Below are 142826 nucleotides of genomic sequence, written 5' to 3'. Positions count from 1 at the left end.
TGTTGGGGCAGCTCACTACTCTGCATCTTGGGCTGAGTCTGTCACGTCTTGCTTCTTCCTGCCCAACTGCAGCCTGGGTGACAGCTGCACCCCACCTCCCAACTCAGTGCTCAGAGACAGCCAGTGGTCTCCTCAAGATGGGTAGTGTTGACACACTCTGCATACTGAGATGGCCACAGGAATAACATCTCCTCGTATCTTCTCTCTTTACCCAGACAGCGGTCCAATGGGCAGGGATTGTGTTCTTGTCTTGGGATGCTGCCAGCTCACCTCCCTAGACATCTCATACTTAGTCAAAGAGCAAGCAGGGCACTGGATACATGTTGCCTGCCAGCCAAAGGGAGGGCAGCAGCCCTGGCCTTCTCTTTCCACGATCTGCCTCTGGCCCTGGCGTAGGTGGGAGGAGGTAAAGGGCAGATTAAATTACAGCCCTGGCTTCTGCATCTGTGGGCTGAGCCACTGTGTAGGAGAGGACCTGACCTTCGGGAATCTCCCTGTGTTTTTGTCAAGGTTGCTATTGCTGTGATGAAACACCATGGTCAAAAGCAACCTAGGGAGAAAAGCATGTATTTCACCTTACAACCCTCTGGTCATAGTCCATCACTGAGGGAAGTCAGGGCAGGAACTGAAGCAGAGGCTATGGAAGAACAATGCTGACTGGTTTGCTCCTTGTGCTTTCTTATACACCACAGAACCACCTGCCTAAGGGTGGCACCACCCACAGTGGGCTGGGCCCTCCCATATCAGTCACTAATTAAGAAGATGCCCCATAGTCTTGCCTACAGACCAATATTATTGAGACTTTTTTTTTCTAATTGTGGTTACTTCCTCTTAAATAACTCTAGCTTGTGTCAAGCTGACATAAATGTGGCCAGCACACCCCATCGTATCCATAACATGGCCAGCCAATCCCTGCCTGTGTCTCCACGCTGGTGGGAGAGTGGCTGTCAGTTAAGAAAAGACTTTCCTGTAAGGAACTGGACAGCAGATGTTTTATGGGCTCTGTCCCAGCTTTCCAGCCTTGGGAAGTGCATTCCTGCAGCTCCCCTCATTTGAAGGAGGAGAGAAGAAAACACATAGGAGGCAATCTAGCCCATTGTTGTTGTTGTTGTTGGTGGTGGTGGTGGTGGTGGTGGTGGTGGTGGTGTGTGTGTGTGCTGTGTGCAAAGCCACACCTGCGCTATGAAGGTAGAAGTCTCCACCTAGCCACCATTCCCACCATCTGGAAGATGAGAGTCAGGGCATGCATCAAGGCAACCTAGGACTGGACATGGATAATGGACACAACAGAATTGGGTTTTAACCATTTGCTCCCATGAATCTGAGGGAGTGATCTTAGTTGTGAAGAGCTCATCACACCCAGGCCTGAAAGCTCATTCTATAGAGAAGCCAGCCTTTGAGAGTTCTGTGAGTTGGACAGAAAGAAAGGTCCCTTTCAGTAGCCTGGGTGCTCCCAAACAATTGTTCCTAAATCAACGTATTAGTTCCAGAAAGGTTTTGTGTCATAGACACAGGATAGGAATGAGGAGAGAGAGAAGTCGGCTGTTGGAGGTGTGAGGTATTTATGCCTTGTCTGGGAGTGAGTGAAGAGCTGTGAGGATCTCAGTGTTTCCCCTTTTCATTTCTTTCATGGCCTGGATTTTTCAGTAGATGTCTTTAGCCTTGAAGGGGGGAAGAGGTATCTAGGGCAAGTTAACCATGTATTACAGTTCTGGACAAACCATTTCTCAGTGACCAACGTGTCTACATGCAGAGCTGACCACAATCTGACCCAAAGGCTGAGTCAGCTAAGGTAGAGATGCTGCCCTCTCCCACCCCATCAGGTCATGGCAGATGCCTGTGGCTGAGTGAGAGCAGAAGCAGAAGTAACCTAGGCAACGGTGATCCTTGCACCACAGGAGCGCCATCTGTCGCAGAGCTGGAGGGCGGGACCTCACCATGCTGTCTAGCTGCAAGACTGTCACACTTAGCGACCTTTACTCCAGCTAAGAGCCAATGAGGCTGGAGGGCTGAATCAGGGCTTTCCTCTGGACAGAGGCCACATTCCTTCTCATCTAAGTGCAGGGAGGTTCCTCTAGCCTGTCTAGGCAGCAGAGTGACAGGAACACTGGCCCTTCACCTTTACTGGTCCCCGTTCTATCCCAGTTGCCCAAGGCTCCAGGAAAAATGGCCCGTCCAGGGGCTAGACCCCCTCCACTGGCACTGAAAATCTCCAAGACCCATATCCCTGTCCTGCAAGCCCTCCAGGACCTGCTTCCCAGCTTCCCCACATGGATGTGCTTCTGCGAGTCACTGTGATGTTGAGCAGGGCAGGGGCTGCTGGGTGCAAATGGGCTTGAGATATAAACTGCTCATCTGAATCACAAGCGTTGTCCTGTTCTTCAGCCACTCACTGTTCCCTCTCAGACACTTCTCAAGTTTACCTTCTGAATGCTGGCATCTTCCGACATAATAGGAGGTTCTGTTATGATCCAGTGATGACTCCAAGGGGCCACACAGCACAGTGTCTCAGGAGCAGGCTGCAGAAAGGGTCACAACCATGCCTTCCATAGGTCCCGGTTGACCAAATAGGAAGGGACAGAGCCGTTGACCATCCCACCCTGTGTCGGTGTGAGGCTGGCCTTATGAAGGTCCAGGGAACCTCCACCTAGAGTATTTGTCTTCAGCTACACCAGCCCTGAGAACAAGGCAGACCCACACCAGCACCATGACGGAGCTGGAAACAGTGACAACAGCAGTTGGAGGCTGAGGAAGGGGGAGCTGAGGATGCTGATGGAGAGGGAGCTCCCAGGTCTCCTGAAGGTAAGGCCAGGCAGGCAGTAAGATGAGAGCCTGGGAGGCAGAAACAGCAAGGGTCAAACCCATCAGCTGTGACCCATAGTCCCAGGAGGAGGAGGCAGCAGACCCAGAAAGGTGTAAGCACAGCCAAGGCCCTTTGGCCCCCACAGAGGAAACACTGGAGCACCTGAGTCCAGAGGGAGTGCTCAGAGGGAGCCTAGGATTGTATAGTAGACTCCCAAGGCATTTGTGACCAGGGGTCTTTCCCTGTCAGAACAGGAGAGTGGGACTCAAGCCTAAGACAGAGAGTGGGATCCAGGATAATCCCTGAGGTTGTCTGCTTGACCCTCTGAGCGCTCTGTCTCCAGGCTTCAAGACTTCTAAAATGTTCCTCCTCCTATCCTAGGTTCCCTGTGGCCTGGTATTAGTGGAACCAACGCCAATAAGGACCAGTGAGGTCTGTTGCTGGCCACTCCACCCAGCTCCAGGCAGCAGCCTCCCTTGAGGTCAATGCTCAGGCAAGACCCCAGAGCAGGAAGCCTCCCAAGAGGCCAGGAGCCTGCTTGCTTCTGCTCCGGGTGGCCCATGGTGGATCTCCCTCCCTCCAGCCTCCCCTTATTCTCTTTGGTCTTCCCTATCCCCCCTCTCTTTTCTTACCCCCTCATTCCCCACACGCTGCCCTCCTGCCATCTAAGGGGTCCACACACGGATGCTGGCATTGAAGGTGAAAGTCAGAAGTGTCATTCAGAGGCACCCCATACCCCAGAACATTGTGTGTCTGTTCTAAACAGGAACACAGCGATGACTTACTTTTACAATAAAATCCATCTGTTTTGTTTTTGTTAGTAATGTGTTTGTGAATGGCAGAAAAATACAGACGTGTGGAGAGAAGAAATGAGCCATCTTGAACACAGACTTTTTTTCCCTTTTCTTTCCCCCAAACAAACATTGCTATGTGCAAAATTCTGACTAATATAAAAGTTCATATTGTTTGGAGGTTAACATAATAGTGTGAATTCTCTAAATCTGGAGCTTTCTGAGGACAGCCACCACATCGCTGACTTGTGCATGGAGAATGGGATGTTCTGGAGATTATCAAAATTTGAGAAATTGACCTTCAGGGAGTGTGTGTGTGTCTGTCTGTGTGTGTGTCTGTGTGGTGTACAGCACATGTGTGCATGTGTGTATGTACATAGGTGTACATGCTTGTGAAGGTCAGAGGTCAACCTCAGACATATTTCCTCAGGAGCTCCCACCTTGAGTTTTTTTATGATTAATATTTTTTTTTTTTTTTTTTTTTAACAAAAGCACAAATCCACTTTTATTTACTTTCATTAGTTTAAATCCGGGAAGGGTACAGCATCACACGGATTCTGTGTCCAATGCCTTTGCAGGAAGGTTGCTTTGGAATTTGGCCCGAACCATGCCACTGTTTCCGTGGGCCCGAGTTACTTTCCCCCAGATCACTCTGGTCTTGTTTGGCTTGCCTCCAGGTGTCACTGTGTTGTTTTTTGCTTTACACACATAAGCACATCTCTTGCCCAAGTAGAATTCAGTTTCATCTCGAGCATAAACACCTTCAATTTTAAGAAGAGCTGTGTACTCTCTCTGGTTCCGGAGACCTCGCTTATAGCCAGCAAAAATGGCCTTGCACCAAAGCCTTCCAGACATATTTGCCTTTTAGAAGTCTTGTTCCCAGCAGGCCCCGGGAATCTGCCCCCCACAGTTCAGCGGCAGGAACGGCCCTCCTAATATTTTTTTTTTTTTTGACGATTTCATACATGCATGTTGGTCATTTTCACACCCACATTACCCTTCCTTACTCCTTTCTCCTTCCCACTGAGCCCCTCTTCCAACAATTCCTGCATCCATATCTTTTCTGTTTTGTGTGTGTGACTCCATGAGTTTAATGAAGATCGTTTGCACAATCGTTGGGAGGTTATTTACTGGAAATGGGCAACTTGCCGGTGGCTACGTAGCTGAAGAACCAGCCTCCCGGCCCCCAGCACTGTTGACAGCCAGGAGCTCCTCAGACAGGGGTGGGCCTCATAAGCCCCTCTCCTCTCCACGGTGGGCAGCAGATGGGCCCCCATTTTGTGCAGGTAACCACAGCCCCAGAGAGTTCCTATGTGGGATAGCCCTGCCAGCTTTGACAGCTCCCCTTCCCTTCCCCGGCTCTTACATGGCCTCTTCTGTGGTAGCGCCTGAACTTTCAAGGGAGGGAAGGGTGCAGATGTCCCATTAGGGCTGAGCACCCAACAGTCACTTACCCTCAGCATTTGGGCCAGTTATGTGTCTCCGCATTGACCTTTGCCACTGCAGGTGGGAGCTTTTCTGCCCAAGGCTAAGGACAGCTCTCATTAGCTTGATTGTTGGCTCCTCTGGATCCCTTCCTCCTTTTTTTCTGTCCTCCCTCCCTCCCTCCCTCCCTCCCTCCCTCCCTCCCTCCTTTTTTTCCTTCCTTCCTTTCTTCCTTCCTTTCTTCCTTTTCTCTCTTTCTTTTTTGATAAGGTCATTGAGCTGGAACTCACCAACTAAGCTAGACTAGCCAAGCCCCAAGGATTTATCAGTTTCCAACTTGTAGATGTAATTCTTAAATAAGAAACACTGAGCCAAATAAAGAGTTAAAAGCCCAGAGATCAGAGCACTAGCCAAGAGCTAAAGCCACTTTATCTTACCACTCGCTGCTATCCTTCCCTTGAGAGAGAGAGAGAGACCTCCTCCTGTGTGACCCATGTCTTTTTATTGCCTTTCTGTTCTACCTTCTCATCACTGCCTGTCTATACAGACCTCCAGGTCTCTATGGTTCATACTGAGATTAAAGGTTCGGGTCACCACTTGGCTGTGTCCTTGACCACACAGAGACTCTGCCTGCCTTGTGATCGGATCAAGGGCGTGTGCTACCACTGCCAGACTTCTGCTAAATGGCTTGCTTTTAGCTCTGACCCCCCAGGCAACTTTATTAACATACAAATAAGATCACATTGCAGCACAAATAAAATATCACCATACCAACTCCTTGGGTTTACAAGCACATACTATCCCCTTCAGCTTTTTTTGTGGGTTCTGGGGCTCAAACCCAGATCCTGCAGCAAGCCCTTTATAAACTGAGCCAGCAGGCACAGGTATTCTGATGTGTGTGTGGGGGGGGGGGGGGGTGTCTAGGTGGGTGGGCGTGTCCCATTATCTTTGACTGTTGAATTTACAGCTTCCCCATACTTAGCCATTCTGACCTGCTGTAATTAACAATCTATTTTCGTGCACACAGTGGTGGCTTAATGGGTGGTCTGGACTCACGCTTTCTGAAACAACCACCGGAACATAAAATGTTCCAGTCCTCAGCTGAATTACTAGCCCCACCTGGTGCTGAAGCTCAGATCTGCCCTCTGTCCACCTCTCAGTGAGGGTGGCAGATTAGCCCTGTCACGTGAGCAGGCTTTCAGAGACTGCACCAGTCTTGTCCTCTCCAAAAAGACCTAGGATCTGAGCAGGGTGCTGGAGCAGAAGAGAGCAGAGCCTCATTGCAGGTCCCTTGGGCCCTGGGTCTGTTAGTCTCATGACTAACACATATGAGACAGGACCCTTGCTGTAAAGTTGTGAGGCCTGCCGGCTCACGTAAAGCAGATAGGCCCATGGAAAGCACAGAAGGCTAGGGAGATGGCTCAGTAGGTAAACAGCCGCCATCCAGGCATGCAAGTCTGGTTGAGATCCCCAGCACCTCCATAAAAGCTAGGTGTGAGAGCCTGGGAGGTAGATCAGCGGTTAAGGTTAGTTAATGTCCTGTCATACCACCCAGAGCATCTCACAGCCTGTATATACCTGTGCATCTTTGTGTGGCCAAGGCGTGGCTGACTCCACAGCTGGACCAACATGTGGCCCACTCATAGGTGCCTTTTCCCTCTCTTCCCGGTGTAGATGTAACCGGCTTGTTAAATAAGAAACACAGAACCGATTGCAGAGTTCAAAACCACGAGGTCAGAGCAAGAGTGGAAAACCTTACCCTTCACAGCAGAGGAAGAACAGCAGAAGCAGTGAAGGGTAAGGTTTTCCACTCTTGCTCTGACCTCGTGGTTTTTAACTCTGCAATCGGTTCTGGGTTTCTTATTTAACAAGCTGGTTACATCTACATCCCGAGGCTGAAGCTGCCTGAGACCCACTGCATCCCTGTCGTGACTCGGGCCCCTCTCTCCTCTAGACTGGAGCTGATGCAGATCTGAACAAAGAAACAGTTTAAGGAGCTAGGCACCAACAGAGATGTCCTGATGGATGTCAGTGAGTTCATTGTATTTGTAGCTGCTCTTACTTCTGCCTGTCATGGTCGCTTCCAAATGATTCAGGAGGGTACTGAATGATGCCTGGTAGGGTGGATTCCTCACAGAGTCCCCAGGAGAGCCTTGGCAGTGGATCACCTGCTTCCAGAAAGCTCTTGCTATCAGTTACTTCCTTGGGCTGAACTGGCCAGTGTCCCTCTGGTTAATAAATGTTTATGAAGTGCTGACAGGCTGAGAGAACCCAGTTGTTTGCTTTAAACCTTGAAGTCTTTGCCCAACAAAGAGACATCTCACTAGAAGGACCCAACTGGACATGCCTGTAGTCATCTACATCATAATCACATTTTGCTGGACAGATGGTCCTGGCTCTGCTGAGTTATTAATATGGCTAAGCCTTGTGCACTGGCCTCATGGCCGCTTGAGATGTTTGTAACTGATGTTGCTCATAGTAATAGTTCTTTTTTTTTTTTTTTTCCATAGTAATAGTTTCTGAGAAAGGCCAGATACACCCAGTGGCAGGGAGAGAAACAACATGTTACAAGTGGGGATGAGAACTGCCAGTGGACCACTGTCCCCACTCATGTCAGTGTCCTGACGCTGTCTTTAGGAATCAGTGACCCAGCTGAGGTCATGGAGGAGACACTGATAACTATGTCCGATTTCAGGGCCTCTCCCATCCTCTGAATGCCTAGCACATGACACCTGTCCAAGTGTTCTGAAGAAATCCTGAACTTCAAGAGGGCACACAGGCTACCCCCTTAGAGAGGAGATGCAGACATATCTATACAATGGATTGCCTTGGGATGGGTGCACATATCTCAAGGTGGATGGGAGGTGATGTTAACATGACAGGCTGAGACCTAAAGGGTACATCAGACCAGAGACCCTTTTCTCTTTTCTCTTGCTGCTTAACCAGTCAGTCACCATGCTCTGGGTGAAAATCTCTCAGCTTGTTAGTTTTGGAGGGAGGTGAAGCCTTGGAAGCTGCTATAAGTACCAGAGTCCTCACTGCCCAGCCTTACTCAGACCTGAGGTGTGGACACCTCATCTGGGTCTCCAAGACTCTGCCCTCACCCTAGATAAGGGCTTCAGCAATTGATGCAGAGAAGTGGGCTACGCAAAGGTTGCATGAGTTTTGTAGCAGGCTGCAGGAGGCCTCAAGCTGTGTATCTCTGAACCCAGCTCTCAGAGAAGTCTTCTGGAACTAGGTCACTGAGGGTAGACTTCTACGCTTTCCATCTAAGACCTAGAGGGCTGTAGCATGCAAAGTTCAGTGTGCCACCTCTGTAAGCATCCTTCTATAGCCAGACTTTGTCAGATTTTCTCTGGTCCACCAGCCTCCAAATAATGACACAGAAACTTATTATTAATTATGAAGGTTGGTCTTAGCTTAGGCTTGTCACCAGCTAGCTCTTATACCTTAAATTAACCCATTTCTATTAATCTACATCCTGCCATGTGGCTCTTTACCTCTACTCCATTCTGTACATCTGACTCCCTCTGTGTCTGGCTAGCAAATTCCCACCTCTAATCTTCCCAGAGTTCCTCTCTTTCCCCCAGAAGTCCCGCCTATCCTCTCCTACCTAGCTATTGGCCACTCGGCTCTTTATTAAACCAATCAGATGCCTTAGGCAGGTTAGGTAAAACATAGACACAATTTCACACAGTGTGATCAAATATCCTACAATATCCTTCTCTAGCTTCTCTAACCAGGCTTGGTAACTCCTACCCTCCCTTGTCAAGACACAGGGATCCTCCTCCCTCCTCCTCCTCCTCCTGCTCTTCCTCCTCCTCTTTTTCCTGAGACAGGGTCATATGTATCTGAGGATAACCTTGAACTTCTGATCTTCTGGCCTCCACCTCAAGTCCTAGGATTGCAGGTGTGCTCTACCACACTTATTTAATGTGACACTGGAGACAGAACCCAGGCTTCATGCATGTCAGGCCAGCGCTCAACTGAGCTGCACCCCATCCCCTCTGTCAATCTTTCTGTTTCCTTCACAGGATAGACTCTTACTGAATGCCGTACTTTGGGGATGTTTTCCAGAGATAAGGCTCTCATGACTTCATGGTTGCCCCAGCAATTCTCATCTCACTGTGACTCCTGCTCCAATAGAGGACACTGTGTCTGGTTCCCCCTGCTCCAAGAGACCAGATTCCCATGGTTTCCACCACCCTACTCTTCACAGTCTTCTGGGCTTCAGACATACACTATGTCTCCAGAGTGAGGTCCACAGTCACCTCGCTGGAGTGCACACCTTCCTGGGTATGAAGCAAGAGCCACATCCAAAGAGCACATGACCTGAGGTCTAAGACTGCATCAATACATTTGTGAAGTCATGACCTGATTGATTTTCCTCTACCATCTTAACAGCACCATGCTAGGTGTAGTAGTTTGAATGAGAATGGCCCTTATAGGCGCATAGATTTCAATGCTTCGTCCTCAGTTGGAACTGTTTGGGAAGGATTAGAAGATGTGGCCTTGTTGGAGGAAGTATGTCACTGGGGGATGGGCTTTGAGGTTTCAAAAGTCCACACCATTCCTAGTCTCTCTCTCTCTCTCTCTCTCTCTCTCTTCACCTCCTACTTCTGGATGCAAGCTCTCAGCTACTGCTCCAGCACCATGCCTGCCTGTTGCCATATCTTCCCGGCCATGATGGACTCTATCCTTCTTGAACTGTGAGTGGAAATAAGCCCTTTCTCCCTTAAGTTGTTTTGTCAGGGTCAGGGTATTTTTATCACAACAACAACAAAGTAACTGAGACAAAAATAGGAGAAAAACAGACTCCAACTGTCAGATCAAAGGCTTCAGAACATGGGTACTCATTTCTCCCCTGTGGTATTAACTACTGTGGGGCACTCATGTGTTCGCATATTGCTGTTGGTATAAACTAGTGATCACCCATTTTAGTTAGTGGTCTGTATTCTGTTACTATTATTTTGCTGTTGGTGTCTTTTGATGACCAAACTTGACACTGAACTAACAAGCAGGAGGCCACTTAAGCTGTCATCTGTATGCTCTGGATCTGTGCCCAACATTCTTAGAATACTCTCCTTGTTTTAGCTCTAGAGCGGGCTGTTTCTCTAAGCAGTCCAGAGTTCCTTTAGTGGAAAGTAGTATCCAAAATCCAAGATCCTAGTCCCTCTTAGTGGACAGAACCAGGAGACATTTGTAGGTATATACATAAGATTCTATGCACACCCAGAATTCTATATCCCTTACATATGTTAAATTCAAAAAAATTACTATTGAGACCTCCATCCTAACTAATGTCACAGGATTCTTTCCATATGATAGTGCCTCCCTTTTCTCTTCACCTAGCTCAGACTCTGGACCCCCTAAAGTCTTCCCCTGAAAAGGCATCTTACTCATCTCCCAGGTGGCCATTTCCAAGGCTTCCCTTTTCAGTTACTACTGTGGTCTTCCTGGTTCAAGCAGCACTACGATGTCCCATGTGTGGACACTCTCCTTGCTCTACTGGGTTTGACACCTAGAATATCCTAGAATACCCCTGAGAACTGGCTTCCCCCTAAGCCTGGGCTGGTTTCCTGGGAAGGATCTCCATCCTATACCATAAGCTCTCTCCATCAATTACACTCTTTACACTGGGGACACTCTCCCCACCCTGCTCATAGGGGCTCTGAGATGTGTAGGGATTCCTCTCTACTCTACTTGGACTCTGGGCCCTGACCTGGAATGCCAAGCCCCACAACATCTCATCAGGACACCTTAGTCATTACCATGTGGTAGAAAGGGGTATAGCTAGTGTCTTTTTCATGGGTTTTATATTTGAAGATTGTCTTAGTTTTGTTTCCTGTTGTGATAAAATAACATGGAAAAAAAAGCAACTCAAGATAGAAAGGGTTTATTTGGTTCACAGTTACAGGTATAGTCCATCATGATGAGGAAGTCAAGGTTAGTGTGAAGCAGATAGCCATATCAAATCCACAATCAAGAGCAGAGACCAGTGAATTAATGCATGCTTGCCTGTATGCAGCTCAATTTCTCTGTTCTCGTACAGTCCAAGATCCCCTCCCTAGGGAATAGTGCTTCCCACAGGTGACAAATCTTCCCACTTGAGTTAATGTAATCAAAATGGTTCCTCATAGGCCAGCTTGATCTAGACAATTCTAAGACTTTCTTTTCTAGTGATTCAAGTTTATGTCAAATTGACAATTAAAACTAATGATCACGATATTGAACTCGAGTTGGAAGAGGCGAGTCCGGTCTCAAATGGAGGGCCATGATCCAGAACAGTTGAGGAAGCTGTTAATTGGTGGTCTGAGCTTTGAAACCACAGATGATAGCTTAAGAGAACATTTTGAGAAATGGGGCACACTCACAGACTGTGTGGTAATGAGAGATCCCCAAACAAAATGTTCCAGGGGCTTTGGTTTTGTGACCTACTCCTGTGTTGAAGAGGTCGATGCTGCAATGTGTGCTTGGCCACACAAGGTTGATGGGTGTGTGGTGGAACCAAAGAGAGCCGTTTCTAGAGAGGATTCTGTAAAGCCTGGTGCCCATTTTTGTTGGTGGTATTAAAGCAGATACAGAAGAATATAATCTGAGAGACTACTTTGAAAAGTATGGCAAAATTGAAACCATAGAAGTTATAGAAGACAGGCAGAGTGGAAAAAAGAGAGGATTTGCTTTTGTAACTTTTGATGATCATGACAGAGTTGATAAAACTGTTGTTCAGAAATACCACACTATTAATGGGCATAATTGTGATGTACAAAAGGCCCTTTCTAAACAAGAAATGCAGTCTGCTGGGTCACAGCGAGGTCATAGAGGTGGATCTGGCAACTTTATGGGTCATGGAGGAAACTTTGGAGGTGGTGGAGGTAATTTTGGTCATGGTGGAAACTTTGGTAGAGGTGGTGGCAGCCGAGGTAGTTATGGAGGCGGTGATGGTGGATATAATGGATTTGGAGGTGATGGTGGCAACCACGGTGGTGGACCTGGTTACAGCAGTAGAGGAGGCTATGGTGGTGGTGGACCAGGCTATGGAAACCAAGGTGGTGGATATGGTGGTGGTGGAGGAGGATATGATGGTTACAATGAAGGAGGAAATTTTGGTGGAGGTAACTATGGTGGTGGTGGGAACTATAATGACTTTGGAAATTATAGTGGACAACAGCAATCAAATTATGGGCCCATGAAAGGGGGCAGTTTTGGTGGAAGAAGCTCAGGCAGTCCCTATGGTGGTGGCTATGGATCTGCTGGTGGAAGTGGTGGATATGGTAGCAGAAGGTTTAAAAAAAACAGCAGAAAAGGGCTCCAGTTCTGAGCAGGAGAGCGAGTGAGGAGTTGTCAGGAAAGCTGCAGGTTACTTTGAGACAGTCGTCCTAAATGCACTAGAGGAACTGTAAAAATCTGCCACAGAAGGAGCGATGATCCACAGTCAGAAAAGTTACTGCAGCTTCAAACAGAAAACCCTTCTTGTTCTGAACTGTCATAGCCACAGTTTGCAAAGTGCAGCTATTGATTCATGCAATGTAGTGACAATTAGATGTGCATTCCTGAGGTCTTTATCTGTTGTAGCTTTTCCTTTTTCTTTTTCTTTTTCTTTTCATTACATCAGGTATATTGCCCTGTAAATTGTGGTAGTGGTACCAGGAATAAAAAATTAAGGAATTTTTAACTTAAAAAAACAAAAACAAACTAATGATCACTCAAGTGCACCACTTATTAAAGTGTGAGCCTTCAGGAGCTGGAGAGATGGCTCAGCATTTAAGAGTAATGGCTGTTCTTCCACAAGTCCTAAGTTCATTTCCCAGCAACCACATGGTGGCTCACAACCATCTACAGTTGAATCTGATGCCCTCTTCTGGCATAAAGGCGTACATGCAGATGGAGTACTCACACAAAAAATAAATAAATTTAAAAAAAAATAAAGTGTGAGCCTTCAAATCACAGGAGATGCAGAACAGCAAAAACTCTGACCTGTCTGATGCTCCAACTGGGGGTCATCCTGCCTCCTCCCATCACTCCTAGGCTGAAAACAAGTATCCCTTATAGAAGGAAGCAACTGGGGCGTCTTGTCTTTTTGAATGTTTGTCTATCTGGCTGGTTGTTACTTCACTGTTTAAAGTGGCCCTCTTGATTCTAATGCCACTAGCAAATAAAAGCATCTAACACAAAATTATTTTTGAGGCAGAGTCTCATTATGTAGCCCTTACTGTCCTGGTACTCTCTGTGCAGACCAGTCTGCCCCCAACACAGAGATCCACCGACTCCTCCTCCCAAGGGCTGGAATTAAAGGTGTGTGCCAACCTTGACCAGAAGGCAAAGGGAATTTCTTAAGGACCAGTGAAGGAATGAAATCCCAGTTCCCTCAAGCTGATCTGCTAACAGGATTGGGATAACACTGAAAGCTGAGAGCCCATTAGACAGTTAAATGCTAGAAGCCTGAGATAGCTGAAAACAAGTTGATGAATCCAAGGCACAGGCAGACTCCACGTGTCTTGGTGACAGACTGAAGCGGGGAGGTGCTGAACAAGGCAATTGTCAAGAACGACCCAGAGTGTCTGGCTCAGAAACCTCAGTTGAAATCTTTGCAGGCAACTAAATTTAATTTTCAAAAGCTGGGCATGGTGGCCGTATGCATGACACTGCTGCCGTGGGAATGGAGACAAGCAGGTCTACAGTTTGCTGGCCATGCAGTCTAGCCACGGCAAGCCCTGGGTTCAGGAAGAGACTGCATCTCAAAAAGTAAGGTGAGGCTGTTTAGGTGGTTTAGAGGGCAGATGCACCTGCTACCGAGCCTGATGACCTGAGTTAGATCCCTGGGACACACATGGTGGACAGACAGAACTAATTGGGCATGTCGACCTCTGACCTCTACACTTGCGCCTTGACAAATGAAAGCCCACACACATATAACGTAAATAAAGATGCAATGGAATATAAGATGGAGAGCAATAGAGGAAGACACCTAAATGCTAATATCTGTCCTCCACACATATGTTCATAGACACACATACTTACATGTAGGTGCACACATATTCTACAGACACACACACACACACACACACACACACACACACACACACACATACACATTTACTTTTCATGCCTTATTGACCTCTGATTGTCCTGAGTATTTAGCACAAACCACGTGTCAGCCACATGCTGGTCTAAGTTCTGGGAATTCAGCAGTGAATAACATCCCTCCCCAGAGGCTGATAATCTACAGAGAGAAGCCTGATGATTTTTTAAAAATTGCATTTTAAGTATTGGTAAGAAAAACAGAGAGAGTAAGGGAGGCTGGCGGTGCTGCTGGGTCACAGGGGAATGGGAGGGTTTGGGCAGATAGGAAAATTGCCATGGTGAGTCATGTGAACATGAGGCTCTGACAGTGTTTCCAGAAGAAACAGAAGTCAATGGTTAGCCCAGTTGTTGCCAGCCAGTGCAGCTGAAGGCAGTGGGATCTGCAGAGTCTTTGGAAGACAGTGTGAAATCTCAGATTTCAGAAAAAAGGGGAGTTTGGGAATGACAGATACATACAGGACAGACAGATGGCTTCCAGAGCCGCTGACAAAGCCAAGGCCAGTGGCAAGGTGTCTTGGCAGTTGCTTAGATTCTATGACACGTGATCACTTATGAAATGCAGATGAGCCAAGTAAGAAAGACACAAGAAACCATGCATGCCTCTACATTCCATTTCATCAAGCAAGGGCTATGACAGTCTCTCCACCCAGCAGCCCAAGGTTAAGAATGATTCAGAAGAGTGATTGCCACTTTTTCAGAGGACCCATGTCAGGTGGCTTGGAGTCTTCTGTGGTTCCAGATCCAGGGGATCCATTACCTTTCTCTGGCCTCCACGGGGACCTATACACATATGTCAAACACACACATACACACATAAAAATTTTCAGGCTGGTCAGTGGTGCTGCACGCCTTTGATCCCAGCACTTGGGAGGCAGAGGCAGGCCGCTTTCTGTGAGTTTGAGGCCAGGCTGGCCTACAGAGTGATTTCTAGGACAGGCTCCAAGGCTACACAGAGAAAGCCTGTCTCTGAAAAAACAATAACTGATAAAAGAATGATTCAGAAGATTCAAGCACTCAAAGCAAACAAAGTTAGGATGAATCCTGGGGTACTGAAAAAATTGAAAGTGACTTATGTGTGAATGTTATTCATCTGTACCATTTATTATCAGCTAACCCAGGGAAGTATGCACATCTGTCTATAGAATATATATGTGTGCATGTCTGTTTATGGGCTCGACTTTCTTTGTTTTAAGATTTATTTGGGAGCTGGAAATATGGCTTGGTGGTTAAGAGTACTTGTTCTTGAAGAGGACCCAGGTTCAACTCCCAGAACCTATATGGTGGCTCACAACTGTCTGTAACTCCAGTTCCAGAGCATCTAATGCCCTCTTCCAACCTTTGCGGTCACTAGGCATGTACATGGTACACAGACATACACACAGACGAAACAGCCATACACAGAAAAATGTTTTTAAGATTTATTTTTATTATCTATATGTGGATGTTTTACCTAAAAGTATGTCTATAAGCAATTATGTGTTCCTGGTGCCATCGGAGGCTGGAAGAGGGCATAAGATCCCTTGGAACCATCATTACAGACAATTATGAGCCATATGATGTGGGTATGAGGAACTGAACCCAGATCCTATGCAAGAGCAACAAGTGCTCTTAACCACAGAGCCATTTCTACAGCCCCTGTATAGTCAGTTTTAAAAAAATATGTACACGGGGTTGGGGATTTAGCTCAGTGGTAGAGCGCTTGCCTAGCAAGCACAAGGTACGGGGTTCAATCCTCAGCTCCAAAACAAAAGCAAAAACAAAAACAAAATATGTACATAATATGTACTGGCTAGTCATTCTTATGTCAACTTGACTCACAAACTAGAGTTATCCGAAAGGAGGGAGCCTCAATTGAGAAATTGCCTTTATAAGATCTTAGTGATTGATGGGGAGAGGGACCAGCCCACTGTGGGTGGTGTCATCCCCAGGCAGGTGGTTTTGGGTTCTATAAGAAAGCAGACTGAGCAAGCCAGTAAGCAGCATTCCTCCCTCCATGGCCTCTGCACCAGCTCCTGCCTCCAGATTCCTGCTCTGTTTGAGTTCCTGTCCTGATTTCCTTCAGTAATGAACAGTGATATCAAAGTGTAAGCCAAATAACAGCTTTCCTCCCCAACTTGCTTTTTGGTCATGGTGTTTCATTGCAGCAATAGAAACCCTAACTAAGATAGTATATATGATGGTTACTATGTGTATATAGGGAGTGTGTGTGTGTGTGTGTGTGTGTGTGTGTGTGTGTGTGTGTGCACATGTGTGTGTGTGTGCGCGCGCATTAGTATTCACCTTTAATTTTTTTTTTTTTTTTTTTTGGTTTTTTGAGACAGGGTTTCTCTGTGTAGCTTTGCACCTCTCCTGGATCTCACTCTGTAGACCAGGGTGGCCTCGAACTCACAAAGATCCACCTGCCTCTGCCTCCCAAGTGCTGGGATTAAAGGCATGCACCACCACCACCACCCAGCTTCACCTTTAATTTTTGAGACAGTGTCTCTCCACTGGATCTGGATGTCTTAGTTACTTTTCTATTGCCATTATAACAGGCCTCAGACCTTAGCACTACTGATGCCATGATGAAAGGCCCAGCATGTAGGTAACACCACCTTCCAAAACAAGAACAGAGACCTAAAATCTATCATAGTTCATAGCTCACAGAAAGTCCCTAAATGTACTAACCCTGCTTTTTTGGCTTTGTAGTTCTGCTTCTGGCTAACTGTTCTTGATAACTGAGGTGTGTCAACCCAGGATATGGTTTGGTTTTTGTGCTTAAAAGATCACCCTGAAAACATCTTGGGACTGCACTTGGATCCTCAACACCCAGCATAGTCACCAACTGGTTAATAAAGAGTTTCTATTGGCTTGAACCCATGTCCAAATGGTCTTCTCTGATGGATACCTCACCACACCACAAGAGGACACCATGATCATGGAACTTACAAAAGAAAGCATTTCCTCAGGGGCTCACAGTCCTAGTGTTCCATGACCATCATGCTGGGGAGCATGGCAGCAGGCAGGTAGGCATGGCCCTGGAGCAGAAGCTGAGAGCTTACATCTGATCCATGTAGTTGGAGAGCTTCTCTCCAGGTGCCACCAAGCCCCTGCAGTCCCACAACCCACGTATAAAATAATCACTCAGACGCTTATATTACTTATAAACTGTATGGCCATGGCAGGCTCCTTGTTATCTACTTCTTCTATCTTAAATTAACCCATTTCTATTAATCTATACTTTGCCACGTGGCTCGTGGCTTACATTTTCCTTGTCATGGCAGCGGCTGGCAATCCCAGCACTTGGGAGGCAGAGCTAGGGGGATCTCTGTGTGTTCAAGGATACAGCCAGCATGGCGACACACGCCTTTAATTTCAATACCAACCATAGAAGTCCTGGAGGTCTGTACAGACAGGCAGTGATGAGGAGGTCATGTGGTTGGGTTTACAACCAATGAGAAGGCAAAACAGAAAATCTATAAAAAGAAAAGACACACAGACAGAAGTAGCTCTCTTGCGGAGAGGAAAGACAGCAGAAGCAGTGAAGGGTAAGGCTCTCAGCTATTGCTCTGACCTCTTGGTTTTTAACTCTGCAACTGGCTCTGTGTTTCTTATTTAACAAGACGGTTACATCTGATCCACAAGTACGAGGCAAAAATGGAGAGAGCTAACTGGGAATGGTGTGAGCTTTACTTCTGCCCTTTATGTGTATACCACAGCACTCATGTGCACATGCCCAAAAATAAATAAATGTAGTAAAAATAAAATCAAACTGATCCACAATAGCCTGGACAGATGCTCTGCCATCCAGGCCCTGCAGTTAAGAGGATACAGAGAGGTTGGCTTGCAATGAACATCTACATAATGGGAAATAAACCACCAAGACTTCAGGGTGTAGTTATAGTACTCCTTTGATTGACAGAGGCAGACACCAAATCAGTTCCAGGAAAGCCCAGCTGGACCTACCCGCTCTGCTCAGATCAGGCCTAGTTCCTACCTGTACTTCTGTGTGGTTCCTGTACTGGCTGGTTTTGTGTATCAACTTGACACAAGCTAGAGAGAAAGGAGGCTCAGTTGGGGAAATGCTTCGCCGAGATCCAGCTGTAAGGCATTTTCTCAATGAGTGATCAATGAGGGAGGGCCTAGGCCATGGTGGGTGATGCCATTCCTGGGCTGTAGTGGGTAGCCATTCCAGCCTTGGCCTGGAAGTTCCCCATTGAGGAACTTCGGGGCTGAGAGAGGACGCTGAAGACCCAGGATCGAGAGGAGAGGCTTCTCTTGGTTCCAGGACCTTGGACGCTGGAGGTAGACCGAGCAGAGTTCTCCAGAGAACACCGCTGGACTGTGCCATCCCTTTCCCAGACCCTGCAACCTATCCCTTCATTTGTAAGTTACCCCACAAAATAAACCTTTAACTACATAGAGTGGCCTTAATAATTTCACCAATACTGGGCTGGTGATTTTGGGTTCTTAAGAAAGTAGGAAGCAAGCCAGTAAGCAGCACCCCTCCAGGATCCTGTCCTGTTTGAGAGCCTGTCATGACTTCCTTCAATAATGAACAGCAATGTAAGCCAAAATCCCTTCTCTCCCCGACTTGCTTTTGGGTCATGATGTTTTGCCGCAGCTGTAGAAACACAACTGCGACAGTTCCCTGTCTCTGAGTCTTCCACTAACCCTAAACTGAAGTTGAATAATCTTTGTGACGACCATAGGCATGGTCGTCACTCCCCAGATAATCAGAAAGTGTCCAAAGTGTCAATGGCCCCATCAGTACCTGTCCACTGGAGAACACAAAGCCATTATCAGGAGGCCAAGGTGCAGTGGAGTGCAGCTGATTCTGCCACTTTGTTGCCATGACTCCAGAAACCTCTGTCCCCCACAGTACTTACTGGGGACCTTGCGAGCTACACCAAGTTCATTCTGCTTGACATCAAGGCCTAAAGGGAGAACATCAATTTTTTTAATGATTCACATATGACTTGTTTATTAACACCCACAGAGACTTCTGTTACCTGAGCAAAAAATTCACTATTCTTTTTTTTAAAAAAAGATTATTATCATTGTATGTGTTATGTGCGTGTGTCAGTAGTGTATTCTGCTTGGGTATAGGAGCCCATAGAAGCCAGAAGAGGGCATCTGATCCCCTAGGGCTGGAGTTATAGGCAGTTGTTAGCTGTCCGGTATGGGTGCTGGGAACCAAGCTCAAGTTCTCAGAGAGAGCAGCCTGTGCTTTTAACCACAAAACCATCTCTCCATTTCCATCATTCTTTAAGTAAATTTAAAAAAAAAAAGGACAAAAAACAAAACCACCATAAAAATAGAAACAAAACCCAGCTTTATAGATGAATCTTTTGAGGCAAAGGCAAATGAATGCTCAGTGAGTGTTTGGTTTACCTTGAATGCCTGCCAGAGCTGCTGCCTGGGCCCTGATAACGTCCCCCCTTTCTCCAGCATCTCTGAAGCCCCTGTGATGGTGAGGACCTTATGACAGTACGGGCACTTCTTACTCTCTTTTCAAGCTTCATTACCACACAGTATCAGATAGACTTTAAAAAATTAACCTGAGGTTACACAAGACACATCAGACAATGCACCACAACACCTAGCTCTCCTCCTTTGCCTCCCAGAGGAGCGGAAGTTCCAAAGTACAGACAAAGCTATCCATTTTCTGAATCTTCCAGTTTGTGCAAAGGAATCTTATCCACACAGTCTTCACCAGCTACAGTACGGTTTAGTCATGCCTTGAACTATACCAACCCTTGTAGGTTTTGACCATAATTCTTCATGGGCTGCAAGGTGCCAGAAAATAATCAGGTCACACAGATAGCAGCAAAGTACACAGCTATGTTTCACTCTTCAAAACACAGCCGAGTGGCAAGAATATGTCCTCTGAAATAAGAAAGTTACCTTTGAAGATCCAAATGCATTTAAGATCCATATTTTTTAAAGATTTATTTATTTATTATGTATACAGAAGAGGGCGCCAGATCTCATTACAGATGGTTGTGAGCCACCATGTGGTTGCTGGGGATTGAACTCAGGACCCCTGGAAGAGCAGTCGGTGCTCTTAACCACTGAACCATCTCTCCTGCTCTTCTTTTTTGTTTTTGTTTTTGTTTTTGAGCTGAGGATCGAACCCAGGACCTGTGCTTGCTAGGCAAGCGCTCTACCACTGAGCTAAATCCCCAACCCCAAGATCCATATTTATATCAAAGTCAACATGCAGACACCATAAGAAAGATTTCAGGGGTTGGGGATTTAGCTCAATGGTAGAATGCTTGCCTCGCAAGTGCAAGGCCTTGGGTTCTGTCCTCAGCTCTGAATAAACAAAAAATAAAAAAAGATTTCAAAACCACTCAGTGGAACATAATGCCATTTCCAATAGGACAGTCACCCAAGGTATGCCTGCTAAGCATATCATGTTGGAAAACTGAAGAAAACCTAGACCACACAGTGAGAGTGTGGATGTAGGACAGAGAAATAGGCAAGAATAAAGGCAGAGAGAGGCTGTTACTAAGGCTTTCCAGATGTTTCTAGATGGCAAGTACATCAGAGGACCCTGGATTAAGGAACTAGTGTTCCCAGAAGTGGTTAACATTTCTTTTTTTAACCTCTGGATATGAAAGGCTGACCGCTCATGTGTGCATAGCAAGTTCCTCCTGGTTGTTTTAGGTTCGCAGTGGTGGACTCGGGTCAGCCAGCACAGAGGACCGGCATGGTGAAGAGTTGAAACAGCTTGTAGTTTTCTCTATTTTGTTGCTCAAGGTTGTTTTTGTTTTTCTCTAATTCTAATTCCCAGTGGGAAAAGATGTTGTTGGCTGTTTTTTATTCTTTTGCTCTTAGCTATTTTGGGGACCCACCACCCAGTTCCCAAATAAATTACACATGGAGGCTTATTCTTAATTATAAATGCCCAGCCTTAGCTTGTTTCTTGCCAGCTTTCCTTAAATTGTCCTGTCTACCTTTTGCCTCTCTGGGCTTTTACCTTTTTCTATTTCTGTGTATCTTTTCTTTCTTACTCCATTGTTGGTTGTGTAGCTGGGTGGCTGGCCACTTGCATCCTCCTCCTTCTCTCGCTCCTGGATCCTCTTCTCCCAGATTTTTCCTTCCATTTATTCTCTCGCCTATCCTTTCTTCTGCCTCGCTATTGGCCATTCAGCTTTTTATTAGATCATCAGATGTTTTAGACAGGCAAAGTAACACAGCTTCCCAGAGCTAAATAAATGCAATACAAAAGAATGCAACACATCTTTGCATCATTAAATGTTCCACAGCATAAACAATTATAACACATCTTAAAATCATATTCTACAGAAAGAGGTCATGTAAACTTTACCCATGAAGAGTATGTGTTGAACACCTCATAAACTCCAACTCTGTTTCCACCACCTAGTCTTTTGCATTGTGTGTGGGTGCCTGCCTGTGCATGTGCATCGTTAGTAAACAGCCCCAGCCTTTCTCAGTTGTTCCCCACTTTCTTAATTGTTGCTTTAGGCCTTTATTCAGATGACAGTGCTGAAGAATAAGACCTACCAGACTGCATGGGAGATGGCACCTTCGATGTTTCTAAGAATTTTAAAGATTTTACTCCCATCTTGTGTTTTTCCCTCCCTGGCAACACCTTGATGTAATCCATGCTTGGGAACTATTATTTCTTTTGTAAAGAGGCTGAGATGAACACATCCTTAGGATGATTTTGTGTTCCACCTTCCTTGCTTTGCTTACAGTTTATTTTACTATCACTGGTAAAGGAAAAGAAGAAGGCAGGAACCTTGCATGGGTGCTGGTGGGTCCTATACAATGGATGGATATGGGAGCTGTGTAAGAAAGCTGTGAACTTTCTGTGAACTATGGGTGGGGCAGAGTGCAGAATGTTCTTTCCACAAGATGGCCTTCTAGAAAGAATCACATAAATTATAATAAGTGAATACACTTGGAAGCAAGGATATGAAGGGAATGCCTTGGCATATCCAAATTATCTATGTGGAAGGGCAAAGGCCTGGGAGGAATATTCTTGGCTCTTTTCACAAGACCAAAGAAGATAATGACGCCAGGTGTATTTCCTTGCTGTACTTGTATTTGCTTAATTATAAACGTCACCTCGTGGTTTTGCTTGCTTTAATAATAAAAAATGAGAAATGTTTTGTTTGCACAAACGCCTTGAGCTAAAACGCCTGGAGTTTGACTTCCCAGGCAGGTCTTTGGAATATCACACCATCCGAAGAGGCTTAGCCTCACTGGCCATAGGGCAGGTGAACAGACAGAGATAACCTAGCTATGTGGATATGCAAGAAGGACATGGACATCTTTAGATCTGCTTTATTGTATTCCTCTTACACTACCATCTATCAATTTACCCTTTATCTACCTACCAATCATCTATTGGTTTGTTGGTTTGTTTGAGACCAGGTCTCACTATGCAGCCCTGGCCAGCCTGAAACTGGCCAGGCTGGCCTTGAACTCAAGAGATCTGTCTGCCTGTCTCCGGAATGCTGGGATTAAATGCATATAGCACAACTGGCCTAATCTATTTATCATCTATTATGTATCTGTCATCTACCCATTTTCCTATCTATCATCTAATCATCATCCTTTCTGGAATATTAACATGTAGAAACAGGATTGGCACACAAAACGAATGCTCAGGCAAGGAGGACGGTAGCCGATTGGGCATCCTGGGAATCTATGCAGAAGATTATCCGGCTGTAAATAGCGTGACGCATTCAGGCGGCGCCGGAAGCAGAAAACGTGGGAAGGTGACGTAACCGCTTAGCGCCGGAAGCGGCTGAGCGGGCCATGGAGGACAGACCCGCCGGCGGAACCCTCCCGCGAGAGGCCTCGACTGAGGAGGCTGAGCCGCTGGGTGCTGCGTGGAGCGGGGACAGCGGCCACGTATCGCAGAGCCACAGCAGCGCGTCAGGGCCGTGGGAGGATGACGGCCCCGTGGACGCGCCGGGCCGCGACCTGCCGCTGCTGCGCCGCGCCGCCTTGGGCTACGCCTCCAGCCTGCTGCCCGCCCCGGGCCCGCGGCCGGAGGTGGAGGCTCTGGACGCCAGCCTGGAGGAGCTGCTGGCCAGGGTGGACGAGTTCGTGGGCATGCTGGACATGATTCGCGGAGACTCGTCCCACGTGGTGAGCGAGGGCGTGCCGCAGATTCACGCCAAAGCGGCGGAGATGAGGCACATCTACGGCAGGATCGACAAGCTCGAGGCCTTCGTGAGGATGATCGGCTGCAGCGTGGCCAGGTTGGAGGAGCAGGTCACCAAGGCCGAAGCCGAGCTGGGGACCTTCCCTCGGGCTTTCCGGAGGCTGTTGCACACCATCAGTGTTCCCTCTCTCTTCAAGTCGGCGCCCAGCGGGCCCCAGCGCGCCGCCTACGAGCCGCCGGTCCTGTTTCGGACCGAGGACCACTTCCCCAGCTGCGATGACAGACCGCAGCTCTGAGCTTGCACCTCTGCCGCAGGAGGACTCCAAGGAGACTCTTGTTCCGAGTGTTATGAGATCCTGCCTTATGATGTCAGGATGTGGACTGTTAAAAGTTTATTTTCTGTAAACGACTTGATATTGTCAATATTCAATGCCGAGAGTGTAGATCCCTGTGTCCTCCAGTTCTGATCCGGAAGTTGTTTGGTGGGGGGGCTGGGGAAGCCAACTGAATTAATTTATCTGTGCAATATGGCAGAGCTGTTATTTTTATGGCCTTTATTACAGTTAACAGTGTTACCTTGTTAAGATTTATATATTTATATGATCAAAAATGACCAAGAAATTAAAGCTGTATTCTTAAATCCTAACTGTGAGTGGTTTAGTTTTCTGTAGCCTTCTAGGATAGAGAGATGGTGGATTATTTAATAATCATATTCAACTTTGCAGGTTGCAAGCCAAAGGAAATAAGACTGTTTCTCAAGATATCAATAACTGGGTGTTTTGTTGCAGCAAGTTCTGAAGTTGTATTTGACAGTATGATTCAAAGGCTTAGTTTATCATAGCAAGCATATTAGTGTATGGTTATCAGTGTTCGATTTATAACACATTAATTAAAATGTTAAATCTCATTGAAGGAGATTTCCTTCTGGAAATTATTTAATATATTTCCTGTTTTGTCTGGAAATAAGCCTGTCATCCATGTTTTTAGTAGTGGAGTAAGAAAAGGCAACTTCCTTCTTCAAAAGCTGGTGTGGAAAACCAACCTTGCTACTGTTTTTCCCTGCTCTGCTTCTCTCTGGGTCCCCTGGGAGTAGTAGGGGGGTTTTGTTCTTTCACTTGGGGGATACAGAATGCTTGGAGGTCTCTTACCAACAAACTATTCAGGTGTTCTCTCAGGTAGTAGCCCCAAGTAAGCACTCAGCTGTGTGTACATTGCTGACAGTGAGGATAAGTAAAATCAGTAATGGAGCCAGGTGTGTGATAGCACACGTAGGTGTGAAGGCACATGTTTGCAATCCCAGCACTCAGGAATCAAGCAAGAAGATCACAGGTACCAGGACAGCTGGGGCTATAGAGTAAGTTCCAAGTCAGCTTGAATAGCTAAGAAGACCATATATTAGGAAATTTAAAAAAAAAAAAAAAGAAAGAAAGAAAAAAAGAAAGAAAAGACTTAGCCAAGTGTAGTGAAGCATGCCTTTAATCCCAGCACTCAGGAGGCAGGGGCAGGCAGAACTCTGTGAGTTTGAGGCCAGCCTGGTCCACATAGTTCAGGACAGCCAGGGCTACATAAATAAATAGACCTGATAATGTAATCTCTTCTTTGGCTTTTGGGCCTTCTGTGTTGTATGGTGACATTTATTCATTTAGTTTGTGGTTCAAATCAAGGATTTAGCCTCTGAGGTCACCTGCACTCAAATGCACAAACCCACACACAGACCCAGAAGTACAGATGATTGCAAATCTTTTTTTAAAAGATTGTTTACCCTGGGCAGTGATGGCATATGCCTTTAATCCTAGTCGGAGGCAACGGCAAGCCGTTCTCTTGAGTTCAAGACCAGCCTAATCCACAGAGTAAGTTCCAAGACAGCCGGGCTAGGCAGAGAAACCCTGTCTTGAAAAACAACAGAAGAGTGTTTACATATCTCTAGAAAAAAAAATGCTTAAGATAGAGTAATAAATAGGACAAAGTATGAAAATATTTAAAATGGGTTTAGCATCTATACAGTAAAACCCTTAAATTCCAGAAGGTACAAGTGAAGTGTTCTGTAAAGTAATGCATCGATTATGTTTCTTATATATTTACTTAGAAAACCATAAACTAGGCCGAGAAAAAAAAAAAAAAGCACTAGGGAAAGAGACTCAACACTTTAGAGCTAGTCATAAAACCTTCAGACAGTACATGCAGAAGTCCTGGTTCAGATGATAGCATACATACTTACCTGAGAACCTTATTTCTAAGACATCCAGGTGCCTGGAATTCCAGTTAGTGGGCACTTCTGGGGTTTCTAGTAGAGATCTGTGACCCTCTAGCTTGGTGTGAGGTGTTGCAGGCTTGTGTAATACAGGCCATTAGCTGAAAGTCGTTTGCCTCAGAAATGGAGGTTGCAGCCAGATGTGACTAATATCTGTAATCCTAGCATTCAGGAAGTTGCAGCCAGATGTGACTAATATCTGTAATCCTAGCATTCAGGAAGCAGAGGCAGCAGAATCTCCAACTTGAGCTACATAGTTTCAGGCTAAGCTGGGAGTAAGACCCTGTCTGCAAAAACAAAAGGAATGTAGGTACTTTCATACTGCTTGGCAATGCCACCTTCAGGCCTCTTGGCTGCCTCTTCAAACTATCTGAAACCCCAGGAACCTCTGGATCTTTGGAAACTTCATTCTAATTCTTCCAAAGTTAGTAACATATAGAAAAGCCCTTTGTAACCCATTCATTAAATATAGGCCAGGAGCTGGAAAGATGGCTCAGTGATTAAGAGCACTGGCTGCTCTTCCAGAGGACACCAGTTCAATTCCCAGCAACAATGTGGAGGCTCACAACTATCTGTAACTCCAGTTTCAAGGGCACCAGGCATGTATGTGGTAAACAGACATACCCATGCACATAAAATAAATAAGGAAGACTTATAGGCCATCTCTGCAGCTGGGGTCTGGAACACTCCCACTTAGTATAAATGGATGGGACAGACTGGCAAAGCTTGGGATGGGCACCCCACTAGTCACCTTGGATCAGTCTACTTTGCTTGCAAAAGTATAACTACTAAGATTACCAGGATATGTAGCATGTTTCTCAGCTGATGCTAGCCTCTGGCAATCTGGACTGAAAACAGATACACACACACACACACACACACACACACACACACACACTGCTCACCACTAAGGGGCCAGCAAGCAGCCTATGACTGTTTCCCAAGCCATAATTTTCAGGAGTCAGTCTTGAAATTGTTCCTATTGCCTGATGGGAACCTGCTGGCCTATACAGGGAGCAGTCAATACTCCCCAAAAGGCCGGTTGGCCAAGGTTTTAAAATCATAGGCATATGGTCCGATGGCTAATCACCTGCCGTTATAATGGGGAAGCAGCTGGAGACCATGTGTAGACCATTGTACATGGCTGTATGTCAATAAAACAATTGTTCTTGAGACATAAGACATACGAAGGTGCTGGAGAGATGACAGTGGGGAATGAGCTTGCAGTGTAGGCGTGATTACCTCAGTTTACCTCTAATTTGGGCATGGTGATATGCATTTGTAACCCCAGCACTGAGAGGCAGAGACAAGTGGCTCCCAGGAGATCTTTGGCAAGCCATTGATCAGCTCTAAGCTCAGTGAGAAACACACACACATACACACATGGGGGGGGACGGGACGCGCTAAAGCCACACAATAGGAAAATTCTAATAATGACCTGGGATTTGAAATTTGTAGCCATCTTGGCTACCTAGCCTTCAGAAGGGGCCTCGTGGGAAGATGCCGGGCCAGTTCCTAAGGATGTTTTCTTTGCTCTTCAAAGTGAACAAGATGAAAGAGGAGCTCAGGATGCCTCGCAGGGGGTGCAGATCATATGAGACTGACTCACAAAAAAAGCAGAGTCCCACTTTGGGGTCCTACCTGACTAATGATTTCTCTTATGGGTTCTGTAGTTGAGAGTGGCCTGCTGTTAATAGAGAAGGAGGCAGCACCAAGTTGTCACTGGATTGCCCCAGTGTACTTCCACAGGCACCAGCAGCAGCTCAGTAGCCCTGGGTGATCTCTTTCTTTGTCCTTGCTCGCCACATTGTACACACAGGTGGGGAGCGGGGCCTTTAAAAAGCTCTGAGTCGGGGGAGATGTATCTGTTTATGAAGTACTTGCTCTGTATGCGCTAGGACCTGAGTTTGAGCCCACGTAAGAAAAGTCAGGCATGATGATGTACTCTCAATACCAGGGAGGCAGAGGCAGGAGGATCTCTGGAGTTTGCTGGTCAGCCAGCCTCGCCTACTTGGGTGAGCTATGAGGAACTCCATTTCAGAAGAAACAAAAACAAGATGGACAGTGTCTCTTGAGGAATGACATCCCAGACTTCTGTCTTTTCCATGCATAGGCACACACATGCACACATATGCACATACACACATACACACCCCCCCCAACCACCCATCCCCACCACACAAAACTCTGAGACATACACTGGCCTTTACCCAGTGTTCTCATTAGTTCATGTGGGCACTAGAATAAAACCAGAAATTTGTTGTGGGCTGCCGGTTCCCACAGGACCCAACCCCAACCCCAAACACGGCAACAACCTTACTTCCTCTTCAGGAGTAGCCCAGGGTGTCCTGTGTAATAGTGGCTGTGGTGTTATCCAACCAGCTTGCCTCGCCACCTTCAGTGGATGTCCGTTCTATGGGTCCTGCTTGGCTCTCCTGGATTCTCAGCAGTAGCAATGTGCTAGGAACATCCAGATGTCTGTCAAATAAATGACAGTCAGACTTGGTCCAGTGAGTGAGCTACACCACAGCTGGGTGTCATATCAAAACAGGAAAACAAATAAAGTCGTGTTTGCCAGGAAATCAATACCACGGGAAAGCCAAAAAACACAGAAAGGAGCTATGTGATTCCTAACAAGGCAAACTGGTAGCAGAGGTCGGATGCCAGCTTAGGCCAAACCATGGTTCCCAAGACTACACTGGTTAAATACAGCATGTGGATTCCTAGGGGAAACCATGTGGGCTTTGTTCCTAACAGTGCCAGGCAAATGAGCATGTGTAGAATTCACGTTTTCTAAGAATACCTTACACGTGCTAAAAGGCTGTAAAGTCAAGAACATTTTTCGAAGTGGCGTAAACCATTAGTCTACGAATGGAGAGCGAAAGCATTCCTTTTAGGCTCTTCGTCGACCAAAGAGGGAGAGGATCCTTCCTGTGGGGTGAAGCCGGCTGGGGGAAGCAAGATAAAAAGGTGGTTATGTAAATAAAGTCTCCCAGGACCATCTGGCTGCAGGACAGCTCCTTCCCACCAGAGGGCGCGACAGGAGCAGGGAAGGCCTTAAGGAATGCAAACTCCGTAGTCGAAGATTTGCAGAGGGACTCAGCCACAATACTAGGAACCTCCATGATAGACGCACAGAGCACAAATACAGAATGAACTGAAGCCAAGGCACAATGTCTGTTGCTCTTCCTGTAGTGGGCGTGAGGAGGAGGCTGCATACTAATACTTGGGAATAACCATTCGGTAGGCACCACGATTGCCACGTCCCTCACCCTGCACTATTTTGTAGCTCTTACCTTCCTCCAAGAGAAGCATGGTCATTTATTTACTTATTTCTTGTCTCCTGGTTAAGGGAAGGCCTTGAACTTTGTCCTCTTTGTCCATTCTGAACCAGTGGCACCTAGGACCGAGCCCATTAGAGCAAGTGCTATCAATGTGCCAGGAATGAATGGTGTGTGTGTGTGTGGGGGGGTCAATAGGGATGAAGAGGCGTCTCATAGGGAGGTGGAGCGGGTGTCTGGTGCTTGCAAGACTCTTGGGCTTCATTGTGTGCCCTGGCCTCAGCTTCGGAGGCATCTCCTTCTAACTTCCTCTACACTTCTAACTTCCTCTTTTTGTGTCCTAGGGTTATAGCCATGTCTTGCCAAGCTGATGTGTGTGTGCCTTAAAGGAACACTCACCCCCTTATCCCTCCTGCCTCAGCCCAATTCCCCTATCCCTCCTCTCTGCCACACTGTATCAGCTCTCCAGAGAGGCTGAGTCAAGATGATGTGCAGCTAGCTCTATGGGAAGGGGTCATTGGGAACTGGCTCTTACAGTTCCAGGGGTTGAGAAGGCTCCAGCAGGCTGTCTGCAGGCTGTGGGTGGCTTGGCCCAAGTCCATTGCACCAGGGCAGCAGAAGGTGGGTGAACATGGAGAGGCTGTCTCTATTCTGAGCGGGACATACAGGTCTAGGGAAGGGGATTTCTTGTCTGGCAGGAGCAGAGTGCCCAGTGCTGTTCTAAGGTAGTCCAGGATAGACAGGGCTATTGGCAAGAGGTGTTGCCTATGCTGGGCCCAAAATAAGGGCCAGAGGATATCCAGCATATGACAGGAAGCAGAGCTCAAGAGTGGCACATTGAAAGGCCTTGAGGTGGCCACAAGAGTAACATGCAGCCTCTTCATCAGCTTTTTGTTTACTTATTCTTGTTTCCTCCTCCTCCTCTTCCTTCCTTTCTTCCTCCTCCCTCTCCTTCTCCCTCTCCTCCTCCTCCCCTTCCTCCTCCTCCTTCTCCTCCTTCTCCCCCTTTCTCTTTTTGAGACAGGGTTTCATGTAACCCAGGTTGGCCTCAAAGGCTTTCTCTGCAGCCAAGAATGGATCTACGTCCTTGGTGAGTGCTGGAGTTACAGGCATGTATCACCGTGCCAGCTTCTATCAGGTGTTTTGTTTTTGTTTTTGTTTTGAGACAGGGTATCTCTGTAGCCCTGGCTGTCCTGGAATTCACTCTATAGACCAGGCTGTTCTTGAACTCACAGAGATGCACCTGCCTCCACCTCTAGAGCGCTGGGATTAAAGGTGGGTGCCATTACCACCTGACCTTTTTGTTTGTTTGGTTTTTGGTTTTTCTCTGTGTAGCTTTGCACCTTTCCTGGATCTCACTCTGTAGCCCAGGCTGGCCTCGAACTCACAGAGATCCATGTGGCTCTGCCTCCCGAGTGCTGGAATTAAAGGCGTGTGCCACCGCTGCCACCTGCTCCACCTGGCTTTTTTTGTTTTCTCTCAGGTTCTTCAGTGAAGACAGCAGGACTCCAGCACTGGGGCTGAAGTGGTGTCTACATGGGGGACTCGGCATCCCAGTCATCTATCCTGACTGGTACTGGGTAGATCTAGAGGGACAGTGAAACTCATGGGTGACCTCCAGGAGAAAGATCAGAGCCAGTGTGATGGTAATCCAGTATTTAGGAGGCAGAGGCAGGAGGATTGTGAATTGGAGGCCTGCATGGTCTACATAGTGAGATATTGTCTCAAAAACCAGAGATTGAGTTGGGCGGTGGTGGCACATGCCTTTAATTCCAGCACTCGGGAGGCAGAGCCAGGAGGATCTTTGTGAGTTCCAGGCCAGCCTGGGCTACAGAGCGAGATCCAGGAAAGGTGCAAAGCTACACAGAGAAACCCTGCCTCGAAAAGCCAAAAAACAAAAACAAAAACAAAAACCAGAGACTGGAAGAGAGAGTCAAGGACAGTGATGGGGAGGGAGAGGGATAAAGGGAGAGGGAGAGGTCAGAAAGTCTTCTAGTTCCAGGTAATAGACATCTATGTGCCCCCTTGTGTAGAGACACATTCCTGAGCATGAATACAGAGAGCTCCATGGGGTCAAGAGGAGGGCGCTGAGTTTCCTAAGAAGGAAGAGAGGAAAAGGAGCAGCGGTCAGGTGAGGGTTGATGCGAAGCACCAGTGTTCAGGTCCCTCCGCCTCTCCTGCTTGTAAAGTGTGTCCTGTGGGGATTTTGACTGGGAGAACCAGGTGAGGAGTCACGGGGCTTATCTGCTCTGCAGAGCCCCACCCCCTCAGTAGCACCAAAGGCAGCCATCACCCAGTCCTGGGCAAAGGCTATGGTTTACCCCAGGAGGGCCTGGTCCCTAAATAACACCTCAGAAGCCCTGGCCTTGTACTCAGGACATGTTACTTGTGGCCACGAGGGGGCGGTGTGGTGTAGCATTGCCCAGCAAAGTGGTCTTAAGCCAATTAGTTCCCTAAGCCTCAGATTCCTCCTCTGGAAACAGTGATGGAGAATCCATGAGTTCAATGGACCTATGAAAGTCTCCTGAGGACCTGCTGAGCCCCACCCTGTGCTGGGCTCAGAAGTCATTTATGTGGATCTTGTTTTGCTGTATGGCTTGAAACTGGGTCAGTGCTCATGACCAGCTACTGCAGTCTCTCCCTCTTCCTTGGAGATGCTCAGCTAGAGGGCTGTATGCTGTGAGGAAGCACCAACCAGCTCCCAGGAAGGGCTGTGGGGAGAGGCTGGAGGAGGAGCTAGGGCCCCTGATGGACAGCCTAGTCATTGCAATGAGAATTGAACAAGGCTCAGCTTCTTGGGCCCCAGCCATGCAGCCCCACCCAATCCCTGAGCCCCAGAATCTTCATAAACAGCTGTTTGGCCATGCAATGTTGAGTGATGTTCTCCATAGCCAATGTGATAAGAGTACTGCCATACACCACACCCACATCACACATGTCGCAGTGTGAACTGGGCCCGGGTTCAGGCAGGTCTAGGCTCCATGGTCCATCTGTCATGTACCTGCTATGAATTGGTCACGTGGCTGCTGTTCCCTGACCATCAGTTTCCATCTCTATGGGCTGTGCTCCCACAGCCCACCTCCTGGGCTGTAGAGGAACTGTCCACTTCATGTCCAGTGCACAGAGCCTTGGAGGCTGTTCTCATCAGCCACTGGTTTCATCTGGAATGGGAGGCAGAGGGAAGCAAGCTGGAAGCTGCATCCTCTAGCAGACAGTCCACCTGTAAACTTTGTATGCTGCGAGCATCCATGTCTGTGGGGCCACCCAGAGCCAGAGGCCTGTCAAATGCTGTAGATAGATGGCAGGTATGCACACTCTCGTTCACGCCAAGCTGGGCCTCCCCTTCATAAAGACCTGGTTCTTCTTGTTGGCTGCTCTCCTGGCTCCCAGAGCCAAGCTTGGTGATCTATTCTAAGCAGTCTGCTGTCCCTGGGCACACTCGGGCTTTCTGTTTGCCCACGGCCAGCCTATGAAGCTCTTATAATGTAGCCTTGTTCTCCTTACCACACAGCAGCCCGCTGCTCAGAGCCTGCCTGGGGAAGAGGCTGTGCCAGCTGCACTGAGCTGGTTTCCAGGAAGACACAAACTCTGTGTGTGGCCAGAGATGGAGACACCTCTCTGTTGGCAATCCCTTCAAATTAGGGTCAGTTTGTCATGGGCAAAAGGCATCTTCCATAAGCAGAGAATGCAGGCTTTCCACTGAGCTCCAACACACCAAAGCTATAGGGTCTTTGCACAGACCAACTGGCCATTTATGGGACAACCTCATCCTTCTTCGAGACTAAGCTAAAGTTGCCCTGTTTCCTGCTTGATGGGCAGCTGAAGGCCTCTCTGCTGTCTTGCCCTGCTGGGTTTCCCCATGTGGATTTTCTGTCTTCTCTCTAGTGTGCCCAATATGAGGTCCAAGGGCTGTTTGCATCCCAGGAGAGCTACCAACCCAGCCCAGCATATTGACATCAAACATCAAGTCACAGTATCAAAAGGTTGGACAACCCTGCAATCAGTAGGCCTCAAGAGAAGGACCCACCTAGATCATACCCACTCTCTCACAGTGCCAGGCTCAGAGAAAGCCCTGGTCAAGACTGGCCAGTAAGAGGAATGAACTAGCCACCTGATCAGAAGTCAGTTTATAAGCAACAATCCCATGGCCAGCTGCTTAATTGAGACCAGAGACACAGGCAGGGGAGGAGCTGAGTCATCGAGCAGCAGGAATTCTTGCCTGTTGTGGATTTGCAACCATCTAATCAGGTCAGAGGCAGGGCAGATTCCTGGAGCTGACACCAGTCCTGGGCCTGGTACACAACGCTGCACCATGGGTGTGGTCTGAGCAACCACATCAAGGTGGTACGCAGGACCTCAGAATGTCTTCACCTGCTGTTCCCTGAACTCTGCCAGCCCTCAGCAAGGAGGCTGCCTCAACAGAAGCCTCCTCCTCTAGGGTGGACAGCCCCACTTAGCTTCTCGGCTACTCTTCCTCTCTTCTCTGTCCAGTTCCTGCCCTGACCCTCTCCATGGACTTGGTAATTCTACCTATTCCCAATACAAAGGACTTGGGCTAGACCAGGCCCTGTCCTGGCTTGCCCATGCTCTCTGTCCCTGGTATTGAGTAAAAGTGGCTTATGGTACTCACTTAGTGACCATTTCTTGTGGAGTAAACAATGAACCTACTACCCCCATAAGCTCATTCTTAGGCTGGGTGAGTCAGAACCCTATGCACCAGATGTTTAGCCAGTAAGATTGGTTTGGCGGCTTTGTTGTTCGGTTTAGTGTTGGCGATCAAACGCTCGGGTCTTCTGCATGTCAGGAAAGTGTTCCTCCACTGAGCTGTACTCCCAGGAACTTCCGGGTGCAGAGATGGCTCTGAAGCCTCAAGCCTGCCACCAGTTATAGCGGGGATGGGGGTGGGGAGTAGGGGGAGAGAGAGAGCAACAAGTGAGCATTAAGTGATCAGCTGGGGCAGAGAAGGGATCGTGGGAGTGCCTGACCCCTAAACAGAGTGGCCAAGTGGGGCTCCCCAGGGAGGAATCCACACTGGAGTCCCAGGAACTGACTCTGTAAGTAGGTGCATTGAACAGGCAGCATGTATGACAAACTGGAGGGGCAGGGCATGTGGAGCTGGCTGCAGCCGTATGGGGGCCTGGTTTGTTCTGCTCATTCAATAACCAGTGTCAGCAGTGAAGACCAGGGGCACATGCTTTATTTCACTCCAAGGGCACATTTCCCAGAGGCAGGGCCATGAAAGCTGGGAAATTCAGGGCCGGGAAAGAGATTTCCATCCCTAGGGGTATGTAAGCCAAGCCGTGGAGAGGGATGAGGGGCTTGCTGGGAGAAAAAGCCTGCGAATCTGTTCTGACCCAGAGAATCCAGAGGTCTGTGATAGAAACTGCCTAACACGGGACAGGAGGGTGTTTAGCTGGGGAGATTGGCTTGCCTTACGATGACTACAAACATGTGCGGTGGTGATCTTTACAGTGTTTTTACTGCAACAGGGAAAAGTCTCAGAAATCACTTTCAAGAGGTTATCCTATTGGTTAGCACCCCTGCACCCTGGTGACATCAATTCCCTATCAGTAATAGAGGAAGATTAGAAACTATGTGAATGTTCATTGTACAGGGGTGGTCTCTTCCCCTATAGCCTCTAAAAAATGCACCCAAACAACAACAACAACAAGGGTTTCCAGCTGAAGAAATTTTTGTCAGGTCCTCTCTTGTTTTCTGTTTTCCTTCTGCAAAAAGCATATAACATTTTATTTTATTTTATTTTATTTGTTTTGTTTTGTTTTGTTTTGTTTTGTTTTGTTTTTTCGAGACAGGGTTTCTCTGTGTAGCTTTGCACCTTTCCTGGATCTCGCTCTGTAGACCAGGCTGGCCTCGAACTCACAAAGATCCGCTTGCCTCTGCCTCCCGAGTGCTGGGATTAAAGGCGTGCTCAACACATAACATTTTTAATGTGAGAAGTTTTAAGGACAAATGAATGCTAGACTAGGGTGATCAGAAACAAAACCCCTCATTGGCCAAGCTCCAAGAGTGATTTTAAAAGCAAAGCTACACCATGGCAGCCCATCGGAGCTGCAGCAGCAGCAGCATCTTCCGGACTCTGGCTATGGTTGCACCACCACAACCCAGCTTGTTTGGGAAAGAAATCATTTTCTCCAGGGCCAGCCTGACGCCATCAGCCTCTCTCAAAGATGGCTTCCATAGTTGGCTCAGGAGGCAGGCTCCACCCTTATCTGGGCTCCCAAGCTGTCCTCACTGTGCCCTTTGCATGCTCCACTTCTTTCTGCTGCTACTGATAGTGGATTCTCTGCTGGGAAGATCACCTTCGAATTTGGCTTCCAAAACAAGCAATCCCTTCTAGGGTGGGGGAAGGGACAGAGGAGCAACCTGTTTACAATTGTGAAATAGTGCTTTCCTGTCCTTCTTTTGGACACGCGGGCCTGGTATCCAAAGCTACCTGCCATCATGACCATTCACCTTCCATGGCAGCAGTGGGCTTCCTGGTTACTACTGGAGGTGTGCAAGGCCAGGTGGGCTGTCCCTTGACATGACTCATTGTGGAAATTAGAGCCCACCTAGGGTGGGTGGACACCATGGTCTCCATCATCCGGGTGGAGAACAGTGTTACGCAGGGGTCTCCAAGTGGCTACTACAAACAGATTATGCTGATCTGATCCTGCATCCCCAGCTCTCACTCCCACCCATTCAGTGAGAAGTGTACAGGATTTTGCAGAGACCTAAGATTAGCTGGAGGAGGAAAAGTGCTCTTTAGTATGGGGCAGGCAAGGCATTTGCTGGAAGAAGGAAAAGGGCATCCCAGGTTCTCCAGTGAGCATGAATCTACGAATCTCAATGGGGTGTATCTGTAGATGGATGGATGGATGGATGGATGGATGGATGGATGGATGGATGGATGATGGATGGATGGATGATGGATGGATGGATGATGGATGGATGGATGATGGATGGATGGATGATGGATGGATGGATGAGTTTGTGGATGGAAAGTTAGAAACTCAGACGCAGTGAGGAAAGCACAGGCTTCAGAGCATCCCAGAAGAACAGCCCACCTGTTTCCAGTCTTGGCAGATGGAGAAGGAGCCTCCAAGTCACTGTCCTGTGTAACGGTTTTGTGTCACTCAGGCATTGGCATGGTGCATACTGAGCACACTCACACTCACACCCAGTTTCCATCTGGCTGAGGTGTAGACTCTGAGGCTCTGGTCTTGAGGTGAGTCACAGCGCCCTGAGCATGACAGGCACAAGCTGGACTTTTCTTTTGCTTTCTTTTTTTTTTTTTTTTGCACAAGGCTGTTTCCAATAGCTAATGCCCTCTGGAGTCCTGCTTCACAGATACATAAGAAACACCACCGCTCACATGTATGAGGCTGCAAGTTTCAAGGATGGAGAAGACCAGACTCTTAGAGAGGGCCCAATTCTAACTAGGGGCCTGATCCTAACCCAGGGCCCGATTCTAACTAGGGGTCTGGTTCTAGCCCAGGGCCTGATTCTAACCCAGGGCCTGGTTCTAGCCCAGGGCCTGATTCTAACCCAGGGCCTGGTCCTAACCCAGGGCCTGATCCTAACCCAGGGCCTGGTTCTAGCCCAGGGCCTGATTCTAACCCAGGGCCTGATCCTAACCCAGGGCCTGGTTCTAGCCCAGGGCCTGATTCTAACCCAGGGCCTGATCCTAACCCAGGGCCTGGTTCTAGCCCAGGGCCTGATTCTAACCCAGGGCCTGATTCTAACCCAGGGCCTGGTCCTAACCCAGGGCCTGGTTCTAACTGAGGGCCTGGTTCTAACTGAGGGCCTGATCCTAACCCAGGGCCGATTCTAACTAGGGGTCTGGTTCTAGCCCAGGGCCTGATTCTAACCCAGGGCCTGGTTCTAGCCCAGGGCCTGATTCTAACCCAGGGCCTGGTCCTAACTCAGGGCCTGGTCCTAACCCAGGGCCTGGTTCTAACTGAGGGCCTGATCCTAACCCAGGGCCTGATCCTAACCCGGGGCCTGATCCTAACCCAGGGCCTGGTCCTAACCCCGGGGCCTAGTTCTAACCCAGAGCCTGGTTCTAATCCCAGTTCTGTTTTTTTTTCTGTCATGTATTCCTGTCAGTGGCAGCAAGATGGGGACACAGCTCCTCACTGTTGTCCTCAGCATCATGAAGAATTCTCACAGTCTTTCAGGGACTTGACTGAGGCAAAGCCAGGGTTCTTGTCTTCAATACAGAAGAGTTTCAGGACAAGCTGCTCTGAGTGAGACCTCAAGTTCAGCGCAAAGAGAAAGGAAGGCACACAGGGACAGAGTGAGCTTCTGAGCCTGCAAGTGTGGTCTGCTCAGAGAAGGGCCTGTGTGTATTTTTCTTTTCATTTTTTTTTTAAGATGTATTTATTTAGCCGGGCGTTGGTGGCACACACCTTTAATCCCAGCACTCAGGAGGCAGAGGCAGGCGGATCTCTGTGAGTTCAAGGCCAGCCTGGTCTCCAAAGCAAGTTCCAGGAAAGGCTCCAAAGCTACACAGAGAAACCCTGTCTCAAAAAACAAACAAACAAACAAAAAGATTTATTTATTTATACAAACAAACAAACAGATTTATTTATTTATTATATACATAGAAGAGGGCACCAGATCTCATTACAGATGGTTGTGAGTCACCATGTGGGTGCTAGGAATTGAACTCAGGACCTCTGATAGAGCAGTCGGTGCTCTTAACCTCTGAGCCATCTCTCCAGCCTGTATTTTTTCTTTTTAAAACATTTTTATTTTCTCTTTCACAATTTCATACATACAAACATACACACACTCTAATAAGTGATAGATGATAGATAGATAGATAGATAGATAGATAGATAGGTAGATAGATTGATAGATAGATAGATATGTTTTAAATGGAGTTAGAAAGGTGGCTTGGCAGTTATGGGCATTGGCTGGTCTTGCAGAGGCCCACAGGTTGCTCACAACTACCTGTAACTCCAGCTTCAAGGGATCTGACATCCCCTTCTGACCTCCTTGGGCATCCACATGAATGTAGATATACATACGTACTCTGGTCCTCAGGCTGTACAGCTGATTTGTTGTTGTTGTTGTTGTTGTTGTTATGTGGTTTTGTTGGTTGGTTAGTTGGTTTTTCCAGACAAGGTATCTCTGTATGGCCTAGGCTGTCCTAGAACTTACTCTGTAGACCAGGCTAGCCTCAAACTCATGGAGATCCACCTCCTGAGTACTGGGATTAAAGGCATATACTACCATCACCCAGCAAAACTTTATTTATTTACTTATTTATCTATTTAATATGTACTAGTGCTTTTCCTGGATGTATATTTGTGGCCCATGTGCATGCCTGGTACTCGAGGAGGCCAGAAGAGGGCATCAGATCCCCTGGGACTGGAGTTACAGACAGTTCTGGGCTGCCCTGATAGTCCTGGGAATCGAACCTGGGTCCTCTGGAAGAGTTGTCCGTGCTCTTAACTGCTGAACCATCTCTCTGGCCCCAACAGCACATGCTTTATCCACTCAACCGTCTCCCCAGTCTTCATCCTCTCAGTTATCGGGAAAACACATTTGTAGACACCCTTCACAAGGCAATGTGTAACCTGCCAAAGGCAATTCACAGCAAGAACCCATTCAGCCGCAGGACTCCAACCTGCTCCCTTAAGAATGCTTCGCCACATGTCAGTCAGCAGGAGTGGCCCCAGAGTAATGCAAGGGATGTGAAAGATGAAAGTGGAAAAACCCCAGGAGACCCAATGATTCACACACTACATCCAATCTCTATTAAAGTGATGCAGCAAGGTGTCTCCAAATGATCCAACAGCAGGGAAAACTTATCCTGGGATTTTTAAAGGAAAGATACTATAAAAGTGGGTCTGTACATCGCCATAACATTGTGCAGGATACAATTATAAACAAAGACTGGGCGGAAATACACCAACATTGACAGAGGCTCTTTCAGCTGTGGAACAATGAGTCATTTTCCTTTTTTCTCCTTTATTTATTTCTTTTTCCTTACATCTTTGCTGCAATGAGGTTGTGCAACATTTTTATAAAAACATCTATTTATTCTTTGATAATTTCATACATGTATACAATATATTTTGATCAGTTTATCCCCACTCTTCTCTGATACCCCCCAATACATCCCCTTTCCTACTTCGTGTGCCCCCCCCTCTGCTTTTTGTTTTTAATTTTGGTGGCTCACTAGGTCCAATGAGTGCTTCTGCTGGCATGTTTACTGATGTTGGCTTGATCTTGAGTAGATCTCATGCAGGTGACCACAGATGCTGTGAGCTGGTGAGCACAAAGGCCATGTCACATCTAAATGGCAGCATTCCACAGCTCTCCTCTCCATCCTCTGGCTCTTACCTTCCTTCGACCCCCTCTTCATGATATTCCCTGAGCCTTGGCGTGTTTGCTGTAGATGGGCAGCTTTTGTAAGGGGAGAGCAGTTTCTTGACATAAAAATGAACGTTCATCAAAATGTGGCTACATATGAAAACAGGGTGCTTGCCTTCTTTTCTTCTCTCTCTCTCTCTCTCTCTCTCTCTCTCTCTCTCTCTCTCTCTCCCCCTCCTTCCCTCCCTCCCTCCCTCTCTCTGCTGTCTGTCTGTGTAGCCCTGATTATCCTAGAACTCGCTATATAGATAAAGCTAGCCTGAAATTCATATAGCTCCACCTGCCTCTGCTCCAGAGTGCTGGGATTAAAGGTGTGAGCAACCACACCTGGCTTTCTATTTTTGAAATTTCCGTTTGTGTTGAATAAATTCTATGTGCTTGAAAATGCTAAGCACTGTTTATTCTTAGAAGGCATAGGAGCGTTGCACCATTAAGGGTCATGGAGTGTTTTGATACGTACATACTGTGCATTGTCTGATGGGACCTCTTCATCCCCTCCAACGTTTCTCTCTCTTTACCGCCAAAGCTTTCCTTTTCTTCCAGAGTTTCCAAATACACAGTGTGTGATTGTATCTGTAAAAGCTGTACTGCACAGGAACACTCCAGAACATCTCTTTCCTGCCTGTAAGTGACAACCCGTTAAGTCGAGCACTCTCTTTGCCTGTCTGCCCCAGTGGCAGGCTCCATTTCCAGAGGCAGGTGACATCAGTGAGCCACCTCTGTGGTGCTGTGGGCCTCATTCATGGAAGCTCAGGCTCTCTGGCTGGTGCCTCGCCCCTTATCTTTCCCTGCACGGAGCCACCTCAGAGGATGGGGAGCTGAACTGAGAAGGACTGCAGATGGGCAGAAAGAGTGCTGGTTGGGCTCCGGAAAACACCCTGCTGGAAATGCCAGTGCAGCTTGAAGGCTCTTGCCCCCGCCCGTCACCACCTTCACAGCTGAGCAAGGGCACAGTTCACCAGTCTCATGACAATACTGAAAGAAGAGGGCTCAGGCTTCCACCTGGGGCAGAACAGCCTGTCTGAGCCGTCAACTTTCTATGCAGAGCCCGGGCCTTTCCAGTCTTCCCGGAATTCTGAGGAAGGCCCCGGGCAACCGGGAGGCCTGAGGAGGGGTTCAATTCTGTCGCCTCTGAAGGTCCTCTCCAGAGTGGGTGGCAGGCATCTCGGCATCTATCCTGGCACTGCCCTGTGAGGCACCTTACTCTCTGCCCTCCCCTCTCCCCCAGGTTGGCAGGGAATCAATGGTCAGTCTGCAACATAAGCTAAAACTGAGCATCAACATCAGGAACAATGGGTACCCACAGCACAGCACAGGGACTGAGGCACCCATGGACCCAGAAGCCCTGCATGAGAAGATGTCTCTGGGAGGTTTGGCTTTCCTCAGAAAAGGGACATGGGTGACTGGCTGAGAAGGGACAGCTACCTGCTGGTGTCCGGGTAATGGAATGAGTGGAGGGTGGGAGAGATCAGCTCTGGCACTCAGGCTGTGTGATCACCTCAAGGAGAATCTGCCATGCTGAAGACCTAGAAGGTGCCACTTCATATCTGGACTGATAACACCCTGAGGGACCAGAATGCCTGGGCACAGCTAGCTGTCTGTGTGTGTGTGCTGGCTTCCCCAGCCAATCAGGTCCTTGTCATGCTCACCTGTGTGTGGATAGCTGAACTGAGGTGCTCAGTCCCCCGCATTAGTGTACCCAGTGGTGTGCGCAGGGTGCTCAATTACCATGTCAGCAGTACTGTGTGTTCATGAAGGTGTACATGAGAGGGAAGGGGTGCTGTGGGGCAGAGCTGTGCGTGTTTACCTGTGAGTGAGAGGGGATGTACCGGTGGGCTTCCAGTGGGACAGTGAGGGGACACCGAGAGGTTTCTCCAGCCTCCTGTCTTCTCTCCACCTCCCACCACCACTTGCCCAGGCGTCTGACTTTGGCAGGGCTGGCTGGGCCCAGACCCGGAGCCTCTGGTGTTCAGGCCAAGCTGCTTTGTAAAGGGGCTTCATCCAGGCTCACTCCTTTCTGGAACCTGATCTCCGGCCCCTCCTCCTAAGTTGTCTCTGCCCCTGCTTTTCTGTCCCTCACCGCCTCCACCTCTCACCTATCTCTGTCTCTCATTCACCTCCCTTTCAGGAAGTACTCCCTGTCAGGCCTTCCTGACAGACACAGCCTCTCTGTCCTCACCCCTGCTGGAGGGGGGAGGGCTCTGGGAAGCTTCTCCCTTGTCTGTGACAGTGATGTAGCACCCTGTCACTTCCTTTTACAGGGCTTTAATGAGTCCATTCAGGCAGATGGAATTGCAGCAGGGTGTGGGGACAGACACAATAATTAGAGAGGGTGCCAGTAGCCAGCACGGCTGGCACCAAGGTGCTCAGGTGCAAATGAAAAGGGAGCCTTGTCCTAAGCCCTGAGGTGTGTCACTTCTGCGTCCCAGGGTAAGGCCTGAGCAGATGTGGTCTCAGTGTTGACTAAGGCCACCACTCTCGGGCTCCCTGGAGCCAAGGTCACGGGCACAGCAAGTCTTAGTGATGATGGCCCTGCCCTCAGGCTATTCAGGCTGGGGAGAGGCAGGTATCGTGAGCCACCGGAAGCCAAGGGGGCCGTCCACCAGTGGGATATCAAACTTCCTCATACTCTTCCTTACTCTTCAGAATCTGGAGTATAAACCGGGTGGTGGTGGTGTTGGCAGCGGCGTTGGCTGCGGTAGCAGCCGGTGGTGCACGCCTTTAATCCCAGCACTCGGGAGGCAGAGCCAGGCGGATCTCTGTGAGTTCGAGGCCAGCCTGGGCTACAGAATGAGTTCCAGGAAAGGCGCAAAGCTACACAGAGAAACCCTGTCTCCAAAAAGCCAAACAAACAAACTGGAGTATGTCATTTGCCACAGTCAAATTTTTTCACTGAGAACAATCTGGAGCCTGGCAGGATAATGTGGGTCTCTCCGTCTTGTCTCATGCATTCACTCATTCATCTCAGCCATGGCACTCATAGACACCATGATATTTGTTATGCTGGACCCTGGGAGGAGGAGGCAGAGAAGAATGAGCATGTAGGAAGTGGTACAAGGGGCAGAAGCAAGCCAGAAGCTGCTTCCTTAGAATAACTCTGTCTGAACCCCTGATCCTGAGCCCTGACCCTCATGTTTGCCTTTCTGCCCATCTTGGTGGCACGCACTCAACGTGTTTGTCACCAGCCTCCACTGGCATGCGTCTCCCAAGGCCACAACATCCAGCATGAACAGCAAGATACCTCATAAGTAATAGGGCTTCAGCCAAGGCAAGGTGGCCAGCCTTGATCTTTGAGGATGCTGCTTATGGTTGACCAGAAAACCTCATGTGGTCCTAACCTCCTTTGGGGTGGCCCTTTCCCCAGGTCTGGCTACCTTAGGCCTCAAAGAATCCTCAGCTCAAAAAATTTACAGGTGGGACCGGGTGGTGGTGGTGCACACCTTTAATCCTAGCACTCGGGAGGCAGAACCAGGCGGATCTTTGTGAGTTCGAGGCTAGCTTGGTCGACAGAGCGAGATCCAGGACAGGCACTAAAACTATACAGAGAAACTCTGTCTCGAAAAAAAACAAAAACAAAACAAAACTCAAAACCCAAACAAACAAACAAAATCTTACAGGTAGGGAAACTGAGGTTCAACAAAGGGCTTTTCACAGATTCCCAGCTACTAGAATCAGAACCGAGAATTCAAATCTCTGACTCCTCCTCCTGAATCTGAACAGTCACCCTCCATTGACCCTGACAATAGATTAGTAATAAGGATGACAGCAGACCTTCTCAGCCCGAGCTGGTGAAATTTATATTCTCCATCCAGCTTCCAGGGACTCAGTGAGGCAGGAATTCCTATCCTTGGGAAGGGGAACCTCAGTGCCGGTCTACCTCGAGGGAATGAGGCCGGCCTGCTTCCTTTGTGCTTTGTCAGGGCAGCTGAGCAGGGATGGGGCTGCCACCCACCGCAGATGCTGTAGTTCTGGGACTGGCCTACAAATGGGTTGGGTAGCCTGGTCCTCAGGGCAGAGCGATAGCTCCTGGAAGGACGTGGTGCAGAGCAGCCAGCCTGCTCCCACCACCCTGCTGGAGCCACCAGGAGGTCTCTAGTGTCATCCTGCCAGGGTCACCCTCTCTGACCCGTTTTCCTGGCAGCTGTGGCTCAGCTCAGCCCTGGGTGTCCTGCCAAAAGTGAGGCGGCTGTGGGGTCAGATGCAGCAGCCTCTGGCCTCCCTTCTCCCTGCCTCCGCTCCTGCTGGTGCTCCACTGTAAGGAGACTTTCTCTCACCCACCTGTCACCCACTGCTGAGTGACAGCTCTGCCACTAGCCCAGGCAGTCCCCCACTGTGCCGCCTTGTACTTCCACGGAAGGCTTAATTGTCCCTTTCCCTTCTCTGACAATCCAGCTACCCAGAGAGCCTCAGTCCTGTCCAGGAGTTCAGCTTCCACCTTTTGCGCAGTAAGGGGGTGTCATGAGTGACTGCCCTCTGAGCCAAGCAATGGCCATTTTGGGGAGTTCAGCTGCACCCACCACACCACCAAAGGTCATCTCAGCTTTTTGACATGTCCACCCTGACATGGGGGTGGGAGGGCAGAGCAAGGCTGAAGTTCTCACCTGAGTATACAGCTGCTTGCTTCCGATCACTGGGCATTGTGGTCTTGGAGGCGCGGGGGTGGGGGGGTACATAAAGGCCAGGGGGACTAGAGTGCGGCCTTCATTTACACGGCTGTGCAGAAGCATTCATCTCATTTGAAGGACACTTTTCAGGTGCAGCAGGGTGGGGGAGGAGTGCCCACACCCTAGAGTAACCCCACCTAAGCTCTGTAAGGAAGCCCAATACATCCATTACTTCCTTAGGGTGAACTTTGGCAGAATTGTGCCTTAGTTTTTGTTGTTGTTGTTGTTGTTGTTGGGACCTAGGGAGGAAAGGTAGATGTTATTTATTTTTTTTTTTTTTCGAGACAAGGTTTCTCTGTGTAGCTTTGGAGCCTGTCCTGGAACTCACTCTGTAGCCCAGGCTGGCCTCGAACTCACAGAGATTCACCTGGCGCTGCCTCCCGAGTGCTGGGATTAAAGGCGTGTGCCACCACCGCCCCAGTTTAGACGTGATTTTATGCTTCCCCCTGGGAAGGAATTTAAGGAACAGGGGGTCACTTTCAGTAAGGGCAGGTGGTAACAGGAGTGCTGTAACTCAGGGTGTTTTTAAAACAGAAGGAATGGGTCCAATCAGGGTGTCCCACAGCCACTCCTAAACTAAGGAGGATAACCAACTACCCTCGGCCACCCCAGAAGCCACAGCCTCTGCCGAGATGGGCTATTGGCAGCTGGCTCTCTCCAGCAACTCAGTGGAGACCCAAGAAACCCTGGTTTTATTTTGCCAGCAGGTATCGGGTGGGCTGTGGAGGGGTATGGCTCACTTTCTCCTCTTGGTAGTCATGCCAGGAAGGAGAAAATGGGCACGGAGGGGTCAGGAAACGTGCCCAGGATCACACTGAGAGTACACGGCAGACCAAGTTAGAACACTGGCCATCTGGTGCTGTAGTCGACTCACTGTGCACAGATGGCTCCTTCACAAGGAGCCCTCTGCATGTCCTTGAGGATTGGCTCCCACTGGGAAGCAGAAGCAGAGTGTGGAGGGTTAGCGTGGGGGACGACTGTGCAGGTCAGTCCTCCCGTGGGCTGCATGCCCTCAGATAAGCCGCTTGACTTCTCTGAGCCTCAGGGGTCTCCATTCCAGTGTAGGAAAAGCAGCAGCAGCCATCCCCTGAGTATTTTCTAACGCCGTATGCCAGGCCCCTTAAAACTGAGGAAAGCAGGAAAGATGAGGGAAGTTGGCAATTCTGCCTCATGGTGGTGGTGGTGGTGAGGACCACCCCAGACAAAGGCATAGAAGCACCTTCCACACTGTAGCCAGGGCCAGTACCCTGTGCCTGCTGCTGTCTCCTGGGACTGACTGTTCATTCCCCTGGGCACGGCTGATTGTGTCCAAAGGCTGGTGACAGAGCTCTGGGTGGGTAGAAGGTGGAGCATAAGCAAAGAGTTGCGGGAGCAGGTGGACCGCACCAACAGAGCTGTGTGGTCCAGGCTGGGATGCCCATGCACAGTGGCCTGCTGGAGGTCTGAGGTTGGAGCCCTGCTATGATTCCATCATAGACTCTGTGCTAGTTCTATATCAGGCACATGGTTTACTTTCTCCTTGTGGCTCACAGGGTTGCTGGAGTAGGCTGGGGAGGGGTGGCACCTGGCTGTGTCAGAGAAAGCCTAACAGACAGGTTTCAGTGTGAGTCCCTGGGTGCCTGACTTGCACAGGGTTCAAGTTCACCTGCCAGCTAGGCCCAAGGTAAAGGGTGTGAGCTAGGAAGTTAGACTTCCTGTGTGAATGTACAGAAGGTTCTCGTTCACCTTGGGAGTAAAAGTAGAGGTGAGGTATGATGGTACATGCCTCTAAGCCCAGCACTGGAGGGGCAGAGGCAGGAGGATTGCAGCAAATTTGAGGTCAGCTTGGTCGACATAGCAGGCCAGCTAGGGCTACACAATGAGACCCTGTCTCAAAAAGAAAAAAGAGCAAGCAAAGAATACAAGGGAAAAAGCTAAAACTATGCCAAATGTATCCTGCAGTGTCTTCCTGTCACCGAAGGAGCCCTATCCCCCCGGTGGCGGACGACCCTCTGGGTGGTTTTGCCACATGAACTGGTTAAAATCTAGCTTTTCACGGAACTCACTGGCACATTTCTCACTTCACTTCTGACTCTGGAGTTATGTTTTCTGTTTCTGACGGGTCCTTGTGGAAAAAAAATAAACGAGCCAATGACTGAAAGGTGAAACAGAGAACGCCCCAGGGAAAAGAAAGTGAAAGTTCCCTCTGGACCCAGCCCAGGGTGAAGTCTGCATACACCCAGACATGGGCGTGGACCAGGGGCGCGTGTGACGTGAGTCAGGCCCAGGCTGGCCGGCCTTCAAGTCCTCCTCGATAGATAACTCCTCAGCTGCCCCTGTTTCCTGTCTGGAACTGATCGTGTGAGGCCCACTCCAGCTCCCGGAGCGATGAGGAAAGGACAAAAGAGAACCGTGAGTGAAAACAGATAAAACATTAAGAACCACAGTATGCAGTCAGTGCTCAATAAACACTACCTTGTGCAGTCAACACCTCACGGTCACAAGGAGGAGAACCACACATTAGATAAGGACTTCATATTGGAAGCCTCGGGTGGCCGATGTGGAGGGACTTTTACCAGAGGGCAGTGAGAAAGGTCAGCACATTGTTCCCCCAATAGCAGCGGATGGAAAAGGCAGAGGACCCCCATCAAGTGAGATCTCAGACAGCCATGGAAAGAAGCAATGTGCAGGCCCCTGCTACCAAGCCTGTTGGCCTTCAAAACAGGTTCAATGAGAAATGCCGGCCACCAGAGGCTGAACACGGCGCTGCCGTGGGACTCCTTCAGGAACCCAGTAGGGATGGGGCTGCTCAGCAGTGGACAGGGATGGACAGAGGGGAGGATCAGGGGTGGCCACGTGGTAGGCATGGAGTTCTAGCTGTAGAGTGCTTGCCAGGCATGTCTGGGTCCCATCCCCAGCACTTGGAAAATACAAATCAGTACATAGGTGTGAGGTCTCCTTTGGAGAGAGGGATATGTTTTAGAACTACATAAAGGTGACAATTACACAATGTTGTAGGTGGATAAATGTCACAGAACTGACACTTTAGATAACTAAATAGCTGTGGTGTGAATTTTACCCCAATTTAAACAACAACAAATGAGTCTCAATACATAGCCCAGGCTAGTATTGAACTTGCAGTGATCCTCCTGCCTCTATCTCTTGAGTGCTGGGATTACACATGTGCCCTCCCATGCCCCAATTAATTCCAATCTACAAAAAGATGGGCTGGAGAGATGGCTCAGCCGTTAAAGGCTAGGCTCACAACCAAAAAGAGCAAAGAAAGATCGAGTGATTTGCCACAGGCTCATCATGGAGCCACAGCTCCCACCCAGGCTGAGTCATCAAGTTAAAGATCACAAGGTCAAAGGTGCCTACATGGCCACCCATATCACCACCACCTGTGTGGGCAGGGGCTGACATTACAGTTCAGGGTTCCTGCCAGAGAGTCCCAAGGGCAGAAGCTGGGTGATTCTTCGGCCTGTGATTGCCACATCTCCTGCTTGCATGAGTTATGGTTAATCCTGCCTGCATACCTCCAGAAACCAGGACCCAGCAGTCCTTCAGGCCCCTGGGGACTGTGGGGGCCATCACAACACAGAATAGCATCCAAAGCCAGCTTTGCACCTCCGAGTCCCAGTTTCCACAACCCAAAACACATGTAACAGTCACAGGAAGGTTTAGAAGGGTAGGAACTCCAAGTGTGTGGTGTGGAGCTGGGCATGCTGGGAAAAGGTACCAGGGACTGTTGCTCTCACCTCCTCTCATGCTTGGCAGTTCCCAGAAACCTTCAGGGGTCACCTGGATTAGAGATATGTCTGAGGCCATAGCTCAGGGAATGAGCACAGAGTGTAACCATTCATCAGGCAGACACTATTACCACTTATTCCAACCCTTTTTTATAAATTTTCATTTACTTTTTGGTTTTTTCGAGACAGCATTTCTCTGTGTAGCTCCGGCTCTCCTGGAACTCATTCTGTAGACCCGGCTAGCCTCAAACTCACAGAGATCCACCTGCCTCCGCCTCTTGAGTGCTGGGGTTAAAGGTGTGTGCCACCACCGCCCAAACTTGTGATCCTTCTGCCTCTGCCGCCTTCAGCAAATCCTACTGGCATATGCCACCACAACCAGCTATTCCAACTCTTGCTTGTCCACATGTGCTTCCATACTCTCCGATACTTCCAGAAGCTCACACTGAGAGGTTGTGATCAACAACCAAGTCCTCCTGGGAAAGAGGGTTTTCACTGGAAACTTAAGTTTTCTGAAGGATTTCCACCATGCTCTCATAACAAAAATCTTAATTTAAAATCAATTTACCTCTGAAACGAAAACCCTAGTTCTTCTGAGTTCCCAATAGAAGAGGACTGTGAGTCTTAATCTCCCCTCCGCCCTGAATCGCCCCTCCCCCCACTATACAGGTACATGCTTAAGGACTCACTGCCACTGTCTCCCTGTCCACTTCTCTCATAAAACTCAGAACTAGGAGAGTTACAGGGAAGGGCCTGTCTGAGTCACCCCAGATCTCCCCTGACTGAAGCAATGAGGCTCGGAGAGGTTTAGTTAGCTAGCTTGCCTAAGATCACAGAGTAGGTGGTTGGGCTCATCTCTAGGCTCCAATCAGACCACACCCCGGACTTCCTTAGGACTACCCTCCCACTCTCTAAAACTGTCTCCAAAAGGCCTACCTGGATACTGTCCAGATGGCCTTCAGTCATTGTACAAATGCTGCGTCACTTAGGGATGGGGAGGAAAGGTCCTTCTGGCCCTGAGTGGCAGCTGGAAATGCCAGCTGGGCGTGTAAAATTCTAGGCAGCGCCCTAAGCAGAGCCAATCAGAAAAACCACAAAAGACATGTGGTTTGCCCTCCCGTGTCTCCTTCTCTGTCATTTCAAAACTAAGATCTCAGTCCTTCAAACACAGGTTCAAATTCTCCTGATGGTAGCAGGGTCCTCCAGGCAAAATGCCTCTGTCCCAGAGGCCCTGTAAGGCAGTTCTACAAACTGACCCCACAGATGAGAAAACTGAGGGTCAGAGACAGGGAAGAAGACAGACTTACCTTAGATCTCGGGACTGTCAGCATCAGAACAGGGTCTCAAGTCAACCTCTTGGAGCCTGAAGCCTGTATGTACAGTAGCATGGCTTTGAGTCTGCCAGCCTGGCTTTCCAAGGGCTCCAAACTCCCAGGACCTCGTGAGGATAAAGAATCTAAGTGTACAGAAATACTTCAAACCTGTGCCCTGAACCAATAGACACTCCAGATCATGACATTTGTGGCTGATGATTCTCTCCCAGAGCTACCAACACAATGCCACCTCCTCTCTGGAGCCTTCAGTACCCTCCAAACACACAAACTAGGCAGCAAGAATTGGGAAGAGGCTCCAATCTTAACCGGGTTGGAGTGTGGCCTTTGTGAACACACCCCAGGGGTAGCACCCAGTCTGTAACCTGTAGCCTGCTGGACTGCCAGCTTGCCTGCTGGAAAGTCTGAGGTCAGCTGATGGTCACTCAGAACCACAGAAACCTGGCCTGTCTGGAGCAGGCTGACCTCAGCCTCCCAGCTGTGTTTAGCTGGTTTGTTTTTTGTGAACATTTTGCCAGCAGCAAACCTCACCTATGCCCTAAAATGAGTAAGTTCAAATTTTGCTCCTAAAATGATGAAGGGTTTGGGGAGAAAGGCTCTTGATTTTATTTGAAAAGAATGTCTTTAGAGTCCCGATGTCCTAACACCTTTGGCTCACACAGGCCCCCAAGCTTTTGAGGAGTGGAGAGCCCTCATAATTTATACCTGTCTGGCTGAGCCCCCATCATGTCTCTTAGACCACGGGACCAGCCTTCTGCCTGCTTCCCCCACTTCCCCCTCTCCCTCCAAAGCCTGACTTCAAGTTTCTCTGCTTAATATCACCAGGGTACCACACAGCCTGAAGCTCAAGTCATCCCCAGGTGAAGCATTTTGAGCTAGGACCTGGTGGTACCTGGCCCCAACTGGGCCTCCAGCCTTATTCCTTCTCAGCTTCCCTCCAGCCTCATACCACACACTAGCAGGCTCGTGTTCTGGAGGTGAGGGGACCCAAGGACCCACTCTGCATCTGCCCATCCTCGGTGGATGTTGGGATGAGATGAGATCTAGAATGCTGGCCCAGCAGAGGTGTCCTGTGTGTGACCAGTGTTTATCCTCCTGTCCCCAACCATAGTTCCCACCCTTTCAGCCCCTGCTCTGAACCATCATGAGCTGAGCTTGCAGGATGGAAAGACAGCTGACCACAGGGCAGGGTCCTGGGAGTAAGTAGATCAGGCCAGGTCTGCAGCAGCATAGCTCATAATGTATGTGAGCGACCTCAGAAGAGTCCTTCCTGTCTCTAGACTCCAATGTGCCATTTGCAAAATGAGGAGCCAGGATTATTGATGATTAGTGCCCCATGTTCCTGGGTATGTTTTCCTCCCATATCCCTTCCCACAGAGCACCAGCTCCGTGTTCCTATCCAGCAGTCCATGGATGAGCTATGTACCCCACATTCAGCCCCCTTTCCCATTTTTATCACCCTGAAGATCCCTCAGAACAGAGAACCTGGTTACCTCCAGCATTCAGCTCTAAAGGGACACTGTTGTTAGCTTCTGAGGGGAGGTGACTCCTGGCAGGTTGAGGACAAAAACAACTCTGTTCCCATCCCTGCTGGCTGCTCATGTCACACCTTGGAGAGGAACAAGAGGCTCACATGGACCCTCTTTTCTCACAGGAATGTGCTGGATCCAGCAGCTGTGTGGGAGCCAAGCCTGGCATCCGTGAGGAGGAATGCAGGAGCAGTCCCAGTCATGCTCAGGTTCCAGTTTGCAGAGGTAGAACAACAGATCCAGAGTGGCTCAGAGGCTGAAGGAGGGAGCATGCCATCAGGACGAGGCAAGGTTCAGCATCTGGAGGGGGGTGCTTTAGAAGGCATGTGGACACAGGGCCCCCAACCACCAGCCCAGCCCTGGGACTTTTGCTTGTACGGTTTCTCTTTTACATCTCTATAAAAATGTAATTTTTTATATCAAATTATCCATGTGGACTCGGCAGTGTCTGGCTCCGAGGCAGCCCTCACTGAACTACAGATACTCACTTCACAAATTAACGTGTGCTTTGGTCATTTTATTTTTGTGGCACTAGGAATTGAACCTAGAGCCTTGTGCATAGTAGGTAAGCACTCTTACCTACCTGTGATGGTTTTGAATTATGTCCCAGCTGTCCTTGGTGCACCTTGCATTGAGTTGAGTGTGGAACCCCTGTCTTTGGTGGTGGTGACTTGCAAGGGCAATACCCAAAGACAGAGGGGACCTGTCCTGTGAGCCCTGGACTAACTACACAATTTCCTCATTCAGGCTGGCTGTTTGTCACCCCCAAACTCACACATCGTCTCTGCACTCTGGAGGGGACATAGCAACTGTGTGTGAGAGTGGGTTCTGAGATGCTTAAGTTATGGCGTTTACTCGTGGCTCTAGCACTTCTGATAAAGGAGATCCCAGGCCTGAGGATGTAGCTCAGTTGGTAGAGTGCTTGCACAAAGTCCCGGGGTCTAGCCTCAGTCCTGTATAAAACTGGGTATGGGGCTGACAAGAGGGCTCAGCAGGTAAAGGTGCTTGCCTCAAAGCCTGGCAGCCTAAGTTGGATCTCTGGAGCCCACGTGGTGGAAGGAAAGAGTTGAATTCTTCAAGTTTTTCTCTGACCTTCAGATGCTCATGTTCTCTCCATCGTCCCCCACCCCTCACTCACAACACAATTGATTAATTAAAAATAATTAAAAACAAAAACTAGGTGTGGTGGCTCACACCTCTTTAATTGCAGCACTCTGGAGACAGAGACAGTAGGATCAGGTGTGCAAGGTCACCCTCAACTGTATAGAGAATTTGAAACCAGCCTGGACATATAATATCCTATCTTTAAATCCGTAAGTAAGATTCCAGAGAGCCACAGGTTCCTTCCAACCACATAAAGACACAAGGAGAAAGTGCCCTCTGCACCAGAAAACAGGACTTTGCAGATGACGGTGCTGCTGGCACCTTGATCTTGAACTTTCAGTGGCCACTTCTGTGAGGAGTGGATGGCTAACTAGTGCAGAGCTCCAGACTCTATAAACCAAGCCTCGGCGGATGCTTTCCTTGGGACACTCCCGTGAAGAGCTCAAGGGCTCACACAGAGAGGATTTGGAGTCAGTCTATCTCCAGCAACCCATTCTTGGGCCCTGACCTCCACCAGCTAGCTGTCAGCTCCACTGGACTTTCCCTTTCCTTCCCTACTTGCATGCTCTCACCACTGGCCCACAGCCCCTTCTTGCCCCTTGCATGTACACAGCCCTCCTGCTGACTCTGCATGCTTTCTCCCACAGCCCCTGGTTCAACACCTGTGCCAAGCATGGGCGAGTGATGAGCAAACTCTCCTGGGAACATAGTGTGCGCCCAACTCACCTAGCATTGCCTCAAACTGTCTGCCCAAGGGGCACGGGTGTTCAAGGTAGCATGACATGTTAGTGATTTCAGTTTCCCCGAGTGTGCCAAGGGCTGTGAAATGAAATTCCAGGCAAGGGGAACACATGGAAGCCAGCTCCACAGGGGGAAGAGGGTCAGTGTGCTGTGAGGAGATGGGATGCTGGGCCGAGTGAGGACAACTGGAGACATGGACATGGAGAGACACGTGGTACAGAAAAGTTGTGCCCACAGCCAGCAGAGCCTGAGCACAGGCGTTCCTCAGACGTACTTCTTTCTCACACCATCTTACAATGAAAGCAAAATGAACGTATGAGTGAAGGACCAAAGGAATGAATGAATAAGAAGACAAGAAAAAGGCCAGTGTGCATCCATGTATATGAAATTCAAAATAGGCAAAAGCAAACGGAATCCATGGAGACAGGATCAGAATGGCACTTGCTTTGGAAGGGTTGAGGGGAAGAGATTTCAAGGAATATTTCAGGTGATGAGATTGTCCTGTCTCTTGGTTGGAAGTAAGTCTGACAAGCACACAAACTGTTGTTTTTATTTAGTTTTGCATGTAATTATGTGTATGTGTGTGTGTGTGTGTGTGTGTGTGTGTGTGTGTGTGTGTGTGTGTGTACATCTATCAGTGCAGGTGCCTAAAGAGGTCAGAGGCGTTGGATCCCCCAGGGAACTGGAGTTACAGGCAGTTGCGAGTTGCCTGACGTGGGTGTGGGTGTTAGGAACGGAACTAGGGTCCTCAGGAAAAGCCGTACCTGCTCCTAGCAGCTGAACCGTCTCTCCAGTCCACATTAACTGTTTCATTTGCTTTTTATCTAGTCTAACTATTCACAAAAAGGAAGGCTGAGAGAAGAAGGAAGAGGAGGAAGAGGGGAGGAAGAACCGAGGGGGGATGAGATGGGTGGGGAGAGGAGGGGAGGCAGGAGAGGAGAGGAGGGCCAGAATGACAGAGGATGAAACACACTGGCCTAGGGCCTCTGGAGGTCCCATCTTTGAGCTTCTCCATTCTTTTTTTTTTTTTCTTTTTGGTTTTTCGAGACAGGGTTTCTCTGTGTAGCCTTGCGCCTTCCCTGGATCTCACTTGGTAGCCCAGGCTGGCCTCAAACTCACAGAGATCTGCCTGGCTCTGCCTCCCGAGTGCTGGGATTAAAGGCGTGCATCACCACCACCCGGCAAGCTTCTCCATTCTTAAAACTGAGCAGTCACTTGGTCTTATGGAGGTCTGCACCAGTGCCTGGTGGAGGGGCACTTGGTCATTCATCTCTTCCCTTGGTTGCTCTCTCACATCACCGTCTTTGCCTATGAGACAGAAGGAAGAGCTAATGGCAGCCAGGAAGCCCTTGTGGGCTGTAGGGAACTCTGCCTGTGATTGGCCTCCACTCTACTACTCTATTCCTGCCTTGCCCAGGCCAATCCTGCATCCCACCCGTGTGTGTGTGTGTGTGTGTGTGTGTGTGTGTGTGTGTGTGTGTGTGTGTGCTCATGTGGATGCAGGTGAACATGTGTGTCTGGGTATACATTCATGCATTATGTATGTGTAGGCCAGAGGGTATTCTCTTCAACTGTTCCCTACCTTACTTTTTTGGACACAGGCTCTCTCACTAAATTCAAAGCTCCCTGACTCAGGTAGACTGTCTGGCCAGAGAGTCCCACCGATCCCCTTGTTTCCACTTTTCTGGGCACACACTGGGTTTTCCATGCTGGTCTTCACACTTACACAGGACTCAATTTACTGACTGAGCCATCTCGCCAGGCCTCTGGCCAGTCTTCAAAGCACACTTGGATGCTGTCTAAAGTGTATACTGCATTCTAGACAATTTGTAGATCTACGCCTGCTTCTCTCCCTTGCCCAGCTCTTCTACCCCAGTAAGCCTGGCTCAGAGTTCCTCCAGCATCTCTCAGGGTCCTCCCTGCCTGCTTCCACGTACAAGAGCAAGGCCTTGTAGAAGAATGTAGAGAACCATATTTTAAACGTTATTTAGAGTCTCTCTGGGTCCATGTTCAGTTCTAGAAAGTAGTAACTGAGCAGAGAGGGATGTGGAGCCCGCACGAGGCTTTCTCTTGATGTCAGCCAGGCTCCTTCTCGGCAGAGGGCAGCGTATGTGAAGGGACAGACTTGCAGGACCGTGGCTGTGTGCATCATTCTGGGATCTGCAGGGCAGGCCGGCAAGCTGCAGACTCTGCGGCAGGATTCTTTTTTCCTTAGGTAAGTCTCCCTGAGGAAGTGTCTGTTTGCTCCTCAGGCCTTCAACTGCTTGGGTGAGGCCTACAAGGACACTCTTCTTTGCTTAATTATGGACAGTAGCTACAAACTACATCTGCAGAATGCCATCAAGCAATGCCTATAGTAGTGGCTGAATAAGTAGGGCTGTAGCCTGGCCAGGTTGACACATAGACTAGCCTGCCCCTCCCCAAAGGGGATCGTTCTCTCTGTCTTTGATGTCCCCGCAGGAGCAATTTCCCCAGGACCCCATTTCCGTTGCCTTCTTGGAGGCTACCTAGGCTGCCCAATTGCCTCTGCCAGTCCAAGAATCCTTCAGGGCACAAGAGTTGGGGGGCCCAGTCTCTCCTCAGCCGGTGGGAAGGAGTAGCTTATCCAGGCTCTAGAATTCCAGCCTGGGCACAGAGCCCAGCTAGGACCCCTTTCCCCAAGGTGTCCGAAGGGCTCTACGGGAGCCCCTGTAGAGGTCCAATGGGAGGCATGGGGACCCACAGGAAGCTGACAGCTGTCCGTGGCTAGCTCTGTCTCAGCCTTACAAGCACGCACTCTCTCTTCCCTCTCACAGGCAACTGCTCCACTTCCTACCTCCCACTCTCGCCTACTCTTCCCCGGGAGTCTCTGTTCCTGCCGGCCTGTAGCTATCACCCCACCCCTAACCCCAAGGATACCTGCTCTGGCCAATCCAAAAGGACACAAGCACAGTCAATTCGGGACAAATGTGAACACAGTTCAAGGTTCAAGCTGTCTCAGTCATGGTCCACTCTCCTACGTGATCCTGGCCTCATTGCAGGCTGCAGGCTTCTCCTTGTGCGTCTGTCCTTGAGGAAGCCAGCCTTCCTTAAATGGCTGAGGGCTGCGAGACTCGGGTCATGGGTCCCCCAAGGCTTTCGGTTCATATCTTAAAGGCATCCTGGCCAGGCCACCCCCACCTTCCAGATGCTTGGCCTGCCTCTAGGGACCTTTCCCCAGCTATGGAACTTCTGTCTTGGCTGCTTCTGGGATTCCAGACCCCATATCTGGGTGAAAAAAAAAAAAAGAGTCTTATGAAAGAGACTAGAGAAGACACTGAGCCTTGATTATGCAGCTCAGATGTCACTTACAGGGGGATGAGTGAAGTCACCCCCCCAAAAAAAAGGTGCTTTGGGAGAGAGCCTGCACACACCCACAGGCACAGTGAGTTATGGTTTAGCTCTGTCTCTCACACCACCTCCTAAGTACCTGTCACTTCTGCTGGGCTTGATCCACAGTCACTTGGGTGGCCATAGCCTCGACTCGACTCTACACAGCCAGTGTACTCAGACACACTGGGGGCTCCCAGTCTGGGAGGTCCCAGGGACATATGAAAGCTCTTCTCTTCGTTCAGAGCTGAGCGTTTGTTTTGTTGTTTTTTAAACCAGATGTAAGACTTACTAGTGACCGTAGCTGGTGTGGTGGGGAACTCAGCACAGAGGGTGTTTTCAGGAGCACAGCATGGGCACCTGCCCAGGGAGGCACAGCTGGGAGGGCCAGCACCTGCTCAGAGAGCCACAGCTAAGGCCTATATTTGACCCACAGACATGAGCTTCTTATCAGCTCCATGCCTTTAACTCATTGTCTCTAAACCTGGTGAAGCCCCCTTCTTTGTAATGAGAACTTTCTGAAGACCTGTCCCAGGACCTTGAACCTGTCCCTGCAGCTCAGGGCAGATGGACATGAGGACCCAGCTAACATGAACTCTGCCCATTGTGCCCCATGGCTTCCCTGTCAAGACTGGGACAGAGTGAGATGAGAAACATGAACATCCACCAGAAAAGCCTGTCCTCAAGATCACCCCAGGCATCCCACACAAGCAACAGACTGCAAAAGTTACCAAGGAGGCAGCTTGTTGTCACTCCATATTGCCAGAAGGTGAAGAACCTGGCTACCTTAACTGGCTGCAGAGCATCTGAAGGACTGCTGATGCTCTGGTTTCCTAGGAAGTCACTATCACTGTAGTAGAAATAAGTAGCTAGCTGTGCTTAGTGGGAAGACATTACAAGCTCACCTCTAAGAAGAAATGTGTTCATAGCTTCTGATCTGATGCCCTGCGCCCCCCCCCCCCCCGCCCCCAGCTACCTTTAAAAGACAAGATCTTATTCTGTAACTATAGCTGGCCTGGAGCTCACTCACTATGTAGTCCAAGCTGGTCTGGAACTCATGATGGTCTTCCAGCCTCGGTCTCCTGAGTGTTAAGATTACAAGCACAAACCACCAAACTTCTCTTGTCTCCCTTTTCTTTTTCTTTCTTTTCCTGTGGTACTGAGGACCAAACACAGTGCCTTATGAATGTGTCCCACTGAGCCACTGTCCAGCCCTGCCACACCCTTTTCCTACTGCCTCACTCATTGTGTCCATGGCAGATTTGCAGATGAGGACACTACCACAGGTGACAAGTGACAGAGACAGGTCTATGTGGCACTGCAGCCCTCTCTCCTGTGAGCCACGCCCCAGCTTCTTTGCAGAAACTTCTCCAAATCCCTTAAAAGAGATCTTAATTCCCAGGGAGACAGGCACCTACCACAAACTCATAACTAGAATTTGAATCCGCCCTGGGGAATTGACCATGAATGACATTCTCTGCTAAGCAAACCCTGGCTCCTTGCAAACCAACCACCTAGAATAGCCACTGGGTCCTGGGCAAGAGCATTAACCCTTCACAGTAGGTAGAGGTGCTCTCTGGGAGCTCTGCCTTCTCACAGGATATGATCATACATACCTGAGGATGGCTGGGCAGGAAGGTCACTGTCTGAGGTATCTGCAACCTCTCTGTGTGCTCCCCTCCCCTCTGGCCTCTCTAGCTTGCACTCAGCCTGGGCAAATGGAGTTGTGTATCAATACAGCCCAGTTGGTGCCCAAGTGAGCACACTCATTTCCAGAAGCCAAAAAAGTGGTGTTTGTGACAGTATCCCTGGGTTGGTCTCCCTGAGGATAGACCGAGCACTGTTTTGGACACCCTCAGCCAGGCTGGCTCTCCATGGGCAATGGTGTTTAATTGCATCTGGTACAGCTTGCCCAGGGTGGTGGGCAGAGAGTAGAGTAGGCCAGCCACTCTTGGAAGCTACTGTTCCACACTGCTGTCCTCTCCTTAGAAGGACTCTTTCTTGGAAGTTCATTATTTTTTTCCAAATAATCCCAAGGGGCAGCTCCTAACCACTGCCCTTTTGCAATGAGCACACCGAGAAGCAAACACTTAAAGTAACTTGTCTTTAGGTCACAGAGCTGGTGACCCATGGAGCTGGGCTTTGAACCCTGGGATTCTGGCTCCAAGGCAGGCCACCTCCACATTCCTGGGCCTCTGTTTCTTCATCTATAAAGTGGAAGATAAGGGTGCCTCCCTTCCCAGTTCCTGGGTGAGTTACAACATCTCTCACAAGCATGCTCAGCTGCCAGTCCCAGAAACAGGACCCTGCCTGGCAATGCTCCGGAGTGCCACCCTATCCTGGAACAGGGAAGGGCAGGGCAGGCTGTGTTCACAACAAGGTCCCTCTCCCTCTGAAAATGGGGCACTGTGAGAAGTGGACTGCCTCTGCCTTGTGGAGGTTCCTTCTATCCAGGGCCTAGTGCCTCCAGAAGGAAGCCAGGCTCATGGGTAAGCTGGGTGCTGGTACCACACATTATGACCAGTGATTGTTCAAAGGATGAAGGGCCCTCACTGGGATGGCTGAGGGCCAGTGTGCTCAGCAGTGATTGTGGAGACTAGCTACCACACACTCCCTGGGATGAGGTCCTCCTAGGGGCCACAGGAATGGAGTCAAGTGGCTCCAAGCACAAGCTTTGGATTCCAAAACCAGAGAGGACTCCCAATTCCACCACCAATCAGTTAAGTGAGTTGAGGCAAGTTACCTGGCCTCTCTGAGCTTGGTTTTTTTTTTGTTGTTGTTGTTTTGTTTTTGTTTTTTAAATCAATAAAATGGGGTGAATTTCAGGATATTGAGGAGAGTTTTGTTTGGCTGCTGATTCTTAGAAAAGTTTTATAATCCCTTAATGATGAATGATGATAGGATACCACATAAACACAACCATCTCTGAATACCTACTATGTGCAGAAGGTATGTGAACACCTGCTATGTGCATATGTGCAGAAGGAATGTGAATATCTCCTATGCAGCACAGCCCAGGTGTTCCAAGGCAGTCATGTGGGTATAAGTCTGTGTCTGCACCCATGCCTTACTAGAGAGAACATTGGCTAACTTCAGAAAGGACAACCACCTAGGATCTAGTGGGGTCACACTGGGTTAGTGCTGAGCAGGGGCCTTTTGCTGGATTTTGAATTTTGCATCAGATGATTCTGTGTCTCTGTTCTAGATCCAATACTTATATTAAAACTAGCCTTAGTGGATGTTAGAGAGATGGCCGGTAAGAACATTTTCTGGGCAAACATGAAAGCCTAACTTCAGATCCTCAGCTCCCTGTAAAAAGCCTGTCACCATCTGGCTCACTTGCAAACCCAGGACTGTGGAAGGAGGAGACAGGAGGATTCTAAGGGCCTGCAAGTTCACTAGCCTAGTTCCAGGTTTGGTGACAATATTTCAAGGGAATAAGGCAGATGGTGGCAGAGCAGAACGCCTGACCTTCTCCCTGTGCGCCCTCCCCACCTCCACGTTATATACCACATACATACACTGTATATTTATTCTCACACACAAATAAACAAGTAAATAAATAAATATTAGCCTCAGCGATTTATCATTTGACTTTTAACGTGACCAGCCAGGGAGCTTGATCTCCATGCATTTGACAGAGAAAGGTGACATGATTTGTTTGGGGTGACAAAGCAGGGACTTGGATCCTGAGTGGCTCCCTGATGACGCTGTCCCTGGAGGGCTCTGCTGGAGAGGAGGAGCCAGCTGCAGGGCCCTGCCCACTGGCCCCAGGGAGGCGTGACCCTAGTGTCCTGGATCTGCGGCGCAGGTTTCACAGGCTGCGTCGGAGGACTTGCCCCACGGGTCTCAGCTCTGCAGGGGGGAAGAAATAAAAATAGCCAGCGAGAGAGGCCAGTGGCTGGGCTGTGGACAGAGCGCATGCCTTTCGCATGACTCTCTTTGGCCTGCCCTTAGAGGTCCTGGGTGCCAGGCCCTAGGCTGGGCCCCAGGAGGCAAAGCCCGGCGGGCAGGGCCCCGCCTACAGGGAGAGGCAGAAACTCCAGAACCGCAGAAAGATTTGTGTGAGACCTGTCACCCGCTCCCTCCTCCCAACGTGAAAACTTCCAGAAGAGTCACGTTGGAGAATACAGTAGTTAAGCAGAGGTGCCGGGACCTTCCAGGAAGTGGCTAAGGCTGAACAGAGTGACAAACGTGGCCCTGGAGAGGAAAGCCAGAGGCTGGGGGCACATGGGGGCACAAGACTACGGGGCAGTGGGGAGCCAAGGGAGGTTAAGGTGCAGGGGGTGTGGCATGATCGCATCATCCTAAGATCCAGTTATCTTAACCTCCACGGGATACCTCCCTTTTGCCATCTGAGTTCCTGGGGTGGGAAGGAAGGGAGGAGGGTAGGGAACAGGGGCGGGGGGCGGTGTCACGATTCTGGATACTTGCATGCTTTTTTTCAGCACATGCTTATTCAGTGGTCGGCTTCTGAGATACCTTATCTTGGGCACAGAAGGCCTCTGCAGGTCAGTGAAGGGGTCAGCAAGACAGACAATAGACTGAGCTACTTAAGACAGTGTTTTGGCCCTGGGATCAGCCTTGGTTGGCTACAGAATGAACAAATAATTGTGAGCAGAGCAAATATCTCCTATGGACCCCAGTCACCAAGAATGTGCAGGGTGTGTGTGGCAGGAATCTAGGCTTTAGTTCTGGAATGCTAGTTACTGAGAAATTTTGTCACTGTATAACCAAAATGGAAGAACTTTTCAAATGGCAGGCATTTCTGACTCTTGTTTCCACAGAGAGGTAGAGACGGAGGGCAGATGTCCATGCAGCTCCTTCCTGTTGGATGAGGTCAGCAACCTCATCAGGAGGCTCTGGGGTCAGTTTACACATGGACATTTGAAGGAGGAAGCTGTGAGAGGAGGAGCCTTCCTACAATGGCCTCCAAGCCTTCTACTGTCTGTCTAGTTGCTGAACATGCTCCCCCAGGAGAGCTGATTCTCTGAAATCACTTAGGAGAGGGACATCCAGTCAGTATGACTGCACCTGGTTGACAAAGGGGGAGTAGAGGCCTTTAGGGTCTCCACTCTTGCTGATTCACCTTCGATCAATGAAACCCCAACAGATGGAGTTAGATTGTCACTGGACTACCTGAGAGTCGAGGGACTGTAAATGAGAGCAGATAAAATTAAGACAGTAGCTGGGCAGTGGTGGCGCACACCTGTAATCCCAGCACTCGGGAGGCAGAGGCAGGTGGATCTCTGTGAGTTCGAGGCCAGCCTGGTCTACAGAGCTAGTCCAGGACAGGCTCCAAAGCTACAGAGAAACCCTGTCTCGGAAAAAAAAAGAAGACAGTAATTGAGTACACGAGGTCCAGAGATTAATAGGTCTAGGTTATAACATATTAAACCTATTTTTACTATGATGGTCCAGGTTTCCAGCTGTTCCCCAATGGGATGGTGGTGTTTAGTGGAGTTATTAGACCTTATGAAGCAAAGGAGATAAGAGCAGAATTATTGGAAATAATATGAATGAGAGCAGTGTGTCAGGAAAAATAAGAGACTCCTTAACTCGATTATAGCTTGGGTGACTGTGACTACTCCACCCAGCATGCCAGTGGCCCATATGGAGGTCGGCAAAGCCTTTCAATTGTTCATTTGCTTTATATTGAGCCTCAGTTTACGTTTGGAAGTGGGTGAACCCATAGATAAGCATAGTGAACAGTGAATAGGGGTCCAGAAGAATCCAGATGCTTCTCAGGGTGAAGGGAAGGAAGAGCAGAGGTTCTGGTTAGGTCAAGAGCCCAAAAAGGAGGGGCCAGAACCCCAGAAATAAGGTAAAGAGGCTGGTAAAGAGTAGAATTAGAGCTCAGGGAGGGTGCCAGAATCCCCACGGTAGGACTAAACCTGGGGGGCCCCGAACCTCAATAGAATGTGAAGTTAGTGAGGAAAAGAAGGGGCCATGAGGGTGGGGGAGGCACAGCTGTAGACAGGTGGGCAGGAACTCTGAGGGGACAAAGGATAAATAGAAGAGTTAATGACAGAACAGGTATCAGGGAGTGGGTATCTATAACATTTAAATTTTTCCTTTAGAGGAGGCCACAGGCAAAGCATCAGAGAATAAGTATAGATTTTAAGAGGGCCATAGCAGATTTCTTTAAAGTTAATCCCCTTTAATAGTTTTTGAGCTTTAGTCACAAAATGTTGTCATAAACATGGAAGGGTAATAATAGATTGACTATTAAAAAGTATTAAGATAGTCCAGGACAATTTTGGCTTTGGACCTATAACATTTTAACTCTCTACACTCATCATCGAAGTTTTGGTGACACAGATGTTGCTTGTTGATGGTTTAGCCTAACTGTAGCCTAGACATGGTGGCATTGTGTTCCCCGAAATATTGTGCACGCTAATAAACTTATCTGGGGTCAGAGAGGAGAACAGCCACAATATTAGACATAGAGTTAGGCGGTGGCACTCACACCTTTAATCCTAGCATTCCAGAGGCAGAAATCCCTCTGGATCTCTGTGAGTTCAAGGCCACACTGGAAACAGCCAGGCATGTTGACTCATGCCTTTAATCCCAGGGAGTGATGGCAGAAAGCAGAAAGATACATAAGGCCTGAGGACCAGAAACTAGAAGCATTTGGCTGGTTAAGCTTTTAAGCTTTGGAGCAGCAGTTCAGCTGAGATCCATTTGGATGAGGACTGAGAGGAAACAGGATCAGCTGAGGAATTGGCAAGGTGAGGAAGCTGTGGCTTGTTCTGCTTCTCTGATCTTCCAACATTCACCCCAATACCTGGCTCAGGTTTGATTTTATTAATAAGAACTTTTAAGATTCCTGCTATACCTAGAAATAGCATATTTGCTATGAACATCATAAAATGGTTGTGTTTTAAAGAAGCAAAGACAGAAGATGAAGGAGACAGGTGTCCTAACTTAGAAGGGCTTAAATATAGATGCCTCCAAAATGGTTTAATTAAGATAGGGTGTCTGGGTAAGCACACATTTATTTATTTATTTATTCCAGGAAGATATAAAATTGTTCTTACTTGTGGTCTTATCAGAATCAAGATCAGTAATTATTGTCACTGAGGAACAACCTGGAAAAAGTTAAGTATCTTGTAAACATTGCAGGATTTACAAAGTATGAAGTACAGCACATTCCCTTTTGGCTGGAGGGAGTCACAATTTATTAGTAGCAACAAAGAATGTAACTAAGGTTCAGCATTGAGGGGAGTCCTCAGTCCTCTCGCCGAGATAGCAAGATGGCTGAAGATGGACTTACCATTTCAGAAGGGCTGAGAATTCAGGACTTGCCTCGGTCTAAAAGTCTGGGGGAACTGCAGGTGGAGATGGGGTGGGCTTTTTTTTTTCTCCCCAGAAGGCAGGTCTGGTCCAGGAGCCCACTGTGGAAGGGAATTGCCACTGCAGAGTTGGGTGGGCTTGGTGGGTGGTGGTGGGTGAGTGTAGAGGGTTGGGAACAGAAAGAAATGGGGAGATTTGGCAGAGATGCTTTCAGAGGGGAGGTGAGTGCTGGACACAAGGATACAAGCCACCCACATACCAGAGTGGGAGAAGAAGTCAGAGCACACAGAGAATCCGAGACTCCTTATCTGATCAGAGCGGGGAATTTGGGTTAGGCATGGTGAGGTTTTCCGATGTGAACAGTAATGGCTGGTTCCTAGGCTGACGGCCCTGGGGTTGGGTTCAGGCCTGACACCATCATCCATAAAGGAAAGATGACTGAACTGTAAGTGCCCTGCCATGCTGTGCTGGCAGAAACATAGAATTTTGCTGAAGAAAAAGAACCTGGGTGTCCCCTGGAGAAGCTGGGGTTGGGAGGGCAGGGAGGTGGGTTAGGAAGCAGGTTTTGCTAGGGAGGAAAGCTATGCAGGGCAGCTGCTGTTACGCAGCTGGCCTCAGAAAAGAGGCTTTCGTGGAGGCATAGATCTTCATAGCAGGCCTTGGGAAGCAACATACAGTTACAGAGAAGGCAATTGTGTGGGGTGAGAAAGAATGTGAGCAGGACAAATTAGGAGGACCAGGTCTAGGAGACTGATAGAGAAAGAGGACCCGAGGGGCAGAGCAGGGGAGCAGAAGGGTGGAAGCAGGTCCAGTCAGATAAAGGCTGGAATGCAGGAAAGATTGGACCATATTCCACCGTGTTAATGCAAGGTCCTTTTAAATCTGAAAGCCAAACATGTTGCCCTCTGACCAGTGGTAGCCATGATGTTGCCAGGATAGCTGAAATGGAAAGATTTGGCGGGGACATGCCAAAAAGCCTCCAGGCAGTTAGAGGATTGTTGGCCCATGGGTGTGAGGAGGGGTGAGGAAGAAAATTCTTCCAGGCAGAAAACAGGCTTAAAGGAAGAGATATATCCCCTAACCAATGGTTTGGTTCAGCAAGACATTCTGGAGAACAGAGATGTCTCTAATGGACCCCTCAAGGAAGACTACAGTTCCATCCAGGAGAAGCTTTCTATCCATTAATGAGGTTTCCAAGAAGTCTCCCTGGCAAATTTCAGAAAAAGAATTTCTAAGAAGGAAAGGAAATCTCAAAACTCACACCAAGTCAGAACAACTGATGGGAGATGTATAGATTGCAATAGAGAGGTTGTCCCTTGGAGTCACTCAAGAAGATAGGTGGGCACAAGAATCAGAGGGGGAAATGAGGGTGAGGGGAAAAGAATCAGGGGACCCTTGTTGGAGAGCCTATGCACCAACTCCCTGTACAGACCACCAAATGCAAGTTCATCAAGAAGGAAAGAAAGGAGGGGGGGCAGGTAAAAAAAAGAAAGAAAGAAAGGCAAGGGAACCAGTGACTTCAAGCAGTGCAGACTTTAATTTGTGGGTAGGCGTGACCTGCAAAGAGAGTGTGGTGGTTTGAATGAGAAAACCCCTCCACCAGAGGCTCATATATTTGAATACTTGGCCCCCAGTTGGTGGAACTGTTTGGGAAGAATTAGGAGGTGTGGCTTTGTTGAAGGAGATGTGTCACTAAGGGTGGGCTTTGAGATTTCAAAAGCCCACACCATTCCCATTTTGCCTTCTGCCCCTACTTGTGGGTAAGGATGTAAGCTCTCAGCTACTGCTCTAGTGCCATGGCTGCCTACCTGCTGCCATGATTCATGACATGATGGTTGTGGACTCACTCTCTAAAACTGTAAGCAATGCCCCCAGTAACTGCTTCCTTTTATAGGTTATCTTGGTCATAGTGTTTTTGTCATGGCAATAGAAAATTAACTAAGATGGGGGGAGCTGTAAGAATCAGAATGAGAACCCGTCATCTCTTTAAAAACAAGGTAACTATAGGGCAGGAGGGGGTGCAGGGAAGAAGGCTGAAAAGCTTCCTCTTTGGGCTTGAGATTGGCAGTTGCTACAAGTGAACAAAGAATGGTGATTAGTGAATGAAGGACTGTCAGGTGATGGGTAAGCATCTCCTATGGCCAGTCATCATCAAGAGTCCTTAGAGAGTGTGTGGCAGGAATCTAGACTTTAGTTCTGGAATGCTAGTTACTGTGGTTTCAAGGAATTGTCAGTATTTAATGCAAATAGAAGCAACCAGTCTTCACAGACGGGGCTAGGTTCCAATCCTGCCTCTGTTGCTTTCTTGCTTTTATGCCTTTGAGCAACTTGCTGGTCTCTTTCAGAGCTGGTTCCCTCATCTTACAAAAGGTGAGGGCCCTAGGGATCCCTAAGCAGGCCAGAGGGTTGTTGGGTGTACATCCCTTGACACACAGTAGGTCCTCAGGAGACAAAGAGTGTTGCATCCCACAGTAAGCTGGCTTAGCTCTGGCTCTTCTGCCTTTCCTGGTGCTGTTGTCCCTGAGCTGTCAGTCCTCCTAGGGACAAAAGAAGCTTGTTTTGTTTCCTGGATGCGAAGTACCAGCCGACTGCTTTCTCCAAGCAGGCTCACTCCTAGTAACACTTAATGCTGTCCAGGAGACTGACATTTGGGAGAGGGCTTTTCTGTGCACCTCAAAATGAGGGGAAAGCACAGCCCCTGTCCCAGCCCAAGGGGCAGTGAGGCCAGAAGGTTTCCAGGCAGAATCTGATGGTCTCTGGGATGCTGTGAATTAAGCCATCATTGGGTGTGGCCATGGCAACTATATGCAGTTTCTTTCTCAAAGCCAGGCTGCTGGGCGGTGGTGGCACACGCCTGTAATCCCAGCCCTCAGGAGGTAGAGCCAGGCGGATCTCTGTGAGTTCGAGGCTAGCCTGGTCTACAGAGCGAGATCCAGGAAAAGGCACAAAGGTACACAGAGAAACCCTATCTCAGGAAAAAAAAAAAAAAAAGGCCAGGCCACCATGTGTCACTGCCGGTCTTTTGTTCCATTTGATGCTGGTGGTTTTGGTCTTAAATTGAGTGAATAATGTTTGGTCCTCTTCTTGAGCATGCATTTTAAAAATAATTCTATCACATTTTATGGATTTGTGGAGGCACACAGCACAGTTGGAGAGTAGATGTCAGAGGATGACCTGCAAGAGACAGCTCTCTCTTCCCACCAAAGGATCAAACTCAGGTCCTCAGGCTTTACCTGCTGAGCTGTGCTGAGGGCTCCAGGGTGTATTCTTTTTATCACTTCTTCAAAAGAGATGTGAAGTAGAGCCTTTGTATACTTCTCCCACGGTTTGCTTTTGTTTTCCAATAGAGCAACTAAGGAACACCCACTCCGTAGGGGCTGGGCACTGTTTAGTCACTAAGGGGAACAGCAGCAACTCAGTACTTTCTTCATCTTCTCCCCCTGGGAATGTAGGATGAGTCTGTGCTGTGGCCCATTTCTCACCACTGGGAACACTTGGGACAAGCCCGTGGCACGGGCGCCATGGTATGAGCCTTGAGAATGGTCTCCATGATCTCGTGAGTATATTGCATTCTGGATTGGAATAGTCCTGTGGAGGAGAGAGGCCCTGTGGAGGAGAGAGGCCTGTGGAGAGGGGCCTAGTAAAGAGAGAGGCTCTGTGGAGGAGAGAGACTTTGGGTAGGGAAGCAGATGTTCAGGGAGAAATCCTGGACAAGATAGAAGTCCTGTGAAGAGAGATGCCTTGTGGAAGGAGGAGAAGGTGGAGGGGAGAGGCCCTAGTGAAGGAGAGCAGCCCTGTGTGGGCAGAGGCCCAGTCTGGGGAGAGACCCTGTGGAAGAGGGAGGTGCTATGAGGAAGAAGCTCTCTGGATGGGAGAGTCCCTGCTGAGAGAAGCTCCACAGAGGGAAGGGACTGTCTGAGGAAAAAAGCCCTATGTATGGAGTGGAGGAGCCCCTTCGTGTGGACAAAACAATGCTGAACAGCTGGACTTTGAGCCCTTGGTCCAGATCTACCACTTCCTGGCTGTACAACCTTGGCCAAGGTCACTCTCTCTACTAAAACCACAGACCACAGTGGCCCTCCAGGGTCCTGTGCTCTGGGTACTGTAACTCCCCGTAGTGGGCAGCAGCTGGTCTGGCACGGGCTGAGTGAGCGCGTAGCACGGCTGATAGCTTTGTGTCTTGAGTCCCCTGTGGCTGGTGAAGCAGGCAGCAGGCGAAGTAATTCTTTAAGTGCAGGAGACATAGAAGCTGCTCTGCAAATAAGGAATGAGGCCAAGAAGAGAAGAGTCACTGTATCTTTATTCCCAAATAGCCCAAAGTGCAAATCTACGAGGAGCCCACAGACAGCTGAATGGAGAAACGAAATGCGAACTACAGATTAACTCCATTGGGCTATTAATTCAGCGTGGAAAAAGGAGGGAGACTCTGAAACACTTACATGGGTGAACCGCAAGGACAACAAGCTATGTGAAATAAGCCCTTCCTAAGAGTCTGTCCCTGCCTGCCCTCCGCTGGATTCTGGGACTGTCATCTCCTGGAGATCCCACTGGCAAAGGAGTGGAAATGAGTTGCAAACCAAAATGAATTCAGCAAATGTTTGCTGAGGATCTACTGTACACTCAGCGCTGCCTTGGGGCTACATCCTATTTGGGAGGATAAGAGGCAGACAACTGAATGGACAAGAACAGATCAGATGAAGGAAGAGACAGGCAACGTGATGGAGGCAGGTGGGACTGAACAGGGTGGAACAAGGTCCTGGAAGGTGAGAAGACACTGGACCAGGAATCCCAGGCCCATTCTGAGCACAGGTGAAGGAGTGAGGGGGATGGCCACTTAGTGAATAGAGAATGGATGTCTTGTGGGAATCAGTGAGAGCTTTGAAAATCCCTTCCTAGAGCAAGGCTGCAATGACCTAACTACCTCCCTGAAGACCTCACCTCCACAGGATTCTGTCAGTTCCACAGTACCACACTAGAACCCAGGATTTCAGCATGTAAAGCACCAGAGTTAACCATATCCAAACCACATCGGGGGTCTGGAATGTGTTGAGTTCCTGTTCAAGGCTAGGAACCCTGAGGGGACCACGAGGCTGTGGAAGCTTTTATGAGTTGGTGGAAAAGGTGCCTCTGGTTAGCCAGAGGAGGCAGGGTGGTGGCTGTCCTCATCATTGAGGTCTTCCAGTGTTTGCTGAGAGAACATGAAGTCACCCCATCCAACTCCCCTGAGAAGTGTAATCAATTGCTTTAGACTAAGGGCTTGTGCTGGGCAGGCAGGCATTAGGCCAGATGGTCTACCTGGGTGGGGGAGGGGGAAATCTTGTCTTCTTACCTCAAGTCACTTCTTCCTGGAAGAGTCAACTTCCTGAACTGTCATCAGGTCTGAAATAATTATGGTGTGTAAACATAAATATTATGTCCATTTTAATAAACACCAATTACATGCACTTCCCCTATAAAGACCAGAGCATCATTAGCTGTTAGTGTCAATGCTTGGGCTGTAAATGTGTGGCACTCCCTGAGTAACTACCACCCTCTTTGCCTCCCCCAAGATCTGTCACCATAAATGTGTCCAAGTCATCCTTCAAGCCCATAGAGAAAAGATGGCACAATGGTAGGAATCTTCAGAGAAACTCTTGTCCAGACCATGTATGGTGCCGCAGAGTCTGTCACAGACCACAAGGAAGTATTAGCCAGGTCTCACCTACAGTATCTTTCATAGTCTCTCACCACTCTTGAGGGTACTCTTGGTGTTCTCTGGGCATCCATGGAGATTTGAATTGGAGAGATCACTGGAAGGGAGAACATGACTGGAACTCAGGAATTTGCAGTTGCTAGCCATACAGGCTGCTGCTACAACTCTAGCTTTTACTTTTGAGATAGTCTCAAATTGTCCAACTGGCCTCAAGGATGTAAGCCAAGGATGGCCTTCAGTTTCACATCCCCCTGCTTCTACCTTCCAAGTACCACCATACCCTGTTTGTTTGGTGCTAGGAAGCAGACCAAAGGCTTTGTTCATGTTACACAAGCACTCTGCCCATCTACTGACAATCTCTTTCTTTTCTTTTCTTTGGAAAAGGGTCTCACTCTGCATCCAAGGCTAACCTGGAACTCATTGTGTAGCTTCAGTTGGCTTCAAACTTTTGTTCTGCCTCAGTCTCCCTAGTGCTGAGATTACAGGTATGAGCCACTTACTATACCTGGCTTCCAGACCCTTTAAAGTTGTTTATTATTATTATTTATTTTATTTTATTTTATTTTTATTATTTTGAGATAGGGTCTTGCTATGTAGCCAAGGCTGGCCTCAAACTTACCACAATCCTCCTGCCTCTGCCTCTTGAATACTAGGATTACAAGTGTGAGCCAACATGTCTGGTGTTTATTTTTATTTTGAGACAGGATCATGCTAATACTCTCAGACTTGAACTCTCAATCCACTTGCCTTAGCTTCCCAAGTAGCTGGAATTAAAGTGCAACCTCCATGCTTGGCTTAAAAAACTTTGAAAGGCTTTGGAGATGATAGGTAAAGTTGCAATGAAACAATATACATAGACATACTTTTTAAAAAATTTTTGTTTTAGCTGGGTGGTGGTGGTGCACACCTTTAATTCTAGAACTTGGGAGGCAGAGGCAGGCAGATTTCTGCTGTGGAATTATCCTTCTATACACTGTGAATATGTATTGCTCTCATTGGTTAATAAGGAAGCTGATTGACCTATAGCAAGGCAGGATAAAGTTAGGTAGGACAATCAAACTGAGGATACTGAGATGAAGAAGGATGGAGTCAGGGAGATGCCAGCCAGATGTCAAAGAAGCAGGACATGGAGAAAATGAGGTAACAAGCCATGAGCCATGTGACAAAGCATAGATAAAAAGAAAAATATGGTTTAATTTAAGTGTAAGAGTTAGCTAGTAACAAACCTAAGCTACTGGCCAAGCATTTATAATTTATATTAAGCTTCTGAGTGATTATTTGAGAGAGTTGTGGGACAGGAAAACTCCATCTACAGATCTCTGAGTTCAAGGCCAGCCTGGTCTACAGAGCAAGTTCTAGGACAGCCAGGGCTACACAGAGAAACCATGTCTCGAAACAACTACAACAAATAATTAATTAGTCTTTCTCTGTGTATGTGTGTATTTGTGTCTGTAAGTGTACTTGACATGTACACGAGTGTAGATTCATGTGTGCCACAGACCAAAGTGGAAGTCAGAGGACAATTTTGTGGAGTCTGTTTTCTCCTTTCACCTTTCCATGGGTTCCTAGGATGAAACTCAGGTTGTTAAGCTTGCATGGCAAATGCCTCTATCAAACCTAACCATCACTTCTTCTTAAAATATCCATTTATTTATTTATTAATTTATTATTTATTTGTTTATTTTCTTATTCATTCATTCATTTATTTATATGCATGCCTGAATGAGTTTCTGTGCACTACATGCATGGAACTGGAGTTACAAGTGGTTGTGAGCAGCTTAATATGGGTGTTGTGAACTGAATTCATTTCTCTACAAAAGTGGTAAGGGGCTGTTGGCCCTATAAGAAGAAGTTCTTAGCACAGTCACTACACAGCAGGTGCTCAATGCAAGGCTCCACCCCAAGCAGTCTGGAGACTGACTGGTTTCCTGGAGGGCGATTTTGGCATGAAGTTTGTTATTGAAACACTTTTTTCTCCTGATGTATAACAGTCTTAGTTGGAAGATGGAGAAACTAAGGCTTGGTGACTACTTGAGATTTGACAGCTGTAGCCAGATGTGGCTCTTGGCACTATATAAACAGATTTCCCATGTTGAGGACATTGTTAGGGATGAAGAGCAGGTCACTAGAGGGAATGCTCACTCCTTCAGAGGTTCTGGGAGCACACCAAGGAGGAGGCAGAAATCCTGAAAGGAACACAACTGGTATCTCTCAGGAAGGGCTAGTCCCTTTTCCTGTGGCACAGCTCTTCAGACAGCCTGGGGTTCATTTGTAGTGATATATTGTATATGCTGATAAATTTGCCTAAAGATCAGAGGACAGACAGAACAAGCCACTAGATTAAACATAGATGCCAGGCAGTGGTGGCACACATCTTTTGTTTTGTTTTGTTTTGTTTTGTTTTGTTTTGTTTGAGACAGGGTTTCTCTGTGTAGTTTTAGTGCCTGTCATGGATCTTGCTCTGTAGAACAAGTTGGCCTCAAACTCACAGAGATCCTCCTGGCTCTGTTTCCTGAGTGCTGGGATTAAAGGCATATGCCACCGCTGCCTGGCTAGAGAGAAACAGAGACAGACAGTGGTGGCACACACCTTTAATCCCAGTACTTGGGAGTCACATGCCTTTAATCCCAGCACTAAGAAGGAAGTGATGGCTGGGTGCAGAAAAGTATGTAAGGGTGAGGAGACAGGAACTAAAAGCTTTTTCAGGCTGAGGAGTCCTAGAGGGAAGACGTAGCAGTGGCTTGTTCCTTTGTCTCTCTGATCTTTCAGGATTTACCTCAATATCTGGTTTGGGTTTTTATGAGACCATTTAAGATTCCGACAACATTCATTCCTGAATCATGGCCTTACCTAAAGGACATCTTCACACTGAGTTGTGACCTAGAGTCAAGAACATCCTCAGTGTGATCTGAACTCAGCATAAGCACAATCAAAACTGGTGAATAGAAAGAGGAATTATCCATAGTGAACTTACACACATTTCCCATCAGCATTTTAGCAAACTCTGAACTCCGTGCCTTGGTACCCAAGGCCTGGCTTATCTGTGCTCTGTACATGGATAGATATTACACCTCATCAAAGTCACCTGGACTCCTCCAGCTGTGCCCAGTTACTTTCAGTTTCTCAGTGCACTGTGCCCTGTCCTAAATCAGGACCTTGTCCTTGCTTTTCCTGGAATCTGATATATTTAGACCCCACAGCCTGTCATCCCTTCCTACTTGGAAAGAGTTGGTGCTCTTGCTCCCTCCCTCCCTTCCTCCCTTTTTTTTCTTTTTGTGTTTGTGTATGTACACATACGTGTGTGTGTGTGTGTGTGTGTGTGTGTGTGTGTGTGTGTGTGTGTAAGCCTAAGGTGACTGAAGAATGTAGTTCCTCGGGAGTGATGGGGTTTGGGGAAGGGGATCAAACTCAGGACCTCCTGCATGACAAACATGCTTCTGTCTGTGTCTCCTCAGCCCCAGGAAGAAGTGATCTTTCTCCTTCTAGCCTGAATCAAACGTCCTGCTCTCAAGGAGTTTTTTTTGCTGACAGTATGGCTAAATAGAGTCCCCATTTGTTTCTTTTTATAGCCTTTCCCGCCGTTGGTAACATTGTAACTTAACTTTGACTAGTCCTCTCCAGCTAAGAAGATTAAGGGTCCCCTGGACACACTGTTGCTGTGTTTATCAATTACCTGCTAAGAGCCTAAGGCTGAGTGCCCCACACTGTTGAATAGAGGGAAGTTGTGATTGCTTAATTTTGTTTCCCAGTCCTAGCACATTCCAGCTGAGCTGTGACTTGGTGGGAAAACTGTCAGTTCTCTAAGCCTCCATTTCCTAGATGATGGTAGTTCCTCCTTTCCTGGGAGAACTGAATGAGATGTGAAATGCCAGGAACATCATGGGTGTCATGGGTACAACTGTCTCTTCAGACAGATGCATAGAAGCCTCACCCCTATGACCTCTATGTGAACCCCCATTTGGAAAGTTTGTCTTTGCAGATTCCATTAATGAGGATGAGGACAGTCCTCACAGGGTTTGCCTCCGGGCCACTGGGTGCTGGGTCTGTAGTGGGGCTGGTAGGAGTGTTGAGGTAAGGGAGTCACATATTGGCAACTTGTGGTTGGAAGAAAGAAGCAGGTTACAATGTTGACATCTTGACTTGTATAGCACCACCCCACCCAGTACCCTGGAAAGAAGGCGCCACTAACTTGTCTAGCTCCAGGCTTGGAGGTCAGTAAGAGGGATCCAGGTCCAGCACAGCTCTGGTGCTAGGACCTGCTTCTCTACATGGTCTTCTCTCTGCCTTGCTGAGCTTGGGCACAGCAGGAGCAGTTCTGTAGAGAGCGGATGGCTACTCTATCTTTTTCAACGAGGTCACTCAGGGGCCCTGCAGGAGCAGCCTCCTCCACAGCCACCTGGCTTCTGTGGCAGCCTACAGATTCTGAAGCTGCTTTCATCAGCCCTGGGGTCATGTGGGGTGGAGTAAAGCAGTGGTGTAGAAAGGGACAGGGGAAGAGGAAGCATCAAAGGAGCTCTAGGAGCCTGGGGGGGTTGATGCTGGTGTTTGGTTCACTGTGAATAGGGTACTTTTCTGGACCCTGTAATGAGGACCATTTCCTTTGACAGCAAACCATGGTACCATCATTGTGAACATTTTAAAAGTGAGGATGGTAGTGAGCTTAGACAAGCAAGACCTGGCTTCTACCCAGTAGCCCAGGCCCAGGCTTCACCTCCATGCTAGCCTACCTTTGAGATGGACAGTTGTTGACCTCACTGTTAAAAGCTTTCTCTTGAGTAAGTTGGAGGAGTCAGAACTAGATAGTCCTTGGAAGAAGTTTGGGAGGACAATGAGGGGCCTTGACACTTACTGACAACTTAGTGTCTTCAGAACAGAGCACACTTTTGGCTTGGTTTGGTTCCAGTACAGGTGAAGGACAGAATTATGACTCCTCTGTCCCTTCATGTATGTCTTCGTTAGGGTTTTTTCTTTCTTTCTTTTTTCTGTGAAGAGACACCATGACCACAGCAACTCTTATGAAGGAAGACAGACATTTAATTGGGGCTGGCTTACAGTTTCAGAGGTTTAGCCCATTGTCATTATGGCAGTACAGGCAGTGTTCAGGCAGGCATGGTGCTGAGAGTCCTACATCTTGATCCGTAGGTAGCAGAAGGAGAAACTGTGTACCACACTGGGTAGCTTGAGCATATATCAGACCTCAAAGCCCACCTCCACAGTGACACACAGACTCCAACATATCTCCTAATACTACCACTCCCTATGGGCCAAGCATTCAAATGCGTAAGTGTGTGTGTGTGGGGGGGCGGGGTCATACCTATCACATAGCACCATCACAATGAACTAGAGAATCAAAGGCCCAGGAAACTAAGCAGTTATAATCAAGAGGCCACAGCAGAGGCTAGGCCTTGACTGAAGCCATGGAATAGGGTTTGCACCATTTGGAGGAATGCAGGGCCACTGAGAAGGGGAATGTTGGGAAGGGAATAGGCTTGGGGAGGTTGAAAGAAGTCTCCAGACAGGGATAATGATACACTCATGGAAATCCAGTTACTTAGTAAGCTAATGCAGAAGGATCCCAAGTTCAAGGTCTGCCTAGGCTACAGACTGAATACAAGGCCAGTCTTGGCAATTTTGTATGACTCTGTCTTAAAATAAAAGGTAGAAAGAAAGTTCAAGATGCATGTCAGTGGGAGAGCATTTGCCTAGCATACATGAGGGATTAGGGTCAATGCCCAGTACCTGTAAACAAATAAATAGGGAGAAAAAGGGGAAGAGATCTGAAGACCACAGACACTTGGACTTACGTGTCTGAGCTGAGTTGAATGGTTAGGGGTACCCTACATGAGGGTGCTTGGCCTGAGGCAGACCATGGAAATGGGTGTGGGCATCATCACTTAGGGTAGATTCTTATGAAATGGTATGAACCATATAACAGGAATGGGGCTGGGATGTTACTACTAAGTGGCTGCTTACTCACTGTGTGGCCCGACAAAAGCCACAGACCTCTCTGGAGCCTCAGCCTGTAGCTGCAAAGAGTGGAGAACCTTTCTAGTTGCAAAGGTAGAGTACAGGATGGTGTGTGCAACAGTGTGGGTATCATTCATGTTGGCTATGGGGAAGTGTTGACTACATTTCCCTTAATCAGTGTTGCTTCACTTAAAAACTCATTTCTAAAGTTTTACAGACAAAGAAAAAAGGGCAGGGTGGGCTTTTGAAATCTTCCTCCCTAAGTACCTCACTGTATAAATGGGGAAGCTGAGGCTCAGTCAGTGAGATTCAGTAAAGAAGATCCTAGATCTTATGAGGCTTGTCCTGCCTTCAACCCACCAGAGGGCTATTGCATGTCACAAATCACCCTGCAACTCCAGCCTGTTGTTCTCCAGGCATATATGTGACAAACTCAGCCTCAGCAGGTGCCCTCTAGGATCCCCACTAGGGCTGAGAATATCTGAGTCAAATGTTGGGGGGGGGCAGTCATCTTCACCCATCACTGATGTGTCCAGGGATGGGGTCCAGTGGCAGGTGCTCTTGAACCTGGAGAGGTGACATGTTCTCTCTCTGTTTCTCTGTCTCTGTCTCTTTGTCTCTCTGTCTCTCTGTCTGTCTCTCTCTCTCTCATACAACACACACACACACACACACACACACACACACACACAGAGAGAGAGAGAGAGAGAGAGAGAGAGAGAGAGAGAGCAACTATGATAGTTTTTTGCAAAACATGGTAAATGAGGAGACTCTGCCACTGCCTCTTCACTGCCTCTCCCTCTGCCACTTAGTTTCAGCCAGAGGCCTCTGGCCTCCTTTGTGTTCCCTGGAGACCACAGCCATGGCACCAGAGTTATCCTGAGTTTACCTCTGCTGATCTGTACCCAGATACTTTAAGGAAGACGGTGTACAGAGTGGCAAATGGAAGGGCACAGAAGGTCAGATTGCAGAAATGAACCCCATGGACAAGGACACTGCTCTCCCGGAAAAGGGGTCTTGATGGGAAAGCAAAATCACAAATAAGCTACTCTCAAGTATTGATAAGAACTGGAAGCCAAGAAACAACACAAGACTGGGAAGGTAGACTGCTATAAACTGGGCATCAGGGAAAGTATATCTGGATGGTTGACACACCTGACCCTGGAACAGGAAGGAGCCAGCTAGGCAAAGATCTGGAGAGCCTGTATAAAGCGTCAGCAAGTACAAAGGTCCTGAAGCTGGAGTCCACATGCCTTCTGGAGCTTTGACCAATATGATCTGAATCACAGGGGTTATTTCATTAAGAAGACCACTCTCAGTCCTTTGTGAACTTCCTCACTGCCTCCAAATCCTCCTCATCCAAGCCAATTCCTACTCACCATGAATTTTTTTCTTTTAGGAAATTCTTCCTAAAACTTTAGGAAGTTCTAGTAGTCCGTGGTTTACAAAAAACCAGCCTGTGGTTCAGTAACAAAAATGAAGCTGGGGAGTTGGGAAGACAGCACAGTTAGTAAAAGCATCTGCATGTAAGTACAAGAAGCTAAGTTTGGGTCCCCAGCACCCACACTTGAAAAATAAATGGGGACAGGGGTGCACACCTTTTTCTTTCATTTTTGCTTATTGTTTGTTTTGAGACAGTGTCTCACTAAGTAGCTCTAGGTGTCCTGGAATCCACTATGTAGAACACGTTGACCTTGAACTCAGAGATCTGCCTGCCTGTGCCTCCTGAGTACTGGGATTGAAGACATGTGCCACCACACCTGCCCTAAGGGGTGCACACCTTTAATCATAGCACTGGGGAGTGAGCACAAGAGGACCCCTGGAGGTTCAATAAGAGGCCATATCTCAAAAAAAAAAAGTGGGCCCATAAGAGATGCTCTGGATGATAAGCTTGCTGCCAAGCCTGAGGACCTAAGTTTGATCTCTGGAATTCACATGGTAGAAGGAGAGAAACTAACTCCCGAGGGCTGTCCTCTGACCCACACTCTGGCTGAGCACGTGCATACACACCCAATAATATATCTAAAAAAGAAATACAAGGTTGAGAGTGATTAAAAAATTACTGATGTTACCCTCTGGCCTCCCCATGAGCTTGCCCACTAACATCCCAGGAACACATACACACAGAAAATAGTCAAAAAACGGTGTAGCTACAAAGTAGCTGTGTTTTTTCTTCCTTCCAGATAGTTGAGATACATTGTTTCTATTTTGAAACTTCTGTGCTACCAGTAGGCCTTTACATAAGGTAGAGGCTAGGTGACTGTAATTTTATGAATGTACCAAAAATGTGTGCAAGTTCTCCATTGTTTGGGAAATGTTTCACTGGTCCTGAAGATTCCCAACGCTATTTATTCCCACCTCTGCTCCCAGATGGTCCTGGATTTTCCAACTCTCTCCCCATGTTAGGGAGTTCAACTGGCTGCCCAGCCACGAGCCAGGCCTAGAACAGGTAACCAAAAGATGTGTACTAAATATACTGTGGTTTGTGGCTCACCTGAGATGAACTCCTGAGGCAAAACTGGGAGCAAGCTGATGAAGGGAAAGAATTGGACAAAGGAAGAGACCCCTTCCTCCCATATCATAGCCAAGGGCCTGGGCTCAAATTCTGCCTCCATCCAGAGACTCCATTCATTCAAAGCCCAGTCTGTTCTGAGCCTCGCTTCTTACCAGTGAAATGGGCCAGTAAAGCTTTACCCTGGGGTTCTTGGGGGAGAGTGAAAAGGTGTTTGCCGAATCAGCGTGGATTCTATGAAAGTAGGGTTCTTTTAGGTTCCTGTCCCCGGCTTACATACAGAGTCCAGCCTACCTTAGCAGAAAGTACTTCCAGTTCTCTGCTCCTCCCACAAGCTATGAGCTGAGTATGGGAACTTTGGGTCTCAGGCTCTGAATCCAAGAGCAGGGACTTGTGCCTAGGGGTGCTCAGTAAGTGCAGGTCACTGCTCTTCCGGACCTGTTCTTTCCTTTGTACAGTAGTCACATCCCAGGCTTTCCTTCCTGGTACCTCTGACATCTATATCTGCTTTTCTAGAAGAGCCTAGGAGTCACATTTCGGGAAGGTGAGTAGGAGGGAAGAGACTTTGACTAAAAGGTTAGTGCACATTTTTGGCTCCCACTTCCGAATCTTCCAGAAGGCCTTTTATTTTTTGCCTACTTAATAATAACATGAAAAAGCCATGTCACTTTTTTTTTTTTTTTAATTGAAGTCTTTATGTTAAGCCACCCACTCCAGCCATCCCAGGACGCGGTGAGGAGGGGGCGTGGACAGGTGAAGTGCGCGAGGGAAAGCAGGGTGGGGGTTGGGGGGTGCGTGTACGTGGGGGCTCTCTGCTAAGCCTGGTCTGAGAGCCCTGGCGGGACTCATCGACCCAGGCGCCGGCTCTCAGGACCTGGTAAAGCTTCAAAGTGTCAGATCCCCAGGTCAGCCTCGTGCCCTCTGCGCCTCCTGCTTCCCCCACCCACGGCACGAGGGCGGCGCCCCGGCGCGCTGATGTAATCCCGGCGCCTGGGCGGAAGGATATGGAACGCGGCGCTGACTGGCGGGGCGCTGAGGCCGTTGCCAGGTAACGCAGCGGAGCCGCTGCCGCGCGCCGCCTCCCGCCCTCCGCCGCCTGGCGCTGGGGCCGCCGCCGCCGCCGCCGCTGCCGCCGCCGCCGCTGCCGCTTTACGTAAGGCGCAGGCCAGGGCCACCCGGCGCTCGGCAGCCGCCTGCAGCCCTCGGAGCGCAAGGAGAGGCTCCCGCCCGGCAGCCTTGGCAGGTAGGCGGGGGCCGGGAGCGGGGCCGTGGCGGGTGACTAGCTCGAAAGGCGCCGGGCCCGAGGACCCCGCGGGCGGCGTGCGATGAGTGCGCACAATGGGCCGCGACGGGCTGAGGCGGCCCGGCCTGAGGGACAGCGGCCGAGCCTCGCCCCGCGCCCTCAGCTTTGTCCTTCGGCGGCCGGGGGCGGGCGCGGCGCGGTGAGTGGCGGGCGCGCGGGCCTATGGAGCGGGGTCGGCGAAGGTGACGGCCGAGGGCAGAAATGACAGTCCCCCCGAGTCGCCGGCCTGAGCGCGCCGCCGCCCGGACCCTCGCGGCCCGGCTTCCGGCCGGCGTCCCCGAAGCTCCCGGCGTCTCCCGCCGGCCCAGAATCAGGCTGGCTGAGCGCACTGCGTAGAGGCCAGGCAGGATGAGCTCTAGGGAGCAGACCCCCCCCCCCCCAACCTGGCAGCCCCTCCCTTCTGTGTTTGCCCTTCCGTAGACAAACCTTAAAGGTTTAACCAAGAAAAAGTGGGATGGGGGACATGCGACTCTTGAGTCATTTACTTAAATGGGGTTCTTGGTTCTCATCACCTGCATCGCAGACATTGCCTCGTTGCCCAAGTAACTGACAATGCATTTTGCATTTCTGAGTCTTGGCTTATAAAGAAACGGTGGGAGAGGATGGCTGAGGAGCTGGGGACGAGCAGTTTGGATAACAGGTGATGTGCAACGAAAACCCCACGCAGGATTTCTGCTATCAGTATAGGACCCGATGCACGACACCGTGTCGGTTTTAGAGACTTCAGATTTAAAGGGAGGAAAACAAAAATCTGTCACTCTGCATTCTGAAGGTCAAATATTCGCCCGCAGATATTTTGGGCTGAACCATTCTTAACTAGGTCTCAGGATCTTTATGACAAAAAGCCATTCTGGAACTGTACCTTTGAAATACCCACGGAGGCTCCTTGCAATTAATACTTGTTATCCTGGATTCAATTGCTGTTCTTGTCAAATAATGTACTTTAAAATTTTATTCTTTCACAAGTTAATGCATATTTGTATATAATGTACTTTTATCATAGTTCCCCATTATCTTTTATCCAAATAATTAATTGTAGTTATGTATATAGTCATGTGTTTGGGTGCATGTATGTTTGTGTGTGTGTGTGTGTGTGTGTGTGTGTGTGTGTGTACTTGTGGAGGCAAGGGATCAATATCAGGTGTCTTCAGTTGCTCTACACCTTATATTTTGAGACAAGAAATCTAGAGATCTGCCTGCCTCTGCCTCGGGAATACTGGGATTAAAGTCTTGTGTCACCAACCTTCAGCTCCATAGACAGGGTCTCTCACTGAACCCTGAGCTCACCAGTTGGGCTGGATTGGGTGGCTAGTAACTTCAAGGATCCTCCCATCTGGGGGCTCCTCAGCTCTGGGATTACAAAGCATTCACCGTAGTACCTGGAGGTCTGAACTTGAGACCTTGAGCTTGTGTGGTGAGCACCTTCCTGGCTGAGCCAGTCAAACATGTTTAATCATTTAAAAAGTAGTTAGGGCTGGCGAGGTAGCCCAGGTGAAGCTTAGGATTAAATTCTCAGACCCTAACATAAAATAGGGCTTCCGTTGGAGTGTAACAGGGTTTTTCATGAGCCTATTTTCACTTAAAGTGCCACCTTAGCCAGTGAAATATCAAGAGGAGAGTTTTGCTCTTATTGAGTGTCATGGAGATACATGTATTGTTCTTTGAACATAAAAGATTTTTAACATGACAACACAAGGCAAATCTGTTTAAAGGATGATCAGTTTATTTGTTATACAAATTATGAACATTTAAGAAACTTAAAAGGTATTTTAGCTTGTCCCGTGGTCATGTATCTTCCCTCTGTGCCTAATTTTACCCTAGGGCTCTTTAAAAGCAGAGAACTTGTTATTCCTCATTGTGTAGAAATATACTGAGCCTGAGCTTTGCCCCTGTTTTTGTGTCATTTGACTTGGAGCAGTTAATGGCCTCTGAGCCAGTTTTGTCATCTGTGAAATGGGAAGAATGCTGATACCTGTCTTTGAGGATAGATAAGCAGAGAGGGATGATGTGAAGTAGTTTCATCCACACTCAAGCTCTTAAAATGCTGATATTTCTAAGTCCTCAGACTCCCCTGCTGGCTGAAGCAGTCACTTGTCTTCAGGCCCCTTTTGGGTCCTCTCTACTTTGCCTGGCTTCCAGGACTCTTTCCCAAACACATGTCAGCCTCTGGCCCTGCAAGCTTCTGAGTAAGTACCTGTGATTTGGGGCTTTGAATGCAGTTACACACACCAACAGAGTGGTTGGTGGTCCCTTGCCGCTCAGCCCCAGCGTCCTGTACCGGCTACCCCCCTTCTACATTATCTTGCTAAAACTGCTGCTGCTCTGAACATGCCGAACAGTTTTAGACTTTCTTGATGTATAATTCTTTTTTCTGATCTGAGTGCCCCCAACTTACACTTTCTCTAGTTTTTCAAAGTTCTTCAAAGATACTATATCCTCTCTGGAGCCTTTGGAAGTCCTTCAGAGTTAATTCTTCCTGGTTGTAGGTCTTGTCTTCAAGTTTTCCTTCCATTATTGCCCATGTGTGTGCATATGCTTCCTTCCCTTGGAGGCCAGAAGACAGTAAACTCTGGCTGTGGTCCTCCTTCTAACATCTTGCTGGGGGCTTTAAACATATGGAAATGTGCCAGTGTTTACTAAATAAAAGTCTGCCAGTTTTGAGCATATTAATATAAGTAATTTTAATAAAACATTAACACCAATTAAAGTGTTAGAAATGCGATTTTACTGTGTTGAAGGTAGTTACTCTTTAAAAGATTTCTGTGCAGTTGTTTTTGGCTTCTCACATAATTTTGTCCTGAGTGAAGCTGTCAGTTTTGCCATCTGTTTCTGAACGCTCAGAATCTGCAAAGTGACTGTATTCTGCCCCATGTTGTGGGTAGGGGAACCAGAGTCCAAGCAAAAACACTCCCCTGTATGAAGGGTAACGCTTCTCTTGGTAGATGACATGCTTTTTCTTTAAAATTTTTTTTTCTTTTTTTTTTTTTTTTCTCGGGAGGGCAGATTTAATATGAAATATTATGTTTTCAAGAAGACTTACTCATTAACCCATTAGTTTCAGATTGGAAAGACTCAAGTTACATTCTGGCTCCTCTCTTGCTTCCTAGGTCACCATGGAATCTCTTAACCTTCAGTCTTTGTATGAAACAAGAAGTATCATCCCATGTCTTTTGCTTTGTAGTGAGCTGGGTTCTCGGGATTGAACTCAGATTTCTAGGCTTGCTTGACAAATGCCTTTATCCACTGAGCCATCTTGCTGGCCCTGGGGGCTTTTTTGATGACCAGCTTTTTAAAAGAAAGATTTATTTTTATTTATATATATGTGTGTGCATATGCTTCCCTGGGACGCCAGAAGACGGTGTTGGATTTCTCTGGAGCCAGAGGTACAGGCAGTTATGGTCTACCTGGCTTGGGAGCTGGAAACTGAACTCCAGTCCTCTCAAAGAGCAGTAAACATTCTGCTGAACCATCTCTTCAGCCCCAGGTACCAGATTTTTACCAGGTCTGCATTTGTACTTCGGTTGTTCCCGTTCCCTCTCTGTTTTTTCTGAGTGTGTGTGTGTGTGTGTGTGTGTGTGTGTGTGTGTGTGTGTGTGTGTTGAGGATTAAACCCAGAACATCATGCATTCTAGACAAATATTCTGCCAACTAAATTACATCCCCTGCCCCTCTATGCATTTTTTGTTTTGGTTTGGTTTTTTGAGACAGGGTTTCTCTGTGTAACAATCCTGGCTCTCCTTGAACTCGCTCTGTAGACCAGGCTGGCCTTGAACTCAGAGATCCACTTGTCTCTGCCTCCAAGGTGTACACCACCACAGCTTGGCATTTTTTGGGGGGGAGTGCATTTTTTTTTTTTTTTTTTTAGCTGAGGATTGAACTCAGGGCCTTGTGCTTGCTGGGCAAGTGCTCTGACCACTGAGCTAAATCCCCAACCCAGCTTTTTTTTTTTTTTTTTTAATCAATCTTCCTTGATCTCTTTCTTTCCTGGTCTCCCTACCCCACCTTCTGAACTGTCACTGGTCCTTAGAGAAGAATGTACATTCTCTTCCCTTGGCTAAGAGGCAGTGTTGAAAGTGTTAAGAATACACTCTAAAAGCATTGCCACCTGTGCTTATTCTTTTAATTAGATCTGAAATTGTATGTCTTCTTGTTACCTCATAGGTTAGGCAGCTCCCAGAACACCTGGTATAAAAACCTCTGGGAGGGAAGCTCTATTTTAGCTCTTTGTTTCTGAGTTTTCAGTCTTATCATGCAGGGCATGGTGGCTGGAAGATCTCAACCGAATGTCAGGAAGCAGTGAAAGACAGACGGGGGCCAAAGACAGATACCCCAAGGACCTGCCTCCAGTGACCTACTTATTTCTGCTAAGTCTTACCTTCTAATGTTTTCAGCGCCTTTGAAAATTAGTGCCCTCAGCTGGAGATCAAATGTTCAAATGAGACTGAGGGGCACACTTCAGATCTGTAACATTCCACCCCAGTCTCCAAAGGTTCATGGGCACTGCATAATGCAAAATGTATTTACTCTATCTCAGGAGTCCCCAGTGTGTTATATTTCAACATTGTTCAAAAGTCCCAAGTCCAAAGTCTCTTCTGAGACTTGAGGCAATCTCTTAGCTATGAGTCCCAGTAAAATAAAAAATAAAATTACATACATAAGGGCATAGAGTAAACATTTCCATTATAAAAAGCATAACAGAATAGCCAGTGAGGATTGGACCAAAGCAAGATCATAATCCAACAGGGCAAACTTTAAATCTTGTTGCTCCATGGCTGTCATTTAAAGTATGGTGTGAGCTCCAATGGGCTTGGACAGCCCTACCCTTTGGCTTTGCTGTTTGCATGTAGCCCATATGACCTCTCTTGGGTTGGCTCCACTCAATGCCATCTTTGGGCTATCATAGTGCAGGGACCCTAAGCTTATCACACATTTCCTGACCTCTTAGGCTTTTCTTTGAAATCTGGATGGAAAGCCTCTATGGCCCTTAAGTGTACTTTGCTTGCCTGCTAACCCAGCATCACTTAGTACTGCCAAGATTTGCTGCCAGCTGCAGTAGTAGCCAGGCTCCCATAGTTACAGCAGCCTCAAGAGTCCTGGGTGGCCAAACACAGTAAAACAAATCCTGGGGAAACAGATTCCCAGGTAGCCTTGGCCTTTTCAGTCATGGTGTTCTTAAAGCTCTCTCTTCTCAAGGAGGAATTATTCCAAATTAGTTTATGTTTTACTACCCTTGAACCTGTGATGTGGGGGTTTGGCCACTTTCTGAGATACCCTGAAGACACCTTTTATTGGTTCTAATCCTTAGCTCTCTTATGATGGTCCTAATTTCTTCAGTAGTCATACTTCCTTTGGCTTCAACTTCACCGTTGCTGCTTTTCTAACCATGTTGCAAGCTTTTCAGTCTGCTTTGTTTTTTTCTTGTTATAAATTTTAGGAGCTGTTAGCAAAACTCATCCTCAGCTGGAATGCTCAGCTACTTTGGAATTTCTAATGGGTCACTTGTAAACTCAGCCTGTCACTGAGTTTGGAGTTTTGGGAAATGGATAAAATTTAGACATGTTTTTGTTGTATTGTACCATATACAGTCTTTAGTCTAGCTTCCAGCAGTCTTTGCTTCCATCTGAAACCTGTCTTTATCATTCACATTCCTAGTAGCTCAGGTCTTCTGAGCTCCTACCAAAATTGTTCATTAAGTTCTGCTGATAGCTTTCTTGTCTAAAGTCTTTCATATTCCTGCTGTAAGACTGAGTCAAAGGCTCCCAACACACATCAGCAGTAGTCAGCAATGACCTCACTTCTCTGGGACCAGTTTTCTGTGTTCGACGTTGATCATCGTGACAAAATATCTGACATGAACAACTTAAGTGGAGGAAAGGTTTGTGTTGGTTTGTGGTTTCAGTACCCTCATGGTGGAAGGACATTTGGGGGAGCAAAGTTCCTCACCTCCTGACAGCCAGGAAGAGAGAGGAAGAGAAGCAGAGAGGAGTTGGGCGACAAGAGATGGACAGATAAGATGTCCCCACGATCTATCAAAGTGTCCTATTCCTCCACCTAAACCTTGCCTCTTAATTTCCAGCATTTCCCAGTAAAATGCCACTAATTGCGGAAGACCAAGGGTTGAGCACATGTGCCTCTGGGGAACATTTCAGATTCAAGCCACAGCACCTTATATCTTAGCACAAAATTGCTGGCTTCCTCATGATTGTCCAGTTCCTGTGCTGTTGAAATCTTGAAGACTTTGCTGACATATTCTTTGTACTTCTGTAACCTGATTTTCAGAATTAACTCTTTATTCTCTCACACAGTGTTGTGCCTGATACCTGAGTTTTTTTCCAGTTTAATTATTATTATAATTTATTTTATGTGCACATTTGGGTATGCATGCACCTCATGTATGCAGGTGCCTATGGAGGCCAAATTCCCTGGAACCAGAGGTAGAGGCAGTTGCAAGCTGTTCAGTGTGTGTGTGTTGGAGACTAAACCTGGGTCCTCTACAAGAGCAGTAAGTGCTCTTAACTGCTGAACCATCTCTCTAGTCTAGTCCCTCAAGTTGTTTTGTTGTTGATGTTTGCTTATGACATTTTAGGGTTTTGTGTATTTTTTTACTTTTTGTTCTGCATGGAGGCATCTCTCCTGGATTTTTAATTTCTTGAGGGAAGAGAAGGGACTCTGATTTGATGATTCCTTCTAGTGTGCAATATAATCTTTTTGCACAGTACTCATTCAATAGATGTTTGACTGAATTAACTCAGAATCACTGATTTCAGAAGGAAAGGACTTAGGTCAAAGTAGCTTTTGGGGAGAATTTTGTGACTCAATGCAGGGCCCAGTATATAGCAGATGTGTCAGTAAGTGGCTGCTTTTAGCTCATTTGAACAGGTGTAGAAAACACTGGAGCTTGGTGCCTTAGTTACTTTGGTGTTACTGTTGCCATAGTACCTGATGGAAACAACTTCAGTGATTTTGGGCTCATGGTTTCATAGGATTTTAGTCCGTCTGGGGACAGCATGTGGGAACACTTCACTTCATGGTGGCAGGAGCATATGGTGGAGGCTGTTCATATCACAGCAAACCAGCAAGCAGAAATAGAGACAGGAAATGGGCAGGGGTAATGTAATGCCAGTCATTCCTCCCCAGATGATCTTCTTCCTTCAGCTAGTTCCACTTCCTGACATGTCTAGTCCTTAAGTAGTTAGTTAGGGACCAAACATTCAGAACTTGAGCCAACGGAGGATATTTCCTATTCAGATTCTTACATTTGGCTTTTGATGTTCGAAGGCTCATGGCCATCTCTTATGCATGATACATTTAATTCAAATTCAACTTAACAGTTTTGACATTGTTCAAAGTCTGATGTCAAGTGGTCAGCCCTGAGACCATAGACACACAGGTAACATTATATGGATTGAACAGGTTGTATTTATATATTTGGGAAAAAATATACATGTATTTGTTTATATATGTGTGTGTGTATACATACATACATACATACATACATACATACATACATACATACATAAACAATTAAAGACTGAATTTGAGAGACAACAAGGGAGTCCCTGGGAAGGTTTGGAGGGAGGGAAGAGAAGGGGAGAAATAGTATAATTATACTGTAATTTCAAAAAATAAAAAACTTACAAAAAAAGTCTGGTGTGTCTATAAGATTCAAAGTAGTCTCTTAGCTGTCATCCATTCCATTTGTGATGGTTAATTTCCATTGTCAACTTGACTAGATTTAGAATTACTTAGGAAAGAAATGTCTGGACATAGCTGTGAGATGTTTTCACAGAAGTTTAACTTAGGAGGAAAGACCCATTCTGAATGTGGGTGGTGCTGTCCCACTGGTTGAGGCCTGGGGCTGGATAAAATGGAAGCAAGCTGAGCACCATCATTCATCTCTCAGTTTCCTGTCTGCAGACAATATGTGACTGGCTGCTTTATACTGCAGCCATGCTGTCCCTGCCATGAGTTGCTGCAAGTCCTCCTTAAGATGGTTCTGTCAGAGACCTTGTCACAAATGTGAGAAAAGTACTTAACACCTTATAAAGTCAAAATGAAATCACAGACTTTTGTGTGCAATGACATATAAACATTACCATTCTAAAGGGAGGAGATGGAATAGCAAGGAAAGATGGACCAAAGCGAAGTTGAAACCCAGGTTGGCAAACGGTAAGTCCTGTAGCTGCCAGGGCAGGTGGTGAGCTTCAGTGGCCTGAATAGTTCTGTTCCTGTGGCCTTGCCATCCTACTCCACATGATCTCTCTACTGGTTCCATTTGGTATCTTTCTTCAGCAAATGTTCTATGCTCCTAGCATCTCCAAAATCTTAGTGTCTGTTATGACTTAGGCCTCCCCCCCCCCATGCCCCCTTCACAACTTTTATGCATGATCTCTCAAGGAATCTGATCTTGCTCCAAATTGCTTGGTTTTCCTAACAAATCTGGGTAGAAGCCTCTATATATCTGTAACTGTAAGCATTATGCATACCTGCAAAACCAGTTTCCATCATATAGCTTGCCTCCAGTTCAGTCAGTAACCAGGCTTATTTGGAGCACAGCTGTAGTGCTTAGATGGCTGGACCTGGGAAAACATTCCCCTAGGCAGCTCCCATCAAAGGAAGGTCTTTTATAGGAATTTATAATTGTATTCCCCTGCAACCTGTCATAGGTTTCCCAGTATCCAATGACAGCCCTCTTGGCATCCAGTCTCTAATAACCACACACTTTTTGTCTGCAGCCTCCAACTCAATCCTATTCTGTGCAGAATTCACATTTGTTAAATCCTCTGTTCTGTGGATTGCTGTGAGTTGTCACTGTAAACCTGGCTAGAAGCCTCCAGCAACAACAGTACCGTAGCCCAGATGCTCCTCTGCCACAGTAATTAGCCCATTAGCTTTTTTTTTTCTTTAGTAACCTTTATTTTTATATTATGTATACAGGTGGTTTTTTTTTTTTTGCTTGCATGTATGTTTGTGTATCAGGTGTGAACAGTACCAGAAGTAGGTGTTTGATCCCCTGGAACTGGGGTTCCAGGCAGTTGTGAGCTGCCCTGTGGGTGCTGGGAATTGAACTAGAGACCTCTGGAAAAACAACCAGTGCTTTTAACCACTGAGCCATTTCTTCAACTTCTAGTCAATTTGTTTTAAACTCAGCCTTCCACAGAAGTCTTCTGGGCCCCACCAGAATGATATATGATGGCCTTTTAGCATTCTGTAGCTTCTCTATCCCATTTCTACGAATTATTTCTAGAGGCTACTTGGACATATTTAGTCTCAGTAGACCCTTCTTTTGGTATCATTTTTCTGTATCCACTTTACAGTGGTTGTGACCAAATGCCCAACAGAGACAGATTACAGGAGAAAAAGGTGATTTTGGCTTATGGTTCAGTTTTTCAGATCAGGAAGACATGGCTGGGGAGTATCAATGGAATTATGTGGCAGAGGCTGTTCACATCATGGTGGGTGAGGAAGTACATGGTGAGATAGGATGGTTATGGATCATATATCCTCAAGGAGCTAGGTCTCCTTCCCCCATGACCTAGTCCTCCAACTAGGTCTCACTTGCCAAAATTTCTAAAGCCTCCCAAAATTATGCCATCACTTGGGAGCAAAGCAATTAAAATAAGAGTATAAAGGGGATATTCCAGATTTGAATCATAGTATTAAGTGAATTGATTGATTGTTTACACTCTTTTTTTTTTTGAGACTGACAGGGTCTCTGTATGTTGCTCTGGCCCTCAACATGTAGACCAGGCTGGCCTCAAACTCACAGAGATCTACCTGCCTCTGCCTCCTGAGTGCTGGGATTAAAGGTGTGTGCCACCACCACCTGGCTTTGCTTGCACTACTTTATTATGACAGTGCCCACAGATTTAATTCTATCACATGTATGTAAAGTAGAACTTATCTTTTCAGTTATACCTACATTTCTTTATTTGCTTAGGGATGAGCTGGAGTGGGCTTTTGCACAGATTTAATATGGAATCTTAAACTATCTTGAAAATGAGGAAGTTTGTCTGTAGGTAACATGTTTTTGTATATGGCTTAGGTAGGTTAGTGGAAAATTAGAATTGTTGGACATTACCTGCTGTTTTTCACTTTAATCTTTCAAAATGTATTTGGGGTAGCTGTTGAAACCTCCAAATTTTTCCCCTGTTGCTAAGCTTTGTCCATATAATTCTGTCTCTTTTGTCTTATCAGCATCTCACCCTCCTTTGTTGTGGGAGCAGATAGGTGAGAAATTGTGTTTGAATGTTGACACTTTAAATGTTGATGATGCTATTTAAGTTTGTGTGCTTTACTGATTAAGTCTTCAAAAGTAGTTACCTGTTGGTTCTGCTTTTACATGGAACTCCTTCCCTGGAGTAGCGTATTAGTGGTAGTTTCTTGTATTGGTTATTTTATGTTTATCTCTTTTCTTAATCATTGGAACTTGTGTATTGCTAATCTCTTAAAATCTGCTCCAAAGATTTGGGAATGATAATATTGTCTCAGCAGTTGAGCTTGCTGTATTGCTAGTGTCTGTGTTACAAATAAAGGCATTGGGGCATTGAATACAGAATGCTTGAGAATCTTCTCTGTGTGTGCATGTTTCTAGCCTGAGTAGTGAATGAATGAGTTCTAAGAATGTGGGGTGTGTGTGTGTGTGTGTGTGTGTGTGTGTGTGTGTGTGTGTTGTGTATGGGGGGTGTGGCCAAGTAAATATTTAACATGAGTCAGTTGGTTCTGTGGATGTAAAACACATGAGGGTAAATGAGTGAAAAGAACTATGCCACAGTATACTTTCAGGTGTTCTCTCTCTCTCTCTCTCTCTCTCTCTCTCTCTCTCTCTCTCTCTCTCTCTCTCTCTCTCTCTCTCTCTCTCTGTGTGTGTGTGTGTGTGTGTGTGTGTGTGTGTGTGTGTTAGTCCTATGTAATTGGGACAAAGGTGTTTAAATTAGTAGGAAGGGATTTGTTTTCCTTTCATCTTGGAGTCCATTTCTAATTCATCTGTATTTTTCCAAAGCACCTTTGGCTTTGTAGTAATAGCCAATGCATCACCTATTTCAAAATTGAGTCTGACTACAGCTTTTGGGGTGTGTGTGTGTGTGTGTGTGTGTGTTCATTTATAACCCCAGACTTGGGTTTTTCTTGCCTTATCCTCCCAAGTTGCTGCGGTTACAGACATGCAACCACACCTTTCTTTATGTTTTTGTTGCATTCTTTTGCTAGGATTCTGAAGGAATGTTAGAATAAGCTTAAAGTTGAAGTTCATTTTGTTAAAGGATATTGTGTGTGTATTAGTTAGTTTTTTCATTGCTTTAATGAAGTATTGAGGTGACTTGTTTGCAAAAAAAAAGAGATTTATTTGGCTCATCATTTTTGGAGGTTCATGGTTAAGATAGGTAGTCCCATTGATGAGAGTGATGGGTACATTTCGTTATGGTGGAGAGGACTGTAGCTCCACCTTTCCGAGGGTTCCACTGCAGTGTAGCTTGCCATAATGTAGTTTTGGGTACTAACAGCTATTAGAAAGCTTACTTTTTTTTTTCTTTAAATAAAAGATTTGCTATTTTATTTGAGTGAGTGCATAATGTGTGTCTGTCACACATGTGCCAGCTGCCTCATGTTGGTACTGGGAACTGAACTGGAGTCCCCTGGAAGACCAGCAAGTTCTCTTAACTACTAAGTCATGTCTCCAGTCCATAAAGCTATTCTTTATTTTATTTTATTTTGTTTTATTTTATGTGAATGAGTGTTTTTGCCTGCATGTATGTAGGTTTAATACATCTTACAGTTCACAGGTGTAGAAGCTTTATACCTTGACACTTTGACAAGCTACAGTTTCATATTCAAAAATTATATGTATGCTGTGAGCTAATATTTTACATGATAAAATGTTTTTCAACTTCGACAGGGTAAGTTTTGTGGAGAAATATCCCTGTCTGAGAAAGCAGAAAGATAACAGGTCCCTATGGAGCAATTTCTTTTTTTTTTTTTCCAGGCCCCATCAGTCAGTTATTCATCTTGTTCACCAGCTCCTCCTGCCAAGTTATCATGGCCAAGTAAATGTGAGGCGAGCACTTTCTATAATACAAGACTGGTCCAGAAAGTGTCCTGAGAGAAAAATTGTGGCATCTTTGATCACCAGGAACAACCAAATGAATTAATTTGATTGACAGCTTTCAACTGTAACACTGCCAATCAAAATTTTGCCGTCATTTGCATGGCAAGAACTGCTTGGCTAGTCACCCCAATTGCAAGAAGTTAGCTCTCCAGTCCCTCACTTCCAGCCAGCAGATTGGTGGTAGGTCTGTCTGGTAGTTCTTCTGTCCCTGCCCTGCTCCTACATTGTCAATGTGCTGGGCAGTTGTTCTTGTCTGCTCAGGTCTGAAAGGTGAATTCTGTCACCTACATGCCAATTCTCTCCACAGGTTTCATCATGTTTTGCAGTAACAGACATTCTGAAAACCTTCTTTTGTTCTAGGTAAACTTGCTTAGGAAAAAAAATTGTTTTTGAGACAATGTCTCACTATATAGCTCTGGCTGGCTCAGAATTCACTCTGTAGACCAAGGCTGGCCTTGAACTCACAAAGATCCACCTGTCTCTGCCTTCCTGTGTGCTGGGATTAAAGGCATGTGTTGTTATTCCCAGATTAGAAATTTTTAAATGCATATTTTAGAGTGAAGTTTTAATCTCTTAATTCAAGTTTTAATTTTATAAATTTTAGTTGTTTATTTTTCAATAATTTTAATCAATTTAATGTTTTAAAATTAAAGACAATTTTATTATTATTATTATTTATTATTATTGTGTGTAATGTGTATATGTGTGGGTGCATGTGCCTTGGTGTGTGTGTGTGTGTGTGTGTGTGTGTGTGTGTGTGTGTGTGTCTGAGGACAGTTTTGTGGAGTTCTCTCCTTCCACCTTTATTTGGTTCTCTCTCTCTATATATATATACATATATATGTATACGTATATATCTATATATGTGTATATATATCTATATATGTATATATGTATATCTATCTCTATCTATCTATATATATCTCTATCTATCTCTATCTATATATCTATATATATATATAAAACTTAGGTAGCCAGCCTTCAGCAAACACCTTTACTTGCTGAGCCATCTCACCTGCCCTAATTTGTTTTTCATTCAGTATTTTTCCAACAGATCTTTCAGGATTCCATCTCACTGAACTTTGTTTTTTCTTGGGATTTTTGTTTGTTGCCTGTGATTGTCTGCATGGGTGCAGTTGTCTATTTTGGTTGTGTATACCTTTCCTCTTCCCTTTGGTCCACATCTCTTAAGTTTTTAATTTTGTAAACTGTTGAATATGAAGTTTGCCCCTGCTAGGGAAAAGGAGCATTTTTTTAAAAGTATATAAACTATAATTTTGTAGACCCGCTGAAGTTCTCTGTATCTACCACATCTAAGTGAACTGAGCATCTACACTGGTTATTGTAAAGTGAGAAGGTACACAAGGTTTTCTTCTGTACATAGATAACTTTTCAAACCAGGGACTTTAGTAGACATCCATCAAAGCTTTCAGATCTGGGTGTGTTTGCCAGTTGTAGGGGCGATAGAGAGTTGGCCCAGATTGGTTTGGGAAACTCTTCCCTTTATTGGCTCCTCACACATACGACCTATCTGTCGATTGTACTGTTTTCAGCTGTACTTGACTCATAAAAACTTGGTTCTTGTGGCGTGGTGGTGGCGGCGCACACCTTTAATCCCGGCACTCGGGAGGGAGAGCAAGGCCGATCTCTGTGAGTTTGAGGCCAGCTTGGTCTACATGGTGAGTTCCAGGTCAACTAGGCCTACATAGTGAAACACTGTCTCAAAACAAAAGAAAAGTAATCCTTTTATTTATTTTTTGACAGTTTCATACTTATATACAATGTGTTTTGATTATATCCACCTCAACTCCCCTTTCTACTCTTCCCAGACACCACCTAAGACAGTCCATTCCCCTTCCCTTCTTCTCTATTTGTTTGTTTGTTTGTTTGTTTATTTATTTATTTATTTATTTATTTATTTATTTATTTATTTATGTATCCCCATTGAATCCAATTAGTGCTGCTTGTTGGGATGCTGACTGATGGTGATGGCTTGTTCTTCTGTAGCTACAGTGAGTTCGTGAACGCAGTGTCCATGTCCTACCACAGCACTTCTCGTCTATCTCTTACACTCTTCCCATTCCCTTTTATGATATTCCCTGTGCCTTGAGGGAGGAGAAGCTTAAGCTTGATAGAGCTATCCCATCTAGGGAGAGCACTTCCACTTTATAAAGATAGTTACTAAGTTAGTATCAGGTAGTAATCAAAGAATAGTCCTGTGATATGAAAAGAATTTTAATTGCCAGTGGGGAGGCTGTGCTTCCTAGTATAGATCATCAGTTTGCTTCTTCTACTTGACTAGTAAAGATGGAGCTGCTTAATCTTTATGCTCTTCCTGTGGACATAAAAAGAATGTGGTCCCATACTAGTTTTTTTTTTTTTATTATATTATCTTAAAAATAAGCTTTATTCATTTCCTAAGACTTGACACATTTCTAGAGTAGGGCAGAAAACTAGGTCTAGAGAACTGTCCATTTGTGTTTAGTTTTTTCAGATACATACAGGAAGCAAGTTGACAGGATCAGCTGTTAGCCCTTCTTTGCTGTTTTCAGTGGTAGTTTTAGTTTGGGTTGTAGGTTCTTTTGATTATACATAGGCTTTGGAGGCTGGGCCCCTTCTAAAGAGAATGAGAAGCATCTGCTTCAGATTGTGTGCAAGGTGTATTTACCAGTGTGTAACTGTTTCATACATGGGCACACTTCATGTTTGCTAGGCAAAGAGTATACTGGGGTTAGGGGTAGCAAGGGGAAGGCTTGTTTATAAGTGTGTAACTGCTTCATGTTGTGCACTTCATGCTTGCTGGGCAGATACTGCATAGAATTTCCAGATCCCAAAAAAATAGCTTCTGAAAGCCAGAATCTTAGGATTTCAGATATCCTTACCTTTGTTCTCTTCTGTTTCTTTTCCTTCTCTTCTTCCTTCTCCTCCATCTCCATTTATTTATATTTCAAAAGTATATTTATTTATATATGTGTATATGTTTGTATAAGCATGCATGTGGTGGTGAGAGGACAACTTGAGAGAGTCAGGTCACCCATTGTAAGGCTTGGTGGCAAGTGCCTTTACCTACGGAGCCATCTCCCCCATCCATTGATTCATCTATCTACTCTTTGTGTGAAAGTCCCATAGATACCCACGTTAAATAATTATGGGAATAAAATTGCAAGTAATAAAAGCCTTTGAGCAGTGTTAACAAACAGCATGCTCTTTGTGGTGAGGAAGGACCAGTTAAAACACAGTTAGACTGGACCATGTACTGCAGAAATATCCTATGAGATGGAAGAGAGTGGCTGTGTGATTCACTGGAAAGTGGAAGTTGGCATACCCAGGAGTGAAACCCAAGCCTACTAGAAGAGTTTGGCAAATACTGAGGGGAAAAACCTTTGGGCTGTTGTCTTTGTGTTGCCAGTATTATGCATAGGACCTGGCAGTGGTAGCCTGTGATACATGTGGGGTGATAAACAGTGAGTTAGAATCCTGGGTGACAGTCTTAAACTCATACTAGTAAAACTCACAGTGTAACCAGAGGTGTTTTCTCCACAATGCTGCTATGTTGTTATTTCCTAAACCTCTCTTTTCAGAGTTTATTCTCTGTATTTGGATTAAGGAAATCATTAGTTCAACACAGTTTTGATCACCTGCTAAGGTGTAAGCATTCTGCTAAGTAGGACATGGAGTGTGTCACAGTTTCTGCTGAAAGCCTTGCAGCCTTGTTTTCGATGAAACCTACACCAGAAGCCCGAAGTAGTCTGAAAGGATGTCATAGGCTCAGTGTGCTAAAGATGGTGATTGCCTGTGTGCTGGCAGAGATGAGGGTCTGGAGGAGTAATGGAGGCAGGAGGCTAGACTCCCACTGCTGGTGGCAGTAGCATTTCAACAGTACTCATACTGTTTGAAACCTTTCTAAGAATAATTATCTTTTCTCTTTTATGAATCACTTTACTTTTACAGTTTTAATTCATTTGTGCTACTAAAACTTCCCCTATTTAACTAGAGTGCTAATTTTAAAAATAATTTATTTATTTTTATTTTATGAGCATTGACTGGTGTATGTCTGTGTGAGGGTGTAGGATCTCCTGGAAGTAGAGTTACAGGCAGTTGTAAACTGCTATGTGGGTGCTGGGAATTGAGCAGCCAGTGCTCTTAACCTCTGAGCCATCTCTGTAACTCCTAGAGTGCTGCTTTTTAACCATGTTAAATGTTTTCTACTAATTTCCTCTCATTTTGCCCCTTGAAGTCATTGTGGCCGGTGATGCTTGTTCCTGTTAAAGTGAGGCCACTTTAACTGACTGACTGTGCTTTAACTAACTAACTATAAGTAGCTCTCATCCAAGAAGAAGCTTTTGGAGCATCAGGGCATACTTGATTATTTTCAGTTCTTGGATTAGTTGGTTGCCCGGTGGTGACTGTTTTGTTACCTGTTACGGATCACACCACTTGGTGATGATGGCTTTGTGTATCCCTGCCAAAGCTAGATGAACATGTGACATGAGGAGCTGTGCCTCTGCAGCATTGTATACCTCTTCCTTCCTTCCTTCCTTCCTTCCTTCCTTCCTTCCTTCCTTCCTTCCTTCCCTTCTTTCCTTTCTTTCTTTCTTTCTTTCTTTCTTTCTTTCTTTCTTTCTTTCTTTCTTTCTTTCCTCTCTCTCTCTCTCTTTCTCTCCCTCTCCCTCTCCTCTCTCTTTCTTTTTGGTTTTTTGAGACAGGGTTTCTCTGTGTAGCTTTGAGCCTATCCTGGAACTCATTCTGTAGACCAGGCTGGCCTTGAACTCACAGAAATCGCCTGCCTTTGCCTTAAAAGTGTGTGCCACCATACCCGGCCTATTGTGTACCTATTTTAATTGAACTTTTTTTCCTGGTTGGTTACCCTGGTCACCTGACTTCTTTACATTTGTCAGTGAGCTTCATTTGTTCTTGCTGTCCCATACAGTCTGACCTTGTCATTGAACCATCCACAAATACACTGAGCTGTAGTGTGATTTGACCTGTTGGAAATTACTCCTGTGAAGCATGATTTCTGTTGTCTTCATGGAAGAGGGGCTTGTAAACTGTTGAAAAGGTAACAAGTCTTTAGCTCAGCATCTTCATTTGCAGGAGTGAGTCAAAATCAGTGTCCAGTAAAACTTCTAGGCAGTGTGAATGTCCCATATTCTCACAGTAATCATCAGATGGATGTAGTATTTGGGCCTTGAAGTATGGCTTAGTGTGACAGACTGACTGACCTTTTTGTTGTTTTTGACTGTCTCAGTCCAGGCTAGCCTCAAACTCTAGATTCTCCTACCTAGCCTCCAGGACACTACATTTCTAATATATTTTACCATACTCAGCCCAAGAAACTATTTTAACCTGGATAGTGCAGTGGCACTCTGTGTGGTATGATGGTGCTGCTGGGAAGGAGGCAAAACATTTGCATGCTGTGTTTAATATGTATATAATGATACGCTAAACTTTTAGGTGCTCACATTGTGTGTTCTTAGTTAAGAAACTCTTTTTTAAAACTTACAAAAAGTATATAAGGTAAAGGAGCAGGAAGAAATACTCTGGTGCTAGTAGGCATCTCCCAAAGCAAGTGTACCGACTGTCACAGTAGCCAGGGTCTCAAAGCTGTCTCCTCCTTGCTGCTCCATGAATGGCTGCACTGGAACACGAGAGAGTCTAGGAACAGTTCAGTTGTCTGTATTCGCATGCCATAAAGATACTGTGGGCTGGGAGGTGAGTGTTTGCCATGCAAACAGGAGAACTTTTCAAGACAGGGTTTCTCTGTGTAACAGCCCAGGCTGGCCATGAACTCAGAGATCCACCTGCCTCTCCCTCCTGAGTGTTGGGACTAAAGACGTGTGCCACCATGCTTAGCAAGATATTTAATTTTTAGATATTAAAAAATATCTAAAAGTTTTTTTATTACATGTTTGTGTGTGTGTGTGTGTGTGTGTGTGTGTGTGTGTGTGTGTGTGTACACATATGCATGTGTGCCACAATGCATGTGGAGGTCAGAGACAACTTGTAGGAGTCAATTCTCTTCATTTACCATGTGGATTTCAGGGATGGAATTTAAATCTCCTGGCTTGGATGGCAGGTGACTTTACCTGCTTAGCCATCTCGATGGCCCTAAAGATATTTAATGAGACAGATGTAGCTGGCATTTGTAGCTCTTGTTGTTTCTTTAAGTGGATTCACATTTTGGCGGGAATAATTTTACTTCTGCCTAAAGGACTTTTCATATTTCATGTAGGGCAGGTTTGTTGGGAGTTAGTTTCTTCCATTTTCACATGTCTGAAAAAGTCTGTTTCACCTTGGCTGTAAAAGATAGCTCTGTAAGTATGGAGTACTAGGTTGATGGGTGCTTTGGTGTTTTAAGTCTTGCCCCATTACTTGCTCACTTACACTGTTTCCTACCAGAACAGGATGCTATGTACCTTTGCATACTTAATGTTTCTGTTTTACTCTGGCTGCTTTAGGATTTTTCTGTTGGTTACAGATGTATTTTATTGTGCTGAGTCATTCTCTTCGTGTTTCATGTGCTTGGAGTTGCCTGAATGTCTTGCTCATTTAATTTCTATCAATTTTGAAATTTAATGATTCAAATACATAGGTGTGTGTGTGTATTTGTGTGTGTGTGTGTGTGTGTGTGTGTGTGTGTGTACGTACATGTACATTTTTAGTCTATGTAAGTGAATTTATTTTTCTTATTTTTGTCCCCTATTTTGAATAGTTGTCAGTAAATTTTATCTTCTTAGGTCCTGGTATTTTTGAATTCCTATAAATATACCTGGGCTTTGTTCTGAAACCACAGTAAAGTTAACTGAAAGCAGTTTGGTTCTTTGGGGTCTGTTAAGATTTGTTTGGGGACAGTCATGTTGCTGGTGCCAGGTTAGGAGATGGAGACTGGAAGATCAGTTGAAATCCAGGCCATCCTGATCTACATGAGATCCTGTTTCAAGACATAACCCCTGCCCCCCAGAAAAAGAAAAAACAAAACCAAAAACAAAAACCAGCAAAAGATGTATTAGTCAGGACCAGATCAGTATTTAGACCATGGCTAATTCTTCCCAAATACAAAGACCAGACTTTGCTGAGTTTGTGAGTTTCCTGGCCTGGCTGGAGGTACTGCTTGCTGCTGCTGAGGATCAGGTACTGACTCATCATCCTTTACAGGGATGCATTCTGTGCTGTGGGGGCCTCTGTGCTGACAGAGTAACTATCTGCATGAGGCAAGAAGGAAATACCACTCAGCATGACTCAGTAGCCAGTGTTGGTTCAAACATCTAGAGTCTGACACTGGACAGGTTATTGTAGGCATATTTAAGTACAGTACAGTTTGGAGAAAAGGATCTGATGTGGTCTCAGTCATACAGATACCATAGAGGTCATTTAGACCATTAGCCACCCCCAATCCTGGTTGTGGGAGCTTGGGGAGGCAGGTATGTCCTGGCCCTACAGATAGCACAGGGGTTACCTAGACAGGAGGCAGAGGGGGAAGTGTCAAAGGACCCTTTCACAGGGGTCACATATCAGATATTATGATTCATAATGGTAGCAAAATTGCAGTTGTGAAGTAGCAGTAAAATAATTTTATGGTTGGGGGGGGGTCATAGCTTTAGAATAGTTGAAAACTGCTGACCTAGGCTATTAGCCACCTCCGTTTCATCGGCAAACAGGTTATACATTTTTCCCTTTGAAAAGACAACCCTGTGTGTTTAACATTCCTGCTTTCCCTAATGCTTATCTGTGAGCAGAAGGACCTCTGTGCTCCCAGCGCTGACCTTGGATAGTTCCTTACTTAGGCACACCCACGGATCTCTGCTAAATACTCTAGGACAGACCATTGCAAGTCTTTGATGTTTGTGCAGACCTTTCTCCAACTCTCTGTGAGTTCAAGCTGCCTGGATTCTCACTCTCCTTCAGCTGTTTCAAGTTCCTTCAGTCTTGGCTGGTTTTCACTGAGTAACTTGTCAGCTTGCTTCAAGTGGGCTAGGATTGAATTGTTTATTAGTGATCTGTCTGATATCTTGCCTGGGAACCAAACATTTATTAATTAAATGATTTATGGAAAATGTTTTAATTTTGAGAGTCAGCTGGAAAATATCAGCTGATGACAAGTGTAGAAAATCTTTGCTTTAACTTAATTACCTTTCATAGTTTAATAAAGGCAGTATATTAGTGAGGATTTTTTAAAGTAGCAATCAGTAACACATATTGGTCTAATGGCTTAGTTGTAGAATGGATTTAGAATTGTTTTCTATATATTTATTGTATAAATTTTATTGACACCTGGGAAACTCAGGCATACATCATTGTAAGGAATGTCCACCTTTCACTGAAAATCCTGCTCTGAGTCATGCTTGGTGGCTGAAGTTCACGAACATACTAGGTTCATCAATGCTGCTTCCCCTGTTTTCATTTCCTAGCAGGCTTCATAGCTAGACTCTGCATTTAAAAGCCCAAACCCAAAAGATGAACAAAGAAACCCATCACTGGACATATTGAAAGTGTGTTTAGGGGATAGCATTAAGAAAGACTGTCACTGAGTCAGAAGTCCAGCTAGGAGAGGCCATAGCAGCACTGACAGCACAGCCTGTGGTTGTAAGACAGGTCTGCTTCACCTCCAGTTTTATGACTACCTCCCTGATTACCATCCTCAGTTTTAGCCATACTAAATACACAATAGTGACCTGTGAATTTAAATTTAAAGATTGTTTTTTTACCAACGTTTGGATGACACTGTTTAACTGTTGTTTCCGTTGTATTTAAGTACGGATTTGCTGTAAACATTTTACTAGTCCAGGCTCTTGAGATAGGAATTGATCATTAGTGTCATTGGGCACAAGCAGAGATCACCTTGTTTTCATTCCAGATGATACCAAATTTTAAATTTACAGTGTCACTCAGTTTAAAATGCCAAATACTCCACAAGGAAAGTATTGTTCCAAGTTACCAGATACATTTTAAAAGGAAGAATACCTTTTTTAAAAAAATCACCCTCACTGAGTAGTGGTGGCTCACACCAGTAATTCCAGCACTTGGGAGGCAGAGGCCAGGGGATCTCCTAGTGGAGGCCAGCTTGGTCTACAGAGTGAGTTTCAGGACAGCCAGGGCTACACAGAGAAACCCTGTCTTGTAAAATCTTAAATAAATAAATAATAAATATATAAAGATAAAAGTCATCTCACAGCCTTGTTTCTATATGTAACTCATTCCTTTCTTTTTCATTTTTGTAGGTTCTGCCAGAGACTGACATTTGGCCTCAATGGGAAATGAAAGTTGAAAATTGCATCTCCACGTGTGTTGCTATCATGGTGTTGATTCACTGGTCATGCCTGAAGAGGGAAATTGTGTTGTAGAGAGCTGACTGCTGTGCGGTCACTGCCTAGCCTCCATGTCCAGCTCCTCTCCTTCCTGTTGGAGTGAAATCCTCTCCGGATCCCAACAGAACGTCCGCTGTAGAAAATGCTTTGTGTTTTAAGAATGTCAGCAACCTAAGTTCATGCACCCTGTCTGTACAGTTGTTGTGGATGGTTTGCCATCTGAAAGCACCTCAAGTTCTTATCCAGGCTTCGTGTCTGTTTCTGACATGTCTCTGCTTCATGCATTGGGCCCAGTGCAAACCTGGCTGGGACAAGAGCTCGAGAAATGTGGCATTGATGCCATGATTTATTCGCGGTATATCCTCAGTCTTCTTCTGCATGACAGCTATGACTATGACCTTCAGGAACAGGTATTGATGGGTGTTAAGTGCTTTGTGACATTTGATGGCTGTGTCTGTGTCCAGTTACATTCTATTTTTGTGGTAAAATATTGCAACAGAAGTTTGAGGGAGAAAGTTTATTTGGCTCAGAAATCCAGATTATGGTTCATAATGGCAGGGTAGTCACAGTTGCAGGAGCTAAAGAGAACTGGTCTCATTATATCCAGTCAAGACCAGAGTGTAATGAATATATGCATGCTTGTGCTCTGCTTGCCCTCCATTTTCTACAGTCCAGGATACTCTGCTCTGGGAATGATGCCACCCATAATTAAGATGGCTCTTCCCATATCAACTCAATCATGACAATCCCTCACACATTCTCAGAGGTGCCTTAATCTAGACAGTCCCTCACAGGTGTACCTTTAGGCCTGCCTCTCAGGTATCAAGTACTAACTTGATATTTGTATATACTTTTATTAATTTTTGAAGTGGAGGGACACATGTACCACAGCATTCATGTGAAGACCAGATGACAACTTGTAGGAGTTGATTCTCATTCTTGTTCTACCTTGAAGGTTCCAGGCATTGAACTCAGGTTGTCAGGTTTAACAGCAGGCACCTTTACCTGTTGAACCATCTCACCAACCCCTGTATGTGTACATTCTTTTTTTTTTTTTTTCCAAGACAGGGTTTCTCTGTGTAGTTTTGGTACCTGTCCTGGAACTTGCTCTGTAGGCCAGGCTAGCCTCGAACTCACAGAGATCTGCCTGGCTCTGCTTCCTTAGTGCTGGGATTAAAGGCATGCACCACTATAGCCTGGTTTATGTATACATTCTTAAGAATTAATTTTTTTTTTAATTTTATGCGTGTAAGTGTTTTGCTTGTATGGATGGATGGGCACCATGTGTGTGCCCGGTGCCTATGGAGGTAAAAAACTTGGATCCCCAGTTGTAAGCCAGCATGTGGATACTGGGAACCGAACCTGGATTCTTGGCAAGAGCAGCAAGTGCTCTTAACTGCTGAGCCATCTCTCCAGTCCCATAGGTGTACATTCTTAAGACTTCAAGTACTCCAAGTCAGAAATAACCATTGTGTAGTATGAGGAATTTTTGAAAATTCCTGTCAGTAACAAGATTGTAGTAGAATATCACTGTCTGGTGCAGTTGTTAACTTGATAGACTTTACTTGTTGCTTACACTCTGACACAGACTTTGTGTCTCATCTGCACTGGGAATATATTTATGACCTGCCACCTTTGGACACCTCTACCCTGAATGTTGGTTTCTACTGTTAGGGAAGTTAGTCACATGTCTATTCTATTTCCTTATGTTCCAAGATAAATACTGTATACATCTGAAAGAATGATGTTAATCACAGTGCACAAGACAAATCAGGACCCTTAGAAGTCCTGTCAAGCTCACAACTCTCCAGATGTCACTGTGTGTCACTTTCAAGTCTGTCATCACACATTGTATTTGATGTGGGTGTTAAGGTTACAGTCAGAAAGCAGTCAATATTGATTCTCAAGGAAAATGAAAAGTCCCCCAATCCAGTCTTACTCTCCAAGGACGGCTGTCCTTCAGAGGGATGGTGCTTTCCCAAGCACAAAAGAGGGCTCTAGGTACACTACATAGTTTTTTTTACATAAATCTTGTAGTTTTTCAAAATTCTTAGTCCAGAGAAAGTGGTATTTTGTGAGTAATTTTGTTTTAAATCATCATTACTAACATAAATAGCAGGAACAGACTTTTATTGACAAGAATTTGGCTTTGCCCTTCCAAACCCACAAGAGAGAGAGAAAAAAAAAAAAAAGCCCTAGAGTCCAGCAAATAACAATATAGATTTTCTCTGAAGCTCCTAATATTTCCATACATCACTTGCCTAGAGCCTGTTTTCTTGTAGCTGGTGTTGGCATCCTTGGGCTGGGTACATCTATACTTTTCTGGCTTTTAGGTTGCTTGCTGCTCTAGCTGGGAACTAGGTCAAATAAAGTTTGTCTTGTGTTTTTTTATTTGTTTATTTTTATCTTTTGTTTTACTTTGAATCTGAACTGATGTCCTACACTTGGGAGGCAAAGACAGATGGATTTCTGTGAGTTCAAGGCCACCCTGGTCTACAAAGCAAGTTCTGGGACACAGAGAAACCCTGTCTCAACCCCCCCCCCCCCAAAAAAAAAAAAAGCTCATAATTAGCAGATGTGTTATTTTGGGATCAGCCTTTTATTGCCGTCTTTCTAGAAAATGTAAAATAGACTCTTGAGAGGCACATAAGATGTTCTCTCTGCAGACATGGAAGAATGGTCTTTCCAGAAATGAGGCAGTTTCTCATAGCTACTTCAATTCATGGGGGATGGGGTTGTTTTCAGTAAGACTTTAACTTCTCATTTCTTAGAGTTGTTTATTAGGAGTCTCAATCTAGAAGATTTAATCAACAGCAATATATTTCCTAAGGCAAGGTATTTATGTACCAAGTGCTATGCATTGTACAGAGTAAAGTGTAGATGTAGTCAAAGAAGAGTGTATATACTCTGACAGACATGGTCAAGTGTTCTCTGGTTTCTTATTCATTGCAACAAGTTGGGATCAGGGATCAGAGAAACAGTGAGTCTCCACCCAAATTTGATCCTCCTTCCAGGTCCTGGTTTACTGCTTATAGTCACAACAGATAAAAGCTGGGGAAAGAACATTATGTCTAGAGTTATGAGGAAGATCTATGTGCAAATAGACAGCTATAAAGTACTATTTGGGGCGGGGGGCATTGTGTATGTGCATGTTCAAATGTGTGTGAGTACAAACAGAGGCTTGTGACATCCTTAACTACTCTCCACTTTTTTTTATTGTGACAGTGCTATTGAACCTGGATTATGCCAATTGAGCATCTGGTGAGCTTGTCTCTGGGATTCTCCATGTCTGTCTCCCAAGGGCTAAGATTATAATTAGCTGCCATGCCTGGCCAGCTTCTTACATAGGTTGTGGGAATCCAAGCTCTGGTCCTCATACTTGTACAGCAAGTGCTTTTTCCATTGAGCATCTCCCCAGTCACCAAAAATACTTTTCTACTTAGCCCTGGTAAGGCAGAGGATACCTTGGCTTGTGTGTGTATGTGTGTATGTGTGTGTGTGTGTGGGGGGTGCAAAGGGAGGGATGATGAAGGTCAAATAAAAAATGTCTTGCTTTTGTTAAATTTATTTTCATCATGTTTTATTTATGTGTATGTAGACACGTTTGTGCAGGTGCCCTTGGAGACATTTTAGATTCCCCTGAGCTGGAGATACAGGCAGTTTGTGAGCCACTCAGTGTAGGTGATGGGAACCAAATTGGGATCCTCTTAGAGAGCAGCCAGTGCTCTTAACCCCTATCCTGCAGTTGTCAACCACCTGTGAAGGTGACAGAAACAAATATGATTAAAACTATCCGTGAGGATGGAGAGATGGCTCAGTGGTTAAGAGCACCCACTGCTCTTCCAGAGGACCCAGTTCAATTCCCAGCACCCACATGGAGTTCACAATTGTCTGTAACTCCATTTCCAAGGGATCTGACACCTTCACACCAATGCATGTAAAATAAACTTAAATTATTTTAAAAAGTCAAAACTAATCATCAGGTATGGAATTACTTTGTAGGAAGGAACATGTAATGTTAATGGAAAATGTTAAAAAAGGAGAAATATATGTGAGGAATGTACAAGTCAGAGCAGCATCAGTACTAATGCTGATGGCATGAGCTTGGGTCCATATTCTGTCCAGGACACCAGAAGCATTTTTTGTTTTGTTGTTTTTTTTTTGTTTTGTTTTTTTGTTTTGTTTTTTTTTTTGAGACATGGTTTTATGTAGCTTAGGCTGACCTTGAGTTTACTGTATAACCAAGAATGACCTTGAACTTCTGGTTCTCCTGCTTTTACCTTACAATTCTACCTAGGATTACAATTGTGTACCACCATGCCCAGTTTGTGTTATGCTAGTAATTGAACCCAGGATTTCCTGTATGCTAGGCAAAACTCAACCAACTGAATCATGTCTGTAGCTCCTTTGTTTACATTTTTTAAAAATTAATTTTAATCGCGTGCATGCGTGTGTGCGTGCGTGCGTGTGTGTGTGTGTGTGTGTGTGTGTGTGTGTGTGTGTGTTTGCATTTGCATTGTGAGTATAGAAGCCTGAAGAGGTTAGAGACATCAGATCCTCTGGAATTGGAGTTATATGTGGTTGTGAGCCACCTGATGTGGTTACTAGGAATAGAACCCGTGTCCTTTGGAAGAGCAGTAATGGGCTTTTAATCTCATTGAACCATTTCTCCAGCCTGTTTACATGACATGGGGGTCAATGGGATGTGCTTTTGAGGGTATATCTTGTCCCTGGCTGCTGCTCTGTTGCCCTTATTCTTCTTCCTATTCTGCTTCCCAGACAGTAGGAGGTAAGAAGCTTCCCATTGCTATGTTCTTCTACCATGTTTTCTACCTTGACATGTAGTGTGAAAACAGTGGAACCAGGTGGGCAGTGATGGCACACACCTTTAATCCCAGCACTAAGGCAGAATTGAGTTTGAGGTCAACCTGGGCTTTACAGAGCGAGCTCCAGGACAGCCAGGGCCACACACAGAAATGCTGTTTCTAAAGACAAAAAAAACAAAACAATGAAACCAGCCCACCATGATCTGAAATCTCTATAACTGTGAGCCAAAATAATCTTTCCCCCTTTCAGGTTTTTCCTCAGGGGTGTGTGTGTGTGTGTGTGTGTGTGTGTGTGTGTGTGTGTGTGTGTTTAATTTGTCACGGCAACAGAAAGCTCACTGATGCATACTTGTTATCTTTTTATCATCTATGCTTCACTAAAAGTTGACTGGTTGGCACTGAATAAGATCAAGTATGTTTTTTCAAAGCCATAATCTGGAAGGCAGAACACAATTATCAAGTATCAAAAGCAGATGTGGCAGAAGAGCTCCCCAGGCAACCGTTTATTTATTAGTAGCTGCTTTTCTAGACACCCTGGTGAGGTGACATAAGGTTAGGATTTTGATTGACTTCTTCATGCTGTCTTCTATCAAAAAGGAGATTGGGACCTGGAGGAAGAAAAAGAACATGGTATTCTAAAATACAGCTGGTATCACTGCTGTCTGCTGCTAAGCACCCACCCCTGCCTCCCACATCTTGTTAACAACCTCCTGAAGAACAGAAGCCCAGTGAGTCTGAATGAGACTATGTTCCCCTTTCCCTAGCTCATACACTACACCCACTTTAGGCCCTCAGTGGCTGAAAGCAAAGTGGCAGGGCTCGCTCTCCTTCAAGGATCTGCTCAAGAGAGGCCTGAGACCAGTCAGAAATGAACACTCCATAGTTCTTGATGGTATGTGAGAACTTGATGCCCAGGGTCACTCCCCTCTACCCCTACTAGGAGCTAGGTCAAACCCAAGTTGAAAGGAGGAGGCAGCCAGAGAAGCAGAGGAGAAGGCCCGGGGACATTGAAGCTTGGAATCAAACCAAGCAAGGGCCAGCCCTAATTCTGGACGTGCAGCTGAGTGACTTCCCCTCAAGCTAGTTCAGCATGAACTCAGTAGTGGGGGACATTTATATTCAGTACAAAATACAAGTATTTTGTGTCTTTTTATCCTATACTGTTTTAAAAATCTGATGATTAGTTCAGTGATTTTAATAAAATGTTGGTTAATACTTATAATACATACTATACAAAACAGAAAAGTACAGGGTGGGAGAGCTCTTGAAATAAGTGGAAAGAATAGAATGCAAAAGGTATATATGATGTGCTGTATTTTTTTTTATGTAGCTTTTGTTACAAGTTTTATATTTCCCAGTGAGTTGAACCTAAAACTCAGGGTAAATAGCTCTGTGTGCCTATAATGCTGTGAAATTTTTGATAGATGCTCGGATCATAAATCATACTAATCTGCTTCATATGCTTCTACAGCACACCAATGTAGTAACAGGCAGCCATCAAGAAAAGATTCAGTTTTGTAAGTACTTTCTAAGTAAACTCTGGCTTTCTAGTTAATGCCAGAATTTGATAGTATCTGTGTGAGGACATTATCAAAGGTAAAATACATAACATCTTTTTATGAATGACCATTAACAGGACAGTCAAGAAGAAAAAACATCCAGACTGGAAAGAAGTAAAACTACCTCTAGTCAGATATTACATAATCATATTGAAAAGAGATACGTGTTAAAGGATGAATATCCATATTGGGGGGAAGGACAATAGTTGGTTCTAGGGATACATTTCAGTAGTAGAGTATTTGCCTAGTTTGTGGAGGTCTTGGGTTCATCCTCAGTACTATAAAAACAACAAGAAAATGGAGAGGAAGAAGTGTAGCGGGGGAGGGTGCCCTAAAAGAATGAAGACAGTTCCATGTACAATAGTTTCAAAAACAAAATAATAGGAGTACACTTAGCAGAAGTGTGAGACTTCTGTATGAAAGTGATAAATGTGCAAAGACCTCAAAACCTGAATAAATGGGAAAATGTGTTCATGATGAACAAACTCGGTATGACTAAAATGGCAGTACTTCCCAGACTTATCTGTAGACTTTCCAGTCATCATCAGAACCCCGGCCACCTTTATATTGCAAAGATTGACCTGCTGATCCTGAAATTTATATGAGAAACTCATGGGATACACAGTAGCCCCAAGTTCAACAATCAAAATGATGGCAACTTCAGAGGACTTACTCCCAATTTCAGATTTTCCTACAAGGCTCTGATAAGACAGTTTAGTCCTGGCTTATGACTGGGAGTCAAAGTCAGTGAGCTGGAACCAAGAGTCCAGAAATTAACCCTTTCATCTATGGTCAGGGGGTTTCCAACAATGTAGGAAGAACAGTCTTTCAGCAAATGGTCCTGGGCCCCTGGGTACTAAACAGAGAATGAAGCTATGTTCATTTCAGCAGCACATATAATACAATTGGAACAATGCAGAGATTAGCATGACCCCTACACAGGGATGGCATGCAGATTCACAGAACATTCTATGTTTTTATGATAAAGAATGAAGCTTAACTTCTGCGTCCTACCATATTGAAAAGTTAATTCACAATGGACCAGACACTTGAATATAAGGGCTAAAAACTTGGGTTAGGCAGTGGTTGCTTAGATATGAGGCAAAAGAATAAGAATCCAGAGGGTATGTAAATTAATAAGATCTTACTACAAGTAAAAATCTTTGGCATTTCAGGTAACACCATCATGGAGGTGAAGAGGCAAGTCATATTCTGAAAGATGTGCAGGCAGTTGGGTTAGGAGCTCTTGCATCTCAGCACTGAGAAAGGCTCCATGCTACATTTGTCACAGACAGTATGGAGATGACATTCAGTCCAAAGGAAGGGGCTTAGCATCAGTTGTTATTAGAGGGTGGGTACATTAAAGAATACAAGACAGTTATAGATGCTGGTAGGGTGCTGATGTGGTTGTATAGCAGCTGCTTTGGAAAACAGTCTAGTAATTCTTCAGATATTAAACACAGTTCAAATGTGGTCCAACCTATCCATCCATCCATCCATCCATCCATCCATCCATCCATCCATCCATCTTCTGTCTATACCAAGAGCATTGAAAATTGATGTCTATGCCAAGACTTACTTGTATTTGAGTGTCTGTAGCAGTGTGGCTGCTAGCCAAAAGATAGAAATAACTCAAACATCTTTCTGTGGCTAAATGGGTAAATAAAACACACTTGGCCTATACAGTTTGTATTAATTCATAAAATATTAGTTCATAAACAGGAATGAAACATTGATCCATTTTATTACAGCATGGATGAGTGTTGGAGACATGCTAAGTGGAAGACTAAACCCAAAGGTCAGGCATTGCATAACTCCGTTGTTAGCATCTGCATAGGCAGGGCTATGTATGAAGGAAAGTACTCATAGGCACAGAGTTCCTTTTTAGGTTGAAGGAAGTGTTTAAAGTTAAATAGTGATACCTGTTAGGTAGCCTTGTGGATACACAAAAACAAAACAAAAACCTAAATGTTAAAAGTAAAGGGTAGTATGTGCAGACCCTGGTTCCATTCCTAATACCAAAATTAAACAAAAGTTTTCTCTGTGTAGCTTTGGAGCCTGTTCTGGATCTCAATCTGTAGACCAGACTGTCCTCGAACTCACAGAGATCTGCCTGGCTCTGCCTCCTGAGTGCTGGGATTAAAGGCATGCGCCACTACCGCCTGGCCAAAAGTTTTACAATGTTACTGATTATTTCCTCAGGAGTTCCCAGAAGTAGATTTATTGGATCAAAAGTACATGCTTAAGATGTTTGCATAATGACATATGCTGTCAAATTGTGCTTCAGAAAGACCACATGTCCTTGTGAGTTAACAGTTTATACAGACTGCTGAGTGCATGTCACCTCTGCTGAGCTATAATAGATTTCAGGGTCTGGATGCTCATTAAGAGGGAATGTAATTTCAGCCCAGGTAAAACTAAGCTCCATCCATTTCTTTTTTTGCAAGTGACCCTCCTACATGCTTTTTTCCCCCTAATTTTTTTGTTGTATGTGTATGGATGTTTTCCACACAAGCATGTATGTCTGTGCACCACATGCTTTCTTGTGCCCAGAGGCCAGAGGAAGGTAATGGATCACCTGGAACTGGAGTTACAGAGAGTTGTGAGATGTCATGTGGGTGCTGGGAATCAAACCCTGGTCCTCCAGAAAAGCAACCAGTGCTGTTTAACCACTGAGTCATCTTTTTATCCTCACATTATTATTATTATTATTATTATTATTATTATAGTGTGAACCATAGGAGCTTAGAGCATTTTCTCTGTCTTGAAGAAGCTTTGAGTCAACACTGTTAAGGCTCTGGCCTATGATCTTGTTACAGAATACAGTCGGTCTCCAGAAGATATCACAGATAAGAAGTGTTGGGTCTCAGATGTAGTCCAGCTAAACACAGTCATTAAATGGAAGCTGATCATTCTTATTTGACCAACAGCATTGTTTTGTTGTTGTTGTTGTTTTGGAAAATGGAAATAATATCACTCACCCAAAAAATTAGTTCTAAAAACATGGCCAGCAAATGACTATTACAGGTTCTGAGTGTGAGAGGCACACAGGGGCCATCTGCTTCCACTCATATTTGTCAGCATAAGAATCATTTCTGTGTTTTAGATCAAAGTGAAAATTGGGTTGGCAGGTGATGGTTTGCATTTTGCCCTTAAAAAGATGGTTGAAATTTGTAGTTGTGGTTCTTTTCCTTCTATATCCCATGTCCTTCATTTGCTTTTCTCTTATCTCCTGAGACCAGTGCCCTTCTGAATAGTAACTTCTTTCATTCAGTCATTATCTGCCCTGTCTAGTCTTTTAGTATCTTGTCTTTCTACTGTTTTAATCACTTTATCAAATGAAAGACTTTGCAAGCAAAACAGACTAGCAAAGTGATGGAGAATAATTCCATAAGTTTCTGCTTTAGGGAAAGAGTTAAGTAAACTTACATTGGATTATTGTATAGCCAAGAATTTGTAAAGTGGGTAATAGTCCGATACAAAATTATGTACTGACTTCATAAGTATGCTTTAAAAGCACATGGGAAAACTAACTGAGGCACACTTAGTTTTTCTTGTTTTTACTGAGTGGCAGTACAGTGGCTGGTGTCCCCTCCCACCTTCTTGCTTTTGAAATTGTCTTCAGATTTTTTTTGTACTGGCATATATAAGCCAGGGTAAATAAACCAGCAAACCCTGTAAAATGCTTTATAACTATTGGACGTTCTTTAGACAGTAAGGTAGAGAAATAGGTTTTAACCACTTAATTGATAAGCTCTAAGACCTTAATCATAGCCTGGATACTCACTGAAAAGCACAAACTGTAGGAGACATTTCGTGTATCGTACAGAGTTTATATTGCATTTTAGTTACATTTCTGTTTATGCACATGCTGTTTATGCACAAGCATTAGTTGACTTGTTTGCAAGTTGGCATGTCTTACCACTGCAAGTAGTCAGGTTCTTGAGAAGATGAATAATCTAAGCAGACTCCAGTGAGCGCTGGGTTCTAAAGTGCTCATCTTGAGTATTTGGTAGGAAATGTATGTGTAAGCAGTTGTGTTCAGGGTTCCTTAAACTGATTCTCCAGTCTTAAATCATCTAACCTGGTGCAATCTCATTGCAGGAGAATGACATCTTGGGCTGGGAGAAAGGAGCTTATAAGAAATGGGGAAGGAGTAAGAAGAAGTGCTCAGATCTAACACTAGAGGAGATGAAAAAGCAGGCTGCTGTTCAGTGTCTGCGCTCTGCTTCTGATGAAGTAAGTTTATGTTTTCTAATGCTTAGGGGGAGCAGTGGGGTACTCTTAGAAGTTTATACAACAGTAATAACAAAAAAAAAACTAGAAATAAACTTCTCATCTCACTATTGAGAGGTGAACATTTTTACTTTATAAACTTTTTCATGTCTTGGAATTTTATTTTGTTTGTTTTGTTTTTGAGACAGGATCCCACTCTGTATCCCTGGTTGGTCTGGAATTTAATATGTAGTCCAGGCTGGCTTCAAACTCACTGAGATTTGCCTTTCTCTGCTTCCTGAATGCTGGGATTAAAGGCATAACCACCATGCATGGCCTTACATTTTATTTTATAAAATATATTTTTACATGTAGCACTCTAATTAACGAATACACACGTTATTTTTAACTTAGGTCCTTGAGGGTGCTCGGTGAGAACTCTGCTACTGAGCTGTATCCCAACCCCGTGTCTTTAAAAAAGACACGACATTTCATCCTGTTGTTATTTTCAAATTGTGTTTCATCAGATAATATTCCAACAGCAGAGTGGTCACTGCTAGACAGTTGACGTACTCTTGATTTCTGCCCTGCTGTCTGGAACACTGTGTATATGGTTGGTGCCTTATGTTGTATGTATGCTTATTTGGGTATATTCCTAGAAGTGGGCTAGTACTTCTTATGCCTTAAGTATCATATTTGTTTATGATTCAGATATTTTTTGTTTTCTTTTTTTTTAGATAATTAGCTTATTTTTAAGCTCTTTATATAAAACAATTGTACGCTAAACTTGCTTTAGAAAATGAACATCTGTTTAAATAAATACATTGATTCTTACTTTGTCACCCACTCTTATGATGAAACCTCTTGAAATGGTTTTGTGGTGAGATGGTACAGTTTTTAAACACCATTACAATTGAAGGTTGAATTGAGAGAGTTCTAACCTCCAGGCTTCCTTCCTGAACCAAAGGTCGTGTGGTTTAATGCTGTGACAACCAGTTTGCTTCATCTGTGTGACCTGTGGCATTTACTCATTTGGCAGTATCTGTTATAGGTGCCTTTCAATACTTGCTTGCTCCATGTTAGTCCTTGTCTTAGTCCATATGTCTGTCCTCTCACCCCGCCTCCCACTATGTCCTCAGCCAACTCACAATTGTCTGTGAAACCTGCTTCCCTGGCTGGGTATTGTCATACTTGTGCATCATCCTGTGTCACAACCTGTAACCCTGAATTTCAATTGTTAATTTGACTATGCTCTTTGGAGCCAAGGATATTCCGTCAGTCAGGCAGTCCATCATTCTGTCCATCGGTTTGTCCTTCCTTCCTTCCTTCCTTCCTGTCCCTCCCCCCCTTATTATTATTATTATTTTTACTTTGGAATGCCTATCAGGCTGAGTTCTGAATATAAATACTATTGAACTTCTTTAGAACTAGATAGAGTATTCAGTGTTTAGAACCCCTCCTGTCATGGGAATCCTCTTCCTAGCTCTTTTTCTCTCCTCCCTGCCTTTGACTTTTTATTATTTATTTATTTACTTGTTTGTTTGTTTGTTTTGGTTTTTCGAGATAGGGTTTCTCAGTGTAGCTTTGCACCTTTCCTGGAACGAACTCTGTAGACCAGGCTGGCCTCAAACTCACAAAGATCTGCCTGCCTCTGCCTCCCAAATTTAACTCCAAATTGCCCAAAGTTGCTGCTCATACACCACATCCACTGGGGACAGGAATTTAAAAGCTGCGGCTTTTGTGTAGTGCTAGTTACTTCTCAGCTGTAACCAGGGTATCTGCAGAAGCAACTTTAGGAAGGAAGTATTTATTTTGGTTCAGGGCTTTGGGGATTCCAGTCCATCATGGTGGCAAAGACATGGTGTGGAGTAGAATGTCTGGGGTCAGGAGTACTTGAGGCTTGGTTTGTTGGTTTTTTGTTTTTTTGTTTTTTTGTTTTTTTTTTTGGTTTTTAGAGACAGGTGTCTCTGTGTAGTTTTGGTGCCTTTCCTGGAACTCACTCTGTAGCCAGGCTGGCCTTGAGCTCACAGAGATCCATGTGACTCTCCCTCCCCAGTGCTGGGATTAAAGGCCTGAGCCGCCTCCGCTGCCGCCACTACCACCACCACCACCTGGCAGTTTGTTAGGTTTTGGAGGATCAGGATGCAGAGAGCTAGAGCAGAGATTTGGCCAGTCTAGAAGCCTTCAATGGCCTGCCCCCTAGGCGCCATATTCCAAAAGTTCCATAAATTTGTAAAATAGAATTGCTAGCCAGGGAAGTGTGTTCACACATATGAGCCCCTGAGGCACTTTCCAGATGCAGTTCATAATATATGGCTCTCTATCGTGGGTACCATTGCATTACTTAAAGCAAGAACATCAGTCATCTAGTTTAAGAAAAATGAGTATATATAGGCATGAGATAAAGGAACGTCTCACTGAAGCTGTGGGCTGAAAGTGTAAAGGCCCCAGGAGGGCCCTGAACTAGGAACTGTAAAGAACAAATGAGGCTATTGCCTCCAGTGACCTAAAGTCTTCCATTGTCTTTCTTCCCACTTGGGGGTCTTTCCTTTCTTTGTGAATTCCAGCTTTCTGCTTTAGCATAAATGTGGTAAAGAATGGCCTTTCCTGCCCCAGCTCAGCATGACTGCTGCAGTATCCAATGCTGGTCACTAGAAAAAGAACCCTATAGCCTGTGCACATGTCCACCCCTATGTGATGAAATGTGGTGATGGACAGAGAGCAGAGAAAGATGGTGTGATTAAACGGTCACAGAAGTGGATTGATAAAGGGAATGGAGCTTGTAAAGGAATTGTTGAGCATTTCAAAAGTGTGAAGTGCCTGTCTGGATGCTTTATTCACATGGTGAGAAGTGAGACCACAACCATTAAGTCCAGGAACTAAGAACACTCAGAGCTTCAGTGCTCTCCCAGCCAACTCTGTCTGGAGCCTGGCCTTCTCTTCCTAGATGCATGGATGGATGGATGGATGGGTGTTGTATTGCAAACTTGGGACTGGCTATAAGACACTATTCTGCCACAAATACATTTATTGCTTTAAACCACAGAGGAGGCACAAAAAAACAAACAAACAAATGGGGAACCATGACCATACCTAACAGTGACTTTGAAATCTCCAAAAAGATGACAGGATCCCACAACCATGATTTCACATGGACCGGGATAAAACTATTATGCTGATTAACACCACGGAAAGATCTGCTTTGGACTTGGACTACAAACTACTCAGGACAATTTTGAGACGGCTAGCTATGATGATCCAGATTCATATACTACTCAAACAAGGACTTGAAACAAGCCCTGCACTTTCTCATTATGCAGATTCTGGATAAATGATACAACTAACTCTCTCAGGACATGACAATTAACCCCGAAATTTTCTTTTCAGGATTCCCTAAAGATGCCTTCACTCTCAGACAGCAGGAAGTAATTTTAAAAATACGATGCCCACATTCCCAAGAGTTGGGGGTGGGTGGTTTTTTTGGTCATTTAATGAGTAATAGATTGTCATTTTTTATGACTGTTGGTTATAAGTTGTTAATCGTTAATGGTTTAAAAAAAAGCTAAACAAAGGAGATGAGATACAGGGGTTTTTGTTTAAAAAAAATAGAAAAAAAAAAGAGGATATAGAAAAGGGGAGGTTGTTGAACCTACTCTGAAAAGAAAAAAGGAAGATATAGAAATATTAAGGTAAAAGGTAGATTTTTGAATCTACTTAGAAAAGAAAAAAGAAAGAATATGGATATGATAAGATAAAAAGGTAGGTTATTAAATCTATTTTTAAAAAGGAACTACTTGTTTTTAATGGGATAAGTAATGAAATTTTTTTGTCTGAATTTGTCAAATGTTAATGGACTAGACATTGGTTTTTTTGTTGTTGTTGTTTGTTTGTTTTTTCGAGACAGGGTTTCTCTGTGTAGTTTTGGTGCCTGTCCTGGATCTGCTCTGTAGACCAGGCTGGCCTCGAACTCACAGAGATCCACCTGGCTCTGCCTCCCAAGTGCTGGGATTAAAGGCATGTGCCACCGTTGCCCTGGACCGCACATTGTTATTGTATATAATGGAGTTTTTTGTCTGAATCTGTCAAATGCTAATGGACTAGACATTGTTAATGTAATTCTTGACTGTATATATTATATATACTTTTTCTTATATTAGTTATAAATTTTTTTAAACAAAAAAGGGAAATGTGGTTGATATATTGTGCACCCCAATACATCCACAGTATTAAATATAGAGGTTAGGCAGTGGTAGCACACACTTTTAATCCTAGCATTCTAGGGGCAGAGATCCATCTGGATCTCTGTGAGTGCAAGGCCACACTGGAAACAGCCAGGCATGGTGACACACATCTTTAATCTCAGGGAGTGATGGCAGGAAGCAGAAAGGTGTCTAAGGATGAGGACCAGGAACTAGAGGCTTTCTAACTTTTGGGCTTTTCAGCAGCAGTTCAGCTGAGATCCATTCGGATGAGGATGGCCTCCAGTTTGAGGAAATAGGGTCCATCCGATGAGGAGTTGTCGAGGTCAAGTTAGCTGTGGCTGGTTCTGCTTCTCTGATCTTTCAGAATTCACCCCAATACCTGGCTCTGGGTTTGTTTGGTTTTTGTTTGTTTTTTGTTTTTTTGTTTTGTTTTTGGGTTTTTTTCAAGACAGGGTTTCTCTGTGTAGTTTTGGTACCTGTCCTGCCTCTTGCTCTGCAGACCAGGCTGGCCTCAAATTCACAGAGATCCACCTGGCTTTGCCCCCCGAATGCTAGGGGGTTAAAGGCATACACTACTACCACCTGACTCAGATTTGTTTTTATTAATAAGAACTTTTAAGATTCGTGTTACAGATGGGCTTTCTAAGAGTCTTTGGCTTTCTTCTGAGAACCTCTGAAGGATTGGAGGGTTTGGAGAAGAGGATGGTATGGTATGAATTAAATAATGATTGTAGCTCTAGCTGCTGCCTAGAGACTGAACAGTGATGAGGCTGGCTAGCTGGCAGACTAGGTGAAATCAGTGAAGAGCCTATGTGGAGGCTGGGGATCATGGGTTGGAGAGCATCCTATACTACAGTGAGACTGTCTGAGAAAGCAAAGGAAGCAGCAGCTGTTCAGTGACTCTGTGGCTAGTCAGACTCTGGATTGAAGGCAGAGCTGACCAGATTGCATGTAGGGTAGAGAAAAGGCGAACAGTCCAGGGGGGTGACAAAGGTCTATGGTCTCAGTGCCTTCAGGAGTGGAGTTTCCAATTTCCAGGGACAGGAATCCCAGGAAGGCACCCATCTGAATAGGTGGGGATGAGGAACTACTAGAGTGCAGGGTACCTCCCCGAGAGCATGAGGTACAGGTGACTGCATGTACAGGTTTGGTTGGCCGAGTGGCTTGTGGGCCTCAGAAGCTTTAAATAATAGAATGCTTTTGTGCTGCTTAAGTAGCCTGGAGCTTCTCTCCAGAAAGGGTGTAAATTTGAGGTTTCTGCAGAAATTCCTGATCTTTCAGATATTGAAAAGTGAGGACCTGAGAAAGGAAACAAGTGGGAGAGGATGTTCTAAAAACCTACAAGTTCAGTGAGCAGTGAACATAAAAATAAGCCTGTGTGGGGTTACAGTGTGGGGAGCAGGAGGAGGGCAGTCATCCTGCAGTCCCAGAGCTTGAGTCTTTTGCCCTCTTCTCCCTCCCCATGCTTGCTTTTATTGCTAGGATTACTTTGCATGTTCTTTAATCTCATATAAATAGCACCATTCTGTATTTGTTTTACAACTTTCTTTTAAATGTTTAAAATTTTGGGTTTATAGCCATTCTGTTCTTTTCGTTCTTAAATGGTTATTAGTAATTGTAATTAGTAATCTCTTACTATTGCAACTTCCAACCTTTCCATTTTGTTCTTTTCTTCCTTATATTCTCTCCCTCTCTCCTCCTGTGTATTCATTCATTCTCTCTCTCTCTCTCTCTCTCTCTCTCTCTCTCTCTCTCTGTGTGTGTGTGTGTGTGTGTGTGTGTGTGTGTGTGTGTGTGTGTGTGTGTTATGTTCTGTTTTTTGAGGGCTCCACCTGCTTCTGCCTCCCAAGTGCTGGGATTAAAGGTGTGTTCCACTAAACCCAGAGGCTCTTATATAGTCTTTTGAGGTACCTTTTCCAGGCTACATGCTGAGGCATTGGGTCACTAGATTAAAGTCTTAGACTCTGGTATTTGAAAAAAGCTATGGACCTGGCCAGGAGGAAATGTAAGCTTTTTCTGTACAATAATTTTCATGCACATTAGTGACCTTCCCCAGTCACACTTCATAGACATAAATGTCTGCTCCAGCCAGGCCTGGTGGGCCATATCTATAATCATAGCACTTGGGAAGCTGACACAGGAAGCTAGTGAGTCTAAGGTCAGCTGGGCTACAGAGTAATACCTGCCTCAAAAATAAATAAAAAAGCAAGCAAAATACAATTTTGCAAAATGTCTACTCCACATCTTACTTTGAAACCTTGACTGTTCTTATTAAAGGGACAGTGTGGTATTAATGAAAGTATCCAAAAAGCTCAACCCAGAACCTTCCAAGCTTCTTGTCTGAATCATCAGAGTTTAGTTTTTATTGAAGGCACGCAGATATCTGAAGAGAAAAGAAATGTGCAGTAGCCATTGCACGCCTTTAATCCTAGCTCTTGAGAGACAGAGCCAGGCGGATCTCTGTGAGTTCATGGCCAGCCTGGTCTACTGAGCGAGATCCAGGACAGGAATCAAAACTATACAGAGAAAACTTGTCTGGAACAAACCAAAAAAAAAAAAAAAAAAAAAAGGAAAGAACAAAGGAATAGTCTAGTAACAAATGGTGTATTTTCCTGAAAACCAAATGCTAGAGAACTGAAATCAAGTTAAAATCTGTCTTTTGTCTGTTGAGGGCCACGTAGAATAATAGCTCATCTGTCCTCATACCTTGAAGCATGTGTAGTGAGTGCTTGTGCCTTTGGGCAGGTCCAGCCTGCAGCCCAACACAATCATAGATTACTTTAATTTTTGTGTTGTTGCCAAGGTTCTCATTTCTCAAGGATGAACTTTGTAGATGGCTTGTCGCAGTGATAAATGGTTCACATCGTTTCCATACTGAAGACTAAGGCAAAATAGAGTTGCCTTTCTGTAAGCTTTGATTGTGGTTTTTGTTGTTTGTTTTGTTTTTGGTTGGGGTTTATGTTCATTTTATTTTTTAGAAATGATTTCATTGTGTAGACCAGGATACCCTCAAACTGGGCATCTTCTTGGTGGCTGGTATTACAAGCATGTGTCACCATGCTTGGCTGATGGTGTTATTTTATCATCATTTTAAAACAGGCATTGGTAACCTCTTTTTTGATGGGGTGGGGAAGGGAGTGCTGGACTGGAACCTAGCTAGGGCTTACATGTACAAGGCAGGTACTGTACCACTGAGCTGTGTGCTGCCCCAGATGGAACCTTTCCTCCTCATCTGTCTTCTCTGCATCACCCCAGCAGTGTGCAGTCTATGCCCTAGACCTCTGTCCTTCCCGCATATGGCACGTGTTCATCCACTGGGGACTTCTCTCTTAGTTTGTACCATTTTTAAAGAGCAGATGACATAAGAGCTGGAGGCACTCTAGAGGTCCTCTTGTGTTCAAAGATGGGAACTGTCATCTTCACTGGGGCCTTAGAGCAAACAGCCTTTAGGTTTGGGGATTTTAAAATCTTGTACTACTTTTTGGCCCTGAAGGCAAGAGTTTGTGCGTTCAGTCTTCCCAGTCAGTGGTCTTCTGCTTCCTAGCTTACCACTGACAGTTCTAAATTTTATAAAGGTTTTTAAAACCTTCAGACATTAAAGTATGAAGCTGATCCTTGGCTCCCTAATATACTGTCACCAATAGCCGTTCTTTTGATACCTTACTCTCTCCAGCTCTGCTGTAGAAATTAAAGATTCTAATCCATAAAACTAAAAGAGACCCCTGTGCAGTATGGGGCTCAAACCACTGTATTTGATTTCAACTCTGTAGGTTAGCAGAGTTCCTTGGGAAATGCTGCTGGTCTTGTTTGTGGTTCCATGCTGCTGCAATGGGGTAGCAATGATTGCTGTCTTCATAGGACTAGTGCTTTAGCAGGCATGGTCTGTAGAGCCAGGAGTTGTCATTCTAAAAGCACATGTCCCCTGTAGATGTAATTCTTAAACGGTCTTATTAACTAAGAAACACAGAGCCAAATGCAGAGTTAAAAGCCCAGAGAGCAGTAGCCAAGAGCTAAGACCACCTTCTTAACGCTGCCGTCCTTCCCCCCAGAAAGAGACCTACTTCCTGTTTGTCTGTATTTTTATTGCCTTTCTGTTCTGCCTTCTCATTGGCTCTAAACCCAACCACATGACTTTCTCATCACTGCCAGTCTATACAGACCTCCAGGTCTCTATGGTTGGTACTTGGATTAAAGGTGTATGTCACCATGCTGGCTGTGTCCTTGACCACACAGACTCTGCCTGCCATGTGATCGGATTAAGGGTGTGTTCTACCACTGCCAGACTTCTGCTTAATGGCTACTGCTCTCTGATCTCTGGGCTTTTTACTCTGCATTTGGCTCTGTGTTTCTTATTTAATAAGACCATTTAAGAATTACATCTACAGTTCCCATTACTAATGTGTTTTCATTTTGGGAGGGCATGCTAAGGAGAACAACATGATTCACTTGTGGTACTTGAGTAAGGGGTTGTCCTCTAGCACTGATATTCTGGAGAGAATATCAGTCTAAGCTGTGAGGTATTGGGCTCCATTGAGAGAAAACACACAGGAGGATGATTCAGCAGCAGAAAAAAACAGAGCAAATAAGAGACAAGGCATTCTCTCATTCTAAACCACCGCAGTAAATATGAAACAAACTTAATGGAAGGCTTAGAGTATACAGCTGTGGCACTAGGAAGAACAGAGGAATGAAGAAGTTGAGGGACCAGCCAGTATAGGAAGTGCAGGTGGTCTTCCAAATGTGGAAACTGAGGCTGGGGTTGGTCAATGGCTTATGTGGAGTCACATAGTTTACCGTTGTCTTAGACCCAGATCTCTGAGTTAGTTCACTGCGCCATGTTCAAATGGAAGTTAAGAATGTGCTTTCATACTGGGTGTTTACCAGTAGAACTTGGGGTTACTTGTCTCACACTTGGGGACTATTCTGGTCCAATGAGTTCTCTATGAACAAGTAGCTTAAAATGCTTAATGCAGCTATGAAGTCTTTGGGTATGGAGAAGGCAGACAACAAAGAGACCAGGCCAGCCACTTTTTCTTGACAGATACGGCTTCAAATTCCAAAGCACAGGAAGCATGAAGAGAATGGGAGATGTCTGAGAACACTGTGGGGGCGCGAAGCAAAGAACAAAGGAAAACCTCCCAGAAACAGCAGTCCAATAGCTGTAAGCTGTGATCAGCTTCAGTTCACATCAGAGTAACAGACCTGACCACCAGCAGAGGAGGGCAGCGGCATAGACTAAGCCAAGGAGGCTGTGGAGAACAGCCTACAGGGTACTTTGTTTGTCTGCTAGAGGCAGCCCTGCTGTTGAACAGGCTGGACTGACACTGGCAGTACCCCAACTCAGCCTCTAGGTCTGCCTCCAAATCCAGACACTAAAGGCAGTTTTGAAAGGATAGCATACACAATTTAGAAATGACACTGATGCCTACTGAAGTAGCTTGGGTGATATGGGCTCTGACAGGTGCATCACCTGTGTGCTTAACTAGGTGAGTGGAGGTATTCGTGGGTATAGAGAGCTAGAGCAATAAGCATAGCCTTCGATTCCCATGTGTGTGGCGGGGAAGAAATTCAGAGCCAGGTGTGGAGACCCCAAGCCCAAATCTATCCAACTTAACTCTGTTCCCAGAAAAGTAAGAGATACTACCATGTGACTTCTAGGAGGACAGGTTCTTATTCTCCATGTGACCTGCCTGACATGTGGGCTGCTTGTATCACTTGTTTACTGGGTGAGAGTTCATGATTGTCCAGTGAGTGTCCAGCCATACTTCCAGGGGCTGCCTTTTAAACAGCTCTGGAAACAGGATCATCCTGCACATGGCTCTCCACTGTGCATTTTAGAGTGCACTTGATCTACAGAGCACTTCCCACAAGTTTTGGACATTTGGTGGATGAGTGTGGTCACAGTGCGGAGAGGCCGGACAGTGAGTGTCACAGGAGAGCCACAGCATCTTCTCTCCAGGAGTACTCCTGTGGGATTTCTAGAACACAGGTATACCCTAACCTTTGTTCCTTCTTAAGATGCTTTAAGCTAAGTATTTTTCAACATGCCTATAGATATGATAGATTGCTAAAATATAACTTAAAATTTTAATATCATATATTGTAGGTAGAAATGGAAATGAAATTTCTCAGTAACAGTCCTAAATGAACTCTTAAGAATACTTGCCAGCATGCAATGCTACGATTGTAGCTTTGGATGCCTTTATGCTTCTCATTTTACTATTAGGATACCATGATGGCCTAATGGTTATTAACAAAAATAATAACTAGAGTGGAGTTAGTCCCTAGTACTGTAAAAATGTGTGTGGTGGTGGTATGTGTGTTAGTGTATATGTATGTACACATGTAGGATAGCACAGGAGCTAAGGAAAGAAAACAGAAACTTGGTCAGTAAAGCTTGATATACACATAGAGTTAGGAGTGAGGCACTGTTTTCTTATGCTTCTTATATTTGAAAACATAGATATTTTATATATAAGAGTGTATTCATGCATATAAGAGCATATGCATACATATACTCTATGGATGGATGATAGTTACATGTATATTGCTTTTATGTGTAACTAGTTGTATATCTGTGTAGTTTATACTAACTTCAAGATAGCATGTATACCTCACTCACAGGTTATCATGGCCATTCTGCAGGGGTGGGAAATGCTAGCCTATTGTAGAGGTGAAAGGGGTTTGGTAAACAGTCCCTAGAGGCTCCATGCTCTGCACTGGAGATAGCTCCAGGTTTGAAGCAGTGACATAGACTTGTACAAGACAGTATGCGGCGTGTCAGCTGACACCCGTGTTAGTTTCAGGATCCTGGAGAATGGATTATAAGTGCCGGCCTCATCACACTTTGACCGTTACGGTAAGCAGACCTCAGTGGTGGGGTTGCGCAGTCTGTCACTGTTGACAGTATTGTGTGCTTGCTTTTCAAAGCTGTAAGTAAGAGGCAGCTGTCCTCTGACCTGTTTTTTTCCATTCCTTCTTAAAGACTGGGACATTCTGTAGATAGAAAGTAACTATGAATATTTACAATTTACTTTCCTAATTGTAATCTGTTTGTTGTAGCTAAAACTGTGTAAGAGGGGCTTTTTTCTTTAGAACATCTGCCATACTTTGCTGAGTCATTTTGAGTTCAGCGAATGGGTGAAGTTTATTTTTAGCCCCTGGAGGCACAGAGCAGAGGCACAGAGGCTCAGGCAGCTAGCTCTTCTGTGTGCATCTGTCCAGCTGTATCCTTTCAAAGAGACAAGATTCCAACAAGACATAGCTTGTCCCTGAGTAAATACAAAGGTTTTTAAGAAACTCTCACTTTTCTGTTCATTGTACAGATTTTTCTTTTTTCTTGCAAAAAAAAAAAAAAAGAAGAATTTGAAATGAGTGAAAGAGCATGTGTCGTGCCTGTTTCCAGTGCACATTTTTCTTTGAAGCTGGACTCGTTTTATCCTCAGTTCCAGATCCTTTTGCACCCTCTCTGTATACATATGCCTGTGGAACTTGTGGGAATCTGTTCTCTCCTCGCACTGAGTTGGTCCTGGGTATTGAACTCAGGTTGTCTGGCTTGGTGGCAAGCGACTTTACCATCAGCTGAACCATCTCACCAGACCTCTTGCGTATCTTTGTAGCAGCATAGTTGTGCCTGTCTCTTAAAATAGCCTGGAGCTTCCCTATGTGCTTTCTGCTGGAGTTGTGTGAGTTCACTTTAAAGGAGAAAAGAGAAGACAGGGAAAGAAAGAGGAAAGAAAGACAGAGGAGCACCTACTGTGTTCTTTAGGCTGTACTCTCCTAGAGGACTAAGGAGGTTTGTAGTCTTTGTGTTGAGTTTCTACAAAACCATGATTATAAAGAGTCTTGGTGCTGTTCTGTGGGTGACTGACTTTTGTCAGATGATGGACACTTAGATCTGCCTTACTGTGCAAGACAGATGCCATTCAGGGAGCTACATTCATATTGCCACATTTTACCAGTAAGTCTCACTTAATGTCCTTCATTAGTAAGATGCTTACATTAGGTTGGCTTTACAAGTGGACTGTTTTTGAACTCTGGGATTCATTTAAGAATTGATAATGTATTCCTTCTGGAACATGGAAGACTTGTGATCCCTGGTATTAATGTAAAATGCCTGTCTTCTCTGCATGTGGTGGTCAGTTGACTGTCTTCTTTCTCACACAGAGCTCTGGAATTGAGACTTTAGTGGAAGAACTCTGCTGCAGACTGAAAGACCTACAGAGTGAGCAAGGTGAGCATGCTGGGGAAACTACCACAGCCCTCCATATTGAGTGTTGCCAAGCTGGCATTTCTCATCACCCTCAGCTCTGCAAGAGGCTTCAGTGAGATCCTTAGTGGCCACATGGGAAATCTCTGCTCCCAAAGGAGGGCTGTAATCCACAGGTGCCCCTCTCAGACATGAAGGAACCTCTGTCTTCATTGAGTGGTTTGGGTAGGCCAACTTGCCAAGTTCATTCAATCATTTGGGTTCCTAAGTGCTCTGCAGAATCTCAAGAAGAGGCTGCATTTAGATGAAGGACCTTGTTCCTATCCTTGTCAAGGTCACTATGCAGCATACATACATTTTTGAAGCCTTCTGCTAAGTGCACAGCTTGTTTTTAAGTTAAGGCAATATCTTGCACCAAGGTAAGTGGATAGTCTTTGTTTTTGTTGGCACTGAAGCACAGCCCATGCTTACTTACTTACGTCACAGATCTAACTGTAGTGATGAGTTTTCTTTTCAGATTAGTGTTAATCAAAATGAGTCTATACAAAGGCCATGACTCAGAATTTTGTGAGAAAATATTTTTGGAATATGAACAGATGTTCACTCCTTCTGGTCTAATTAATAAATACACAGGGAATGTCAGGCTCTCAGTTAAGAGCCTCCAATGTTGCTTTGGTGATGAGATAAAGGACTGTCACTCAGCCTGAAGCCTGGTGTTTATGTGAGTTAGCCAGAGAGTGCCTGTAGATTGATGTTTATTGAAGAAACTCATGGGCATGCGATTCTCTGTCTAAGCCACAAAAGCCTGTATCATATCTGATTAAAATTACTTGAGAAATGTTTTAAAGCATAGTATTTATTAACTGGATAATATGATAATTTTTTCTGAATTTTTGTTTCATAACAGAAGAGAAGATTCACAAAAAGTTAGAGGGGTCTCCCTCCCCAGAGGCAGAATTGTCCCCTACAGCAAAGGATCAAGTGGAAATGTACGTAAGACTATACTCATTATGAACTATGCTTTGTTAAAACTGGACTCATTCCTGCTGTGAGGCTTCCATCTCTGTCACCCGTATGGTTTCTTCCTTTAGAAAACACATGGACCACTACAGTGCTGGTCCTGAGAGTGCAAATGTAAGTAAGGTAGTCGAGTTGATACTGTGTGTCTGGATAGTCAGGTGGGGGAAGGGACTGCTGCTGGTTACTGAAGCCACTTGTAGCAGCACCTTAGAAACTGACTTACAGTCTCTCAGACAGCAATAAGAAGAAATCATGATTATTCCTGTACACAGACAAGAAAACTGGGTTTCTACTCTCTTCCACACAGGACCTAACCAGACTTGTTTCCTATATCTTTAGCTCTTCTGTTGTGATGAATGTTAAAATAGCATGTATTATAAACACACTTCCTTGCTTTGCATTTTATTTTAATCTTTTGAATCTCTAATAAAGAAAAAAAATTGCATTCATTTTGTCGTAAGTATAACATTCTCAGTAGAGATCAGAAACAGTACTTATAAACTACAGAACAGTACATTAATCAGTTTAATATCAATTACATGTTGAAGTGATAATATTCTAATAAGTTATTAGAATTAATTTCACCAGTTTCTACATAGACTTCTAGTGTGGCTGCTAGAATGTTGAAAATTATGTATAGGGTTAGAGAGATGATTTAGCAGTTAAGAGTACTTACTGCTCTTCCAGAGGACCTGAGTTCAGTTCCAGTACCCATGTCAAGTGGCTCACAACCTCTTGTCACTCCAGTTCCAGGGTATCTAATGTTGTTTTGTGGCCTCCTTGGGCAATCCCACATACATGTGATATACACTCACATAGATACACACATACACATAAATAAAAATTAATTAAAAATAATAAAATGATGTATAAAGCTTGTAATAATTTGTACTATACAGCTTTAATACAGACTGTCACATTCAGCATCTTTGTAAACATGGCCTTTGCCCCACTTAGTGTTTTCTTTGTAAGAACAGTGCACTCAGGAGCCAGCAAAGCTTTGGACATCCTTTGGGGATCTATTCTGCTCTCAAGTCTTCGACGGCTGCCAGTTTTTCTAACAAGTCAAAAGTATTTCCTCCTTTTCCATGGTCTTCTAAGCATGTCCAGGGGTTATGGCCTAATCAGGCTTCTATCCTGGAACACAGCATGTGTGTTTTGTCAGGACTCATACTTTACAATGCTCACTAAACCCAACTGTGATCCCTATCTCTGATTGCACCAGTATCCTCATTCATGAGCACTTGAATATGATGATCCCTGCCATTCCTGAGAGCCTTCTTAAATACCAAGCTCCATGCTATTGCCCCAGTAATCCAGCAGTAGTGAGGACATGGATTCGGTGATGTTCTGACTCACTTCTTGTAGGAGTCTTTCCTGCTCATGAGGTGGATGGACACTCTTACTCCTGTTTTGAGCCACTGCAGATTATGTAATAGGCCTAACAGTGCATGGAAAGTAAGCAGTAGAGCCAGGTTCAGCCTCAGGGGATGTAGCTACAGAGCTTCTGTTCTTGAGTTATTTGCTAAGCAGCTTTCAGCACCACTTATTCCCACTGTTCACAACTTTGTGAGGTTTGTTATATGTTCATTATTTTAGAGAGAGGAAATAGACTAAAAATATCATAATAAGCTTAACATCACAAGCATTGTAAGTGACCAAGATGAGATTCAAGTTCAGACATTTCCTGTTAGCATAGTACATTCTTCCTATTACATTGTTTTTTGTCATTTCTTCCTAGTTGAAATTGAAGCTTTGATGACAAGTGCACTGTCTTCCATATTTTCATAATATTTGCATAGTGCCTCTCACAGCCTGAGCAGTGCTAAAGTGATTGATTTATGGGACTGACTTTAATGCATAGCACAGTTTACTGTTTGTAATTTTGTTTTAGTGAATGGTTTGTTGATGAGATGAATGCTAACACTAGGGAGCTCAAGTGCTGCCTCTCAGGTGGCATTGCTGTCTTTGTGTAGACGAAGACTGTAAAAAGTGGCTTGCTTTTGAGTTGTCTCTGTTTTGCAGGTACTACGAAGCATTTCCACCACTTTCTGAGAAGCCAGTTTGCCTACAAGAGATCATGACCGTGTGGAACAAATCCAAACCCTGTTCTTACTCTAGCTCCTCTTCATCATCCACAGCCCCACCAGCAAGCACAGATACATCTTCTCCCAAGGACTGTAATAGCGAGAGTGAAGCCATCAGAGAAAGAAGCACTGCCGCCTCCATCCCCATGCATGAGAAAGCCCAGAGCAGGAGCAGACACGAGAAGGAGAACAAGCTGAGCAATGGCACTATCGAAGAAAAGCCTGCCTTGTACAAAAAGCAGATCCGACACAAACCTGAAGGGAAGATTCGCCCTCGCTCGTGGTCATCCGGCTCTAGTGAAGCAGGCTCAAGTTCAAGTGGTAATCAGGGAGAATTAAAAGCATCCATGAAGTATGTTAAAGTCAGACACAAGGCACGAGAAATTCGAAACAAAAAAGGGCGGAATGGGCAAAGCAGGCTGTCACTGAAACATTGTGAGAAGGCAGAGAGACGTGTCCATGCAGGCAGCAGCAGCAGCAGCAGCAGCAGTGGGTCCATCAGGCAGCTGTGCAAGCGGGGTAAAAGAGCAGCAAAGGAGGCAGGGCGGAGTGACCCTGGGAGCACTTCAGTGAAAGACCTGTATGTGGAGAGCAGGAACAACAAAGAGTACAAGGAAGAGCCACTGTGGTACACCGAACCCATTGCTGAGTACTTTGTCCCTTTGAGTAGAAAAAGCAAGCTAGAAACCACATACCGCAACAGGGAAGATACAAGTGCTCTGTCAGCAGAGGCAGTGGAAGACTTGTCTGAATCCATGCATGGTCTGTGTATCAGCAACAGTAATATCCATAGAACATACCTCGCAGCAGGTACTTTCATCGATGGTCATTTTGTAGAAATGCCTGCAGTTATAAACGAGGATATTGACCTCGCTGGGACCTCATTATGTTCTCTACCAGAGGACAATAAATACCTGGATGATATTCATCTATCAGAATTAACACACTTCTATGAAGTGGATATTGATCAATCCATGTTGGATCCTGGTGCCTCAGAAACAATGCAAGGAGAAAGTCGGATTTTGAATATGATTCGACAAAAAAGCAAGGAGAATACAGATTTTGAGGCAGAATGTTGCATAGTGTTAGATGGTATGGAGTTGCAAGGGGAACGTGCAATATGGACAGATTCTACCAGCTCAGTGGGTGCTGAGGGCTTCTTCCTGCAAGACCTTGGCAATCTGGCTCAGTTTTGGGAGTGTTGTTCATCTAGTTCTGGTGATGCTGATGGAGAGAGTTTTGGAGGAGACTCTCCAGTTAGACTCTCTCCTATCTTGGATAGCACGATACTCAGTTCACACGTGCTTGCTGGCAATCAAGAGCCCTTTTCCAATATTAATGAAGGATCTGGTATAAACTCTTGTTTTTCAGTATTTGAAGTGCAATGCAGTAATTCTGTTTTACCATTTTCTTTTGAAACACTCAACTTGGGAAGTGAACCTACAGATTCTAGTGCTAATATGCTGGGAAAAACACAGTCTAGATTGCTAATATGGACCAAAAATAGTGCCTTTGAAGAAAACGAACACTGTTCTAATCTTTCAACAAGAACTTGTAGTCCGTGGTCCCATTCAGAAGAAGCACGCTCGGACAACGAGACACTAAACATTCAGTTTGAAGAATCAACACAGTTTACTGCGGAAGATATTAATTATGTAGTTCCCAGAGTCTCGTCAGATTATGTAGATGAAGAACTTCTAGATTTTTTGCAGGATGAAACTTGCCAGCAAAACAGTAGAACTTTAGGAGAAATTCCTACATTAGTTTTCAAAAAAAGATCTAAGCTAGAATCTGTGTGTGGTATTCAGCTAGAACAAAAGGCCGAAAACAAGAACTTTGAAACTACACAGGCATGTAGTGAAAGCAGTCCACATGGCGATGGCTACAGCTCAGGGGTTATTAAAGACATTTGGACAAAGATGGCAAATAGAAATTCTGTGGCTGCAGTAGAGACAGAAAGAACTGGGGAGGAGTTGTTTTCCACAGATGTAAATAACTACTGCTGCTGTTTGGACACTGATGCTAAGATGGAAGGCCTTCAGGAGCCTAGTAGGGCTGTGCAGAGATCAGAGTATCATCTCTGGGAGGGACAGAAGGAGAACCTGGAGAAAAGAGCATTTGTCTCTAGTGAGCTGTCCAAGGTGGATGGCGGTGATTACACCACACCCTCTAAACCTTGGGATGTGGCCCAAGACAAAGAGAACACATTCATTCTTGGAGGAGTTTATGGAGAACTCAAAACGTTCAACAGCGATGGGGAGTGGGCAGTTGTACCACCTGGTCACACGAAAGGGAGTTTGTTACAATGTGCAGCTTCTGATGTAGTGACAATAGCTGGTACAGATGTCTTTATGACCCCTGGAAACAGCTTTGCTCCTGGTCACAGGCAGCTCTGGAAGCCCTTCGTGTCATTTGAACAGAACGATATGCCGAAGAGTGGGGAAAATGGATTAAACAAGGGATTTTCTTTTATCTTCCATGAAGACTTGCTAGGAGCCTGCAGTAACTTTCAAGTTGAAGATCCTGGGCTTGAATATTCATTCTCTTCCTTTGACCTAAGCAATCCATTCTCACAAGTTCTCCACGTAGAGTGTTCATTTGAACCAGAAGGGATTGCATCTTTCAGCCCCAGTTTTAAGCCGAAATCAATCCTTTGCTCTGATTCAGACAGTGAAGTTTTTCACCCCAGAATATGTGGTGTTGACAGGACACAGTACAGGGCTATACGAATCTCTCCTCGGACTCACTTTCGCCCAATTTCTGCATCTGAACTATCCCCTGGAGGAGGAAGTGAGTCAGAATTTGAATCTGAGAGAGATGAAGCAAATATTCCCATTCCTTCTCAAGTTGATGTATTTGAAGACCCACAAGCAGATCTCAAACCTCTAGAAGAAGATGCAGAGAAGGAAGGCCACTACTATGGGAAATCAGAGCTAGAGTCTGGAAAGTTCCTGCCCAGGTTAAAAAAGTCTGGAATGGAAAAGAGTGCTCAGACATCCCTGGATTCCCAGGAGGAGGCCACAGGGGTTCTGCCAGTAGGAAAACAGAATCAGTGTTTGGAATGTAATTTTAATGAATCTCTGGAAATAAATTTAGAAAGCTCAGCAGTAAACTGTAAAATAATGACACAATGTGAAGAGGAAATCAATGATTTTTGCAGTTGCAAAGCAGGTTGTCAGTTCCCTGCTTGTGAAGATAATCCAGTGTCTTCAGGACAACTGGAAGAGGTATGTGTCAATATTGAATTAGGGATTGATCAGACATTAATGAAGAGTAGCCTTATTAGACAAGAAAAATAGGGCTGAATTACTGGGAAATTAAATATTTTAGAACTTAAAAGTCTTAGTTTACACTTAAGGATGTAAATGGATTTGCTATTAACAGATCTCAAGTACATAATTGACTCTGCATGGAAAAGGCATACATAATAATTCACAGGATGTAAAGTTCTTAAGTAATATGTGTATATTGTGGGTAAAACATAAGGCTTGTATGTAAGTGTTCTAGGTTTCAGAGTTGGGGAGCCAAGACTCAGCTCTGAGTAAAGAATGTCGGTCAGCTTTATGATAGCTGTGTATTCCATGAAAAATACCTTATATCTGGACACTGTTCTCTAAAGTGTGTCGTGGTTCATGTATGAATGAACCCATGATCCAAGTGAAGTGACATGTCTTCCCTAGTGCTCTGCGAGCAGAGGCTCTGGAGCAGGGAGTTTTATGTGGAACTATTGGGTGAGCTTAGTGTCAGCAGTTTTGTTAATGGAGTCATCATACCCCTTGAGTATATTTCTAGGAAGTACCTTGAAGTTAAATTGACTGTACCAGAACTGACACAGCAATAAGCTGTTCCACGGGAAAGCAGAGCTGCCTGCCCGCTTTATTTGATGATTAGTTGGCATAGCAGTGCCTGGCTTTTTTCCAGAGTCAGGTTGTTAAGCAGAGTTGGAGGCAATCACAAGTCATAACCACCTGGTACAGATGGATATGTGTTGTCCTTCCTCTCATGTGTCCTGCTCACTGGCTCCAACCTATCCTGTGAGGCCTTCACATCTACCTCCTTCACTGGTACCTCCCTGAGTCCTGTGTGTCCTCAGTCCCACCTCATATCAGAATTAATTTCTCCCTTTTCTTACATTTTCTATGTCTTGTGGATTCCTCACCTTTTTTTTTTTTCTTTTCTTTTTTTTTTTTTTTCTAGTACTTGATTATTGGCTTCTATGGCTGGGCACTGCACTAACTCATTTGAGTCAGAGCACCTAGGTGTGCAGCTGCTTGTCTTTGGGTGGTTGCAAAAGCCTCAGGGGAACTTGAGAATTGCTGCTCTCTCTAGTCAGCATGCTTCTTGGTCCATAGAAGGCCAAGTTTAATCCCCTTGAATCCCTGAAATCTGAATTGCTAAGGAAAAATCAGCAATGTTGCTAGCCTTTATGTGTTGTTGTGTTGCCCCCATTTTTCCTCCTTAAATGTTCCTTTATGTACTTTGTATTTCACCTGGTTCCAGATTGGGAAGAAAGAAAATGAGGAAAGAAGCAAGATCCCACCTACTACTACCATATTCCTTCGCTTTCTAGTATGTTGATGTATTTCCGCGTTCTCAGAATTCTGGGTTTTTTTTTTTGAGAGGTCCTATCTTGCAGCAGATGTGTGGGAACATCTTGAGAGTGTGGATGCTGTCATGCTGTCAGCATCACTGCAGATTGGAGCTCTCTTCATAGGCTGACTTAAGGAACAGAGTGGAGAGTCCTTGAAGGGACAGTTTGGGACCAGGCTGAGACTAGGACCTTTGTCTGTCTACCCCATCATAATCACCAGGTCAGTTTTGAGGAGTTCCTAAGAGGTGCCTTTGTCTAAGCAGAGCCAGTCTCTTGGAGGGCATGGACACACCACTAAGATTCCTTCTGTTTCAGTGCAAGAGAATGAAAACAAAGGGTTTCCGTTAGAATTAGCATTTAGGAACATGGGAAGAATAAGGTTTAATTAAAAGTTAAGTCACACTGGGCAGACATGATTTGGATGCCTGAATGTGCCTATCACTAAGGGAAGAGCCCTGATGAGTGAGGTGGCATCCTTGTCTGGGAGAAGTTTAGTCTAGGCAAGAAACCCAGGTTGTAAATCACATATCGTAACTGAAATGGGCTGTTCATATAAAGGTAAAGGAGGACATATACACAGTAAGAAGGGCTCCTCCCACCAGCCCTCATTAGTGCTAGTTATGGTAAACCCCACCAAGAGTATTTTCCACATGGTCATGTTTCCCTTTTAACTGAAATGGCCTTTATTGTGACCACCCTTCTTATGTCCCATAACTGTTCCACTGTGTCATTTCACCACAGTTTACTTCACCAGTTCCTTGTCTTTTGGGACATCAGGGCCAGTGCAGTTGTGGGTGTTGTGGTAGGTGGAACCATGGAAATGAGGCCTGGAGACTGTGGGAACTTCACCAGAATCCTCCCAGGGTATGGGCACTGCAGGTGTTTTGAGCACACCTGGACATGTAGTTGCAGAGGGTGGGAGGCCATCCATGTGAGCAGAAGGTCAGGTTAAAAACAAAACAAAACAAAACAAACAACAAACAAAACAAAACAAAACAAAAAAAACTGGGCTACAGAGGTGTGTTGATTACTGAACGCAGCTCATCTAGTTGTAGTGGAAGGCAAAAACTAGCAGAGGGAAATTGTACCCCATGTGTCTCTTGTACAGAAATATGGCATGGGTGTCCTCTTCTCCTGGGTTCTGATGCCTGCTTAATGCCAAGAACTTTGAACACAGAGAAGAAGCCAGACACTTAGTCCCTATCTTCAAGGACTGTCCAGTCCTTCAGGAGATGAGCTCATTTGGTCCCAGCAATGTTACACCGGAAGGTCAGTGAATCTGGTGGATGGAGAGGTAGCAGGGGTCATTCTGGCTTGTGGCACACATACTTCCTGTACCAGTTTTGTTAGTATTGTCCTAGACATCCACAGAGACTTATTTCCCCACCTGATAGCTAGGACTGTGTATGTTTCAAGAAGAGACCCACCCTATCCCACAATGGGGTCAGAGAGCAAGAATAGGCCCTTCCAGTCTCCAGTGGATGTTCTCTTGTTTACAGTGTGTTTCTTTAAAAGATAAGTCCACAGAAAGCTTTCTTTGCCATTTGTGACCCAGTGATGAAAAATGACCCAAAGAAAGGAAACCCCAACACCTTTCTCTTCACCAGAAATGGACTATTTAGTGGGAGTGTGAACTATGGAGTCTTTGTCCCTTCTCTTGATTGCCAGCTTCTGAAGAACTTCTGAGAGTTGCTAAGAACATCTGTGGTCAGTCTTTCTGGATGAAGTTTGTGCCTCCCTCCCTTTCATTGCCCCGTTCATTCATGGAGCATGTATGAAGTACCCTCTGCCCAGCACTGTTGCAGGGGCTGGAATCTTTAGTCAAGGGCCTATGTGGAGTTTTCCTGCAGGCTTGGGTGCTAACAGCAAACATGCTAGGTTAATGCTGTGTGAGGATGTAAACACCATTTGAAGGAAGATGGAGCACTGGACCAGACACTGGGTGCATTGGGAATGCTAGAAGCAGCTTTCTGTATTAAGAAAGAAGCCAGGCACGCTTTCTCCCAAGCTTCCTTTTGAGTATGTACCTGGAGGTGGGCAGGTACAGCTCCTATGGGTGGTACTGCTCTGTTCTGCCCTTTTTCAGTTTCTTCTGTTCTTCCGTTGCTTCCCATTCCCTACCCACATCCAAGGCTGGCCTTGAACTCACTCTGTGTAACTAAGAGATGACATTGGGTTTGTGATCCTCCTGCCTCTGCCTCTCTGTATTCTTTGGATTCATTGAGTTAAAACATTAAACAGGTCTCATATTAGCAAATTTTGGTATGTTTGCTGTGCTCCCCAAAAGCTGGGAATAACTGAGTGGTGTCGTGAAATGATGCATGCTTGTTGAATGTGGATGGCTGCTACAGCATAAAAGAGAACACAGTGGGTCTTGGTTGTAGGAATTGGCACCCAAAGGAAGGGGTCAGTAAAGACTTCTCAAATAATGGCAGACATTGGCAAGAACCACAGCTTGGGGAAGAGAGGACTTGGTGGGCTCTGGAATGAGACTAAGCCTAGGAGTCAGTTTCTGTAGTCTATAGACAGAGTGCTCTGCCTAGAGGTGCAGAGATGACCAAGAAAACAGTCTTGAGCTTTCAGTGCTCTCCCATCTGACCACATCTTGGTGTGTGCCCCAGTTCCTGGGTGGTATCTTGACCCTCACACCTGTTCGCCTCACCACCCTTGTCCTTGACTAACTCTGTGTCTCTTCCATTTCACAAGAGGATTAGAAGATAATTAACCTCACAGATAGGAACTCAGATAGCAACCTGTTGCCTCTTCTCTCTTCAGTAGTACGGTGGGATGATGGAGATAGTTCTGGCTACTCTCCCTTGCTGCCCTAAACAGCATCAAGTAATCTCCCAGAATAAAGAAGGCCTTCATGTGCTACAAATTGGTGTCAGATGCTAGTAGCCACTTTCACTGCAGACCTTGTATGCCGCTGGCTTCATTTGCATTTCACTCAGCCTTGTCATGCTTTCAGCAGTCCTCATTGGTGTTGGTAGAACTGACAGACCACAGGGGAGGAGAAAGGTTAATGACTACTCTGGGCAGACGGTACCATTTTCCTCCATTCCTATTATAGAACTATTTCTGAAAAGTTATGTTAAATGAAAACAAAACTTTAAAATGTATTTCCCATTTTGTTATGTGATTTTTAAAAACTTACTAGATAAAGCAATTTTAGACACATAAAATAATTTATAGTTGAAAGCACAAGAAAACACCTGAAACATTTCAGGTTTTGAACTTGAACAGATGATGTCTTGAGATTGTACACAGTTCACAGGCATTCTGGTGAGAGCACAGCATAGGGACTTGGGAAGGTACACAGATGGCGAGCCCAGACTTTCCCTGGGGAGCTTGTGGCAGGCTTCCCAGGTCCAGGGAAGAAGGGGCCACCACCAGCATACCAGGATACAGATGTCTACAAAAGTGTCTTCTGAGGTTCATGACCACTCCAAGGACTTGTTGGTCACCAGTGATAGCTGCTGGTAGCCAGTCCTCACTGCCCAGGAGGGAGGGCAGGGTCCGAGCATCCTCAAACATTCCACTGGGAAGTGTGGAACCCTTCTTTCCACAGCACTTCAGGCTCAGGGCACTATCACTGTTGCACTCCAGTGGTCTGGGAGCATTTCCCATCTGTTGTTTTAGGTCTTGTAAGAGGTTTTCGTCAAGATTTTTGTTCTGCTTGGATTTGAAATACTTAAGAAGGCTTCCTTTACTTATAGTGAGCATATTGGCCTTTTCCCCTTTGTCTTATCCTAAACAACAAAAATCTTAAAAAAGAATTTAACACACCAACCTAACGTTGCTAGGTATGTAGTCCTACAGTAATGCTTAAATTTTTCTGTCTGTCCTGATGGTTTATAAACATGTTCTATGTTTGACTTCATCTAAACAGTTTCCCGTACTGAACACTGACATGCAAGAATTGACGAGAAATCAAGAAAAGCAGAGCTGGTGGGAAAAAGCCTTGTACTCTCCCCTTTTTCCCTCATCAGAGTGTGAAGGTAAGGAGACTGTGTCATCAGTGTGTTAAATCTCTAATTCACCAAGAGCAACAGGTTCTTTGGCTGTGGATACAGTCCAGGAAACACCAAAAATGCTCCAATGGCGAGCACTTCGTTACACCCAAGGACAGAGACGAGTGCAAACTGGACTCTGCTCTTACCCTAGCCACAGGCTGCTGAAAGGGTTAGAAGTTCATTAGAAGCATAAATGGTTTGGACCTTTGGTGAAATTCATATGGCCACCATAACCATAGAGAAGGAAATCCTCAGGCAATCTTTGTGCAAAGAAGGCCTCAGAGCGGGAGGCAGGTTGAAAGAACAGGGTTCTATTGGGCTCAGCTAGTTTGAAGCTGAGCCAGAATCTGATAGGAAGGAGGCTACAGATATGGGAGCCTGGCTGCTGCCTTGAGCTTGCTGTACGTTGAGGGGTAGTCATGGAAAAGATTTCCATTCGAAGGATGTTCAGGTCAGATGTGTGCTGAAAGACTTGTAGCAACTATGCAGGGGAGACTGTAGCTGGGGAGTTAGGTATTGGGAATAGGATGGAGAGATTTTGTAGTGGTTGGTCTGCCCTGACACTGAGGTGTGAACAACAGCAGGGAGTTAGGGGAGGCTCTAGAGCAGTGGTTCTCAATCTGTGGGTCATGTCCCCTTGGCGTTGAACAAGATAGTTACAACAGCAAAGCCACAGTTAGGAAGTAGCGATGCAATAACTTTATGGTCGGGGTCACCATGACATGAGGAACGGGATTAAAGGGTCGCAGCGTCAGAACCACTGCTCCAGAGAGAAGGCTGGTGAGAGTTCTCATTTGGAGAATGCCAGGGCTCTAGGAGTATAGACCTAATCTCCTGAGTGACCAGTTTGCAAGTTAGGTAAGTATACAGTGCAGGTGCAGCTACAGTACAGGTCAGAAATCCCCAGAACTGTGCCTCAGAAGCCCCTCCCTGCAAAGAGCTAGGAGAGGAAGAGAGGAATATCACTGTGAAGCAAAGACGCTACTTCCTTTGGGGGTGATTTTAGAAACACCGAGTTCATTCTTTTTCTCAGCTTGGTTCATTCTTTTCATTAGTAGGAGCCCAGTTCTAACTCAGCTCTGAATCTTGGATATCCAGTCTTTTGGCTGGTGCCAGAGAATGGCTGTATGTAATGCTTTTGTACGTGTACGTAAAATAAAGAAGCTTGGTGGAGAAATATGATGGCCAGTCTTGTGAATGACAGCTATGAGTTTGATTCCTGTGATGCTCCCTTGCAGTGATAGTGTGAAGCACTCTTTCTGTCCAAGTCCCAAGGGTCTATAGCCTCACATGGAGGTTATGCAAGAAGACAACTAGCTACTCACCCCTTCAAAGGACCAGGCATTCCTGAAGGCTCTAGTATCAGAAATGGTTAGTAATCAAGATGCTCTGTTCTGGACACTGGCCAACTAGAACTCTGAGCATCCCTGGAGATAGTCTTTCCATCTGCCTGTTGAGTCTGGTGAGGAGACAGGGTGTGTCCTGCTGAGAGCCTGTGTGCTAGGCACTTCTGTTGTGTGTGTGTCTCTCTGAGTAGAGTGCTGCTCTGGGGATGTGCAGACACACTGCCTGTCCTAGGTGAGTATCTTCTGAGTGGGGTTGGGGGGTAGGATGCAGACTAGCATAGCAGCTGGGGCTGTAGGGCAGTAGTATGGGCTGTTGAACAGACAGAAGATGGGATATACAGGAGTGTGGTCTGGACAAGGCCAGACTACAGAGGGGTTGGTAGCATTCTCCAGTACTCAAACTGCAGCCATTCTGTGCTTTGGAGGCTCAGTTGGTATTGGCATGTATTATCCATGTTGTATGGAGTGAGCCCTTTTGGGGGGAGCAGCACAGACTGTGTTGAGGGCCCAGGTTGGGGGAGCAAGGCTGAGCTGGAGCCTAGTGCCTCTGCACAGCTGCTAGGCCTTTCTGTGCTCTGTTGTCTTTATTTGTAAAAGGAAGCCATCTCTGTTGGGATGATTGTGAGGAATAAAGATGCCTCTCCAGCAGGCAATGGGCCTGTAACTGTAATCCACACACAATGATAATTCAACAAATGGTAGCTGTCACTGTAAGTAAGCATTACAAGAAACATGGGATGAGCTTAGCATGGTATGGAGGTCGACATCCTTCTATCCAGTAGCATTCTTGAGCCAGAAAGGAGCCACCTTCCCTGCCACAGTTCCTCTTGTGGCCCCAGTGTATGTGTCTGTATGTAGAATGAATGGGATGAAATTAGGACCCCTCCATCAGAGTGCAGTGGCCTCTCAGCCCTCCCAGAACCCATATTCTGGGTTAGTGACTATCAAAGATGTTGGTGTACCTGTCTACTTCTCCCATAGCACCTCCTTTAAGAAGATGGCATTGCTTCTGTTATATAGAGGTGGGATGTGGGGCTTTGAGTCATGTCACATATAAAGGGCAGAACCTGGCGTCTATTATGACTTTTGTCACTCAAAGACAGGGTTATTCAAGTAATGCCCAGGACTGTTAGGTTATGTGCCCTCATGGCAAGCAAAGGCTGTACTCGGTGCCCAGGAGTGTAACACTCATTAAGGCTGGCCTTGTCCTCTGTAGCTCTGGGCACACAATAGCTATAACATCCCATTGATACTTGTGGTGTAACTCCACTGAGCAGGGTTGCTAAGGGAGCAGCATTCCTGAGCTCTTGTCAGAGCCAGGTCCAAATTAGCCTGGTTGGAGTCTCCATCCTTCTCTGTAACTCCATCACAGTTGACTTCTTCATAGGGTTGGTAGTCAAGGGGCTAGGCTAAGGACTAGGTTCAGCATGGGAGCTGTGCTCAGGAATCACCTGGAAGCTTCTCAGAAAGACTGATAGTCGGTCTCCTGGGGCCTAGGTTCTCCAAGTGTCCCAGGTGGCTGCATAGCATACAGCATGGATGAAGCACAGTTGGCCCTGCTGTGGGTTGGATTCCTCCAGCTTAGTCTGTCTTGCCTTCGCCGCATCCTGTCGGCCTTGGCCAACAAGACCACAAGCCTCCTTTCCCCAGTGCACAAGGTGTTACAGACTGTGGTGGGTGTGGTGTGGAGTTATAACAGGCCAGCTGTTTACCTGCTTTGCTTTCTCATTGGGCTGCCCCTGTTTGGAACCCTACTCCTGTTCCATGAGCATATCTGTGGTACATCATCTGTCTCCCTCCTCTTTGACACTCATTCTTGAGAGCGCAGGCCTCGCTGGTTGGTCTTCTTCTGTGTCTCCAGGGCCATCACATCATGGGTCTGTGTGTTTATTTGTTGAGTTGTTGAGAGAATGTTTTACAGTAGAATATGCTTATGCTGGATGGTTTTTATTATTATTCATTACTCACTTGTGGCTGAAAGTTTTCAGTTGGCATCAGTGATTTCTCATAAACTCCTCCTGACTGTACTTTTGATGACAACTTAAACCTCCAGAGGGTGGGGAGGCCTAGCTTTTCAGTGAGGTGAAACAAGGATGTGTGTTTCATAACTGTCTTAATTGAATTTCCCCCTTTCCCTCTTTTCCCTTCTCCATTCAAAATGATTAAGAATGTTATACAAATGCCAAGGGAGAGAATGGTATAGAAGAATATCCAGATGCTAAAGAGACACCCAGTCGTGAAGAGCGTCTGTTAGATTTTAATAGGGTAAGTGGACTGTCCTCCTCCCTACCACTCTAGTCACAAACTTGGGAGTCCTGTGACCACCCTGGCCCGAATTCCTCAGATCTATGGGTGTTGCCTTTCTCCTCTTGGCCTTTCCTTTTGGTCTGCCTCACCCTACGCCCCACCCCCAACCATTTGCCAGACCTTCATGGAGAGCCCCTGATATTCCTCCAGCTTTCCCTACACTGCTGGTACAAGGGGGTTTAATGCTGTGCTAAGCCTGTTGCTCCTTATTCAATCCTGGGGCAGCTTCTTCCTCCTTCCAGTGTGCTTTTCTAACCTGTGTGGGACAGACCTTGCCCTTCCCGTGCTCCTGTGCACTCTCTGGATGGAGTCCCGCCCAGACCCTTCTGTTTCCCCCACAAGCCTGTGAGCACCATGAAGGCGCATTCAAGACCTTGACCTACTTTTAGCTCAGTCTCAGGCCTTCCACCATTAGGCAGCTTGACCAATGAATTGAAGGAAACTTTATTTTCTCCTCAGAGTTGTCCGAGTTAGCTCAAGCTTTGTAAGAATTCTCATGTGGTGCTAATCCTGCTGACCTATCAGGTTGAGTTAATGTTTCCCAGCCTACATGCAAGGCCTCCCTTTAGCCTTCTGCCCTCAGGGAATGGCTATACCACCACCTGTCTCTACCTGTCTCTTCCTCTCACCTCTACATGCAGTGTGTCTACCAGCCTGTTAATGCACCTCACCTCCACTTTCCATCCACCTCTTTCCTCCACACCATCCTTTCCACATGGTTCAGACCACTGCCACTCCTCAGCAACGGCCACAGCCTTTCTTGTCCTTGTTTCCGCTGGTCCTTGATAATCATCTCCATTCAGGGAGACAGTGACCTCACAAACACCCCTGTGCACTAAGTATTCTTGTCATACCCATTTGCAGAGTAGAAAATGGAGGCATCTGGAGATGGAACACAGACATGGGCTGCCTGTCCCTACAGTCTGGCTGTAGGGCTCATGCTCCTAGCCTGTGCAGTTGGAAGAAATCCAGACTCCTCCATGCCTGGAAGCCTGTGTGCTTTGCTCTCACGTGGCTTTTCTGTGCTTCTGCCTCTAGCTCAAATGCAGGGACTATGATGGGGCGGTGCTGGTGATGGATACTGTGATGGGATGGGAAGTGTTGCTAGTTGCTGTAACTGGTGAAAAGGCTACCATGGGCATCTAGTATCCTAGGGTCCCCAGATGCCATCCTTCCTGTGAACACAATGAAATGATGCTCTACACCATGCTAGGTAGTGCTAAGACTGCAATGTGGAGCACCACACCAGCCTTTGCTCGGGAGTGCCACCTTCTGGAGCACCCTGTCCAGAGTGCCCTTTCCAGTTATCCTTGTGTCTACAATCTGAAGCTGTGTTCTTTGATTTGCTTATCTGTTGGAACTGTGAGCCCCATGGGCGTGACCAGGTCTCTCTTTCCATGGGAGCCTATGTGAAGCTTCATGGGCCTGTCCTGAGCCAGGTACTCAAAGACCTGTTGAGAGTTAAGGAAGCTCTTTGTCCTACCCCGTTATAACCACAATATTCCTGTGACTAGACATGCAGAATTAGAATTGGACCCTTCAAGGACAAGGGAAAAGAGGTTTCCGCTCAGGCAGTGTGACTTCACATCTTTGTTGCTCTCCATAGGACATATCAGTGACTGCTACTTCATCTCTGTCTGTGAATAGAATCAGCCCTTGGGGCGGAAGGGGTGTGTGTGTGTGTGTGTATGTGTGTGATTTTTGGTGTATTGAAAATTGTTTCTTGAATTGTAGGTGTCTTCTGTTTATGAAGCAAGATGCACAGGAGAGAGAGGTTGTGAGACAAAATCAAATGGCCTCCACAGGAAGATGTGTTCCAGCGCCAGCTCTGACACGGGTGACACAGGCTCCGAAGCCGGCGGAGAGTGGGTGGGCCCCAGCACAGAGGAGCTCTTCTCCCGAACACATCTCTGACCCTGCAGAGTAGTACCAGTCATTGAAAATGCTGTGATTGGAAATTGCCTTCTGTGAGGCCTGTTAGTCTAAAGCAGCAACTTAGGTTTCTTCTTCAATTAACTGATCCACACCAGTGATTACCTTTCTCTTCTTGCTTATTTTAGCGTTGAGGACAGCTGTCCTGTTGAAGATTTGTTTCTAAGCTGTTAAGTTCTTGCTCTCTGAAGTAGACTAGACTGTGCTGTCCAGTGAGGAATGGGTGTGCATGTGCTTGTCCTAGCGCGTCCCGCTTCTGCATCGCAGCTGCAGGCCTCCCTCTGGCGGCAGTGTCGCCATCACCTTGTCAGCACCGTGGCGACAGCTGCCACCGTCCAGAGACTCTAGCTCTGTTCTCTGAGCCAGGAGATCAGTCCTCCCCTGCAGTGGGTCAGGGCCTTGCTGAAGGAGGAGGGAAGCATGGTGACTCATCTGCAGGCTCATTCAGAAGATCTCATGGACATTGCTGTAGGAACACAAGGGTGTGCTTTAGAGACTTACAGAATACTGTGCTCTCTCTTAGGATTCCCCTAAAGTACCATGGAAGATACTGTGGCTTGTGACTTTCTTGCTAGCTGAAGAAGCCAGGGATTTGAGGCATGGGTGGATGGGTTAAGTTCTGCTACTGTAGTGCATGGGGTTCTCTGAGCTGCCTCTCAAGCACATAGTTGAGGACCTTACCTACAAATGATTTTCTGGTGACAACATTGAACTGACGTCTCCAAATGAACTTAAAAACATTTGACATGCATCGAGGCCACCTCATTACCCTTAAGAAATCTTTGGCTGCTGCAGCTAGCTGTTCTTGTGGCTGTGATGTAGTATAGCTTGTATCTCATTTTGTGTTTGAGAGAATGTTTTGGGCAAGTTCTGCTTGTGGTGGGCTGGGGTGGGTAGAGGAATTTCCCACATACCTGTGTGATTGCTGTTCTGATCATCGCCTCGTGTGACTTGTAAAGCAGGCAGGAGGCACGCCTCGCACAGCTGCATCTAGGCGTGCTCATCACCCCTTTGAGCTCTCTTGCAGCACTGCCCCAGGCGCTAGGAGGGCCAGTGTGCAAAGCCTCAACATCCCAAATTAGTTCTCTCATTTAACCCACTTGTGGATTAGTAAAACACCTTGTCTGTGACATGAGTTCGGCGTGTCCAGAGCATCAGGAATGGCTGAGAGCTCTGCAGTCGCCAAGCTGGCCTCACCAGTAAGTGGGGCAGCACGGGGCACGTGGGTGGCTGCCCCTGAGGCCTTGCTGGTAGTACTTGAGTCTGTTGCCTGTTTCTCAGGAACACAGGAAATGCCGTGGAGGCTGCAGTCACTGCAGTTCTGTGCATCCTCACCATGGGGAGCCTGGCTTGCTGGCTGGGGGCATCTTACCCCCTTAGGGTTTGTTCTCATACAGCACATCTTCCGACACTTTACAGTGCTTGTGTGTGCGTGTGTGCATGTGGAAGGTTTCATGTTGCTCTTATTTATTTACAGACATCAGATAAGTTTTATGTATTTTTTTTCTTCTGGAGCTTCCTAAAATTTGATTAACATCTGCACTGAAATATAACCTATCATCAAAGGCAAAAAGGATTGAAAGTTATAAATTCCTAAAATCAATGCAGTCACAATTACCCTAGAAATTGTTGCTATGACCAAATATTTCATACTCAACCGTAAGCTTGGATGACCTGGACAGCCAGTGTTGGTCAGGAAAGGGCTCCAGGTGGCAAAGACACCTACCTCCTCAGCTGTGGGGAGAGGCCCCCACAGGGGACGCGGTGGGTCATAAAAGGCAAAGTGATGAATAGATTCTGTATTTGGTTTCTTTTTGTAGTTAAGTGGCTGAAGCTCAGAAGCTTTGGCACAGAATTGAAGTGTGGTTTTAGTTTCATGAATGGATGATCACAAAAAAGCATTAAAAAAAGTTGGCAAACGCTGAAACGCACTGTGGTATGAAGCGCGTTGCATATCCGTAGCACTGAAGTATCAGCTCCATTTCTGGGCTGAGATTTTTTTTTCCGTGGTTGTATTGTTCTGATTTCACGTACACCAGAGTAACTGATTTTTTTGTTTTGTTTTGTTTGTTTTGTTTTCTTGTGGAGTTAACACCAAATAAAAATTTCAAAAATGTTTGTTGTTTTTATTTATCATAGCAATTTTTTAAGTGAAAAAGCAGCCTCTTCTTAACTGAGAAGAAGAGAAAACCAGAAAGAACACTTCCTCCTGAGAGCAGTTATACTCCCAGAGCAACTCCCCAGAGCTGGGAAAGAAAGTAGGTACAGGCTGTTGGGCAGCCAGCTGACCCACATCCCCCACAGGTTGGGGTGGCCCTGTACCTCCCTGTTAGACAAGTCTTCCCATGATAGTGTGAACTGTGTTCGTGGGACACAGAAGTCAGTAGGACGGCTCAGTGGGGAAGGTGCTGCTTACTGTGCAGACCTCAGAATCCATAGAAAGGTGGAAAGAAAGGACAACCTGACAGAGTTATCCGCTGATGTCTGAATGTGTGCCGTATACTGCAGTTGCACACCCATGTATACACAATAATACATGCCACTGCTGTGAGGACCAGCCTCTAGCAGCTCAGGAATCGAAGGAGAGCCATGGAGTCAGCAGACTAATTATTCAACTTGACTTTTGTATCTGATGGAGTGAAACTTAACTTTCTGGGGCCTGCAAAAAAGGGAAAACCACACACACTCTTAAGGTCTTTCTATGTTTCGTCTCTGTTCTCTCGTCTCTTTATTTTTTCTTTACAGTTT

General features: G+C 45.8%; 4 protein-coding genes, 1 non-coding gene and 1 pseudogene across 7 annotated transcripts; 4 read left to right on the top strand and 2 right to left on the bottom strand.

The window, feature by feature from the left end:
• Nucleotides 1-4086: 4086 nt before the first annotated feature.
• On the bottom strand, nt 4087-4483 carry LOC118592505 (60S ribosomal protein L35a-like). The gene has a single exon (XM_036201537.1). It carries the CDS (start codon nt 4447-4449, stop codon nt 4141-4143), a length of 309 nt encoding a protein of 102 aa, XP_036057430.1. The 5' UTR covers nt 4450-4483; the 3' UTR covers nt 4087-4140.
• A 6785-nt stretch (nt 4484-11268) lies between these two features.
• Nucleotides 11269-12340, top strand: LOC118591860 (heterogeneous nuclear ribonucleoprotein A3-like). Its single transcript, XM_036200324.1, is given in 2 exon segments — nt 11269-11573; nt 11575-12340. Coding segments are annotated over 2 exon segments (1056 nt in total). The 5' UTR covers nt 11269-11283.
• Nucleotides 12341-22851: 10511 nt separating this feature from the next.
• Bloc1s4 (biogenesis of lysosomal organelles complex 1 subunit 4) lies at nt 22852-24134 on the top strand. Its single transcript, XM_036201095.1, has one exon. It carries the CDS (start codon nt 22879-22881, stop codon nt 23524-23526), a length of 648 nt encoding a protein of 215 aa, XP_036056988.1. The 5' UTR covers nt 22852-22878; the 3' UTR covers nt 23527-24134.
• A 32133-nt stretch (nt 24135-56267) lies between these two features.
• Nucleotides 56268-56394, bottom strand: LOC118592629 (annotated as a pseudogene).
• Nucleotides 56395-78142: 21748 nt separating this feature from the next.
• On the top strand, nt 78143-142169 carry Kiaa0232 (KIAA0232 ortholog). Of its 3 annotated transcripts, XM_036200512.1 has the most exons (10): nt 78143-78303; nt 99685-100181; nt 110261-110395; nt 122740-122806; nt 123690-123771; nt 125828-129116; nt 130390-130458; nt 134370-134478; nt 138007-138104; nt 139881-142169. In XM_036200512.1, exons 2-10 carry the CDS (start codon nt 99951-99953, stop codon nt 140058-140060), a joined length of 4260 nt encoding a protein of 1419 aa, XP_036056405.1. In that variant the 5' UTR covers nt 78143-78303; nt 99685-99950; the 3' UTR covers nt 140061-142169. The 3 variants fall into 3 exon arrangements, with proteins under 3 accessions (XP_036056405.1, XP_036056406.1, XP_036056407.1); XM_036200513.1 differs by lacking the exon at nt 130390-130458; XM_036200514.1 differs by lacking the exon at nt 138007-138104 and having other exon boundaries at nt 139881-139972.
• LOC118592615 lies at nt 107034-107135 on the top strand. Its single transcript, XR_004946089.1, has one exon. It is a non-coding gene; the product is annotated as a U6 spliceosomal RNA (small nuclear RNA).
• Nucleotides 142170-142826: the final 657 nt, after the last annotated feature.

The sequence above is a fragment of the Onychomys torridus genome, chromosome 10, assembly GCF_903995425.1.
Source record: "Onychomys torridus chromosome 10, mOncTor1.1, whole genome shotgun sequence".
NCBI classification, from domain to species: Eukaryota; Metazoa; Chordata; class Mammalia; order Rodentia; family Cricetidae; genus Onychomys; species Onychomys torridus.
This window is presented reverse-complemented; position numbering and strand designations above follow the sequence as displayed.

Bases quoted from the DNA above. Each gene is read 5' to 3' on its own strand.
- Kiaa0232 (XM_036200512.1), top strand. From the start codon at position 99,951: ATGCACCCTGTCTGTACAGTTGTTGTGGATGGTTTGCCATCTGAAAGC. The intron at 110,396-122,739 runs GTAAGTTTATGT...TTTCTCACACAG, and splicing joins TGCGCTCTGCTTCTGATGAA to AGCTCTGGAATTGAGACTTT. The intron at 123,772-125,827 runs GTACGTAAGACT...TCTGTTTTGCAG, and splicing joins GCAAAGGATCAAGTGGAAAT to GTACTACGAAGCATTTCCAC.
- LOC118592505 (XM_036201537.1), bottom strand. From the start codon at position 4,449: ATGTCTGGAAGGCTTTGGTGCAAGGCCATTTTTGCTGGCTATAAGCGA.
- Bloc1s4 (XM_036201095.1), top strand. From the start codon at position 22,879: ATGGAGGACAGACCCGCCGGCGGAACCCTCCCGCGAGAGGCCTCGACT.